The sequence below is a fragment of the Budorcas taxicolor genome, chromosome 12, assembly GCF_023091745.1.
Source record: "Budorcas taxicolor isolate Tak-1 chromosome 12, Takin1.1, whole genome shotgun sequence".
Lineage (NCBI taxonomy): Eukaryota > Metazoa > Chordata > Mammalia > Artiodactyla > Bovidae > Budorcas > Budorcas taxicolor.
Genome location: NC_068921.1, coordinates 19,638,659 through 19,782,837, shown reverse-complemented (window position 1 = coordinate 19,782,837; position 144,179 = coordinate 19,638,659).

The following is a 144,179-nucleotide window of genomic DNA, read 5'->3' as shown; positions in this document are numbered from 1 at the left end:
AAGTTCTCTCCCTGAAATCTTTATTTGTGGGAAGAAAAAAAAAAGTGTCTGCCTCTTTAAACAAGTACTCAAACCTGAAAATGTTAACTAATTTCATTTTCTTGATAAAGTGTGTCTGTGATCAGAACTGAGTCATACCAAAAATACTTCGACAAGATTTGACCTTTTACTTAAACCCCACATTGAGATAATCTACTTAAAATCGTTATCAATAAGACCTTTGTTTTTAAAAGCACATTTAAAATAAATCACTTTTTTAAAGGAGAAAACTGTTTTCAATTAAGTTCTTTACAGGCAATCAGCTTGAAAGTTATGTTTGCTCTTTTATTTTCTTTATATATAAATTATGCCCAAGAGTGCCATGATAATAGTACTACACAAACTATGTTTTACCTTTGTATTTACTTCTTGTCAAAATAAACTCTACAGATTAATTTGTTTTTAGAGTGCTTTATGACCAGCAAGCCCCAGGGTGAAAACAATGCAAGCCACCACCATTTTTCACTATGAATGAGCAAAACCAAGTCCAATTATATGAGCATAATTAATTCTTAATTCCTTCTGACAAAGAGTTTTCTTGCAGTAGAAAAATTTTATTCAACTAAAACAATGTTTCATTATTTAGAAAACTTTGGAAGACAGACTTTTTTGCTTGAGTCCCTGAGCAAAGTAACATTGTGATACCTAAATAAGGCTAATTACTAGGATTGGGTTCCTGTGTGTTTTAGTCACCTAATTCTTTTGTCATCAAACTCCTGTTGCTCCTCAAAATGCTGGGAACTTACTAGATAGATACATAATCTAAAAATTATCCATTCCAAAATAGATATTTCTCAAATTTCCTTATTTTCTCCCTTTGGCTTCGCCCTCTACCCCATTCATGTTAAAGGCTGCTTATCAGATTTTACATTTCCCTTAGTGATTTACTATTAACGTTCTACAGGAGTAAAATTATGACCTGAGCAAGCACAAGTCTGGAAAAGAAAATAATGTAGGAATGAAATAATTATATTTACTTATTTTATATATAAATTTAATCCAAATCTGTGTGTGTGTGTGTGTGCGTGCACACGCAGTCGAGTCCAACTCTTTGCGATCCCAGGTACTGTATTCCACTAGGCTCCTCTGCCCATGGAATTTTCCAGGCAAGCACACTTGAGTGGGTTGCCATTTTCTTCTCCAGGGGATCTTTCTGACCCAGGGATTGAACCTGTGTCTGCTGCATTGGCAGGCAGATTCTTCCACACGCCACCTGGGAAGCTCCTTAAAAACAAAAAAGCACTCTAAAAACAAATAAATTTGTAGAGTTTATTTTGACAAGATGTAAATACAAAGTGAATATAATGCCCCCACTCCAGTATTCTTGCCTGGAGAATTCCAAGGGCAGAGGAGCCTGTGGGATACAGCCCATGGGGTCGCAAAGAGTTGGACACCACTGAGTGACTAACACTGTCGATCCAAATCACTATAAAATGATTCTGCTTCTAAAGTTATTTCTTAAGTTAGTTATGGGGTTAAGCGCAGGATTTTTTGAAAATTGGACATCATCGGATATTTCTTGGATTTCTCTTCCTTTACCCCTCCCACCATGGCCTAGGTAAGGAAGCACAGGGTGAGGCCCCAGAGTCCAGAGTGCAGCTGGAAGAGGTGTTTATTTCAAGGATTTAGAAATGAGGAGAATTAGAGAGGAGTCAAGAAGAGAAAGAAGCTGAAAATCTCATCAACCAAAAGGGGCAAGCACAGAGCTAGAAATGAAAGACAATGGTCAAGTTTGAGACTCTGGATGAGTACAAAGAACAGCCCAGGAGAAGATCTCTCTGGAGAAGATCAAGTGCACCCAATGAGGTGCACTTGTACCAGCCACACCGAGGACGGGACATGAGTGAGAAAGGGATTGGGTGTGACCAAGCAGTCTGGTTGGAAGACACAAAGGGCAGCAATAAGAATGAACCCGGACTTCTGGTGAAGCCAACAGTTCTCATGAGTCTTTCTTTTGGGCCAGTTGAAAGTGAAAGTTGCTCAGTCAAGTCCAACTCTTTGTGACCCCATGGACTATACAGTCCATGGAATTCTCCAGGCCAGAATACTGGAGCAGGTGGCCATTCCCTTCTCCAGAGGCTCTTCCCAACCCAGGGATCAAACCCAGGTCTCCCACATTGCAGACAGATTCTTTACCAGCTGAGCCACCAGGAAAGCCCACTGGCCAGTTACTGGTCCAAAGATCTCTGAGATTTACCACAAAAATAACAACATTACAGCATATTTTGCCTCCCAGTTAATTGGATTAAGAAAGTTAGGAGCTATATTTCCACCCCTCTTTTGAAGCCACCTCTGAAAGAAAGAGCCCCACACCCAGAAAGCCTGTCCCACCCAAAAGGTATTTCCCTGCACTGTGGCCCAAATAACCGCCAGTCTGTTGACAGACTTGTCTCTCAGTCAAATTCTCAGACAAAGAAAGCTGACAATACAAAACCCAAAGGCATCATACTGAGGTGAGTCAGCTTAAGCAGGTTTCTTTCTCTGAGACAACATAAGTTAGATGAATCAAATGGGGGAAAAAAACCACAGGCTTTCTTTAAGCTATCATTCAGGCAGAAACTCTGGTCTAACTACTCCTTTTGAGGTGGGTAAACCATGTAGAGACTTTATGGAGTGGATATAGCACCTTCTATGGTGAAAAAGAACATCAACTTTTCATAGAACAGAGAAAGAACTATCTTATTTCCTGATGTCAAGGACAGCCATATAAAATATATACCCTAAATTGTTAAATGGAGTGGAAGAAAAGATATCTCTGGATCAATATAACCCTTTGAGAAAAACACATGAGATAAATAATTTTATTACAGCTTTCCCATGCCTTTCTTTTTACTGAACTCTAAAAACACGATCATATCCATCAAGGGGGGCTTCCCTTGTAGCTCAGTCAGTAAAGAATCTGCCTGCAGTGCAGGAGACCCAGGTTCGATCCCTGGGTTGGGAAGATCCCCTGGAGAAGGAAATGGCAACTCACTCCAGTATCCTTGCCTAGAAAATCTCATGCACACAGGAGCCTGGTGGGCTGCAGTCCATGGGATCACAAAGAGTCGGGCACAACTGAGCGACTAACACTTACTTACTTATCCATCAAGGGATACCCATACACGAAAGTGTGAAAGTTGCTCAATCGTGCCAAGCTCTTTGCAACCCCATGGACTGCAGCCTGCCAGGTTCCTCTGTTGCACAGGATTCTCCAGGCAAGCATACTGAATCGCATTGTCATGCTCTTCTCCAGGGGATCTTCATGACCCAGGGACCAAAACTGGGTCTCCGCATTGTAGCATATTCTTTACCATCTGAGCCCCATCCATGTACATAAATGGAAATTTAATTGTAAATTATATACTCCCACAATCTTGTAAATACTATTATGGATAAATTTATACGTCAACTTGACTCGGCTCCAGAGTACCCAGATACTTGATCAAACATTATTCTGAGTGTGTTTGTAAAGGTGTTTGTGGATGAGATTAACCTTTGAACGGATAGCCTGAGTAAAGCAGATTGCACTCACTACTGTGCGTGGGCCCCATCCAATCCGTTGAAGGCCAGAATAGAACAAAAGGGATGAGTAGGAGAGAATTTCCTCTGCCTGACTGCCTACAAGCTGAAATATCAATTTTCTCCTCTCTCCAGACTTGAACTGAAACATCTCAAGCCTGCCAGCCTTCTGACTAAAACTACATTATCAGCTCTCCTGGGTCTTCAGTTTGCACACCCATCCTGAAGATCTTGGAATCTGTAAGCCTCTACAGTCACCTGAGCCAAATATATATATACACATATATATATTATAACACACATCCTGTTTCTTTGCAGAACCCTAATACAGATGCTTCTATAAATTTTATAGCAAACTTGCATAAAAAATAAAGATATATCAAGTAGCCTTAGCTGTTTTCCTCTCCCCTGGACCCATAGCCATACATTCTGCTCTGGCAGTAACTCAGAGAATGATTGGGAGTAGAAGTCACACCCAGACCTAAAAGGCACTAGCAACTGCCCCCCCCACCACCACCATCGTATTTAGAGCTGCCACAGTCAGTCAGACCCATTTCCATCTAAACCTACCACTTCAGGGGCTTCCCTGGTGGCACAGTGGTAAAGAATCCTCCTGCAACACAGGAGACACAGGTGATGCAGGTTCAGTCCCTGGGTGGGGAAGATCCCCTGGAGGAGGGCATGGCAACCCACTCCAGTATTCTTGCCTGGAGAATCCCATGGACAGAGAAGCCTGGAGGGCTACAGTCCATGGAGTCACAGAGTCAGACATACTAAAGCGACTACGCATGCATGCATGCTACCACTTCGTATGACTTTTGGGAGGCATGCTGTTTTAAACAACATAATTTCTAAAGAGAGAACAAGAGAGGAAGTGAGGAGTGCTGCTTTGGGCCCACTGTCTGGTATATACTGTAACTAGAACTGTACACCTCCCCTTGTAGTGGCCCCAGTGATTTAATGAAAGAGTGAAGGCAGGTTGATCTGGTTTGCAGGGTCTTAGAAGACTTGACTAAACACATTATATCAACTTCAGAACAAGCAATGTGTCTCAAGCCAAGATCAAAGAGTAAATAACAGTAAAACATTCAAAATGATATGAAATTTTCATTCACCAGAATTCTGGGGCAAGGGTAGCTTATGTTCACAAGGAAACCCACCAGAGCTAAAGAGTACACATTCTAGAGGAAATGAGTGTGTGGTGTGGGAGAGCACACCCAAAAGTGCGCTCCACATGGAACAAGAGAAAGTTTCACCATTGTCCTGAGTGAGAAGCTGGTGGGAAGGAAAAGGGTGCAAAAGGAATTTTTAGGAAGCTTTCTGTATGATTTCACTATGTGAAACTGCTATCAGTTCAGTTCAGTTCAGTCGCTCAATCGTGTCCAACTCTTTGCGACCCCATGAATCGCTGAGATATTTTAAAAATAAACCTTTTTGTGTGCGGTGTTAGCAAGTGATCTAGTTTCATTCTTTTACAAGTGGTTGACCAGTTTTCCCAGCACCACTTGTTAAAGAGATTGTCTTTACTCCATTGTATATTCTTGCCTCCTTTGTCAAAGATAAGGTGTCCATAGGTGTGTGGATTTATCTCTGGGCTTTCTATTTTGTTCCATTGATCTATGTTTCTGTCTTTGTGCCAGTACCATACTGTTTTGATGACTGTGGCTTTGTAGTAGAGCCTGAAGTCAGGCAAGTTGATTCCTCCAGTTCCATTCTTCTTTCTCAAGATTCCTTTGGCAATTCTAGGTTTTTTGTATTTCCATACAAATCTTGAAATTACTTGTTCTAGTTCTGTGAAAAATATGGCTGGTAGCTTGATAGGGATTGCATTGAATTTATAAATTGCTTTGGGTAGTATACTCATTTTCACTATATTAATTCTTCCGATCCATGAACATGGTATATTTCTCCATCTATTAGTGTCCTCTTTGATTTCTTTCATCAGTGTTTTATAGTTTTCTATATATAGGTCTTTAGTTTCTCAAAATGGATTAAAGATCTAAATGTAAGACCAGAAACTATAAAACTCCTAGGGGAGAACATAGGCAAAACACTCTCAGACATAAATCACAGCAGGATCTTCTATGATCCACCTCCCAGAACTCTGGAAATAAAAGCAAAAATAAACAAATGGGATCTAATTAAAATTAAAAGCTTCTGCACAACAAAGGAAAATATCAGCAAGGTGAAAAGACAGCCTTCTGAATGGGAGAAAATAATAGCAAATGAAGCAACTGACAAACAACTAATCTCAAAAATATACAAGCAACTTATGCAGCTCAATTCCAGAAAAATAAACGACCCAATCAAAAAATGGGCCAAAGAACTAAATAGACATTTCTCCAAAGAAGACATACGGATGGCTAACAAACACATGAAAAGATGCTCAACATCACTCATTATTAGAGAAATGCAAATCAAAACCACAATGAGGTACCACTTCACACCAGTCAGAATGGCTGCGATCCAAAAATCTGCAAGCAATAAATGCTGGAGAGGGTGTGGAGAAAAGGGAACCCTCCTACACTGTTGGTGGGAATGCAAACTAGTACAGCCACTATAGAGAACAGTGTGGAGATTCCTTAAAAAATTGCAAATAGAACTACCTTATGACCCAGCAATCCCACTGCTGGGCATACACACCGAGGAAACCAGAATTGAAAGAGACACATGTACCCCAATGTTCATCGCAGCAATGTTTATAATAGCCAGGACATGGAAACAACCTAGATGTCCATCAGCAGATGAATGGATAAGAAAGCTGTGGTACATATACACAATGGAGTATTACTCAGCCGTTAAAAAGAATTCGTTTGATTCAGTTCTGATGAGATGGATGAAACTGGAGCCGATTATACAGAGTGAAGTAAGCCAGAAAGAAAAACACCAATACAGTATACTAACACATATATATGGAATTTAGAAAGATGGCAATGACGACCCTGTATGCAAGACAGGAAAAAAGACACAGCTGTGTATAACGGACTTTTGGACTCAGAGGGAGAGGGAGAGGGTGGGATGATTTGGGAGAATGGCATTCTATCATGTATACTATCATGTAAGAATTGAATCGCCAGTCTATGTCTGACGCAGGATACAGCATGCTTGGGGCTGGTGCATGGGGATGACCCACAGAGATGTTATGGGGAGGGCGGTGGGAGGGGGGTTCATGTTTGGGAACCCATGTAAGAATTAAAGATTTTAAAATTAAAAAAAAATTTAATTAATTAATTTAAAAAATAATAATAAATAAAAATAAACCTTTTAAGGTAAATATTTAGATTATTGTTCAAGGTTTCTTGAGTTACCTTTTGTTGAAAGTTGTACTTACAAGAGATTAGAGCTATACAAGGAAGCCTGGCTTTATGTGAGTTTCATTTAGACAAAGTCCATCTTCAGATTTCGACGTATTTCCCAAGCCCCTGCCAGGGAAGACCTTTCCTTTTATTATAACAACTGATGATCCATGATAAAGAGAACATGGAAGGATGGAACTCTGGTGAAATCTTAGCTTATTTTTATGACTTTTAGTATCTTGTGGCATAAGCATTCATCAATCAGCTCTAAAAGAGCAACGTGGAGCTCGTCCGATATTTTAACTCTGGGCATGGCTCTAAGTTTCCTCCATAATGTCCCAGATCAACAGTAAGGTTCTGTAGACTCTATACAGCACATGTAGAGAAGGCAACAAATACCAGCTCCAACTATATTCTCATCACCTAGGAAGACTAGAAAATATTTTACATTAAAAAGGGAACGCAGGGGCTTCCCTGGTAGCTCAGCGGTAAAGAATCCGCCTGCCAGTGCAGGAGACACAGGTTTGATCCCTGATTTGGGAAGATCCCATGTGCCATGGAGCAATTAAGACCAAGCGCCACAACTACCAAACCTGCGCTCCAGAGCCCAGGAGCCACAGCTAATGAGCCCTTGTGCTGCAACTACTTGGCACGAGGAACCTCCAGGAAGCTTGCAGCCCTAGAGCTTGTGCTCCTCAATGAGAGAAGCCACCGCAGTGAGAAGCCCATTCACCGCAACTAGAGAGTAGCCCTGCTCACCACAACTACAGAAAGGCCTGTGCACAGCCAGAAAATAAATACACAAAAATTAAAAAAAAAAAAAAAAGGAATACAGCATGTCACCAGTCTGAATTATGTCACAAAAGGCACCAGAAAGAGAAACCAGACATTACCACAGTGTGATATCTTAGGGGAGAGATTCTAAAATCAGCACTTAGGGTTAAAATTACATAGGATCAAAATGACCCTAGAAAATCCCTAAGGAGGGCACCATGCAGGAAACACACAGTCCCTCAGTTCAGGCCAACACGCCCGGATTTTCCTCCAAAGGTAAAACAGATGACCATGGTTTTGGTTAAAATCAGAGACCTGGCTTCTGTTTAGAGACTATATGGTAACAACAATATGTTATATCAATCAATATCAAAACCCCACTCAACAGGAGGAAAAGTTCATAGCACGAGCAGCACACGGGAACTAAGACAACCGAGGGAAGGGCAGGCTGTTTTCGATCATCTCCTGCATGTCCCAAGGGAAGCGCTCACTGCGTGGGGGAGGGAGCAAAATTTTCTAAGTATAATTGCATTTGTTTAAGCTAAACATATAGTTGATATGATTCCAGTCTATTCAGAAGAGAAAACATAGTGGGAAAGAAGATACATCAAAGTGGACTTGACCCTAATTAAAGCGTTGAATTTGACCCTACAACTCATGACTCAGCCTCACTCACACTAAGCGTGCATGAATGTTTAGTCTCACCAGCAGATACACGTTTCTGGAATCCAAAAGATACCAAAGTTTCTTTGAATTCTCAGAATTATCCTGAAGGTAGAGAAAAGAGAAACCACCTCCAGAGTAGACACCGGCCCAGAAGAGTTTAAGAGAAGTCACGCTCTGTTTTCCACTAACTTAACCGCGAGTTGTGGCCCCATGAAAACCAGAAGTGACGCAACACACAGACACAAAGCGTGTTCTAAAAAGCTGAGAAGCAAGAGAAGAACACTTCCCAGTCCCAGAATCACCAGCCTACAAGTCATCCAAAGATGGCTGGAATAAGATGTACTGTGAACACAGCTGATTTTAAACCCCATGGGTTACAAAGCACAAGAAGTCCATCTCGGATATTCTTCTACGAAAGCCCGGTGGCCACTGATGACCATCCCACCTACCCAAGCATCTGGACAGGAAAGACCAAGCTAGAGCCAGGTGTCTATGTCTGCATTTCAGAGAAGCCGCATAGGGATCTGATTCTTTTTTAAGTTATATTAATAATTTAATAATCGTCACCATCGTTATTACAATTACCACCAATTATCTCTTTATTCCTAGTGTCCAGCACAAAGCCCAGTATGCAGCAGACTCAGTCAATCAAATAGAACTGTGGTTAACATATTAACTATGATTCGCCCAGAACTCTGCTGTCCAGTACAATAGCCACTGGCTGTATGTGACTATTGAGCACTTAAGACTGTGTCTAGTCCAAATTAAAATGTTCTATAAATTTAAAATACACATCTGAGGTTGAAGACTTAGTATAGAAAACAGAAAGCAAAATATCTCATAAATAATATTTTATATTTATTACGTGTTGAAATGATATTATTTTGAATCTTTCAGGTTAAATGTATTCTTAAAAATAATTTTGCCAGTTTATTTTCACTTTTCAAAATGAGATTGCAGTAGAACTACCATATAATCTAGCAATTCCACCTCTGGGTATTTACCCTAAGAAAACAAAAACACTAATTGAGAAAGATATAGGAATTTCCTGGTTGTCCAGTGGTTAGGACTTGCGTTTTCACTGCCAAGGGCCCAGGTTCAATCCTAGTGGATCTGATTCTGAAGTATCCTCATTTTTATGTCTTTTAATTACCATCAGTCAAGTCCAGCCTAAGAATTCGATTCCCAAACCAATCCTTGTCTTTTCCCCTGGGTTAGAGAAGAAGGTGGAGAAGGCAATGGCCACCCACTCCAGTGTTCTTGCCTGGAGAATCCCAGGGACGGCGGAGCCTGGTGGGCTGCCATCTATGGGGTCGTGCAGAGTCGGACACGACTGAAGTGAGTTAGCAGCAGCAGCAGAGAAGAAAAGGCAGGGCAACAATGGGCCAGCAGTGATGAGGGTGCAGGGGATGAAGAAAAGGTCTGAGAAGATAAAGAGAAACGGAGGCTGCCACCAGAGAGGCTGAGCTGGCAGTAGCACGACGGCCGCCCTCGGCTGCCCCAAGCTATCCATTCAACAAACACTGGTTGAGCATCTATTATGCGCGCACCACCCTGCGTGCATTTCTCATGTTTGACTGTCTTAAGAGGGGATTGTTTTCAGTGTCTTTTTTATTGACGCCCCCCAGTTTACTGGGTAAGTAAGCAATGACTTTCCCTTTCCTTACGGCAGGCCACAGTTCTCACCCCACCTTTATGCAGTCAGGCTCCTGACCCTAGAGGCAATGAAAAGAGGCCAGACACAGCTGTAAGCCAGGGGAATTGCCTCAAATATGGTCAGAGCTTCGAAATCAAAGCAGGGACTGGGTTCACGCAGTGTTCAGTGGTAAAACAACGCTTCATTTTCACTGCAGATCCCTGGAGGAACATATTTAGCACAGAAATTTGAGAACACTTGGATTATTCACTAGAGCTCAAAAAGGGAAGCCAATGAGGGTAATTTACAGTATTACAAGAGATTTTCAAGTTCAGAGATCAAGGACAGAGTCTCTAAGACTGTGACCCAAGTTAACATAAAGCAAGGGTTGTATGTGGTGAGGCTGGCAGAGGGTCCACTTCATCTTCTTAGGGAAGAAAGATGCCTGCAATCCAGTTGCCATTTCTCAAAAAGACCATTTCCTGCCTGTAGTTCAGGAACTGAAGAAACGGTTGTTCCTAAGCCATAGAATTCATCTTTTCCTTGATCTAGCAAAAATGTGCCCATCTGTGACAATGCACTTTTGGGCAATTAGAAAACAAGATCAAAGACAAGGAAAGCCCAGTCACTGTCTTCTGAAAGCTGTCCTCAAGACTGAGACCATGGTCTTTGCTCTCCTTGACATTGTTTATTGATTTGTCTTTCTTTTCTGTTAAAAACTATAATTTTTAAAAGAACAGTGAGCATTGATAAGCTACTGTCCCAATGTACTTGTACCTGCATGAGACAAAGCTGAAAGTAGATAATTTAAAATACATTATTGACTAGAGATGAATTAATGTCTTTTGCTACCTGAACATTTTTGACCAGAGATGTATCAATATGTTTTTAGAGAGTGATATAATTAACATCACCATGAGCAGCTGTTAGAGTCTAAAATTGATCAAAGATTCATTATACAATTTATTATTGTCATTATCATTTACATTTTGCTCCATTAGGTTTTTATTCCAATCTTGCATATATTATAAACATAAAATTTTCAAAAATGACACAGCACAAAATTTTGAGTAAAGACTTTTTCAGTGAATTTTATGCAGATACTTTCTCTGCTTGACATATGTACTAGTATCTCAGAAGATGACAGTTCTTCAGAATATAGTTCTGATTCAGACAATATGAATACTAGGCCAACAAAAAGATAAAAAACCTTAGCGACTGATTCTGATACACAAAGTGAAAATGAAACTCACAGTGTTGGAGGATGCTCCATTGCGTCTATAGAAGTGGATTGAAGACAAAATTTCACAAAAATTAGAAAACTTTACAGGTATGTCAGGCGTAACTATTGTATGTAATAACCCTCAAAGTGTTGGGCTTCCAGGTGGCGCTAGTAGTAAAGAACCCGCCTGCTAACGCAGGCGACGTAAGAGACATGGGTTTGATCCCTGGATCACGAAGATCCCCTGGAGGAGGGCATGGCAACCCACTCCAGTATTCTTGCCTGGAGAGGAGGACAGAGGAACCTCGGGGCGGGGGGGTGGGGGTGGTGGTGGCTACAATTCATAGGGTCGCAAAGAGTTGGACACAACTGAAGCAACTTAGCACACATGCACACAACTCGTAAAGTGTTAGTGAAATAATAGAATTAATTTTTAGCCAGCCAACATAAAAATCACTGGCCACAGGTATTAGTGTCTGCAAAAATTAGTATCCCCAGTCAGTAATGAGTTAAAAGTTCCTAGACAGGGACTGCAAGAAAGGGAGAATAGAAAGAAGAATCCAACTCCTTTCTTACCTCAGTAAATGTTTTGTTCCAAAACCGTCCCTCTCAATGAGTCTGGTTATTTATCTCATTAAATGAAGCAAAAGCCACAGTGAAACCATCAAGCACAGCATAAAATAACTTATCAGTATTATTATTCCCTGGCCTTGAATCTAAAGAGGAAGAATAACTTAATGGTACTAATACTGAGAAACAAAGAACTGCCAGCTGTCTAACTAGAACCTATAGTTTATTTATCATCCAATTACAGTAGAGGAAAAAGACATCGTAAGCCCAGTCCAAAAGCCTAAAACAGAGAGTCTGAGGTAAAGAGAAAAGGAGCTTTGGGATAAAACATGACAGGATTCCAGCCCCTTAAATATGGATTTCCATGGAAAAGACAAAGGGAATATAAAAACAGAGCAGCCAGTATCGGACTGGGAAGTAGGGACGAAGCGTCCACTGTGAGAACTGCTGAGGAATTTCTGAGGGACACACGCCCAAGGTGCAAGATCTGCACCCTGACTCCCACCCTGGCCCACAACTCCTTCCACACACACATCCAGAAGTAAGCAGAGGAGACCCTGGCAGAATGCCATGAGCACATCCTTTGAGGAGGGCCAGGGCAGCCAGAGGGCAGGCAGACACGTGAAGTGAGTCTGCCTCATACAGGGCCAGGGCGCTTGGTGGAGGAGCGGAGGTCCTGGCAGACGTGGTCGGTATGAAAATATTTCCTCTGCCCAGAGATAACGTGGCCAGTTGTTACAGCCTAAGACCCTGCCTCTTCGTCACCCTCCACCCTTGGATGCTGGGTGTCTGTGTAAATTTACCTCCAACAAAGTTTTCCTGTTCCTATTATTTGAATAGGAAGGATTTGTGCAACTGACCCGGAAGGAAATTCGCCAATTCTGTGCAGTTCTAGTGTACACAAATTCTACCAATTCCTGACAGATCCCTCCTCAGCTCTTACTTTATTATAAGCTAGTAAGCACACACACACCATTGTCTATGTGTGTGTTAGCTGCTCAGTCATATCTGACTTTTGCAACCCCATGGACTACAGCCTGCCAGGCTCTGTCCAAGGAATTCTCCAGGTAAGAATACTGGAGTGGTTGCCATTCCCTTCTCCACACCGTTGTCTATAAGAATAAACAAATAGGGACTTCCCTGGCAGTCCAGTGGTTATGACTTCTCCTTTCAATGCAGGGGGTACAGGTTCGATCCCTGGTCGGGCAGCTAAGACTCCACATGCCTCAAGGTCAGAAAACCAAAACATAAAGCACAAGCAGTAGTATAACAAATTCAATGAAGATGTTAAAAATGGCCCACATTAAAAAAAAATAATGGAGAAGGCAGTGGCAACCCACTCCAGTACTCTTGCCTGGCAAATCCCATGGACGGAGGAGCAAAAAAATAAGAACAACAGAATAAACACAGTAAAAGTCCTTCTAGCCAACCTGCCCTAAAGACTATATATTTAACAGGCATGAAAGTCCTATACACACAAAAGACATAGAGCTCTATGTCCTCAGGAAAACATTCAGGCTGACACCACAGCATCTTTAGTTCTCACAAGCCTGCAGGTTTCTTCTCCTACCAATTGCACGGTAGGCTTTCCAGGTATCAATTGGTAGTGAAGTTGTGCCATTTGTACTTCCTATAATGATATAATTCAATTAAATATTGTGTGAGCTGGTGAAATATGAGAAGAGAGTTACATTTGAAAAAGCAAATAGAGTTCTTTTACATAATCAATAAAGATGAGTTTCTAAGAAAATCTGCTCTTAAATTGGCTGTGAGTGATACAACTATCAAGGACAGAGAAGCAGCATAAAAATACACAAGGACGCTGCACTCATCACATCACAAGTATCTTCAAGTTCTTGCTCCTGTTTAAAGAAACTGAAACCAGAAACCATAAGTGATTCATTTTGAGTATATGATTTATGTGAGAGAGATGATATGAATAATTAGGCCCATTTGCAAAGAAAATGCCTTGACCTTATACTAAAAGGTTGCCTAATTGAATGTATAGGGATATATTTTAGTTTAGAAGATGCATCTGCATCATTTTCTGAAGTCAGTTCCATGAGGAGAGACACCAGGTCTATTTTGTTCACTGTTGCATTGACAGCACTTATCTCAGGGACCAACATACACCAAACATTCAAAAATATTTGCTTCATAAATAAGTGCTGAAGATGAATATTCTACATCTAATATTCTGTCTATAGGTCAGGACCCAGGTAGGGGAGAGCAGTGGATATAGGCTGTGAAAACTGCACCTGATTCTGTCTGTAAGAAGGAATTCACTGAAGACATCTGAGCAGTTGAGTAACATGACTGAAGTAAGGAGTAGGAAGATCAACCTGTCTGCAATTAGTAGGATATGTTAAAACAATCTAAATGTCCTGTCCGTTGATGGATGAATGGATAAGCAAAATGTAGTTATATACATAAAATACGTGTGCATGTGCTCAGTCATATCCAACTCTTTGCCACCCAGGACTATAGTCCGCCAGGCTCTTCTGTCCGTGGAATTTTCCAGGCAAGAATACTGGAGTGGGTTGCCATTTCCTTCTCCAATATACATACAACGGAATATTACTAAACCTTTATAAAGAAGGAAATTCTGACACATGCTAAAACATAGATGAACCTTGAAAACATTATACTAAGTCAAACAAGCCAGGCACAAAAGGAGAGTGGATATACTAGGAGTTTGAATTTTTCCACATGACTGGAGCAAAACATTTGACACGTACAAGATTAGAGTTAGAGAGGTTATCAGTTACAATATGATGAGGAGACATGGCAACTCTGATAAAGAGTTTGGGCTTGGCACTAGTGTTTGAATGAGTCTAACTAAAATGTTCACAGTCATTCATGGAGTTAAAAAAAAAAAAAAAGGAGGAGAAACTGATGACGAGATGATCCAAGAGGCTGTTTCACTGATGCATGGTCTAAAGCACCAGCAGTCCTCATATTGGAAATAGGAAGGAAGGAAAGAACCTTTAACAAAGCAACACAAAGGAAGTATAAATAACTCATTGATTTATAAACAAAGGGTTTAACAAAAAGAAAATGTCAAAGTTTTTAGCCTGGGACTGGAAAGATGATGGTACCGTTAAGAGATAAGATAGGACCAACAGAAAGAAGTAGTTTACAAAGTTAAAATGATTTCCCTCTTTACATGCAAAGTTGGAGGCGAGACGAGAAAAAAAGCAAGATGGGGAAGTCCAGTAAATAGTTAGAGATTTCAGTAAGAGATTTAAGTAAGTGATACAAAAAAAGATAGCTAGTTCAGTCTACCAAAGGATGCTGAGGACATCATCCTCACCATGTAGTGGCTGGTGAATTAATAATAACCTTCAAGTAAAAGACCTCTACGGGTACAGCAAACACACTGCCTGCTCTGCCAAAGACGGATCACTACCACAGAAACAAGCTATTGAAAAAGTTATCAAAAAACAACACTACATCCTCTGGTCTAAAGTCAAGCACATTCTATTTAGATTATAATATGCTGAAATAATCTTCTGAAGGAATTGCTGTGCTGTGCAAGTCGTGTCCAACTCTTTGAAGGAAATAGCTATTTTATTTAGTTTCCTTTCTCTATCAATTTTGGCAGGGAATCTTTGCATTAAGCTTCTGGCATAGCAGAAAGAGAGAAATCCTTGTAGTCAGACTGACCTGGGTTCAGTATCTCTGCATGTACTGTCAGTGAGAAGCTAAAATAAATGACTACCCCATATCACCCCATCCAAATTCAGGATCTCATCTGGATGTCCTGTCAGGGTTGGGGGTACTGTGGATAAAATGTGTAGCACATACTATTTAAACAATTCATAGTTATTTTAATGAAATATCCCCATTGTCTAAACATCTTCTAGAATAAGGAAGATGAGGGTCTGAGTTTGAATGTGCCAATGCCAAAAAATCTTTGGGTAGTGGAACATGAACTTGGCATCCTCTGGGCCAAGGAGAGGTTCAGATTTGATGTTTATTTGGTTCTTCTTGTGATTGTTTTGGGAGGTTTGGGGGAAATGGGTGTTAAAAAACTGAGAAGGTGTTTGAGAAATAACTTTTGAGACAGATTTCCTTGGGTGGACTAATGGAACCAAAGGAGAAAACTTTAGAATCTATACTCTCAAATTTTCAATCCAGTTTTCTGAATTACTCATCTGATATTTCTTAGTCTAATAGCAACATACATTCTAGCACCATAATGTATGAAGGATTGTCAGTATCCTGTTCTTTGGCATTATTATTATTCACCTAGCCATTCAACAAACAGGTACTGATACAGAATTAGAGTAGCAGGAATGCAAAGAGGAATGCCACATATCCGATGCCTTGGAAGAACCCAGAGTCTAGAAGGGAAAAACTGAATAGATGAAGCATTGCTCCTGATCCAGACATTAATACTCTTACCAAGGCTCCTGGTATAAGTCTCCTGATAAAAAAGCCCACTTGTAGAGTCGACCTTAGCTTTTAGAAAAATTTGGTCATATTATCAGTTGATAATAGCAAACTATTACAACGAATTACTATATCCTTGGTAAACCGATGCATACGTAATCATTATAATTATCACTTTCAATGTGTGGAGAAAGATGGGTGATAGCAGTTAGCAAAAAAGGAAAGAATGAGCCATCAAGTTACCAAATAATTTTGAAGCTCCGCTCTACTTAAATATGTAAACAGTATTCTTTGAAGAACCGAGAGTCGACAATACTACACACCCGCTCCAGCAGGAATTGTTGCGACTTTTACTATCTATGCATTTCAATCGGCATGTTAAAAAGGACCGACTCATTCTGCTCACTAATATTTCATAACTATACCCTTTTCTCCCCAGATATCATGCCAGCTCCTTAAGGATAAGAATTATGTCTTACTTCCCTTTTGAGACTCCTATGAGCCTAGAGTAGGTTTTAATAAATGCTTGCTTAACCTAATTAAAATAAATTATGTATGTGCCTTGAAATCCTGTGTCGGTTTCATTATGTTGTAGAACACTGCCAAATTAGTAATTAAACATGCCACCCTTGGTTAGTACCAGATGATTTCTCTTCGCTGTTTTTTAATATCCAAAGTGCTCCTTTTCTCTCTTATAGCCAGTTCCTACAACTTTGGAATTTACAGTATTTTCATATTTCCATAATGACACCTGCTGGTAGGAGAAGAACGGATGAACTGCAGGGATTTTATTCAGCTAGCTGTAGCCAGTCATGCTGCAGTCTGAAATAACTAACATTCCTGAACGTACAAAGAGTACAGCTCCGTAACTTCAAATACTCAAGCACTAAAAATATGACAATATAAGGTAAGTACTATTTCCATGTTCTTTTCCAACCAGAATTAAAACTTATCCCAATAACCTCAGCTCAAAGCAAAACTGCTGCAATCAAGAGTAGTTATTACTAAGGGCCTTCAAATTATCAATTAACTTCTGTTCCATAGTCTGAATTTAAAATATGGCTGTCTGAGACAATCATTCTTTTAAACTTTTCTGTTGTTTTATATGAGTAATTAATAGATGAAGGTTTAAGTGGCCCAGAAGACAACAAATGGGGCATTTGTCTCTGATAAACTGCATGTCTTGTCTGTTGAGAGAGCAAACCCAGCCACCTCTGGACACACTGCTGGAAGCTTAGCATTAGCCCCAGGCCTCCTACAAAACCCAAAAAAGAGATATGGCTGCATGGTCCTATCTTCTGATCAGGGACAGGGTCATGCCTGCTCACACCCACAGTCCTCAGCACACCCTTAACACAAGGTGTACATGGATAAATATTTTTAAACAAGTGTGTATGTCTGTCTGTGTGTGTTTAGCAGCCAAATAGACGAGACCCCAGGTAGATCTCACCCAGACACCATGATGTTAACCAGGTTAAGTGGGTTCACTTTGACAACCTGAGTGAGTTTATTTCACTCAGTAGTTCAGAAAACAGGAAAATTAACCAAGATAGTCTCAAACAAATTTGGATAAACTATATGCACCCAGCTTTGTTTAATATGCAGAGGGTAAACGAATAATCCATTAGGACATATATTACATAGACTCTTTCTTACTTGACCAACAATTCCTCTTCATTAGAAATCAGTTATGTATGACAGTTACAGGGGGACAGAGGTAATCTCAGAAAACAGGTTTTCTTTCTAACTGCTCTTCACTCAGCTGAGAGTCTACTTGTGATTTTTTGGTCTTTACAAGTATGCTAATTTCTCAGATGACCCTGGACTTGCTTATGTAAGAAAAGATGGTTTCTTTCACACCAAGAAGGAAGAGCTTATCAGCAAAATAAGTGAAGTAGACCAATTCTGATTTCCCATTTGAAAAATATTCCCCTTCTTCAAAAATATCACGGCAAGAGACATAGTATTTATGCTTATTAATCAAAAGCTGCAGGTTTTTTTTCAAAAAGGGAAACCCTTTGGGCACTTTAAGTCTTTCTTTTTAATTCTACTGTATATAGATTATAAATTGATTCGATAGATACTGTGAACACCTACTACGTTAGCCCTGGTAAGAACTGCAAAAAAAAAAAAAAAGGTATTATTGGATCTCGCCCTTGAAGAAAAGAGTTCATGGTCCAACATCACAGACATTAGTCAGTCTGCTCTGCAGGCTGACTGATACCCTGACAGCAAGTCAGGATTCATCAAACTTTGTGTTTCCACTTCCCACTCCCACCACCCAGAGACTATGTCTGCATGTATGTGACTGAAGCAACCCTATCAGAAGGGTTGTGCTGTTTGTTCCAGGGCACACCCCAGAAAGAAACTATTTGCTCATGAAGACACAAACTGCAAATCCCAGTTCCCAGATTTCTATATCTCATGAGAACCTAACACATGGTTTGGGGCTTTGCTAATCAATATTTTTGACTGACAGATGAAGTTTTTAAGAAAAACTTCAGTGATTCAGAATCATCTAATCCTTGAGCCATGTCAAACAAATAGGAGAACGAGTGTGTGAGTGTGCATGCGTGTGGTGTGTGTGTGTGTATATATGTGTGTGTGTGCGTGTGGCAGACACACTGAATTGGAACTTTCAGCCCAATACTCTTTACAACTGTTGAAAGCACTTCATTCTTTGCTTATACTCAGAGAAAATATCGTTGCGATTCATTTTGTATCGGGCTTGTTAAAGACAGGAATCACAGGGGAAACCCCAGCACTCTTTTTTAATATCCTTATATCAAAACTCATTTTGAAAAGACAAAATATTTCCTCCCCTGAGTCCCTGACCTCAGATAAACCCATGAACCATTCCAGAGAGAGACAGGAAAAAGGGGAAGTAAGATTTATTGAGTGCTGATCACATGCCCCACACTATGTTAAGTATTCTTTGAAGTCTTACAACAATCTTGTGAAGAAGGATCATCCAAACATTATAGCTGAGGAAACTGAAGTTCAGAGAGGCTAAGAAACTTGCTGAAGCCACACAGCTTGTAGGTGGTAGAATCAAGGCTTCTCCTTCTATTTCAGCATGCAGCGCCCCCCCCCCCCCCACACACACACACACACGACTCCCAGATCCCACTGAACACACACACATAAGAGTGAAGGTATGGAGCTGAGCGGACCCAGGCTCCACAGGGCCTAAAGCTCATACAAACGTTGTGACCCGTCAACTCCAAATTGGCACTGGCCATCTACCTCAACAAGGATTAAACCATGTGCTGCTGCAGCTGCAGATCCTCAACACCTCCTGAAAGGAGTTCAGGGTGGAGAGGAGAAATGAGGCATGCTGTCCTCAGGGAAGGCGGAGGAGGGACTGGCAGGACAGGTCTTCAGACAGTTAGATATTTTCCGGAGCTGATTTTATGACCCCAATTCTTGTGTCTCCTAGAAAAGCAGTAAAATCCTTCATGGTGATGACTGCTCCCTCATGACTAGCAGAAACCTTCTGGAAAAAAAAAAAAAACAATGTGCTTGATTTCATGGGCTCCCCCTTCACCAAAATCACGTATATACTGACCATCTCCCCTGCCTCTTTGGAGCAGTTTCTAAGAGCTATCTGAGGTGCTGTCTCCTAGGCTGCAGTCCTTCTTTTGCCCCAAATAAAACTTAACTCTCACATTGTGAATTTTTTAACTTGATACTCTCTTTAAGGAAAATAAAATACAAGATTCAATACAAAAATTAATTATGGAGAATGAGTAATTACACGTTACAATTTTTTAAGCTTTTTTTTTCCACATGGACCATTTTTAAGTCTGTATTGAATTTGTTACAATATTGCTTCTGTTTTATGTTTTATTTTTTTGGCCACAAGGCAAATGGAATCTTAACTCCCCAACCAGGGATCCAACCCACACCCCCTGGGCTGGGAGGCAAAGTGCCAACCACCAGTCATCCCACCAGGGAAGTCCCTACAATTTTTTAAGCGATGACAAGTACCACAAATAATTTCTTTCAATTTCCACTTTTGGCTTTCAAGACACATACATCTTTCTGGTCACATCTGAATTTTTGTAAGAACAATAATACTGGCAAAAAATACAAAACTATTCTGAAATTAAGACACACACAAGAACAATTCTAACGTTTCTACATTGCATTGAGTTATGTAACAGAAAACTTGAATTCTTCTTATGCCACGTACTGTGGGTTGTATGTGAGATGTGTGTGATGAATGTGTGTGAGAGTTTTGTCACCTGAATACTAGTTTCTCAGAGCGTTTCTTTTGCTTTGGTGGCAATTTTGGTCATCTTTCCCCACAGAAACTACCAAGTTTTGTTGGGACAAGATGCAATAGATACAAGAAGATGAGACCCAGAATAGGATGCTGGAAACATGCATCTTCTCCCACAGACATTCTTGCTGTACTGCCTACAGCCTGCACCCTACAAGCACAAGTGTTCTAACAAAATCTATTCCACACTATTCATTCACACAGTGAGTTTATAATTGGATGCTCAACATAATCAACTATTTTCCAGACAAGACAGCATCAATCTTCTCACAACTTTATGTCTGCTGAAGGTAAGAATTTTCCGCAGCTGAACTCAAACCTTGCTTCCAACCTTCTTTTCCCTCCATGTCCCCCTGTACTTCCTGTGATGACTGCCGGAGGACTGGCTCATAGCCTTAGGACCTCTGGTGCTCACCATGCTGGTAAGCATCCAAGGTGGTAGGAGTATTCAAAGAAGCCTTTCCTCACCTAAAGTAAAGTAAAGTGAGGTCGCTCAGTCGTGCCCAAATCTTTGCAACTCCATGGACTGTAGCTTCTCAGGCTCCTCCACCCATGGGATTTTCCAGGCAAGAGTACTGGAGTGGGTTGCCATTTCCTTCTCCAGAGGATCTTCCCAACCCAGGGATCAAACCCAGGTCTCCCGCATTGTAGGCAGATCCTTTCCCTGAGCCACCAGGGAAGTCCCATGTAGTTCCTCACCTAGACGGTTATAAAAGGGACTGCAAACTACGTAAAACTATCCCACTGAACTATCAATACTTGGATCCCCCATTCAACTTCCTCTTAGCCAGATCCAAAATATACCCATCACTCAGACGGCAGCTGACAAATGGTGACAGAGAGGAAATCAGAGTGGAAAGAGAAGGTGATCTTGAGTACCTGCATTTAAAACATCTTGCTTTGCAGGCTTCCCTGGTGGCTCAGTGGTAGAGAATCCACCCGTCAATACAAGCAGGAGACGTGGGCTCAATCCCCGGCCCAGGAAGATCCCACATGCCACAGAGCAACTAAGCCCATGCATCTCAACTACTGAGCTTATACTCTAGAGCCCGGGAGCTGCGATACTGAACCGATGTCACAAACACTGAAGCGCTCATGCCTTAGAGCCCATTTTCTGCAACAGGAGATGCCACTGAGACAAGAAGCCCACACACCACAACCAGAGAGTAGCCCAAGCAGCAACGAAGACCCAGCACAGCCAAAAATAAATAAATACATATTTTTTTTTTAATCTTGCTTTTGCAAAACTTAGAAACATCATAATCCTGTGGACACACTGGTAGCACCTTTTTCAGAGCTTTCATTATTTGATTGCTGGAGCCTGGCCGCTGGTGTGAAATAGACCGTATTGTAGGAAAACAGAGTTGGAAGAGAAGCAATCCAAAGATAGGATACTGATGAGTCTAACAAAGCCTCTGGGTGTCTCTATATACCTGTAAGACTTGGTTCAAAGCAGATGACAAGTAAGGAAAGAAGAGTAAAGGTCCAGCAATCGTCCATGCTTCAGTGATTTTAATTCATCATTGACCAGAGAAATGTTTGCAAAAAGTAATGCCTGTGGTTGGCAATTTTTATTTTGGTCAGTCAAAAATTAATTATGTTATTTCTCTAACACTTTGTGGGTTATTCCATTCAATAGTACTTTGTACACCTGACACACCTCTTCTAACTTTTCTGAAATGTTGTCTTCAAACCACTGTTCTGTAGAAGCAAGGAAGCATTCTCCAGCACCATGAATTTCACTTTCACTTTCTGTATCAGAATCCATCACTGGAGTTTTTTATCTTTTTGTTGGTCTAATATTCACATCATCTGAATCAGAATATTCTGAAGAACTATCATCTTCTGAGACATTCTGACACATGTCACTTGGACGATCACAGAAAGTATTTGTCTAAAATTCACCGAATCCTTCACTCAAAATTTTGCAATGTGTTATCTTCGAAACCTTTTATGTTTATAATATACACAGAGTTGGAACAAAAACCTAACAGAGCCAAATGTGAATGATAATGACAATCACAAGTTGTATAATGAACTCTTGACCAATTTTAAGCTCTAACAACTTCTCATGGTGGTATTAATTGTATCACTCTCGAAAAATGTATTGATACATCTCTGGTCAATAATGGAAGCATAGTCAGCCAGCGAGATGGAGAATCCTCCCTAAATGTTGCCTCCACACTCTACTTTTAAAAAACTTCAGGCCAATATGGTACAGTTCAATAATTAAGATTACCTTTTTGGCATTTTTTTCTCCCAGAGTGGTAGTTTCTTGTCTTCCTCACATGCATGTAAGGATCACTTTGTAGAAAGTTTAGCAGGACTATTGTCTCACACATTATTTTTAAGAGTCTGCTAGAGGACTTCCTTGGTGGCCCAGAGGTTAATAATCCACCTGCCAATGCCGGAAACATGGGTTCGATCCCTGGTCCAGGAAGGTCCTACACGCTGTGGAACAACTAAGCCTGCTCTAGAGCCTGGGAGCCACAGCAAGAGAAGCCACCGAAATGAGGAGCCCGTGCACCGGTACACCCCAGTGAAGAGCAGCCCCTGCTTGCAGCAACTGGAGAATGCCCTCGCACAGCGATAAAGGCCCAGTGCAGGCAAAAATAAACCATTAATTAAACTGTTTGCAAATGTGCATATATATACACATATATGTATAAATATATAGAGAGAGAGAGACAGAGAGTCTGCTACAGACTGAAAGTTTGTGGTTGCTGTTTTTTTCCCCCTCTTGTCAGCTTATCAAAGCTTACATGTCTAGTTTCAGGGGAGGCAAATTGGTTTCCATCAGATTGGAAAAAACAAACATGATCCCTCACAAAAAGTGTCAAGTCCCTTTATTCCATTTGCTATTGTCTGAAGAGCTGATCCTTCAAAGGGAAATATCCATTAATTTCAGCTCCCAATGACACACAAAACTGACCCCACCGGACTTCAGGGCTTCATTTACTATATGCCTTACATAAACAATGCCTCCTTCCCCTCCTGTTGCTACCTGAATTTGGTGCGATGGCCTACGGAGCTTGGGAATGCCTTTCTTCCTAGGCACAGATATTCTGCACGCAAATCCCACAGTCTCGCAGACTTCTCCTAACCCCCATACCCAAACTTCTAATGCAAGCTTTTCTGACAGTGGTGAAATTGAAAAAAAAAAAAACTTGCCATGCTTGCTTAGGACTCTACAACAGAATCACATCACACTTCCTCTTGGTGGGTCACAAAAGAAAGGGAACACAAAATGTAGTTCCTGTCTACTGTCAACCAGAAACACACATACACGCTTCATGCATACCCTTTTGAGGAAATACTGTTATCCATATTTTTCAGATAAGGAAACTGAGGCTCAGAGAGATTAGAACATTTTCTCCAAGATCTTGTAGCTGTGAAGCAGCTGAGGGAGTATTCAAACAAAAGATATCTGACATCTTTTTTTCTTAATTTTTTATTTATTTATTTTTGGCTGCTCTGGGCCTTTGACACTGCCCACAGTCTTTCTTTGGCGGGGACAAATGGGGGCTACTCTTCGTTGCAGTGTGTGAGCTTCAGTAGTCGAGGCACACGAGCTTAGTTGCTCTGTGTCATGTGGGATCCTCCCAGACCGGGGATCAAACCTGTGTCTCCTGCATCAGCAGGCAGATTCTCAACCACTGGACCACTAGGGAAGTCCAGCATCTGACATCTTATAAAGTGGTACCTACAGCGTGGGGAGACCATGGGCTCTGGGCTTAGCTCACGGCTCTGCACAGAACAGCAGTGTGACCTGAGACAGACACGGTGCCTCTGTGCTTGTCATAAAATAGGGGTAAGAACAGCACCCACCCAGGTTGAATGGTGGAGGCTGGAAAAGGCCAGCACTTGAAAGCTCTCCAGTAACTTTGCTACTTTCTCTCCTCAGCTTTCTTGGAAGCAAAGGCACACCTTGCTTCTTATCTTGCACGCACCCAGCCCTTAGTAATTATGTGTGAAAATGACTCCTGTCACGCCTAGTGCTGATTGGCACTTTCCAAGGCCACACTGGTATCCCCATGCTCCAAATATTAAAACTCTCATTTTAATAGACTGATTGGATGAAACACCTCACACAACAATGCCAATAAAGTATGAAATGGATGAGAGAAGCATTTTGCAATTTATTAAACTATCAGTTCCAAAATCTCTTTTCTAATTTTTTTTAAAAATTAACTTGTATTTTTACTTTTTTGGCCACCACCACGCCATAGGGATGAATCTGAGCCCCCTGTAGTAGAAACGCAGAGTCTTAATCACTGAACTGCTAGGGAAGTTCCCAGCATCTCTTTCTCATTAAAAAATATATTTTAAGCCAGAGGAATGTAGTAATCAAGTTGTCACACATTCTGAGCAGCATCAGGGCCCTACAATAGGCATGAACGGCTAGTAAGTCAGAATTACATCCAATCCAGTGCTGCCCAGCTTCTATGGTTTTAAATCAGCTAGCTGCTCAGACACTAAGCTAAGAACGTGAATGCTGTAGCTAGCCTCTAGCCATAAATAAAGGCGACACCAGTGTGAGAAATAGGATTGGGCCTGCAAAGACACATTTTGGCAAGAATTGGTCTACTTCTCCCCATTTCTACTCCAAACACCCTAGTCTAAGCTACCATTATCTTTAGGTTGGAATTCTGTAATAGCTTCTCAGAGGAGCTTCTCCTCATCCTGCCCTTTCATGGATTCTCATACGGCAGCCACAACTTTTAAATATCAAATCAGACTCTGTCAGTCTCCAAATCTCCCACAGTTCTTAGGGTCAAAACTAAACCCTTTTGTTAGTATGGAGAACAGTATGGAGGTTCCTTTAAAAACTAAAAATAGAGCTACCATATGACCCGGTAATCCCACTCTGGGCATATATCCAGAAAAAAAAAAAAAAAAAACATGATCCAAAAAGATACATGCACCCCAATGTTCACTGCAGCACTATTTACAACAGCCAAGATATGGAAGCAACCTGTGTCCATCAGCAGAGGAGTGGAGAAGGAAGCTGTGGTACATATATGCAATGGAGTATCACTCTGCCATTAAAAAGAACAGAATGCTGCCATTTGTAGCAACAAGGATGGACCTAGAGATTGTCATACTGAGTGATGTAAGTCAGACAGAGGAGAAATATTGAATGACATCCCTTATATGTGGAATCTAAAAAGAAATGAAAGAAAATTAAATCCTTCATTATGACCTATAAGGCCTAATGAGATCTGGCTTCTGCTTATCTCTTTATTCAGTGAATGAATGAATGTGTAAGATATTAGCAATGCATCATTTATCTAGCATGAAGCTCAGAATGTCTTATATATGATAGGTGACTTAATTGCTCTCAATTAAACTTTATGGAATGACATAAACACACTGGGATGTGTACAGAACAACAAAAATAATTCAGTTCCTACAATTCAAGAGCTAATTTTCCAGGAGGTGTTTTTCCAAACATGGAAAGAAGGGAAAAGTCTTGTTTGGAAACAATTATTGCATTCTCTTCTCGTTTCTTCAGGGTTCAGTTCAGTCGCTCAGTCATGTCCAATTTCTTGCGACCCCATGGACTGCAGCATGCCAGGCTTCCTTGTCCAACTCCCAGAGCTTGCTCAAACTCATGTCCATCACGTCAGTGATGCCATACAACCATCTCATCCTCTGTCGTCCCTTTCTCCTCCTGCCCTCAATCTTTCCCAGCATCAGGGTCTTTTCCAATGAGTCAGTTCTTTGCATCAGGTGGCCAAAGAATTGGAGCTTTAGCTTCAGCATCAGTCCTTTCAATGAATATTCATGACTGATTTCCTTTAGGATGGACTGGTTGAATCTCCCTGCAGTCCAAGGGACCAAGAGTCTTCCCCAATGCCACAGTTCAAAAGCATCAGTTCTTCGGTGCTCAGCTTTCTTTATAGTCCAACTCTCACATCCATACATGACTACTGGAAAAACCATAGCTTTGACTAGACGGACCTTTGTCTGCAAAGGCTTGTCTCTGTTTTTTAATATGCTGTCTAGGTTGGTCATAGCTTTTCTTCCAAGGAGCAATTGTCTTTAAATTCCATGGCTGCAGTCACCATCTGCAGTGATTTTGGAGCCCAAGAAAATAAAGTCTGTCACTGTTTTCATTGTTTTCCCATCTATTTCCCATGAAGTGATGGGACCGGATGCCATGATTTTAGTTTTTTGAACATTGAGTTTTAAGCCAGTTTTTGCACTCTCCTCTTTCACTTTCATCAAGAGGCTCTTTAGTTCCTCTTCGCTTTCTGCCATAAGGGAGGTATCATTTGTATATCTGAGGTTACTGATATTTCTCCCGGCAGTCTTGATTCCAGCTTGGGCTTCATCCAGCCCGGCATTTTGCATGATGTACTCTGAACATAAGTTAAATAAGCAGGTTGACAATATACAGCCTTGACATACTCCTTTCCCAATTTGGAACCAGTCCACTGTTCCGTGTCCAATTCTAAATGTTGCTTCTGGGTTAGACAGAGAAAATGGCATGTAGAGAGCCATGGAGAGTTGTGAAAGGGAAACTAGGAATCTAGGGAAAAGCAGATACAACCACTAGGAGGAAGAGAGAAAAAGAAATCAGTGAAATGATAAAGAATGGGGCAGGGAGGTGAGAGAAGGGAGGAAGTAAGGGGGAAGCCATGTGTGGCTCTTGTCTCTCCCTGCCTGAAACAGCAGCTTAACTAGAAAAAACAGAAATTAAAGTAAGTCCCTGTGACCTCAGACAGACCTGTGACCATCCAGGAATGATCTGCAGTACCTAGAAGAGCATATATGTGTACTCAGTTCTCTGGGCTGGTGGACAGAAAGCAAGAGCTACTGTTGGTTAATATTCCACCATCACTACCTTCATCTGCATTTCTGAAAATGATTTTCCTGTCACTCCCCAAATTTCCATAGACATTGACTCACAAGAGCAACACCGCATGAGCAAAGAAGTAAGAGATGAGCAAGCCTTCTTCCATTCTTCTCATCCCCTCTCTCATAGGGCTCCAGAGTCACTAAATGAGAGGAACAGACGATGGGTATATTAGCTATTTAAATAATCCCACTGTTCCTTCCTTTCTCTAAACTACTAAATCATTATGAATCTATGTATTATATTTCGTTGTTGTTTAGTCACTCAGTCACGTCCGACTCTCTTGCCACTCCAGGGACTGTAAGCCGCCACACTCCTCTGTCCTTGGAATTTCCCAGGCAAGAATACAGGAGTGGGTTGCTAGTTCCTTCTCCAGGGGATCTTCCTAACCCAAGGATCAAATGTGCATCTCCTGCATTGGCAGGCAGATTCTTTACCAATGAACCAACCTGGGTTTCCCCATATGTATCATATACTATCTTATTATTTCCCTGATTCAAGGATGCCTTGTCTCTAATACCAAATGATCTTACCCAAATGTGGAATCTAAGGAAAACAGAAAAAACAAACAAAACAAACTTACAGATTTAGAGAACCAATTAGTGGTTGCCAGAAGTGGAGGATGGTGGAATAAATGAAATAGATAAGGAGGAAACACTGTGTCACATATTTGAAAGTTGTGAAGAGCATAAAAGTTTTCAATATAAGAAAAAACAATTTTGTAACTACATATGGTGAGAGGGGCTTCCTTGATGGCTTAGCAGTAAAGAATTCGCCTGCAATGCAGGAGATGCAGGTTCGATCCCTGGGTCTGGAAGATCCCCAGAAGACAGCATGGCAACTCACTCCAGTACTCCTACTGAGAAAAATCTCATGGACAGAGGAGCCTGATGGGCTACCATCCATGGGGTTGTAAAGAGTCGGACACGACTGAAAAGTGACTGGGCACGATGGTGACAGATGTTGACAAGAATTACTGTGATGATCATTTGCAATAAATACAAAATAAATACAAATATATAATCATTATGTTGTACACCTGAAACTAATATAATGTTGTTTGTCAATTATACCTCAAAGCTTTTAAATAATAAAAATAAAAATCTTTTTTATCTTTTGAAAAAGTGGGCAAACATTTTGAATAGACACATTACAAAAAAGAAGATGCCTTGTCTCTCAATAAATTACAAGTTCCTTGAGGTATTCTCTTCATTTCTGTGGTATCCACTACAGCACTCAGCACACAGTGTCAGAAACATAGCAAACATTCAAGAAAAAACCATTGCACTAAAATGTCATTTAGTGTTCTGTTGTCTTCAAAAATCTTCTCTCAAGAACAGAGAATTTAGTCTGATATTTGAGAAAAAACAGAATCATAGCTAAAACGTCAACAGTAATTCCAATAAATCAATGCACTCAACTTTTTCGGAAAAAAAAAAATCAAAAAACAATCTGTATAGCTGGTCTATCACAACAAAATACATTCTGATACCCCATGATGTGAGCAGTACTAATAATAGCTCATCCCGTTGCCATGTAAACACTGAAGAGCTAGCCCATCAATAGATGTGCTGGAAATGCTGATCCAAGTCTAAAAATATCACTTCCTTTTCTCTTCAAGAAGCAATTTTCCAGGTTTATACAAATATGCAAGGAGGATATTTAGTTAGGGCATTCAGTGCTCCTGTAGAGTCATTAACTCTTATAGATTCATTAACGAGATCTCCCAAGCTCTTCTCACTCTTGTCAGGACTGGACTGGGTTGTCACTGTCATTGGTGATCTACTTAATTCTCAAAAATGCAGGAGAATCTATGGCTGCATTGACTGACTGCTTATTCCCCTTGGACCTGTGGCAGAAATCATTAAATGATGGAATGCCTTCCCCTGAGTCTGGACTTGGCTTCAGAACTTCTCCTTGAGCCAGCACCCCAACCCAAGCAACCTCAATCAAGCAGAGTAAAGACTTAAGGTGAAGCCTTTTTCCACACACAGGCAAAGGCCTTCTAATCTCCCATGAAGAGCTACTGTAAAGACCAAATTCCAAAAAAGTAGAGTAAAAATTGAAAATAGAGTTTAAAAAGAGACTTTAAAAAAAAAAAAAAACAAAGAAAAACAAAAATAAAAGCATAAAAAACAAATTTAAAAAATTGAAAGAATAATAGAAAAAAGAGCAACAGAAAAATAAAAAATAATAGTAATAACATTAGTAATGTCTTCCTGATGCTTCAGCTATCAATGTCCTTGCCCCCACAATGAGTCACAGCCAATCCCTGCCAAGTGGGGATGGAATGAATGGGGATATTGGGATTGACATATATCCACTATTCAGTTCAGTTCAGTTGCTCAGTCGTGTCTGACTCTTTGCGACCCCATGAATCGCAGCACACCAGGCCTTCCTGTCCATCACCAACTCCCGGAGTCCACCCAAACCCATGTCCATTGAGTCAGTGATGCCATCCAACCATCTCATCCTCTGTTGTCCCCTTCTCCTCCCGCCCTCAATCTTTCCCAGCATCAGGGTCTTTTCCAATGAGTCAGCTCTTTGCATCAGGTGGCCAAAATATTGGAGTTTCAGCTTCAGCATCAGACCATCCAGTGAACACCCAGGACTGATCTCCTTCAGAATGGACTGGTTGGATCACCTTGCAGTCCAAGGGACTCTCAAGAGTCTTCTCCAACACCACAGTTCAAAAGCATCAATTCTTCAGCGCTCAACTTTCTTTATAGTCCAACTCTCACATCCATACATGACCACTGGAAAAACCATAGCCTTGACTAGACGGACCTTTGTCGGCAAAGTAATGTCTCTCCTTTTTAATATGCTGTCTAGGTTGGTCATAACCTTTCCTTCCAAGGAGTAAGTGTCTTTTAATTTCACGGCTGCAGTCACCATCTGCAGTGATTTTGGAGCCCCCCAAAATAAAGTCTGACACTGTTTCCACTGTTTCCCCACCTATTTCCCATGAAGTGATGGGACCAGATGCCATGATCTTAGTTTTCTGAATGTTGAGCTTTAAGCCACATCTGTAAGTAAATAAGTGAAAGTCACTCAGTTGTATCTGACTCTGCACCCCATGGACTGTACAGTCCATGGAATTCTCCAGACCAGAATACTGCAGTGGGTAATCTTTCCCTTCTCCAAGGGATGTTCCCAACCCAGGGATCGAACTCAGGTCTCCCGCATTGCAGGCAGATTCTTTACCAGCTGAGCCACAAAGGAAGCCCAAGAATACTGGAGTGGGTAGCCTATCCCTTCTCCAGCAGATCTTCCTGAGTGACCCAGGAATCGAACTGGGGTCTCCTGCATTGCAGGAAAACTCTTCACCAACTGAGCTCTCAGGGAAGCCCAATTATCTATAAAGCAGATAACTAATGAGAACCTACTGTATAGCACAGGGACCTCTACATAATCTTCTGTGATGACCTAAATGGGAAGGAAATCCAAAACAGAGGATGCATATATATACATATAGCTGATTCACTTCACTGTATAGCAAGAAACTAACACATTGTAAAGCAACCTTAATTAGAAAAAAAGATTTTCTTTTCTGGAAAAATAAAAAACAAACAAAAGACCAAACTTCAATTCAGGTTGTAAAATAGGTTGCGTTTGTCTTCAGGGATCTTTAACCTCCTTATCAGATTTACTCCATTGTTTCTATCATCCTCCACCCCAACAAAGCCCCCGCATCTAGGATGTGTATGCTACATCAAGCTGCCAAATTTCCGTGCTTTGTGCTTACCCTGGCCTCCCTTCCACAAACGTTATTATATTCTCAGGACCTTTATTCCTCCAACTTCTTTTCTACACCTGGATATCTATCATCCTACTCCTCCCGGACCTTTCTTTCTTGGTTCCATAGATAACTGCTTAGTTAGACAAAAATCACCTCAATTAGTGTGCTAACACTACAAAGGGACATCTTTGAATTTTAGTAGGGTTCTTCTGGGAAATAATGCCCTGGGATGACACTAGGGGCAAGTTTTAGAGCTTAATGTTAACTGGCTGGAACAGAAATTTGGGAGCCTGCTCCCTGTCATTCCTCTTTGATTTTCTGAGTGCACTCAAGAACCGTTTGTCAATCAGTCACTGCCCTCGGTCTTTTCTAGATCTATTTCAGCAAGTCAACTTAACCACTGCATAAGTACATAGCCCATGATAGGATATATAATACTAGGTAGCTATTAAAAATCATACTATAGCACTGAATTTGTTTAAGCAGTAAATATTTGTTAAATTACTAATGTGTCAGCTATCGTGTGAGATTGTAGGAATAAAAAAGTGGATACTATACACTGCTTTCCTTCAAGGAGGCAATCACTCATGAAAAGAAAATACCACGAAGCAGTACTGATTATGATCCATGTGCTAACTAATTATAATTTTGGCACAGAGGAGGAACTGATTCAGGGAGGGTGGTATGTCAGGGAGGTCTGAGCAGAAGTGATGCTTCTTACAGGTACATATGTGCATGCTAAGTCACTTCAGTCATGTGCAACTCTTTGCGCCCTTAAGACCTGTAATCTGCCAGGCTCCTCTGTCCATGTGATTCTCCAGGCAAGAATACTGGAGTGGGTTGCCGTGCCCTCCTCCAGGGGATCTCCCCCATCCAAGGATCAAACCTGAGTCTCTTACGTCTCCTGCATTGGCAGGCGGATTCTTTACCACGAGTGCCAACCGGGGAGCCCCAATTCTTGCAGGTAACTCTACTCTATCCTCTGTAATGACCTATATGGGAAAAGAATCTAAAAAAGAGTGGTCTTCAGTATATGTATAACTGATTCACTTTGCCTTACAGTAGGAACTAATATAACACTGTAAATTAACTACACTCCAATAAAAAACAAAATTTTAAGGACATAACCCAGGAAACATGTAAAAATTCCTAAGGAAACTGAAAGCGATTGGAAATTTTAACACACTTGATTTCTGTGGGTCTTTGGGCATGTGCTACCTAGAAGAGTTTGCTAGCACCTTCCCCCATCCTCTCAAATCTTAAATCCTGTCTCTATAAGCATCAACCTTCCAGAAGTTGAATAAAGTAGCTATCCAATACCACTTAGGGTAAGTGGCTTCATGTTTTCACCAGATCCGAACAGGCCTAGACAACAAGGAGTGGGTAAGGATGAGCATGTATTTTCATTTCTTTCATAAGCCTTATTCTCTGTGGACTGGTTGTTTCTAAAACTACACAGAGAAAGCTTTAACTGCATGAGTAATTTTTGTTTTGTGGTCTATTATTCTTCACTTTCAATCATGCGACTCAAAGCTGACTTACAGGATTACAAGAGAGTAGTATAAAGTTTCTAATACAATTCAATGGCCCTTAAGTAAAAACATGAACACCATCAACTGCAGTTATCCTGTGCAACGGCAGAAAACTGTCAAGCCCAATTATGTGAAAAGGCCAGAGAACTGTTCAGACAAGCTCCTCACCAAGCCTTGCCATTGCTCATACGATGCAGGATGCTTAAGATCAAAACTTTAATGACATTACATCGGTTTTCTGAATATAAAACATGCTTTTCAAGTCAGCTCAAGGTAGCATTCTCTGTCCTGGTACATGTATTAGGATAAATATTCTAATAGTTATTCCTAGGAGGAAGATCACAGAAGCCATTTTCCAATCAAGATTTGTACATTCCAGGTAAAGCTGGAGAAAATTGAGGTAAATTCACTACCGAAGAGTGATTTGAAAATGCAAAATATCTGAGACACACATGTGTATCCCCAGCTATCCATCCTGTTTTATTAAATGTAAATCCATTTCTTTGTATCCTTGTTCAATTGAAATTTTAGAAAACTATTAGATTAATATTTGGCAGATAGTAAATGCACCCAAAAATATTTGATAAATGAATGACTTTTTACACATTCTAAGGAGTTCCAACAGATGTAGAAAATTCACACATGGAACCATATCTCACTTTCCTCAAAAATGTTATTACTACTCTTCCATGTTAATTACTCTCCTTAAGGAAGTTTCTCTTTTTGAAGTGTTTTAAGGCATTTGTCTTCCCAGAAATGAATAAATATTAGTTAAGCATCTGCACATTTATATTATTTAGGTATAGCATGTATTTTTTCCCTATTTCACAGATTTCCTAAAATGTAGCCTGCCAGTGTTAAGTCATTAGCAGACAAGGATAAAAACTCCAAGTTTTGTGTTTTAGTTTATCTCATAGTCTGCTTCACAGCCCAACCAGGTCTCATAATGAAAACCCCCCTCAGCCAGCGCCTCCAGCACTTAACTTTTCAAATACAAATGATTTGGCCAATATCACTATGATTTAGAAATGTTTTCCTCCCTGTTGGTCTCAGCCATGATCTCCTCTGGATATAGTTCAATTAGATGCCTTTTCACTTTTTCACAAGCAGCCTGTTTTTGAAAAACTTTGAAAAAATACTATAAAACGTTTTCACTGTCAATAGGGAAAAAAAAAATGGATTGCTGGAGGCAGACACAGCTCCCCGTAGAGCTAACCTTTTGATCCTGGAATCCTTTCATGCACTTAAGTCTTCTCTAGAGTCAATGGGAGTGTTGTGTATGCAAGGGCTGCAGGATCAAGTTCAGTCTCTTCTTTAGTACTCTGTAGCCAAGTGGGGTAGCCAGCTGAATCTGGTTTAGTTAAAAAAAAAAAAAAGAAAAGAAACTTTCCTGATGCTTTGAAGTTTTTGGGGCGGTGTAATAATATCAGGATTTGTAGGAGGTTATTTTGCATAATCCTTAATAAGATATTCTTATGGCTTCAAAAAGTTAGTGGGATAAGAGATGCAAGATGAAGTGTTTTTTTTTTAAGTTTTCTGTAGAAATGATCCAAATGCATTTCAGGAAGATGTATAAAGTATAAGACTGTCCAACTGTGTGTCTAGGCAGGAATGCACCTAAAACCATTCCTAAAAAGATGGATTTCTACCCTCTTTTTAAAAGAAAGAGATATAATATCCCTCAAAAAAGACTCCATGAAATAGAATGGTGGTTGCCAGGGGTCAGGGGAAAGGGAGAATGGGCAGTTTTTGTTTAATGGGCACAGGGTTTCAATTTTACAAGATGAAAAGAGCTCTGGAGATGGATGGTGGTGACAACCGCACAATAATGTGAATGTATTTAATGCCACTGACTTAATGCACTTAAAATAGTTAAAATAGTAAATTGTATGTTATGTATATTTTAATGACAATTTTAAAATATTTTAAAAATTAAAATTTAAAACTGACTCAATGGACACGATTTTGAGCAAACTCTGGAAGGTAGTGAAGGACAGGGAAGCCTGGCGTGCTGCAGTTCATGGGGTCCCAAAGAGTCGGAACACCACTTAGCAACTGAACAACAACAAACGCTTATACAATTTAGAATCAGGAAAATCGGAACTCTGTGAACTGGACAGTTCCTCCATAGTTTGCATTCACTTGTTCATTTTTTTCCCCTTAACTAAGTGCAAAACACTCTGGTGAACAAAAGGAGTTTGCTGGAGGATTCTACAATGTGTAATGGATTAAGTATCCCTGTGACTAATGCAGTTATTTGAATTGAAACAAAGCCCTCTTTCCTTTAATCCTTATCACCCTAAACCGACAAGTACTCACTGATGAGGATGTTTTTCCAAGCAAGGCGAGAGGGCTGAGCAAGGTGTGCCAAGTGGAAAAGGGAGCTCAAGAAGGGGGAAATACAGGGGCACATCCCAAGCCGCAAAATCTCTCTGCTGGAAGTGAGTTCACCTTATTATTACCAAGAAACCGAGCTTCATTTTCTGGCATGTTGGTCTGGAAAATTAAGAATTTAAACTAACCCCACTGGACATAACCTACCTACTGTTTTTAAAAACAAGCACTTTATTATCACTCTGTGGAAGGGTACTAAAACCCTTGTGATTTATTCATACTGGGAATTCAGCAGCAACTTCAGTCTGAGAAAAAAATAGCCTCACTCAAAAAGTGATGGTCTCAACACTACATATAAAGTTAGGAGGGAGTTTCTCTCTAATTAAACACACACACACACACACACACACACACACACACACATTACAGAACCCTGATGATAAAGCTGAAAAAAACAAACAAAAGAAAAGTAAACATTTATTCAGAAGTTGGAAATAAAGTGTTATTTTAATATGCATAAATAAGAAACTGATTTTTCCCCACTTTTTTGGAACCCAGATATTAAACAACATAATCTTTGCTCCAGATGACTACTGTCTCTTTAATAAATTCTTAAACTTCAGTTGTGGTCCTCAGACAAAAAGACACTACATTAAGAGGTAAAACCTCCAAATTCTCTTCTTTGCTCTCTCTGACAAATGAGGACTATGGGTCCACATGTTCACTTACCAGTATACCTGACTAAAGGAAGTATTTTGTCACCTGTTTGGGATATAGCTTAGGATTATAAAATTAGATGACTTCAGCAGAATAAAACAGGTCTCTCTCTTTCAAGAAAAACCACTAGACAAAGAACACACAATGAATAATGGCCAATAATTATGCAAAGACATATTCAGTTTTGCTTGTGATGTTAGCAATGCAATGCAAATAAATCCAGTAGAGCAATTTTTCAAGATGGCAAATTTTAAAAGACTGACAATCAGAGCATTGGGGAGAATGTGTAAAAACAGCTACCTTTGTGTACTATTGATGATGGTATAAATTTGAACAACTTGAGCATAAATTTAGTGACTCAGCAAGTTTATCACTATCAAACTGTTGAACCAGCAATTCTAAGCAATTTGACCCACTTCTAAGAAGTTTCTTTAAACAGATCATTGTACATGGGAACAAAGACGATACAAAAGGATATTCATTGCAGTGTAATTTACTATAGTGAAAAATTGGAAATAAACCATGTCTATTAATAGGAGATTGGTTAAGACTGCTCTGGCGATCCAGTGGTTAAGACTCTGTGCTTCCAATGCAGGGGGGCGTGGGTTCAGTCCCTAGCTGGGGAAAACTAAGATTTCATGTGCTGAGTGGCATGGCCAAAATAATAATAATAATAATAAAATTTAAAAACAGGAGATTGGTTAAATAAATTATTGCTCATCCATTCGACAACTATTGGTTAAGGGCCTATTGAATGCCAGGCAGCATTCTATACACATTATATACATAAGACATCCAGTAAAATAATGATGAGATCTGTAGTTATTAGTATAGGAAAAGATTACAAAGCAGTTTTTTTGGTATTATTTCATTTACGTAGAAGGGCATGTAAAAGTATGTATTTATATGTGAACATAAGCATATTGAGAAACATCTGTAAGGATGATCATGAATGTGTTACCATACTACCAGCATTATCTCGAGGTCTTTTTTGTTGTTAACCTCCATACTTTCCTATACTGTTTGAATATTTTCTAACAAAGCTACCTCATTTTTATAATCTAAAAATATTAGGAGCATATTCATTTTGAAGGGATCAAAAGAGAACCATTGGTACAATTTAATCATATTAATATGCAGAAGAAAATACCAGACAGCCACAGAATTCCAGAATCCAGCTGCAGTCCTAAGAAGTAAGATTAAAAAGCAGATGCTTGCCCACAAGGATGAGGTAAATAGGGATGAAGCACAAGGGGTCCATAGAACTCAAATGCACAATGCAGCTGAATGTACTCTACTAAACTAGAAATCCAGGCCAGCAAAGTCCCCAAAGACTATAAAGCCTAAAAACTAAAAACAATAAACATATCATACACAGGGCTTTTATATAACTTGCATGTTATTCGTGTTGAAACGATGGTCCTTTAGCAGTTTATAATATTGCTTTTTAACTTGATATATCATTCTTTTTTCCTTTAAAAGTGATCTCTCATGAACCCTCCCCTTCCCTTTAATCCTCCAAAACAGTGTTTAGGCTGGGCAGGTAGGAAATGTATATCTTAATTAAAAAGCTAAAATATTCTTGCCTTTACCTGCCTTTTCAGTATCTTAGACAAAGTATCAAATGTATATCAACAATGCAGCCATATTCCAAAATAATTCCTTTCTACTTTCATGAGCAGAATCAACAGGATGTGCATCATAAAAACAGATAGAGAAACCATAACACAGAATAATATACCAGAACTCCTGCTAGAAATTCTCCCATGAATCTGCTGCATCTGAATATATGAATAGCAGGCCACATGAATAAAAGGACAGGAACATATGAGCCCGTCAGATCTATTAACTGTTAGGGACCAGCATTCACAGATATCTCATGTTATATGCATATTGCAACTACTTAAAGGTCTGGGCTTCTCTTGTGAGAGGTGTTCTAAGTATTCAACTTGGGATTTTTTTGTTGTTATGTTGCTTTTTACTCTTACTGGGTTACTTTGCATTTTTATACCTTGTACTACACATGCATCATAAAACACCAGCTTTCTGAAATCTGTATAAAACTTCTGCTCCAGGTCTTTAAGATGGAATCAAATCCCAACAGCAAGCAAATACCTTCCCTTCACAGTTTTTACGATAAAAATCGAAAACGAAACTTGAAGACGTTTAGTTCAAACAAAACAAACAAAGCAAGCACTATAGTCTGGTGTCCTGGGCCAACTTTGAGTTCTGAACAGCAAGCTTTCTTGACCACACAGAAGTCTGAAGAATGTGTATGTGTGCACATGTGTCAAATGCTACTATGAACCCAGAAGATGTATCTAACAGTCTAGCTCTGCTCAAAAACTGTTTCAAGAAATCAGGATAACCCACCAGCAAGTTTTGAAGAACTGGAAAAGTATTCTGTAACATATGACCTTTCCAATTAGAGAGAGGCACATACGGACTACTGACCAAACCCAAGCTTCTGCCTGTCGCTTTTAGCAAAGCTGAAAGACTTGCTGACTTAACTAAGTTACCTGGGCCGGAAGCATCAAGCTTTCTCTGACTTCTTGCCCTTACTTCTCGTTTGTTATATTCTTTAGATGAAAAAATCCAACTTTAAGCAGCCTGCTGGTGTTCCTGAATAAATCAGGTTTTATAGACCTAAATATCTTGCAAGAACAAAGAAAATTCAGGAAACCCTAAGACTAGTAGACTGACCGATTAATTTTTTAGGGATGTTGACCATGTTAATATGAATAGGTCTGGTTACCCCTATCAGGGAAGAGAAAGGTAAGAGTTCAGGTTTCTAGACTTTATATTAATAGTTCAAAGCTAGGCAGTGGGGTGGGAAACTGAGCAGAAGTCCCTCCTTGCCTGCCAAACCACGTCCTCACTGCAGTTGCTTCTTTATGTATCTTTGTGAATGGGGCATTAAAGGCAGTGACTAAAACAGAAAGAATAGTCCATGTTCATTAGCCTGATGCTGCACGGTAAAATGTTACTTTCGTTTTCTTTAAAGACATTTTTGTAAAGTGATGTCAGAAGGAAAGTTTAAAACAGTTTTATTCTCAAAACTTCTTAAAGCAGTTGAAAGAGAGAAATCTCTAGGCTAAAAATGCAGTATAATCTTTCACCTTAAGCGTTCAGTTTACATTTGACTGTGTGTGTGTGCACGTGTGTGTGGAGAGGTGGAGTCCAATAATATTAGTGTTATTATCAATACTTCTAATCAGTTATTAGTATTGATTCAATCTCTTATTGTAATTCTATAGCAATAACTGTGTTTGAAGCAACCAAGAATATTTTATTACCCAGTATGCAAAATTTTAGTACTTAAAACTGAGTAAATATTGTCAAATCTCTTGTGTCCAAATGATACAATAAATTTTTAAAAATAGAAAAATTCAATTCAGTAAAAGTATCATACTAGCAATTTGGTTAAAAAGAGCACACTGAGTTATTTTGGCCAATGTGATTTTACTTAAATTCTTGTGGTAATATGTGTAGTATTCGCTACTGTCATGGCAATGCAATTTAGGGATTATTAATAAGCTTAGAAAAACTCTTCCACAGTTTTAAATGAGATAGCCACTCCAAGATTTGAAGCAAGCCTAAAAATCTAAAATTCTAATAAGTTTATCAACAAGAACTAAATGGAATGCTTCTTTGGAGACACACACATACTTCTGTATCTCAAAAAATTTAAGGAAGAAGCAGTTTGAATGAACACACAGAAATTATATTGCTGAGGAAAAAAACTGTATCTGAGGCAAAGAAAGAAACAAGAAAGGAAGGAAAGGAAAAAAGAAGTTACAAGGGTCCCTCACCCTTCATCGACTTTTCCCTCATTCACTCAGAATTCTTTGAAGGGGGCTTATGCGCATTTTTGCCTGTGACAAGGCAGCATTCTTTACCTCCTTCCACTCCTGGCCCAGTCACTACTTCCCACCAAGTAATAATTAGATACCAAGAAAACCAAGCCTGCGGCAGTGTGAACACCGGCTCAACATCCGCTAAAATAGTTGAAGGCAAGAGCTAACCTGGCACTCCTCCATACCTTGTCAGACTGAGGTCAGCTGGCTTGGTGTAGGGACCAGCAAGGGGCAGATCACCTTGTTGATTTTCCAGGGCCCTAGGCAAGACTCCACCTCTCCAAACCATTCCTCCCACATCAGTTTCTGCTGCTGCTGCTGCTAAGTCGCTTCAGTTGTGTCTGACTCTGTGCGACCCCATAGACGGCAGCCCACCAGGCTCCCCCGTCCCTGGGATTCTCCAGGCAAGAACACTGGAGTGGGTTGCCATTTCCTTCTCCAATGCATGAAAGTGAAAAGTGAAAGTGAAGTCGCTTAGTCGTGTCGGACTCTTAGCGACTTATTTGCAAACATCTCCAGAAAGAGATTTCATGGTAATCCATTCCAATGCTTAGCAAACCTCACTTTGGGAAAATGCTCCCCTGTGTTCAACCTAGCTTCCCTCCGCTGAAATTAGAGAACTTTTCCCTTTGTTCTCCTCTTAGCAGCAAAGAGAACAGCTGGTTACCAGTTTCCATACAATAACCCTTCATATACCCGAAAAGTTTTATTAAGGCACCCACAAGTTTCTCTCTTCTAAGCAAAAATAATCCTGGCTCCTTTAACCCTCATATAGTCCTGTTTTGTCAAACTTTTGATTAATTTTTTCTTTCATCTGTATTCTCTTCCTGCTATAATTTATATAATAAATTTCTAGAAAACAGAAAGTGAAATCTGATAACATATACACACTGTGTGTGCTGTACTTAGTCGCTCAGCCGTGTCTGAGTCTTTGCAACCCCATAGACTGTAGCCCACCAGGCTCCTCTGTCCATGGGGATTCTCCAGGCAAGAATACTGGAGTGGGTTGCCATGCCCTCTTCCAGGGGATCTTCCTGACCCGGGAATCAAACTGGGGTCTCCTGCATTGCAGTCGGATTCTTTACCAGCTGAGTTACGCACTACTATATATAAAAGATTGTAGACAGACGCTTAACCGTCTGAGCCACCAGCTCAGAGTATATATAAAAGATTGAGGACAGAAGGAGAAGAGGGCGACAGAGGATGAGATGGTTGGATGGCATCACCGACTCAATGGACATGAGTTTAAGCAAATTCCAGGAGATAATAAAGGACAGGGAAGCCTGATGTGCCCTAGTCCATGTGGTCACAAAGAGTCAGACACGACTGAATGACTGAACAGCAACAAATATATAAAAGTTAATTAATAAGAACCTACTGTATAACCCAAGGAATTCTATTCAGTGCTCTATCTATAATGATCTATATGGGAAAAGAATCTAAAACAGAATGGACATATATATATATGTGTGTGTGTATATATAACTGATTTACTTTGCTGCACAGCAAAAACTAACACAACATTGTAAATAAACAGTACTCCAATAAAAAATTAATTAAAAAGTAAATAAATAAAAAATAAAATCTGAAATGCTGAGTCCATTAAAATGGACTGAGGAGTGAGTTTGAAGATTGTAAAACAAGGTGTGGGGATGGTCAAAAGGGGTGACAGAAAACTGGAGAAAGATACTGAAATGTAACTCCTAAAGCCAAGATAGTCTTAGAACTTTCTTAGTCATCCTAAATTTTCCACCAATATTTTTTAAATGAACATATAAATGTTCCACAATTACTTATAGAGTCACTGCATTTTCAAGACTATCATTGGATAACTTTTCATTCATGTTGCAAGTTTGGTGAATGTCAGTCTTGTCCAACACTTGGAAAACATGCTGTCTGAGGCACCCTTCCACACCATGCTGCTGCTGCTGCTGCTGCTAAGTCGCTTCAGTCGTGTCCAACTCTGTGCGACCCCATAGACGGCAGCCCACCAGGCTCCCCCGTTCCTGGGATTCTCCAGGCTAGACTGCAGTTAAACAGCTAGATAATATCGGCTGTCCAAAAGAATGCCAATCTCCAGTAACTCATTAGCTAGTAAATGCTGAATGCAAATGTTAAACCAAACACTGAAATGCATGGTTTGACGCTATCCCATCTTTCATCAAGACAGAGAGCATGATCGATGCCTGACATGATCATTCCTTGTCCTAAGGTGGTCCGACGTGCCTTGTAATTTTGATCTACATCCCAGATGGCAGAAAATATGAAACTGTCTCTTAGAGCACCCAGGGTGTGCCTCAGAGAACGTGCCATACTCAGTACCCCAAGGGTTCTCTTTACAAGTCTTTTTCTCAATTTTTATTAAATAAGAATACAATTAATGCATTCAAGTATACACAGTTAACCTTTTTATTCTCAATTATAACAGGATACTTAAAAAAAAAAGAAAAGCAGTTTTTGGAAAATTGAAAATGAAACCTGCCTTACTTTGTGGCCTCAATAAAGTGAAATAAGGAGCTTCCCTGATGGCTCAGTGGTAGAGTCCGCCTGCCAATGCAGGGGACACGGGTTTGAGCCCTGATCCGGGAAGATCCCACGTGCTGTGGAGCAACTAAATCTGTGCACCACAACTACCGAGCCTGTGCTCTAGAGCCCGGGAGCCGCAACTATGGCGCCCACACACGGCAACTGCTGGAGCCTGCGGGCCTGGAGCCCCGTCCTCAGCAATAAGAAAACCCACTGCAATGAGAAGCTCACTCACTGCAGCCCGCTCTCCGCAACTAGAGAAAAGCCCTCTCAGCAACAAAGACCCAGAATAGCCAGAAATAAAAACAAATAAAATTATTTTAAAAAATAAAATGAAATACAGATTATGTACACTTTGTCAAGATGCTGCTTCTATTATGCCAGTTTTGACAAAGTGAGGTGTTTTACAAGTTCTTGTTTCTCAAATACCACATTTCTGCCTCAGAACTGTTTTTTCTTAAGGTATAATTTTTCCCAAAATAAACGTGGTTCCATTTGTATTCCCCAACTGTAAGTCCAATTCTGTTCTCAAGAATCAGTAAGGCAGTGCACTTTAATAGTTGTGTGCACGTTCCTGCATCCATCAGTGAATTGTGTATGTGAAAGTGTTTTTGGAATGTGTCTTTAATTTACCATCCTGTTGTGTGGACACGTTGGTTGGTCACTGGTTGAGAAGGTATTGAGCTACTCATCAAAAACAAATTGTTGCCATCTGTAAAATAAGTGACTAAAGATATTAGTTCAACAATGAAATTCAGGAATTCAAAATCTTTGAGGCAGAGATACTTTTAATATGCAAATTTGGCTTTTCTCCTCCTCCCTGCTTCCAATCTTGGCACACTGAAGAAGGATCAAACAGCAATAACTGCAAAGATGAGTTCATACCTCCCACTGGGAAGCCAGCGGTGAAGTTCTCAAGAGGCCAGTGCATTTGCAAGGCATGCAGAACCCAGAGATGCCAGGAGTAGGGTGGGCTCCTTTAATGTGTGCCTTCCGGTCAGACTCCCCTGGCTCCTACCACTGTGAATTTAAGGGAGTACCACAGGACCTGACACGTAGTCAAGAAACCTTTGCTGAATAAATGAATGAAGAAATAAAGTCACAGATTCTAGGCTATATCACTGGTACCAATAGTTTACTATAGTGGAGAAACAGGCAAAGAAGAAGAAAAGGCCTGTCTGCATGGCCAAAACTGAACTTGGTGGTTCAGCTCAGTTCAGTGCACTCGCTCAGTCGGGTCCGACTCTTTGCGACCCCATGAATCACAGCATCCCAGGCTTCCCTGTCCATCACCAACTCCCGGAGTTCACTCAAACTCATGTCCATCGAGTCAGCAATGCCATCCAGCCATCTCATCCTCTGTTATCCCCTTTTCCTCCTGCCCCCAATCCCTCCCAGCATCAGGGTCTTTTCTAGTGAGTCAACTCTTTGCATGAGGTGGCCAAAATATTGGAGTTTCAGCTTCAGCATCAGTCCCTCCAGTGAACATCCAGGACTGATCTCCTTTAGGGTGGACTGGTTGGATCTCCTTGCAGTCCAAGGGACTCTCAAGAGTCTTCCCCAGCACCACAGTTCAAAAGCATCAATTCTTCGGCGCTCAGCTTTCTTCACAGTCCAACTCTCACATCCATACATGACCACTGGAAAAACCATAGCCTTGACTAGATGGACCTTTGTTGGCAAAATAATGTCTCTGCTTTTCAATATGCTATCTAGGTTGGTCATAACTTTCCTTCCAAGGAGTAAGCGGCTTTTAATTTCATGGCTGCAGTCACCATCTGCAGTGATTCTGGAGCCCAAAAAAATAAAATCTGACACTGTTTCCCCATCTGTTTCCCATGAAGTGATGGGACCAGATGCCATGATCTTAGTTTTCTGAATGTTGAGCTTTAAGCCAACTTTTTCACTCTCCTCTTTCACTTTCATCAAGTGACTTTTTAGTTCCTCTTCACTTTCTGCCATAAGGGTGGTGTCATCTACATAGCTGAGGTTATTGATATTTCTCCCAGCAATCTTGATTCCAGCTTGTGCTTCTTCCAGCCCAGTGTTTCTCATGATGTACTCTGCATATAAGTTAAATAAGCAGGGTGACAATATACAGCCTTGACGTACTCCTTTTCCTATTTGGAACCAGTCTTGTTCCATGTCCAGTTCTAACTGTTGCTTCCTGACCTGAGTTAGGGGTTCTTTTTTCCCACTTGTATTTTGACCACTGAAATTAGTGAAGATACCATGGAGTGTTAGGGCCCTAAACTGAATTGCTCATTCACACTGTTATTTATTAGTTGCCTATCCTGTTATAGGGGTTTCCCTGGTAGCTCAGCTGGTAAAGAATCGCCTGCAATGCAGGAGACCCTAGTTCAATTCGTGGGTTGGAAGTTCCCCTGGAGAAGGGATAGGCTACCCACTCCAGTATTCTTGGGCTTCACTGGTGGCTCAGACAGTAAAGAATCCGCCTGCAATGCAGGAGACCTGGATTCAATCCCTGGGTGGGGAAGATCCCCTGGAGGAGGGCATGGCAACCCATGCCAGTATCCTTGCCTGGAGAATCCCCATGGACAGAGGAGCCTGGCAGGTACAGTGCATTGGGTGGAAAACAGCTGTACACAGCTGAGCAACTAAGCACAGCACAGCGCAGCACACCCTGTCATGACCTGCGTTACCTGTCCAGAGTTACGCGGGTTATTTAATTCCTCCAGGGCCAGGAATCAAACACAAGTATCCTGGCTTATGGTTGAACCTGCTCCCCATTACACCACGACCTCAATTCCTTTGTGGCTAGTTACTGCATTCCATTGTCATAAACAGAACCCCCACGGAAGAGTGCTATATTAAAATGTTGTTGGCTGTGTTTCAAAACATTGCCCATTTGGGAGCTCTCTTTTCTAGGAAAGAGGCATAGCAATAACTCCAGTGTATCTCCAGTCACAAAATCTAAAGACCAGGAAAATATTCAACTAAAATGTAATACATTTCTTTAAAGACTGAATGAAATTGTGGTTTGCAACTAATGTTTACAGCTTGCTAAAACCGAAGTGCTAACCTGTGTTGTTCAATGCAAATAAAATATGGTTACCTTTACTGTTAATACTTTTAAAAGGCTTTGGATCTTGGTAATTTTTAACTCCAATGTATTTAAATTGCTATTCATTACACCGGCTCTCCATTGGTCCCCTAGCCCTCCAACAATGACCCTTCCTGTAAAGTACCCTGTCCTCCAGTCTTGGACTCTCTTTCCCTTCTACTGACAAAGATTTTTAAAAGCTCAATCAAACCAGAATCTAGTTCTAGAATATGAATGACAATGTCCTTTAACAGGTTTCATTCCCAAAGGACTTTATATTTTAATAGAAGAGGAAACCTAAGCCAGCCAATTTCAAAATTTAAAAGAAATATATAAATTATTAATCTATGAGTCCTTCATGCTAAATAAAAATAGAAATATAGCATAGTAAAACTTAAAATTCCCAAGCATCTTTTACAAAGTCTCAACAGAAGAATCAAAGATGATCAAGACACCCAGAGATTTTGAATTACTTTTTCTTCCTATACTTTTTGTTAACTGACACTTTTTATTTATTTTATTTGGCTGTGCCACAAGGCATGCAGGAACTTAGTCCCCTGACCAGGGATCGAACCAGCACCCCCTGCATTGGAAGCACAGGGTCCCCACAACTGGACCACCAGGGAAGCCCCTTTTTTCCCTATACTTTGAAAAGAATGTCCTGAACTAAAACTGAGGTAAAAACTGGTATAGTGATGATGAAAACTTTGCTTTAAATTTTGACAAGTTCTGAATTGGAAATAGACAGAGCTTCTCATGTATGGTTTTCAGGAATATAAACCAAAATGATCTTTCTGTAGGAAAACTGTCAATAAGTACCAAAAATCACAGGGCCTTCCTGGTGGCTCAGACTTTAAAGAATGTGCCTGCAATGTGGGAGACCCAGGTTCAATCCCTGGGTTGGGAAGATTCCCTGGAGAAGGGAATGGAACCCACTCCAATACTCTTGCCTAAAGAATCCCATGATTAGAGGAACCTGGCAAGCTACAGTCCACGGGGTGGCAAAGAGTGACTAACACAAATCAAAAAATGACCTTTCTGTAGGAAAACTGTCAATAAGTACCAAAAATCTCATCTGACCCAGTCATTTTACATCTAGGAATTCATTCTAGGGAAATAATCAAAGATGACCCCAAAATTTGGGCATACGATATTTATGCAACACTTTTAATAGCAAAATAAAATAATTTTAAATCAACCACAGTGTCCATCAATAGGAGACTGATTAAATAAAATTGGTCAACCCCATGGATGGAATCACTGTGAAGTCACTGCGGTAGGGTAATTCTGGCTATACATACTCTAGAAAATATCCACCCCATTGATCATTTTGAAACGTATAGAAATATTGAATCACTATGTTGCACATGGGAATTAGCATAGTGTTGGAGATCAATTATATTCCAAAAACAAACAAACTCACAGAAAAAAGGAGACCAGATTTGTGGTTACCAGAGGTGAGCCTAAGGGGAGGAGAGACTGGATAAAAGTGATCCAAGGGTACAAATTCTAGTCATAAATATACACTAGGGATGTAGTATACAACATGATAATCAACACCGCTTATGTTACATACGAAAGCGATTAATAGAGTAAATCCTAAGAGTTCTCATATCAAAAGGAAATCTTTCCTATTCCTTTACTTTTGCATCTATATGAGATGACAGATATTCACTAAACTTACTGTGATGATCATTTCACAATGCATGTAAGTCAAATCATTATGCTGTATACCTTAAACTTATCCAGTGCTATGTGTCAATTATACTTCAATAAAACTGGAAGAAAAAAATAAAGAAACCATGCACCCGTGATGCTGCCAGAAAACCCACAAAGTATAAAGTGGCTTGAGTGAAATGACCTTATTTAGAAAAAACTCACATACACATACATTTAAATACTTACATTTTTTAATGACCATAAGATACCCCAAGCTTTAAATAGAGTTACCTCCAGGGAATATGACTGAGACAGAGTGAGTCGGCAGTGTGTGAAGAGAGTTTAATTTTCTGCTTTATGAAACTAGTTATTGCTTAAATCTTTATATCTGGCAAATATCTGTTTTACAGTTCAAACATGAAAATAAACAGGTTTCAAAAATTATGTTTCAGAATAAGGACATGGGAAGCAACTCACAATGTTTTCTCAAGTGAAAAAAAACACAAAACAGCATAAACAATGTAAAAATACTTCGCAAACTTTGTAAAAATAAATCATATATGGCATAGAATGTAAGAGAAATATAAAGAGCCAAAAGGGATGAAAATATATCAAAATATTATTGGTTAGTTCTGAGTAGTGATATTAAGATCCTTTTTTTTTCCTGAATTTCACAGATGTTCTGCAATGAACATAGCATAACAGAAAAAAGTAAATGTTATTCTTAATACATTTAAATTTTTTTCAAACTGTCAGTTCAATAAGTTAATGGTCTTTGCTTTTCTAATGCTAAGATGTATACACTCTGCCAACACTGACACTCACTTTAAAGCTATTCTGAAGCTTGAGATGTCAGTTTTCTACAGACAAGCATCCTTGTAGCTCGTTGTAATGTGCTTGTTCTAATAAAGACATAAAATATTAGACAAAAGAAGTGACCTTACGTGGCAGACCGACATGCAGCTAGCGTAGCTGAAGTCCAAAGAGTTAAAGCGGTTTTCCAAAAGCTCAAATCTGTTCGTTTAATGGAAGGACTGAGACGTGAATTGGTTCTCCCAGTCCAGTGTTTTCCATGACATGAGACTGCTATGTTTTTGGATGAGAATCACTGAAACCACAACAAAAATAGCACTTTAAGAAATATACAGCAAAAGGGCAAATGAACAAAATTTGTACGTAGCTTCAGGGAGAACTGTTAAATGCAGCAAAACTCCAGGTTCCACTCTCAAAATGCCATTGGCCTTTCTGAGAATTCTATCTAGGAAAAAAAAAATTAGATGGGACCTAGAAGAACACTTAAAGAAAACTTGATTTTTATTTTATTTTGATAGTAACACAATTCAAGCTTAAATGAAAACATCTGGTTTCACTTTCTTTACTGATTATGATAGCTAGAGATTCTGAGACATCAAGCATGACTCTGTCGTTTATTTGATATGCAAATAAAGCTCTTGGCTTGAGTGTAAATCTCATACTTTCAGTTGTGCCCCTTGTAGCTAATTATTTTTTATATCCCCCCTTGGGTCCAAAAAAGTTAGAGGTAGAGTTAGTCATTAAGAAATGCATCCTTCCCACAAAATGCCTACAGGCAATATTCCCTCCTACCAAAAAAGAAGTAGAATAAAAGTAGACTTTAATTAATTAGAATTCAGATCACTGGGATAACTGCCAATTCTACTTTTTTCCACCCTTCCACAAAGGTTGTGACCCAGATCTCAAGAGGAAAGGCCAAATTTGGGGGCAGGGAGTGGAGACAGAGAGGAGGCAACCATGTGGCAGAGGGATCAGTTTATACCCCAGCAAGGAAACAAGCCACTCGTCAGGAGCCGAGTACTGTGCTAAATGAGAGTCAAAGATTACCAGGCTCAGATGAGAAACTTGGGGTTGTTCCCAAAGGGATCAGACCCCCGGAACTGTTCTCACACTGCCTGGCTCTCACCAAACACCCTCTACACATACACACACACCAAAACAAACAGAAACACCCAAAACTATCAGCCCTCTCATTAACCAGATAGGTTTGGGCACTTTCACCCTGGCTAGTGAAGACCTTGCTTTGGTTCTGTGCATCACAACACGAAATGAGTCATTCTGGATCTCAGTGATGAACTGCTACTTCTGGGACCTGTTGCAACACATCCCCATACTTCGAAGGCCTTAGGCCTCTTTTTCTCCTAGTTGGGATCTGTGCCTGTATTCACGGACAGTCACAGGTACAAGAGTACGACTGTGTATTCGTTCACATCAGGCAACATGACATTTCAGAAAATCGGGGCCTAGAAGGGCCCTCTCCCTCAGTTTCTATTTCTCCAGACCTAGATATAAAATGGACAATTCCATCTGAACCAGAAAGAGACACTGAGAAGAAAACCCAGAGAATAGAGTACAAATATATACCTTTCCATAGTCAGCCAGAGTCTCACTTCACAATACTCCTCAATTTAGTGTAAAGGAGGAAATATCCAAAATATTCCTTCATTTATTTAAGCAGACAGATATTAAAACAATGGGGGGAAAGAAATGACCCACAAATCACAATTAATTATTATTTAACTTTTTAAAAATAAACTAACCAGTTCATGTAGCTAGAATTTTTAAAAATATGTCCTTCAACCTCCTTTTATGAGATGAGAGCAAATGAATAGTATTTCAAATGGCAACAAGATATTAAAATAGGCAACTGCCAGCTTATACCAACTAAATTTGTATATATTAAGTCCAGTCCCCACATTTCCATGTCTGATGCTGCACAGTAGCAACTGTTGCTTATAACCCATTGAGGTTCACAGTAATAACTGTGATGTCCTAAAATGGCTACTAAATAAATCAACTAGATTGAATCTTATTAGTATCATCATGCTACTCGAGAGAACTCATATTTTTTCTCAGATTTTAATTGATCATAAACTGGCAAGCTACATACAATAACAAAGTCCTATTATTTTAAAATAGCCCCGTCCTGAACATTTAAAACCACGCTGACTTAACCTACTACGAATATGACAAGTAAAACAGAAAAAGAGACCAAACCACACTGACAAACCAGGAAGCTATATTCACTGCACTGTCTCATCATCTAATATTACAGGCTGAAATATTTAAGTAAGTCCTGACTTTTACATCCGTCCAGATCTTATATCCGTAAATAGACATAAACTATTTTCCAAGTGCAGAAATCAAGCTGGTTTCTTTTATTCTAGCTTCCTGAGAATTCTGACCACTACTCCCCACCTCCCTCGACTACTTATACATTTTCACCACTTGAGACATTGCAGGGTGAGGGAAAGAGAAAGAAAGAGAAGTCTCATGACTTCTGAAATTGGAAAGAGGAATTAAGTTCTGAAAAGCAGAAAGAGAGTGGCAGTTTTGCTTAATTCAAGGATTGAGTAAAATACTGTTGTTTAATTATTTTTCAAAAGATACACTCCAGTGTAACAGATAACTGAAGTAATTACTTTTTTATTTCAATGACAGTACTTTTCATTTCTAAGATTTATAATCAATTCTATTTTGTATTTACCTATTTTGTTTCATTTTTGTCTGGTGTCAATTAATAATTTGTTGGTGTTTTAAAATGGAGACGAAAAGATACACTCTTTTTGGTCATCTCTTTATTTGATTTATAAGAAATGAAACTGTAATGTAATGAAACTTGACCACACAAAAATCACTTTGCTTCATATCCCTGACAACATCCTACTCCCCTTACCCCCCAAATCATAGCTTGAGTGATAGAACCTCCTTTGTACTCTTAAGTATGAAGCAAACTAAATGTTAAAATGAAGAGTCTAACACGGTGGAACTGGGAAAAACACAAAGTGGAAATTTATCCCCCTTGCAAAAATAAGTAAAGTATATGTTAAGGAAATGGGTAATTCAGGGAACCAGAGTATTTAAATAAATTCCCAGATGTTTGTGCTACTGTCTGAACATTTTAAAAAGGAAAGAGCTTTTCATGACTTCATGACTCCTCTCATTCTGAAGATGATTTCAAAGGCCCCAGCATTCAGCAGAGAAAGTCCGTTCTCAGAGCTGTCAGGTTCCTGCTGCGCCTCGGGCACCATGAAGTTTCCAAGAACCCACGGAGAAAGCTCAGGCCTGAAAAATGTCTAATTTTGACCTCCCAACCCCCAGGTCTGTGTTTATATAATTCACGATTAAGGTGGATTTATGAAGCTCAGATAAAGTCACATTTCATATTTCCCCAATCTATATTTCAAAACAAGAAAACCAACAGTACTTTTAACATTACCTGCATGGATAGGATAGTCATAAATCCTCACACCTTCCTCTGCACCTCATACGCCGCCACTAGGAAGCTTTAACTACCTCTGGCAGTGCCAATGGATGTGGTTAAAAATCAAGCAGAAAATGCCCAAGTGTGCACACTCAGCTACATGATGTTCACTAAGACTCAAAAAATTTTTTCTCAAACAATTTTCACCCAGTTGAGCTTGCCTTTCTTGCCTGTAAATTGCAATACTGCCAAGTTACAATTTAAAGGTTCTGCCAATTTTTCAGTTTTGCAAGCAAAAAAAAAGAAAGTCAGTGTACTTTCCCTAAATGGGTAATGTGTGTATATTGAGTTAACACTTGGTTATAGCAGTATACCACAACTACATATGGAAATCCTGTTCAAAATTTCCAAAATAACACACACACACACACACACACACACACACACACACACACACCACTTTTGTGTACAGATCATTAAAAAAAACTCAAACCCAGACTGAACTGAGAGGACTGGGAAAGACATTGTGTGTAAGCTGTGATAATATCCACTGCCATTATTGATGCAATTTAGGCAGAACAATTTACCACCCTCCTAGATCTTTATTCTAACGTGACTCATATCACATATGTGGTCAAATGACTAGTTTCAACCTCCACACAAACAAATTTAACTTCTAGAGAAGTCCCCAAAGCAAATTCACAGCCAAAGACAGACTCAGTTCAGAAGTGGTGGTGGTCATGGTGGAAGAAGTTCTTCTGGGGTAATGTCTCATTTAGGCCCAAGCATGAAGCTCTGAAATCAAGATGAAAACACTCAGAACACCCTGCAGGCATGAGGCAGCAGCCACATAGCCAGCTAATCAGCCTTCCTCAGACAATGCTGCATTTTAAGAAAAAGCAAAATATTGAGATAGATTTTTAACTGCAAATATCTGAAAAATATCTATACTACATTCAGGGCTTTAATACCCTCCCTTTCTTCCCAAAGCTAGGAAAGTGGTGTGCTCACTATCAAATAACCAGTACAGACCATAAACAGCCAGACTGTCATTATAGGGTGAGTAGCAAGAACTTGCATCCATTGTCAGCAGGAGTCCAACCATTCCGGGGGGTCAAAAGCCTTAAAAAATATGCATTCCTTAAATACTGAGACACAGACACACAAAGATTAAAGGATACTCAGTGTCACGCTCTTTAGACTAGTAAAAAAATGGAAAACAATCCAAATGTTCAACAATAAGAAATTAGTTTGACAAAACGTGATTCTTTCTTCCATAGATTATAATGTAGAAATTTTAAAATGATGTTACAGAAGAATACTTAATGACATAGGAAATATTCATGTACATTATTTAATGATAAAAGCAAGTTTAAGACACATTAGGATGTGATCCTAATTTAAGAAAAAAAAGACTACTGTATAGCGCTTTCCCGGTGGCTCAGTGCTTAAGGGTCCAGCTGCCAATGGAGGAGACATGGGTTTGAATCCTGGTCCAAGCAGACCCCACAGGCTGTGGAGCAGTCAAGTCCGTGCGTCACAACTACTAAATCTGTTCTCTAGAGCCCAGTGGCCCCAACTTCTGCAGCCCAGGCACCCTAGAGCCCCTCAGCAACAAGAGAAGCCACTGCAATGAGAAGACGGTGCGCCACCACTAGAGAAAAGCCCACACAGCAACAAAGACCCAGCATGGTCAATAATAAATTAATTAACTTTAAAAAAAATTTTAAAGACTACTGTATAAAGATATGCTTGGAATGATAGATACCAATAATAGCACTATCTCTGGGTAATGACAGGAAAAAATAATTGTCTATTTCCTTCTTTGTGCTTTACTGTATTTTCCAAACTTTTTACAGTGAATATATATTATTTTCATCATCCGATAAAGAACACATTTTATCATTAAACTTAATCATGTGAGATTCTTACAGAGAAACGGTTTCCTTTCTTCCTTTCTGTCCTATCTTACTACCTCCCTCGTATACAAATCAGCCTGCATTGTGCCAGGTTTCCTGACTTCACCTGGTTTCTTCTCATGACTAAGTCAAGTGGAAACAGTCCTAGAGGAAATTAGACTGTAAAAACCAAATGCTTCATAAATTCATGTTCAAAGAAGGCAAGTAGGACCATTATGTGGCCAAAAGAATTTGCAGATGAAAATGAGCTGCTAAATGGATTATTTACTTTAGTCTTTACTGATTAAAAAAAAAAAAAAAAAAGCAAGCTTTGCATTTCTCAATTACATTTTGAAACAGAAATGATGACATTTTACTCATTTATTCACTCAGTCATTGTCTTAGTCCATTTGGGACTGATATAGCAGAATGCCAAATGCTGGGTAATTATAAACACAAGAAATGTATTTCTCACTGTTTTGGAGACTGGGAAGTCCAAGGTCTTGGTGCCAGCAGAGTCAGTGTCTGGTATAGGTCAGCTTTTTCGCTCATAGACAGAAGTCTTTTGACTGTAGCCTTGCCTGGTGGAAAGAGCAAAGAAACTCTCTGGGGTCTCTTTTACAAGGGCGCTAACCCCATTCACGAGGGCTCCACTCTCATAATCTATCATCTCCTAAAGACCCCATTTCCAAAATACCCATACATTGGTGTGGGATTAGGTTTCAACATAGGAATATGACAGAGCGGATAACTTTAGTCCACAGGAGTCATCAAACACTGTGCACATATGTGCCCACACAGTGCCAGGACCTGGGACACAAGCCTAGTCCTTGGCTTAAGTCCCTCACAAGCTGCTGAATTCACAGCTGCACTTGCGGTTTTCAGAGAGCCCACCTCTTCCTCACCCATCCTTTTCTTCAACCACAGCAGTTCTTTATACGTCAGCCTCCCATTAAAGTTTCATTGGAATAAAAGATTCCTTGACCTAAAAAAAAAAAAGAGCATTTGGAACTCTCTACTCTACTCTTATTTAATCAGCTAGATGGAGTTGAGTGGCATCCACTCACAAATTTTAAATGAACTCACGGGTAAAACTATCAGCCAAAATGTTCCCCAATATAATGTGTTATAATTGTATGCCATCATCATCATCTGTTTTGAAAATTTCCTGTCAAACTTTCCTATGCTTTAGTACACTGAATTCCCTAAGTGGTATTGAATTCTTAACTTTTGATGGTAGGGTATAACCACATGCCAGTTAGGCACTGGGGGACTATTTTCCTTTAGGGCACTTTGACTGTAATCAAGTGGTCTAGTTATTTTCTCCAAATTCTGGTCTAGAACTAGAATAAGAGCTATTGGAGAATTTGTTTAAAATGAAGAGTCAGGCCCCACTTCCAGAAAATCTGACTCTACAAAAGTGAGTGGGATTTTATGTTTTTAATGAGCCATTTCAGTGTTCTTGCCTAGAGAATGCCATGGACCAGAGGAGCCTGGTGGGCCACAGTCCATGGAGTTGAAGAATAGCACATGACTCAGTGACTAACACTTTCACTTTCACTTTTCAATGAGCAGCCCAGGTGTCTTCTAGATTGACAAACACTTTGGGGAAACAAAGGTTCTAGCCTTGGTGAGGGAGGTGCAGAATATTGTTGGATCCCAAGAGACCTTGGGCCTCTCTTTTAGCACCTTTTCATAATCTACTGCTTATATATTCTCCTTCACCCACTAGATTTGAAGCCCCTTTCTGAAAAGTAACTTGCCACAGTTTCTGTGTCTACAGGCTCAAGGCAATTGTCTATGTCCAATAAATGTTTGGCATCACAGTAATTAATAAAACAAAGAACAGCAGTAATTCATCAGATTCTGATCCTATTAGGGTAGAAGCTTTTTTTTTCATCAATAGATTATTAATAATAAACTTGCTATTAGAGTTTATATGATTTTTCTCTTGTGAGAGTCAATTAAGATAAACAATTAAGATTAGCTTTAAGAAACAAAAAAAAAAAATCTTACAGTGCTTTTGAGTTTTAAGAGTGCTCCATGAAGTAAACAGGATAAGAATAGTTATCCAGCTGTTTTAGTTGAGGACACAGGCCAAGGAGGGATAAAATGACTAGCAAGTACTCACAATTTTTAGTATTTGCACAGTCAAGAATGCAGTGTGTTTTAGTGAAAATACATACTCTTTATTGCTGTGTTTGAACTGGAGCTCTTCCATTCACTAGCTGTGTAATCTTGAACAAATTATTTAAATTTTCTGAGCCTCTATTTTTTTGTGCAGGTACACTATACACAGGGACAAAGAGCAGGCTTGTCTGAAAGAGTAAATGTGTCTAGGAGAGTGTTGAGCACATCAACCCAGGGAGAGTGACCTAGAGACTACAAACTGGGAGACAAAAAGAGAGTTTCCATTTAAATATAAGATAGAAGACTATACATATGTGTTTCTCTGTATAATAAAAATTAATACATCAGCATCTCTTTATTCTGAAATTTTTCTAGCAAAGATGGTAAAAACTAATTAATCACATGTGTGAATTCAATCTGTATAAAACATTCCTACATATTGTAATCTTCTTAATTTTTCTATTGGCAACCCTGTAATAATTAATAGATACTATGCTAAAGCTGAAGCTCCAGTACTTTGGACACCTCATGCGAAGAGTTGACTCACTGGAAAAGACTCTGATGCTGGGAGAGATAGGGGGCAGGAGGAGAAGGGGACGACCCAGGATGAGATGGCTGGATGGCATCACGGACTCAACGGACGTGAGTCTGAGTGAACTCTGGGAGATGGTGATGGACAGGGAGGCCTGGCGTGCTGCGATTCATGGGGTCGCAAAGAGTCAGACATGACTGAGCGACTGAACTAACTAACTAACTATAAGTTCACCCAACCCTATTTTCTCCCACAGGGACTGAAAGCCCTGAGATGTGAATTCTCTTAATATGATTTTCTTTTCAAGGCTCATCACCCTCCAGGTTGGAAAAAGACCTCATGAGAAGAGTAAACAGAACACAGACTTGAAGTCAGATAGCTCTGCAACTTACTTGCCAAGTGACCTTGTATAATACACTCACTAGGCCTCAGTTTCCTAATCTATATAATGGAAATATAAACACCTACTTCATGGAGTTGTTATGTGGGTTAGAAAAGGCAATATATGTGATGTGCCTATGAAACACAGCAGGCACTCAAAAAGACCCTGATGCTGGGAAAGATTGAGGGCAGGAGGAGAAGGGGACGACAGAGGATGAGATGGTTGGATGGCATCACGGACTCAATGGACACGAGTTTGGGTAAACTTCAGGAGTTGGTGATGGACAGGGAGGCCTGGCGTGCTGCTGTCTATGGGGTTGCAAAGAGTCGGACACGACTGAGCAACTGAAATAAACTGAACCAAACTGAACCTGCCCCTGCCAAAATGCTATGAAAGGATTCAGTAGCTCCAATTAAAGGTACAACGTCTAGGTATTTTCATAATTAAGCACTAGGACATTAATGTAACATATCTTAAGCTCTAGTTAGTTGCAAGACTTTTCCTTTGTCCCTGTAGAGCAGAGTCATTAGCTTCAAGCAGTCCTGAGACTTCCAAATCTCGGGAAGACTCCAACATTTTCTGGGAGGGAAAGGACTGTGTCAATGCATGAAAGCTTTCTTTTTCCTATGAATATTATCCAAATTTCTCCATGGGACTTCTCTGAACTACTATGAGCTAACTGCCCCACTCCATGATCCGGTTTCTGAGAGTTTAAAGCCTGCCCTCTCTGCTGCCCTTTATATATCAGAGATGCAGAACAGCTTGTATTTATTTCTCTGTATCTTCCATTGGACTGAAAATTCATGTGGTTAGAACAATGTCTTCCTCATTATTTTAGGGTTCACCTCAAATATCAATTTTCTAACTGCAATATTGTCACAAAATTTTATACTAGATGAGTTCTCTTAAAATCCGTTTTTAAGGGGAATTCCCTGGAGGTCCAGCGGTTAAAACTCAAAGGCCCAGGTTTGACCTTTGGTCGGGTAACTAAGATCTCACAAGCCTCAAGCCATGATCAAAAATAATTTTAAAAAAATTTTAGTTTTAGGGGCTTTTTCTTTTCAAGGTCTGAAATATTAACTATGCAGTAGAATAGGTATAGATATGTTTTATTTATCTATATATGCACCTATATTGGGCTTCTCTGATGGCTCAGATGGTAAAGAATCTGCCTGCAATGCAAGAGACCCAGGTTCAGTCCCTGAATGGGGAAGATCCCCTGGAGGAGGAAATAGCAACACACTCCTGTATTCTTGCCTGTAGAATCCGACGGACTGAGGAGCCTGGCAGGCTATGGTCCATGGGACCACAAAGACTTGGCCGCGACCCAGCAATTAACAGTTGCACTTTCACTTGCCTCAGCAGATGGTAGCACAGAATACCAGGCCCCTTAATAAAATAAAAGTGAATCCTTCAAATCTTAACACCAGAAGGGAAATGTAGAGGGCATCTGATCTAAAGCAGCAACAAGGCCTCCTCAGCATCATTTCCTGTGGCACCACCAGGACGGCCCCATGACGCACTGCTCTTCCTTTAAACTCCTCTCTTGGGTCCAGGCTAATCACCCACCCAGTCCTCTCCACTCTATGTTCCAGAAATGTTGAATTGCTTGTTGCTGTTGTTCAGTCACTCAGTTGTGTTAGACTCTTTTGTGACCCAATGGACAGTGAAGCCTGTCAGGCTCCTCTGTCCATGGGATTTTCCAGGCAAGAATACTGGAGTGGGTTACCATTTCCTTTTCCTGAATTTCTTACCAACAGCCCTAAACTGTCCTGCTCCATTCATCACATATGTGCCCACGTGTCCCTTTTCACAGCATATTTTAATTGCCTGTCTTTTTCTCTCTATAGAGAAAATTGGATGGTAAGCCCTGTGAGGACAGGAACTGTCCTATTCATTATCCCATTTCTGCTCCAGGCATATAGTAGGCTCTCAATAATTATCTGTTTAAACGAATGACATCCTTTTGGCAAGATTTTCAGAAACACTTGACTAAAGAGTAAACAGAAAACAAATGGGAAGGGATTAAAATACAAGAAACAGCAGGAAAACAGAGATTTGCCATCCTGGTTTGGTCTCTGGGAGCTGGTTGGGGCCTTGCCCCACCCACCTTTAGACTGGGCATATCCACCTTGTCTTCCTAGTCCAAGCAGCAAAGCTCCACAGGCCTCTTTTTCTCAGGGAGGAGGCTGCCCTTACCACCCCCAGCCCTGCACACACAGCTCAGGGCCTCCCCCTCCTTGCCATGCCTCCCTGCTGTCTTCCAGGTAGGCCTCTCACTCGCATCAGACGTCTGGCAGAGAAGCGCACCTCCCGCACAGTGCCAGTGCGGGACCTCCCCCGCAGGCCCAGCAGCGTGTGGGACACACAAGGCCCCAAGAAGGAGGAACAGACCTAACAGGGGGCGAAGCGTGAACAGGCCTGTGGCCAGCTCACGGGAGGTTAAAGAGGAACGGCTCAAATTCACTTCTACAGGCAAAAATACCTAGAAAATCCTAAGAAAGCAGTCGGCCTGGAGTTCACCGCAGATCTGGGAACCTTTTGTCATTCTTTTTTGGTGGAAGCAGAAACCTGACTCTGAACTAACCCCTACCCAGAGGCCGCTGGGGCCTGGAAATACCCCTGTGAATCCTCCGCGTCTAGGCCGGGGCCTGGGGGTTCCCTGCCGTCCGGCCATCTGCAGGGGCCTCCCTGAGAACCAGGTCGGCCGCGACTGGACGACCCGCGGCCGGACTGCGGCCCGCACCCCGAAAGCGGAGGCCGCGTCGCCAGGGCTGGGAGCGCCTCGGGGTAGCTCGGGCCAGGCCCGGCGTGACCGCTGCAAACTCTGACGCTCCTGCGACCCTCACCCCGAGCGCCTCCGCTGACCCTCCCGACCCGTGGGAACAGAGAGCGCCTCCCCGCCCCTCTTTCCCCTCCTCTCCAGACTGGCCTGCGCCTCGAAGCTCGACAAGCGGTTCCCCCTGCGCGCCTCTCACTCCAGGCCGAGCCAGGAAGCGCCTCCGACCTCGCCGCGGCGCCGGAGCCCGCATGGGCTGCCCTCGGCCGCCGCTGCTCTGTGACCCCGGCTCCGCGCGCGACGCCGTCCCCGCTGCCCCGCGCCCCTCAGTGAAAGGCCCGGCCGGGACCCCCGGGGTCCTGGGAGCCCTGGCCCGCCCGACCCCATGACCCTCCAAACCAGAGAGCCCTGGAGTTATTCCGGGCCGCGGGGGTGGTGGAGCATGGGGGCTCCATTCACGTCTCGGTTTGCAACAGTAAGGACCTGTCCACCCCAGCGAAGGCCAGCCAGTGACCCCGCCGGCCCTTCAGGCGCGGCGTCCAGTTTGCGCAAAGTCCAGTAACCATCAACTGCTATGCTCTGGGAAGGATTTTGAGTAGGTACGGGGCTGAGCCCCAGACAGCAGCTCCGGGCCGGACTACAAATCTGTTTTATCCGATCTGACCTGGATCCGTGGCTCTGAACTTAACGTGACCTCGGCGGCCCGCCTTGGGCTCTGCTCGAGCGGGAACCCAGGTGCAGGGGAGGGGCTTGCAGACCACTGGAGGGCAAGTCGGGGAGGTATTTGTATGGTGGGCTTCCGTACGGGGTATTTTTCTAGAACGAGTTATATAGATCTCAGAAGTAAAAACCTGGTCCCCAAGCACGACCGCGCCCCTAGGTCTCTCCACAGATAGCCCCGAGCGCTTGTCAGAAGAGGAGACTGGTGCCCCAAGTTTTCCTCTCGCGCGGCGCATTCAACTTGGGCGCAGCGCTGGAGAAGCGCACGCTGTGCCCACGCGCTCACCTCGGCGCGAGCCACGGACCAATTCGGCGCCCGGGTTCTCAGTCTCCGCCGACGGGGCAGCCGGGCTCCAGGAGGCTGAGACCTGCCGCAGACACCAAGGTCACCCGTCGTGACCTGCCTCGTCATCATGTAGGAGAAAGGGCCAAAGGGCTGCTCGGAACACTTTTTAAAAATACTTAACAATTTGAAAGAGGAGCCTGAAAGCGTAGACGAACATGCGGGAATTCTCTGTTGTTTAAAGAGCACTGCAAACTTGCTAGGAAACTCACTACGACGTGACTGTTTACTGCGGGCGAATGGGACTCAAAGAAAATATGCCCGGACCAGATGACCGGGCGAGATCTCCAACGCCAGCCGCTCCCGGCGACTCTCCTCCTGAGAGTCCGACACCCGGGAGGGACGTGCGGGCAGGTGGGTTTCCTCCGCCCGTGAGTGCTACAGCCTCCTTCTCTATTTTCTCATTTTATTTTTTTAAATTAAAGAGAGAAAGAGAGCACAAGTCTTAAAAGTGAATAGCCGAGCAGCGTCTGGTAAAATTTGCGCTATGAAAAATATGAGGTCGAGATAGATCAGTGTGTGGGTGAAGGCTGCTCTAGCAGAAACGCGAGAAATGAGCAGGAGCCCACAATTTTCGTTTTTACTGTAGAAATCGGTAAACGAAATCGAATGGTAATGGTTTGCCTATTACAGCCACTGAGAAAGTTCGAAATAATTTAATGTTTCGGATTTATACGTATGTAATCACTATACTTTTTATTTTGTCTAGCTAGTTCCATTAAGTTTTAATAAGCTGTTAAAGTTCCCTGGATAAATTTTGTGAGGTTTTTTTTTTTTTTTTGATAGAGTGGAGATTACATGAACCAGAAGTGAAGTTTGAGCATAATTTCCTTAGACACTGGGAAGTCTGTATCTCCTGCCAAAATTTCCAAGGATGTGGAGAAGAAAAGAAGATGAAATACTCATTGAGTACCTACTATGCGCACACACCCTGGTAGAACTGGTTTTACAAATTTTATTTCATAGTAATAATTGTTGATCAATAGGTGCTCTTTTCAAAAAGACCAAACCCTTTCTTCTGCATCCAAGACCTCAAGTGGACAGCTTCCATAATTTTATTTTATTCGCAAGAATTTCGTTTTTATTACTTCCTTCTTCGAAGTGATATTATTGCCAAGGTTAATGGAGAGATCCATGTTTAATGAATTAAAGTCTGTTGGTTTAACTGATTACATCGTTTAGTGCTAATCCTGTGGGGGAGGGGGAGTAAAGGTGAGTCAGCACTCACCGAATTTCTCCTAACTCTTTAGGTCCGTGTAAAAATAAAGAAATCTTTATTATGTTTGGCAGGAGAGGGAACTTGCAACTAGGAAGAGAGTGCCGTCACTGAAAGCAATGAGGGGTGGGGAGGGAAACATGCAAACCAACACTTTTCCGTCTCTGTGGATCAAAGGAACCGAAAACATGACTCGTTTTGTAAGGACGACACAAACACTGTGGCTTACACTGACCATTGACAGAGGCTGAGTTAGACTAGAGGCTTCGTGTGTTACAAAGGATATGATGAAGTTGAGTATCAGGAGCTTTAAAAAAGAGACAGAGAGAGAGAACCGAGTTGACAACCAGATGAAGTGGGAATGAAGGGGAGGAGAATACACCCAGGAGCCTGAGCAGGCAGGTAAATCATCAAAAATTCAGTTCTTGCAACTAATGAAAAAACCAATCTCACTGTAGTCCAGGGGAAATGGTTCGCTGACGCAAGGCTCGATGGTGAGTCTATTTGTCGTGCTTCTTTTCCGGACTATCAAAAAAAGTTATTTCGAGATTCAGCCAAATGTTTTGACTGGGAGATTGAAAACGGGACGAGGAGTTTCCTGCCGTTACGTCCGAGCCCGCAGCTGGGCCCAGCGCCGAGCGCGCCCCGAGCCGCGCGCCTGCCGCCCGGGGCGGCTCAGAAAGGGCGCTCCCCGCTGTCCTAGGAAGAAGCGAGCCCGAAGTCAGCCGGCGGGGGCTGCTCGGCTTCCCCGCGGGGCCTGAACTGCAGCCTTCCTCCGGAGGAACGCTCTAGTTTTGTTCTGGAAGGGGAAATGGGCTCAACTCTTGGAGAGCTCTCAGGATTCCCAGTCGCTGGACAAACCTGGAAACTTTGGGAAGTACTATACTGAGCTTCTCCGGTTCCCTGAGTCCCTTTCTATCTTCGTTTCCAGGGCTAAAGGGCCGCTTGCCGAGGAGGGGTGCTTCTGTAGTTTTATTTTATTTTTTTCCACGTAGACTGGAGAAGCGCCGCCGCCCGCTCCGAAGGCGACTTGCCGACCTCAGCGCCCTGGGCTCGCGCGGCGCACCGCCCGCCCCTCCGCACCCGCCCGGCCCCGCTCGCGGAGTGCGCGCGAGGGGGAGTATCGTCTCCTCGGGCCGGAGCTCGGTGCCAGGACGCTTTCCTGACATAACCCTGCCCGAGGGCGGGCCAAGACGGGCACTAACCATTGCTTAACTTCCCTAGTGCCGCTCAGGTCCCCACTACGATCGGCAACTGCCTTGAAACCAACCCCCAATGGCAAACACTCTGGCCTCACACCTCCCCTTGGTGCCCGCTTTCCCGGCCCTTTCCGGGGATCCCACACCCTCACCCCATTTCTCCCGCCCGTCGGGGCCGAACACTGGCACCTCTCCTCGCGCGCATTCCGCCGCGCCATTTTAACCCCTTCGACGTTTCCGCTGCGGAGGGGGCGGAAACGGAGGAAACCCATCCTCCCCTCCTCACCCTACCCCGCCCCACCCGCGCGGGCCCTCGCCTAAGGCAGCCCGGAGGGGATTGTGAAACAACCCGGTGGCGGGCGGGGGTGGGGGACACGCTACCTCCGGGCTCTCCAAACTTTGGCAAAATCTCGGGAACACTGGTGCTCCCCCAGGACAGTTTTCTTCGCCTCACGGCGAGCGCGGGGTATCCGAGTTTCTCGGCACTAACGGCGAAGAGCCTCTCCCTTTCCCCAGCCCCTTTAAGGACATCTGATCTTCAGTCTCTTAACTTTCTCCTTGGGTCTAACAGCTTCGTCAGCCGCGGAGAGCGACCCCAGGCGAAGCCGGAAAGGGAGAAAGCCAGGGTGTGGGGCTCACCCAAACCCGGGCGCCCAGAGGTTGGCTAAGGCCCTGCGGGTCGAGGCCCCGCGCGCTCTTGAGCATGAGGGAGCCCCGGGGGATCTGCGCGGGGCACGTTGCCGCGCCTGAAACAGGCGTTCCCTTTTCCAGATCATATTCCCCATAAAATCTAAAGCCAGATGCATCGCTTGGGCAAGTTCCCATTTCACCGCGAAAAGCACGGATTTGTTTCCAAACTGGACTCCAAATCGAGGTTTCTGGTGCGGGTTCCAGTGGCCTGCGCAAGGTTGGAGTTTCGATGCCTCAAGGGACTGCCCGGGCGGGTAACGTTTTAGGTACTCTAGCCCAGGCAAAGCATCGTTTGCGAATGCGTAGATTTAATTTAAAAAAAAAAAGGGGGGGGTGCGAAGTAAAGACAATTACGGGCTTTCAAAGCCGTGTGTGAAGTGAGGTGGAGGATAAAAGATTATAGATGCCCAGTTTAGCAAGATAACCTGATGGAATCTCTGTTTCACAGAAATAAGTTACAAGGGGGGAAACTTGCAAGAAAGTGAGAACAGTGGCCACATATGAAACCAAAGGGCGAGCATGGTGAAAACAGGCATTTTAATCACCCTGTTGAGTCAAAAAATAGCTTTTGCTGAGTTTGCTTTTTTTTTTTTTTTTTTAAGAAATAGAAGACTCCTTCCCAAAGTAATAGCCTACGGGTGTATTTCACCTGCAAGTTTCCTCTCATTATTGTATAAAGAAATTTGGGTGGAGTGGGCCATGTTTTTCACAGAACTTTCTGGTATTTGCAGTTGTGGTGAACAGGAAAGGAATAAAAACGAACATAATTAGTCTGGGATTGCCTACTGCCTATTACCGGCATAACATCAGCAGGAAATTAAGACTGCCTTCCCGAGGTTCGCTTATAATAATTCAATTTTGCATCTTTTAAAAGTATAGCCGTTTTTGAGTACTTTTGGTGAAATGAATAACCAGCGATGCAGGACCTAAACAATGCACACAAGCACACAATTCCAAGTCTACTTATTTAAGGAGTGAAAAGGTGCCACGCGAAAGCGCCCCTGCACGGGTTGAGGTGTCACGGCTGTGGGCTGCGCCGTGTATTAGGTGCCAGTGAGAGAAAGCACAGACTCAAACTACTCGCACAGAAAACTGTTTCCACGTTTGACTCATTTAGGATCAAATGGTATTTTTAACACTTGCCAAAACCCACAGTTATTGCGACAAGAAAGGTGCCAGGCAAGAATGAAGTTAGTTGTTTATTAGGGCAAGGTGGGACTTTTCGCGCTTTTGGCTACATAAGTGTACCCGAGTGACAGGGACGAATGTACCCGAGTGACAGGGTGAGCATCTTGCAGGCCACTCTCCCCGTGTTGGTTCATTGCAAGGGACGGTGGGGGGAACGGGACGCCTTTTAGCAGATCAGACTCTGGCTGTCACCAGTGAGGGGTGGTGGTGGGGGGTGGTTAACTTCACTTCGTAAAGATACTCATCCTCTTCTTAACTGAAGAAGTCTGAGGCCGCGAAGGCCGCCCACAGAGGCCGCGCCTTGTCCAAATCTGCTCAGGCCGCCTTTGTCCCCGCAGTGACTACCGAGAGGGAGGGGGGCGGGCGCGGAGGTTGTCACTAAAGTTTCCTGAAGTCTTTATACGGCGAAGAACTCTGGGTTTTGCGGGTAAGCGGGCAGCCTATCCAATCTGACTGGAGCGACAATTCCGTGGGCCTCCGGTCCCCGGCGGCCTCCGCGCGCCCTCGCCCGTCCCGGCCTCTCCCCCGGATCAGTCGCCGGGGGCCAACGCTCGCCCCCGCGCCACACTCCTGGGCCTCTGGGTCCCCTCCGCACGGTCCCAATCAGTCTCGAGTTTCAACTCAAGACCCAGGCCAAACTTTCCCTTCGGGGCTGGTATATTCTCACACGCGGACGCCTTTTCCAGGGGGAGGAGGAGCGATGGAGCTCCGGGCAGCTCCCGGGGGCCCTGCGGGGACCACCCGCCACCCGGTTTCCACGCAGCCCCCATGCCCACTCTTGCCTCCCAACCCCAGACCTTGACCTCCCACGGCCGTGCTCAGGGAAGCCGCCGCGACTGATGCGCCCCGGGTGCTTTCGTTTTGCTTTCGCTCCCTTCTCTCCGCAGCTGAGACGACCGCGGAAGAACAAAATGGGGGTGGAAAACGCGTGTCCTGACAAAAGTGATGGGGACACCGCGGTTCCGTCCCAGGCTGGGCGGGGAGAGGGGGAGGCTCAGGCTGAGGCCTGGGACCCCTGTCCCTTGCATGGGCGAAAAGGGCCAGCAGGCCTGGCTTGTTTTCTTCGTGTAAAGAAACGTGATTTGTAGATACTGAAGCAACAAAGTTGGCGCGGAAACGAATTCGCCTGCTTCGGAGGACTGTGTCTTGCAGATACAGACGAATAGGCAGGGTAGAAAGGCCGGAAGAGGGGCGGCCGGAGCCTTTCACTAAGTTGGAAGGAAACAGAGAGAAGTTTCGAGAGCAGGAATCCGGCTCCCACCCCAAGCTGAGTACCATCAGGTGTGAGGGGGCACCAACGCCCAGTCCCATTTGCTGCTCGTCCACTCAGCTCTGCGCTTTGGAAAAACCCAGCAACCACTGCACAGGCTCGCTTCACTTTATCTCGCCTCTCTCTTAATGGTGAGCAAAGCACATGTATCCTAAACTGATCAACTCATGGACTGAGGTCTCCCCCTTAAAGAAAAAAAAGAAAAAAGCCAAACTTGGAAAGGTTTCTCAAATAGAGGTAAACTTGTTGCTGCCCCGAGTGGCCCGTGCGAAAGCTCTCCTAGGTTTGCACGCGCCCAACGCAGGGCCCGGAAGCTCCGCTCCCGGGCAAGGGCCGGGGCGGAGTCCCGCCCTCCTCCCGCGGCGGCCTGCACTTGAGCCCGAACGAGGGTGAGTGCGAGGGAACAGTCTCTCCAAACTCCTTAGAAAATAACTCTTCCAGACTGTTTACCACACTGTCCAGCTGCCCGGAAAGGTCCGACGCGTTTCCTGCACTCGTCCCAGCTCAGTTCGAACTTTTCTCCACCCGTGATCTGAAGGGCTAAATTATTTTTATTCCGACTCTGGAAAGTTAAACTAAGATCTAAATAAATCACTAAGGGAAATGACCGGAAGCTGCGAAGGTAAATTACACTCAAACCAGCTACTTGCACTTGTTTTATTATTTTTTTAATAAGGCCTTTCTCTAGTATTGACCGCCCTCCTTGTTTACATCGAGCTCAGGAACAGAAGCTTTAGGCCAGCAAGGGAGCTCAGTTTCATTTCGGGGCGTATGCCGGGGCCTATCACTTCGTCATCAGGTTTGAGAAGAAAGTTCAAATGTTTTTTGTCACAGATCTAGCTTCCAGTAACTCCTCAGAAACTCCAGTACCCCCACGGAGGCTCAGGTCTGCAAAACTCCTCGGTCCGCAGAAGTCCGGGAGGCAGTAAGTTGAGCTCGCGCGACGCCCCGCTGCACCTGCGGAGGAGGCAGGGCGTCTCCGCGCGTCTCGGAACGGCCGCACCGTACTTCCCGCGCTCCGCCCGCCAGCCTTCGGGCGGCCGCCAGCCACCCCGGCGTCCCTCGGTCCCCCGCCCGCAGCCGATCGTGCGGGGGAGAAAAAGGGAAAGGGGGACTGGCATCCCCTCGTCTGGGGAAGCGGCCGCGCGAGGGCCCAGTCAGGCCCCCAGCTTGCAGCGAGGCCCGAACGCGCGCACACTCGGCGGCCAGGGCGGTGGCGCTCCAGAGATCGGGCGGGGTGGTGGTGGCTGGGAGGTTGAGGAGGGCGGAAGCGCCGATGGCTGGCGAGCACTCTCGAGAGTCGCGGACCCCGGGTGACTAGGGTGCGGGTGCCCACGCTGTGCGCGACGCCTGGGTCACTGGCTGGAGCCCACGAGCCAGGCGCACAGCTGAGCGAGGCGGCCGCCGCCACGGAGCCTGGGGGGCGGCGCGGAGCCCCGGGGAGCTGGTTTTCCCGGGCGGGCACGTGACGGGGTTGGCAGCGCTCTGGCCCGGGCAGGGAGGAGGGGGAGGCGGCGGAGGCGGCGAGCGGGAGGCCGGGGGCGGGCGGGCGGCTGGCGCGCTGTGTACTTAGGTCGTGTGCTGGGGCTTTTCTCTCCCAGGAGCCGGCTGGAGGAGGGGAGGGGGGAGGGGCCACCGCTCCGCCTTCTCCTTTTCGCAATGTTGACGCAATCTATAAATAGTGGAACAAAAGGACCAACTTCCTCGGAGCTTTGCTGAAACTGCACAAAAAAATCGAGCTGGGGGGTTCCCTGGTCCCTGGCGATGGGGCGGGGAGCGCGGCGCCCGGGGGAGGGGGCGGGCGCGGCAGCGCGGGCCCCGCCGAGGGGGGACACCTGGCTGAGGCATTGCCGCCGCCGCCGCCGCCGCCGCCGCCGCGCCTCTCCGCGCGAACCCAGGGCTCCGGTCCCTGCGCGGGCTCGAGAGCTCGCCCGGATCGGGGGGTCTTCCTCCTCCACCGTTGACAGGTCAGTCCGCACCGCCCCTTTCTACACTGGGTTTTCTCTTCCCTCCCCCAAGCCTCTACTTTTAGAAGGGAATAAAGGGGGAAAAAATTAGAGCGAGGCGCAGCAGTGACAGCCACCCAATCTGGAAGCCTAGCAGTGCACGGCGGGGTGGCCGAGGGGCTCCGGAGACGGTCAGCGCCTGGCCCCCCTCGTCGTACAGCCGGTGGCCGCGCCGCGGCCAGAGACGAAGCCAGGACTAGCTTGCGCCGCCCAGGCGGCGAGGAGAGTGGAGGCGGGAGCGCCGCGGGGGCGCGGGCGGGCGAGCGATCGGTCGACGGCGGGCTCCCTGCTGCAGCTCCTGCTTGGGATACCGAACCCCCAGGGAAGACGCGCCAGGACCAGGGGGCTGCTGAGCCCAGCTCGACCCCTCGGAGCTCGGACCTAGCGTCCCCACCTCGTCCCGCGCAGCTGCTGTGGGAGGGCTGAGCGGAGAAGCGCTGTCGCCGCACGCCACCGCACACTCCTGGCTCCGGTGCCCACGCGACCCGCCGCGCCAGCGACTGAGGGGAGGGGGGCGAGGTGAGGACAGAAGGCAACGCTTTCCTCCGGGGCGCCCGGACCCAAGCGCGAGCGCTCGCCGCGCCGCCGTGGCGGTTACACTGGGCGCGGGGGAGGGGGCGGAGCTGGCGCTGTTGACAGCCGCGCTGGAGTGGGGAGGGCGAGAGCTGGTGGGGGAGGGAGCGCGCGCTGGCGCGCGCGGGGTTCGGCTAGGAGCGGGGGGTCACGTGATGTGCAGACGCCCCCGCTACAGGCTGACAGTAGGGATGACGTCACCATCCCCTGACTGCAGGGGGTGGCACTTCCGTTCCCCCCCCAACCAGCCCCCTAAGCGGCGGGTGCAGCCATTTCGAAGTGTGGGAGTGCGCGGACAGGAGACGGGTGGAGGGGGTTTTCGTTGCTGCCCCAGCTCCTGGCTTCATCCCCAGCTGCCCGGGGCCCGGGCCCAGAGCGGTGGCTGAGGCCGCCCTCCCCCGACACGCCCCATTGTGTGAGCGGGCGGGCGGCTCCGCGCGGAGGCTGGTGCCGGCCCCCCGCGGCTCCCAGCTTCAGAGGGGGCGGGGACGGCCCCGGACGGTCAAGGCCAAGTCTTGGCCGCGTCCCGAGAGCGCCCAGCGCGCTCCTGAGGTCAGACTCTCAACTCCAGGCTGGGACATAGGCTGCCGTGCCCGCGTTCTCCGAAAGCCGGGTGTTTGGGGACCCCGCTCGGCGGCGCAAGCCTAGCGTCCAGCCTCGCCTGTGACAGGCGTTTGTCACCGTTCCGGAGCACTCGATTCCAGCAGTCGTTATAAAGCTATTTGGGGAAACTCCGGGTTTTGGTGACTCAGCGCGGTAAGCGCTATTTATAAGTTGATTCGTTAGTAGCAGGGAAATACACTTCTCTCAGATCCGTCCGCCCGAGGAGGGAAAAGAGCTCTGTTTCAAGACAGCAATTAAGCCTTAACTTTTTCTGAACGAGTAAAGGGTTGACTTAAAAAAGCCTGTGCTGTGAGAGAAAGCAGACCTCACAAGTACACAGTGTATCTCAAAAAGTAGGAGCGTCTTCCTGGGTAGGTGGAGAATTTTAAGGACACTTCACGATGTGTTAGACCTTTTGGGGGCGGTGATGTTGCGTGAACCAAGGAGAAACAATTCAGATAAATGACCCAGCAATCCTAGTAGATAGCAGAATATCAGAACTATATTTATTAATTTCAGTATTTGTTAAATACATAACACCATTTGGTGGCTGGGCATAAGATAAAGGAAAATGGGATGGTGCTGAAAATTCCTGTAGGAAATTATCTTATCTTAACAGGAAGGTGTCTGTTGTATTTATCGTCAAAACTCTGGGGCAAATATAAATTACACGTTTGCTACCCAATCTCTCCCTCCTAAGAAAGCACTACAAAAGTGTATACTACAGCCTGGGATGATTGTTCAGTGTAAGTGCTGCACAAACAATTTATTAGTCACTGCTTGTTTTACAGGTTTTACTTCACTGTTTTATTTTCTTCCCACCTCCACCCTAGTTTGGAAATCCAAGAGGCAGACGCTAAGAGAAAGAGCAGTTGCTAGCCTGGCTTCAGGGAGGCAGGAATTCACACCCAGCCTGCTTAGCCTGAATAGCTTCCTGTAGGTAGCTGACCTGAGGTGCTTCTTAAAAGAAAGAAGACGGTTTCCTGGATGGGCAGAAGTTAGACCAGCTAAGGAAAGAGTTTTCCCAAGCTGAACAAGCAAAGTAGCAGGTACAAAGCCTGTAGTGAACAACTACAGCCAAGTAAGAATGGGTGGGCTGTGAAAAGGGGGAGAAGGGAGGCTGGATGAAAGGCCAGGTCACACAGGACTTTGTAGTCCACGCTGGGGAGTTTGGAATGTAGCTTGAGACCTACAAGTGTTTAGCTTTTGGGGGCATGAATACCCTTTTGAGAACCTAGGGAAAGCAATCTGGTCTCTCTCCAGAGTAACCTCTACTACAATTCAGCATACAATCTCAAGTGTTTGCTCTGTGTGTAAATGATTATTGGGCCTCAGGATTTAAACCTACAGAAAAGGGAAAACCATAAAAGGATTTCATTTTTTTAATGGAAATGCATGGTCAGGTATGAAAAGAATACAGGTCCTTGAAAAGATTCCACCAGGTGGGGTCCTGGAGACAGGAAGATGGAAAATAAAATAGCCTGTGATCTAAGAATCAACTAGGACCACTGCTGTATACCTAGTGGCAGTGGGGATAGGAGAGGGGTTCAAGAAAGCTAATTTGAAAGAGCTGGTAGAATGGGAAAGTGACTGACGGGCCAGATCAAGGGATCCCCATTCTGGTCTGGGCTGTGGACTGGGAGGAGAAATGGGCCTCTGGTTCAGGAGGAGGAACTCTGTTTTGCTTTCTTGAAAAGGAATGAAAAGCTGTGGCTGAAAATCCACTGAAAAGGCTGTGTACCCTTCCAGTGAAAAAGAAAGCACCTTCCCAAAGATTTGAATTCAGAAGGGAGACAAGGGCAGGAGAGGATAAAATCTTGCTTTCCTCTCTTTTTAAAAACTGTGGATAGCTAGAGAAGAAGAAAAGGAGAGACAGATGGAATCAAGCTTTGTTTTTGCCCTGCTCAACCACCAGACCTTCAAGGAAAGGGACATGAGCTAGAATGAATTCCCATAAGGGTGGTATTTGTTTCTCATGGCCCTTCAAAACCACACTTAATCATACACAGTTAGTACCCAGAAGTGCTTAAGATCTCAGTCTGGCTAGGGAAACAACAAAAAGTGAGGGGAAAAGGTTTCCCAGTTGTCACAGCTAACCTGAGCTAGAGATTTAATGGAAGCAGAAACTCAGATACAAAACAAACTACCCTCAGAACGTAATGGTTTAAAACCAACACTTGCTCAGGAATATGCAGTTATGGGTAGGGCTCTGCAAGATGCTTGTTTCTAGCCCACAGGGAGTCAGCTGGGGCAGCTCATAGGCTAAAGGCTTGCATCATCTGAAGGTGGTTCACTTTCCCATCTAGCAATCCCTGCTCACAGATGGCTAGGATCTTAGCTAGGGTTTTCAGCCTGAACACCTGCACATGGCCACTCCTTGTGGTCTGGGCTTCCTCACAGCATGGCTCTGGGTTCCAAGGGTCCCAACACTGAGAGCCAAGTGAAGCTGTAGAACCTAATCCTAGAAATCCTATCCATCACATTCTGTTCCTCTGAGGCGTATCACTTAAGCCATACAGATTCTAGAAGGAGAATCAGACTCTGCCTTTTACTGGGAAGAGCGTCAAAGAATTTGCCATGTGTTTAAAATCACCACACATTTTAACTTCAGATAAACAGATTTAAACAATACGTTGTACATAAAAACTGTTTAAACATAACAAATATCCTTTTTTGATATTAGAAGTGAATATAAAAATCCAAGTATTTCATCATTACAGCAAAGCTAATTGAGAGCCAGTCTGAGTGGGCAATCTCATAATCTTCTCCCCTTTTTCTCCTCCATGACCATTCCCTCCCCTCCAGGTCAGGCCTCCATATACAGACTCCTGTCTCTCCAAAGCTAGGTAGGACACTCCCAGTGGCTGCACTTTTCAAAGACATGATCAGGTCCTGAAAGTTTTCCACTGCCTCCTTAAACTGTCCCTGACTTTGGATATTACTAGCTCATTGCAAGACCACCAGTGACTTCTCCAAGTTTAAAAGCAAAATGCCATGGAGATTATTCCATTAAGTAATTTTATAATAAATTCATGTTATATAATTAAGACAGAATGACAGTTCTTAAAAAGGGTTATACATTTTTAGATATCAGGATCTTTTTTACTTGGGCTTGTTGATTCATAAAACTCAGTATAATTCTAAAGTGATGGTTGAGATTTTAGGTATAAGAATCTGCATGTTTCCTTGAACTGATATAAAACTTGATTATTACCATACAAAATTTGAATAGCTCTTCTTTCACTTTTACAATGCCTACTGCCTGAACTGCATGACATACTGTTATTTGGTTGGTAAAGGAGCTTAAGAGTTCTCTAAGGAACTGAAAATACCTTTCTGTATTCAATCAAGATAAAATAGTCTTTTCTTATAACCTGGTATCTTTTTAAATTCTCCCAAAGCTGATATTATTACAGTTTATATACCTTTGATGTTCTCATAGAAAACTTCCTTTATGACTTAGAGAAGGCTTAGGCTGTTTTAATAATTCATACTCTGCTAAAGGCTGTGCTCTATACATTTTGGTAATTTTGCATAATTATTTATAGTTCTATTGGGTCAAAATCACATTGTGAATTCATTACAAGTTTTAAAATAAGCACATTTAGGTAATGAGCAAATGTACATTTATGATTGCTTTGTGTTATATTTCATAATTTTTGAAGTAGCAAGCTCTTTTAAAAAATAAAATGAATCAATATCTTTGTTTTTAAACTTCCTTATACAGCAATGATAAAAAAAAAAATTGACAGTGTTCACATTAAACTAATAGACTTTGTGATCAGGCCCCAAACTGTTCCTAATTCTCAGTGACTTCATAGCTACCATGGAGGCAGCCCAAAGGAGCTTAAGTAAACACTTTAAAATTACGTAATACAGTTCCGAAGGAGGAACAACCCCAGCCAAACTGTGCCATATAGTTTTACAGATGCAATTTTGCTGTATGCCAGAATGCTTATTAACCTATCTATAGAATGACTTCATAGCAAAGATAACAAGTAAGGAAGTTGGAAGTGAGCCAGTCTGTTTCTAGGCCTCTTGAATGAAGACAGGGTTGTGGAAATTATTTCAAAGTAGTTATCCAGTGAATGTTTTTCTTAACCTTATAGACTAAGTATTTCGAAGCATTCTGAAAAGTTCTGTAGTAAAAATGGCACCTTAAGCAATAAATTCAATGATTTCCATAAATAAAACATGATGATGCTGGTTGATAGTAATGTTGCTCTACTACTACATTAAGAATTGAAGACTACATGTGTCTCTTCCCTCTTGGACCTCCCTCCACCCTACCCCTACCTCCAATCCCAGCCATCTAGGTCATCACAGAGCATTGTTTTGTGGTCAGAAAATGGCCTGTACATAGTACAAGAATATGTTCTTGTACTGTGTTGAACTTCCTTTGTGCCCAAGAAATAATTAATTGCATATATATTTAATGGAAATGTAAAAAGCAGCAGTATTCTCCATTTCTATAATGGAAAATCAATTTATATATCAAGCTTCTTAGATGATCATAAAACTTTCCTGTTTCTAAAAAAAAATACAATCTTTTTATTGAGTAAAATAATTTGGATCCTTTTTTATGTTCCTTTTTCCTCACCTTTCTGTGTGTTCAAATTATAATTTATCTTAAATGCTGCCAAAGCCAAAAACAAAATATATTTTCTTCAATATCTTGGCAAGGCTCTATAAAGAACTGTAAGTCCCTAAAATGGTTAAGTTATTAATATGAGTGTATGAGCAAAATGCAACTTTATCTAAATTACAGAAAGAGTCTTTCCATCAGATTGGCAGAGACTGAAAATAAGTGCTAATAACTGTTACTAAGAATGTAATTTACACACCCATCTATTACTATATTACCTTTCTGGAGTCAAAAATGTCCAAATCTTTGATACAGTAGTTTCACTTACAGGAACCAATCCTGAAAAAAAAAAATCAGATATGAAATCAAAGATTTATATATGCTTATAACAGTATCTATAGATAGGAGACCATCTGAATATTCAATAGTAAAGGAGTTATAAAATAAACCAAGGTACATCAATCTAATGGAATTTTTGTAACCACTAAAAATACTGAATACCACAGAGAAATGCTAATGTTTAATGTACAGATAAATCTTTTAGGTTATAAAACTATTTCTCCTCGTGGGCTGAGGGGAAAATATACCAAAGTATATTATGTAATTATGGTAATTTTTACCTTTTTTTTGCATTTTCTAAAATGAGCATGTATTTTAACCATCAGAAAAAAATCATTAAAAGATTTCTTCCCAAATATACAAATCAAATAACATATATTTACATTCTTATAACACTAAGATATTTAATAGCGTTATACAACAGTTACTTTTTACATGCATCTTTTTATTTTGCATATTTATAACAACATCTGCCAGTGAATGATCTCTGTTTCTAAAACTAAATCAGATAAGATATAAGCAAATACAGAGTATTATTTGAAGGGTATAACTTGAGGAGTAATGTTTGGTGGAAAAGTTGATTTGGGGAGAACTTTAGATAGTCAGAGTCCATCTGGAAAGCCATAATGGCTGAACCAATTTTATATAAAACTTTTATAACAATATTTTTTATTTTCAATTGTGGTAAAAAAAAAGAGTTAAAAAAACACAATGTAAAATTTACCATCTTAACAATTTAAAAACGTACAGTTCAGTAGTATTAAGTGTATTTGCAGTGTTGTATATAATAGTATTTTAAGGATAGTGTTTCTACTGGTTTCATAAAAACAATACATGTTCATTTATAAATAATTCAAATATAGAAAGTCACAGGAAGATTTTTAAATCTCTTCAGATCCCAGACTTTACCATCAGTATTAAATGACCATCATAGCAGGCATACTTCTATGCACTTATACAAATAAATAATCTTATTTAAGATGAGAATGTGTACACTATTTTTAAATTTTTTAAATATTAAATTTAAAATTATTTGAATACGGTAGCACTATTATAAGCTGAAGGAATTGCTGAACTTCCAGAAAATATGTTTCTGCGCAACAAGAGATCTTATTTCGTAAAATATCCAGTTTAAAAAATTAAGAGTTTGGAGATTTTTTTATCTGTATGTTTCCAATTTAGAGACACAGGTTGACTGCTCTGAAAAAATGTATTATTTTGGTCATTATTTTAAGTGAAGGTTTTAATGTTTCTGTTTTGTAACTTTAACTTCCTTTGGTCATGACCTCTATTTTAAAATCCAGTGGTCACAACACACCTCAATTCTTAACTCCTACTAATTTTGATCCATCACTCATCTGCTCTTCACTAAGTAGTTTTGTTCTTTTTTCCTACCAGGGATTCATGGATGCCATATTTGCCTTTCTCAGTCAGTTTCTGAATGACACTTATTTAGATATCATAGTTTGGGGTCTTGCTGGCTTTGCCTTAAAACTGCAAACATTTTTGCTTTGAATATTGCTTAGAGGAAGTCTAAGGCCAGCATGATTTCCTCTTACATGTTACTTAGTTTTCTAGCCTAGAGGTCTGAAGTTCTTCCTTCATTCTTCATTGTTAATAGCTTAACCAGTATACACCTTGATAGCGAATATTTATGTCCCTTTTTCTTTGACTATGTTATTCTGCATATTGAGTTCTTTCATAATTTTGTGGAAATTCTCTTCTGTTAATCTCTAAGTGGTTTTTCTGATTCATTTGTTGCATTATGTACTCAGGGAGTGGAATCCAGCTCTATTGTGTAGTCTTTGTCTCAGTTGCATACTATCTTCTTTGCAATTACTTTGGTCCACTTTTCTTCTGCATTTTCACTGCAATTCACTATTAAATTCATTTGTCAACTGGAATGTATTGAGTGCCAGCACCAGTGGTAAATGAGATCACATCCCTTCCTTAGTATGAAGCAATGGAGCTCTTACTTGAGAATAGGGAAGAGAGAAATAAATATAACAAAATCAGGTAACGATCATAATAAGAAACCCAAGTAAGGAAAGGGAGGGTTGTGGGCAGGAATCATGCATTTTAGATAATGTAGTGAGAGCAGGTCTCTCTGAGATGACGCTTGAGAATAAACATGAATGAAGCAAGGCAGTGAGCTAGGCAAAGACCTGGGCAATGCAGAGGCAGAGAAGAGCAAGTGCAAAGGCCCCACGGTGGAAACGCAGTGTGTTCAAGACAGAATAAGAGCCAGATGAGAAATCAGAAACTGGTGAGAGGTGAGATCAGAGAATCAGGCCAGGTCACAAAAGAGGCTGGAGGCCTGAGAGAGGAGGCTGAATTTTGTTCTGTGACAAGGAGAGGGGGACCATATGTGCTTTAGAGCAGGGATCCCCAACCTCTGGGATCTAGTGCCTAGTGATCTGAGGTGGAGTTGATGTAGTAATAATAAAGTGCAGAGTAAATGTGATGAACTTGAATCATCCCCAAACTGCCCCTCACCCCTGGTCTGTGGAAGAACTGTCTTCCACAAAATTGGTCCCTGATGCCAGAAAGTTTGGGGACCACTGCTTTAGAGGAGGCACTCTGGCTTTTGCTAAGTATTTCAACAACAGTAAATTGAGCATAAAAAATTGATCAAGTGTTGTCTAACCGAAAAAGGAAAAGGGGAGCACTAAGATAAGAGAGTAATAACTTCAGGAAGTCATCTAGTCCCGGATTAACCGAGGAAGACCTGAAGTTACTAGAACCCAGCTTCCCATTTGGTGCTAGGGTAAAGAACCCACCTGTCAACACAAGAGACGTTAGAGCTGCGGATTCGATCCCTAGGTCGGGAAGAGCCCCTGGAGAAGGACATGGAAACAATCCAGTATTCTTGCCTGGAGAATCCCCATGGACAGAGGAGCCTGGAGGGAGAACAGTCCGTGGGGTTGCACAGAGCCAGCCACAACTAACGCGACTTAGCTCGAGCATAGTGCACAGGAACCAGGAGCAGGGACTCACAGAGCTGGAAGCCTGGCCTGCGGTAGGAGGTGTTGCCCACTGGCTGGTAGCTCTGAGAGGGTACGCTGAGGTTGCTTCCAGGAGAGTGGAAGATCATTGAAATTTGGGGCTAACTGCTGCTGTCAGGGTGAAGGTCTCCAGTGGGCAATGCTGGCAGGTATGGAAAGTCAACAAGGAAGAAGAGCAAGTTCTTTTTCTGTCTTCTTACTTTTAGTCTTTTATCTAATGCCTCTTACAGACTATAGCAAGAATTCAGCTGAAAAAAGTGAAAATGTAGCTTGCAAAGTCCCAGCCACAGCAGCACAAAGCAGAGTAGGGAAGGGGTTATTGCTAAAAGTTAACAGTCTAATAACTGGAACAAAGAGGAATTCAGGATGACCTCTAGGTTTCTGTCTTGAGCAACTGGATGAAAATAATGCCATTTATTGACATGGGGAAAACTCAGGCAGAAGTAAATTGAGAGGAAAAAGAAAATCCATATGTTTGAGTATGTTATTGCCAATTTACTATTTAAATACAAACAAATGCAAAATTTATGATTTACCCAAGTCTGTTTCCTTTAGCCAGACTAGACTACTCAGATCTCTCATTCGTTAATCTTTGTATTCCTTTTCGTTTAATTTCTTCAGTTTTTGATTGGAGGATAATTGCTTTACAATGTTATGTTGGTTTCTGCTGTATAACAACATGAATCAGCTGTAAGTATACATACATCCCCTCCTTCTTGAGCCTCCCTCCCACCCCCACCTCCACACCCTCCACCCACACGCACCCCTGGCATCACAAAGCACCAAGCTGATATTTCCCACAAGCTACCTATTTTACACATGGTAGTAGAAGGCAATGGCACCCCACTCCAGTACTCTTGCCTGGAAAATCCCATGGACGGAGAAGCCTGGTAGGCTGCAGTCCATGGGGTCGCTAAGAGTTGGGCACGACTGAGCGACTTCACTTTCACTTTTCACTTTCCTGCATTGGAGAAGAAAATGGCAACCCACTCCAGTGTTCTTGCCTGGAGAATCCCAGGGATGGGGGAGCCTGGTGGGCTGCCGTCTATGGGGTCACACAGAGTCGGACACGACTGAAGCGACTTAGCAGCACCAGCAGTGTATATATGTCAAGGCTGCTCTCTCAATTCATCCCACCCTCTCCTTCCCCACCTCGTGTCCACAAGCCCATTCTCTACCTCTAACATGTTTGTTTGGAATGAATTAATTTTGACGTCCTTATTAGATATATGAGTGGAGTTCCTGGGAAGGGAGTTGGATATGAGTTTGGAGCTGAACAAAGGTATTAAGGATAGAATACAAATTTAAGAAGTTCTAAAAACACAGATACGAACCGTGAACTCCCAGATGTTCAAGCTGGTTTTAGAAAAGGCAGAGGAACCAGAGATCAAATTGCCAACATCTGCTGGATCATGGAAAAAGCAAGAGAGTTCCAGAAAAACATATAGTTCTGCTTTATTGACTATGCCAAAGCCTTTGACTGTGTGGATCACAATAAACTGGAAAATTCTGAAAGAGATGGGACTACCAGACCATCTGACCTGCCTCTTGAGAAACCTATATGCAGGTCAGGAAGCAACAGTTAGAACTGGACATGGAACAACAGACTGGTTCCAAATAGGAAAAGGAGAATGTCAAGGCTGTATACTGTCACCCTGCTTATTTAACTTCTATGCAGAGTACATCATGAGAAACGCTGGGCTGGAAGAAACACTGGGCTGGAAGAAACACAAGCTGGAATCAAGACTGCCGGGAGAAATATCAATAACCTCAGATATGCAGATGACACCACCCTCATGGCAGAAAGTGAAGAGGAACTAAAAAGCCTCTTGATGAAAGTGAAAGAGGAGAGTGAAAAAGTTGGCTTAAAGCTCAACATTCAGAAAATGAAGATCATGGCATCTGGTCCCATCACTTCATGGGAAATAGATGGGGAAACAGTGTCAGATTTTATTTTTTGGGGCTCCAAAATCACTGCAGATGGTGACTGCAGCCATGAAATTAAAAGATGCTTACTCCTTGGAAGAAAAGTTATGACCAACCTAGATAACATATTTAAAAGCAGACATTACTTTGCCAACAAAGGTCCGTCTAGTCAAGGCTATGGTTTTTCCAGTGGTCATGTATGGATGTGAGAAGTTGGACTGTGAAGAAAGCTGAACACCAAAGAATTGATGCTTTTGAACTGTGGTGTTGAAGAAGACTCTTGAGAGTCCCTTGGACTGCAAGGAGATCCAACCAGTCCATTCTGAAGGAGATCAGCCCTGGGATTTCTTTGGAAGGAATGATGCTGAAGCTGAAACTCCAGTACTCTGGCCACCTCATGTGAAGAGTTGACTCATTGGAAAAGGCTCTGATGCCGGGAGGGATTGGGGGCAGGAGGAGAAGGGGACGACAGAGGATAAGATGGCTGGATGGCATCACTGACTCGACGGACATGAGTCTGAGTGAACTGTGGGAGTTGGTGATGGTCAGGGAGGCCTGGCGTGCTGCGATTCGTGGTTGTGAAGAGTCGGACACGACTGAGCAACTGAACTGAACTGAACTGAAAAACAGAGACAGACATTTTAAAACCAGAAAAACTGAATAAGGTGACTCAGGGAGTGGCAGGGGATGAATACTGATAGAGAAGAAAAAAAGAGGGGTGAGGAATATGCATGCCTGGGAGTATCAAACATTTGGGAAGAAGAAAATGATCTGGCAAGAAGGTAATCGGTCTCAACAAGAGCAGTTTAGGTGGACCTATGGACACAATAATCTAATTGGAATGGATTGAAGAGATGATATACAATGAGGAAGTGGAAACTGCAAGTACAAACAACCTTTTAAAAGTCTACTATAAAGCACAGCAGAACAAAATGGGCTCTTACTTCCATGAAAGCAGAGGGGGATATGAGATCTAGGGTGATAGTATTTTTAGAAGGGGAAGTAGTACAGTATGTTTGGAAGTGGTGTTGGTGTAGTCGCTAAATTGTGTCCGACTCTTGTGACTCTTGGACCCGCCAGGCTCCTCTGTCCGTGAGACTTCCCAGGCAGGAATACTGGAGTGCGTTGCCATTTCCTTCTCCAGGGCATCTTCCTGACAAGGACCGAACCTGTGTCTCCTGCTCTGCAGGTGGATTCTTTGCCACGGAGCCACCAGGGAAGTACTGATTGGAATAATCCAAGAGAGAGAGAGACTGAGGATGCAGGAAATGGAGGGGATAATCACAGGACACAAAGCTTGACTGTGTCAGAATGGGTGGGCTTCAGGACACTAGTGGAGGGGCTTGCCTTAGTTAAGAGCAGGGCTACCTAACCCTTTTCAAAAGAGAGAGTTTATACGAGTACAGATGAAGGCAGGTTGATCGATATAGTGTGGGAAAGATGAGTTTCTCTTGTGAGAGCTTATATTTATCAATAAAATCAGAGTTTGAAGTGAGGAGCAGGGAAACGTGGGAGATGTAGGAGAGAGGAGAGGAGGCGCCGTCATCTTGATGAACTGACTCGGGGATGTGCTGCAGCTGCCAATCTGTTTCTGGTGATTCTGATTTCCAACCATGCTGCTTTCATTTCTTGCTGTTGCAAATTTATTTATTTTGAAATGACAGTATTACTTTGGCCTTCATTGGCTTAGATAGCAGACATTTTCTTTTTCTTGCTACTTCTGGTAATGCTTTTAAAGGAGTTTTTATTCTTTCTTTTGCACAAACTGTTTTGTCAAGTATTTGGGGAGGAAGATTTTGTGATCTGCCTTCACTCCCCCATCTTAATCTGAAAGTCTAGAATGTTTTTAAGTAGACTGCACTTTATGTTTTTTCAACTCACCCTATATATAGTAATGTGACATAAGAAATCATAGTAATATTACATATTGTAGTATTATAATAGCCACTGTTTACTGAATGCCTGTGTTCCGTGTACTATACTGGGCATTTACATACATGATTTCTAAACCATAACAAACCCTACAAGGTAGGTATTGTTGCCAGTTATTTCCACAAGAAACCTTTTTTACTGATGGTGTCAGATCACAGAATCTTACTTGAAACTCATAGCTAGCCAATATAAACAAGGTAACACCAATTTTTCTCCCTTTGTGTCTGTAAAAAATTAGCAATTAAGAGGCTGTTCTTTTTGAAGTACAAAATAACACTTTGCAAAAGCGCACCACACAAACTAAGGGAGATTTTATGGACAGCTTTTTGACACCAGACTATATCATTAATCTCTTGGTGGGAGAGTTGCTAACTGACAAGATTCAAAGAACTTGGTAAATTAATTGAGGTGTCCCTTCTCCATCCATATCATCAGCAAACATACTGAGAGCCTGCTATGTTGAAATAACTAGTAAATTATACTAAACCACTATAATTTTACAAGTTATAGGATATGTATCACTGTTTGTTTTGGAAACTCCATTATTTGGATTTAAGTAATATCAAACTTTTCTTCTGGCAACAATATTTATACTCATGTGATGATACTGAAAACATATCACTGGGACATAAACACATATCTATGCCAAGTAATAGGTTTCTTTTTCTGATTATAAAAGTAGTACAAGTAAAGAAAAATTTGAAATTATGTTTAAAGAAAAAAAATTTTTTTTAATTTTAGGAAAATATAGATAAAATAACCAATAATTCCTTTATTTAAAGGTAACTGACTTACAGTTGACATATTTCCATGAAGTTTTTTAAGCATATGAAGTTTAAACTGTTTTCCTCAGTCACTGACTTTTTTCATAACAATTTATCAGAAATGCTTCCTCAAGTCATTTAGAACTCTTTAAAAACATTTTCAATGGCTGCATAAAGATCCTTGTGTGGAGTAGGGTTTCCTTAGGTGGTCACTTACACTATTTTCCTTTCTTATAAATAATGCTGCTGTGAACTTTTTATGCATAAATATATTTTAGCATTTCAGATTATATCCTAAATTAGAATCAATTCTTAGAAACAGACTACATAGCCAACATTTTTAGGCTTCTTCATCTTTAAAAATTTTGCTGTTAAAATCTCTTAATTCTCTACATACATGTTTTGAAAATAAGCCTGAGGGAAAAATTATGAGGCTTACCTTTTAAAATTGAGATTAATATTTAAATTTAGGCTCAGTGTTTTTGTTTTGCTTTGTTTTTAATATCTTACCTTTAAGGAAAAATCCACTCTTCCAAATATTATTTACTTCTTTCCATCAGGTTTAAAATTTACACTTAATTTGAGATAGGAGTTTAAATGTTTACTTTTTTCAGCCTAATGCTTCTATTTTTCAAGGTATTACCATTTCTTTTTTCCTATTTCCAAATATGCTCTCCCAACAGTGTTGCCTCCTGACTCATCAGTTTAGTCTTACATTTGACATTGACATTGACAAGTTGCTCGGTCATGTCCGACTCTTTGCGATCCTATGGACTGTAGCCTACCAGGCTCCTCTGTCCATGGGATTTTCCAGGCAAGAGTACTGGAGTGGGTTGCCATTTCCTTCTCCAGGGAATATTCCTGACCCAGGGATTGAACCCGGGTCTCCTGCATGTACACCACTAATCTCACGTGTACACCACTAATTCATGGTGTAAGTGTACACATGCATGTGTGGATAAAAACCTAAATAAAATTACAGATCATGGTCATTCTCAAATCTGGCAAATTTGGCACAAGAGTTTAAGAGTACCAAAATTAATATTATAAAACAGTTCAAAGGTATTAGACTGAAATGCAGAGCTATGAATGGGGCTGCTGCTGCTGCTGCTAAGTCACTTCACTCATGCCCAACTCTGTGTGACCCCAAAGACGGCACCCCACCAGGCTCTGCCATCCCTGGGATTCTCCAGGCAAGAACACTGGAGTGGGTTGCCATTTCCTTCTCCAATGCATGAAAGTGAAAGGGAAGTCGCTCCGTCATGTCTGACTCTTAGCGACCCCATGAACTGCAGCCTACCAGGCTCTTCCGCCCATGGGATTTTCCAGGCAAGAGTACTGGAGTGGGGTGCCATTGCCTTCTTTCACCCAATTCTAAAATTAATTTACAGTGATGAAGGAATCACAAAATTTGGAAAAACCTCGAGAAGAAATCAAAGTAAATAAGGAGTACTGCTTTTTAGTACTACCATTTATTAATTCACTCGACAAATTAAAGATGTTCAATACTTACTGAACGTCTTTTATATGTCAAACAGTTGCTAGGAGGGAGCAAAAAGATACAGGCCTGCCTTCCTGGAAAATATATCCTAGTGGAAGAGACAGGCAAAAGCAAATGAACAAATAAGTAAATGTCATAAGTTGTAATCTAGTCGCTTCTGTTACTCAGTATTATTCCTGTGAGACAAAGAAGTGATCTGAGTTCTACCCCCCAAAATTTTTAGAGCGGTACTAAGTTAAAAAACTGAAGATTTAGAATTATTAAGAAATGGATCTCTACAGATATTTTTTGACTCTTATTTATGACTCATCTTATTTAAAATATTTTAGATATTTTATGACTCACTCCCTCGTACCCTGCACACTCCCTTGCCACAAGTACCTAGCCTGACCTACCTCAGCTGTAGCATATTACAGTAGGAGGTGTGTGTACGTGCTCAGTCACTCAGTTGTGTCTGACTCTTTGTGACCCCATGGACTGTAGCCTGCAAGGTTCCTCTGTCCAAGGAATTTTCTAGGCAAGAATACTGGAGTGGGCTGCCATTTCCTTCTTCAGGGCAATCTTCCCAATGCAGGGATCAAACCCACATCTCCTGGATTGGTAGGTGGATTCTTTACCACTGAGCCACCTTTAAAATGTGCCAAATTTGGGGAGCAAGGAAACCCAGGTTTTAGCAAGTAGCAATGCTGATACTGAGATCTTTGGTAAGATGTTTAATTTTCTGGTGTCAGTCTGATGTCAGTCTCCTTTGCAAAATGATGAATTTTGACTAAATGATGGCTAAAATCCCTTTTGGCTTTAAAATTCATTGTCTATGCATCTGTCCTTAAAACCTTTCTTCCATTATGCTCCTATTTATACTGGGGATGGAGAGGAAATGCATGAAGAATACAGAGGTTGGAAAGAATAAGATTGATTCCTGTTTGATAGCAATAAAGAATCTATCATTTATAATGGTCATTTCCCCATGTTATTTAATTTTTTGAAAACATTTTTAACATCTGCATGGCATTCCGACATATGGATATACCAAAATTTATTTATGTATGCCTTCATTTTAAAAACTGTTTTCCTAATTTCTGCAATTATCTAAAGATATTTAAAATCCATACTTGACTGGTACTCAAAAGAGTATGGCAGGCTCTCACTCTGTTTTGTTCCTTTTGCAGAAAAAAAAGTTTTTGTGATTCCTTCTCATCTACTCCAGCCTATACATGGCTTTCTCTTAACATAAAAACTCCACTTTCGACAATGATCTACAGCCTGTCCTTTCTCCTTTCTAAAACAGCATCACCCCTGAGTGAAGGCCCTATTTCTGCAGCTCTTCCAAAGCAAAAGAATGTGAATTAAAGCCAATTCTGTGCCTGCATCAAGTCTGGATAATGTATATTTTTAGTTTTAACCAAAGCTGAGATCCATGAGATTAAAATCCCTACCAGCAGACATAACAGGTAAAGATTCATTTTTGTCAGCTATAACAAAAACATGATTTAGCACTAAGCCACATATGACTTAGTTAACTCTGGCAAAAGTTAACTGTGACTTGGGTGATTTGGCCATGATCCTAAACTTGTTAAAGCATTAATTGTTATTATGTTGAAACATTAGAACGTAAGTATACAATTAGGTGAAGTAAAACTTAAATTTTTAGCTGCTAAATTCAGCAAACAACTGCACAATCTGCTATTTAGGGGTGGGTTTTTTTTGGTAATATGGTATATATTATTTCAATACATGTCAAATTCTGCACTGCTTTGATACTTCACCCAAAAAGTAAAGGAATCAGAGAGGTGACAAAGTGCTTTATAATTACTCTAAAAAATATCCTGAGTGAGTTAAAAATCTTTCCAATTTAATAGTTTTTGTTTGGGAGAAGAGTAGAACCTCTGTTGTACCTCTTGGATTGTAAATTGCCACAAGTTAAACATCTTTTTTATAACTTCAAGTTACTTTTAAGCACCTGTATAGTATCAATTTGGAATCTGAAAGAATACTCACATTAACAATTATTTCTACAAATAGTTATGGATATTGTAGTTATAGATAGTAGAATTTTAGTGAAGGTATCTTTGGGGTCATATAATCCAACTCTCATCTTACAGATAAGGAAAATGAAGCCTAGAAAAGTTTTTATAACTCATAACAGTAAGCTTGGCGAGCAGAGGGGAAGAAGGCTCCTTTCACACTCTTCTGGCCTAATGCATGCCGGAGGGTAACAGGTTATAAGAAAAGTCTGTAGTTAGCTACAGTTAAACAACTCTAAGAAAAAGACCTGCTTTGGTTCCTAAATACACATTTTCCCCTTAAGATTCTTACTGGATGATCCATTCCACCTTAATTTATTACCACAAACACAAAAGGGAAGTGTCTTTACACAAATTAACGCGCCTACAAAATAAAACCCAAGAGAGAAGCTGGAGTTAGTTTGGCAGAGCTACAGTGTTGCACAATGTCTGGGAAGGACGTTTATACATATCCATATGTATACATACTGTAGCCTCTTAACTGTGCTTCAGGAAATGGCACTGACATACACCGTGGGTGTAAATGTTGCCCGCAGGAGTTGTGCATCACACATGGACACTGCAAATATAAGTTTTGTATACTGAATTAATTAAGGAAGGCTAATTGCCAAAACAGATCAACACCAAAATATATCATGGCTCAAGGACATTTCTTGCTAAAATAAACAAGCACTACAGTAATTACTTTTCAAGGTCTTTCCATACTGTCTTTCAGAATCAAAGTTCCAAGATCACCCTAAGGGTCTTTTCTCTTTCAGCCTGTAGGAAAGTGAGTTTTTTAGGGGAGAGGCTTCCCAGGTGACACCAATGGTTAAGAATCTGACTGCCAGTGCAGGAGATACAGGAGACACGGGTTCAATCCCTGGGTTGGGAAGATCCCCTGGAGTAGGAGGTAGCAACCCATTCTAGTATTCTTGCCTGGAAAATTCCATGGACAAAAGGAGCCTGGAAGGCTACAGTACATGGTGTTGCAAAGAGTTGGACCATGACTAAGCACACATGTGTGTGCGCACGCACGCGCACACACACACACACACACACACACACTCCAAGTAGTACATGTTAACTTCCATTCTCATTCTGTTGGCTGTAACTTAAGTCACATGTCCACAGCTAACTGCAAGGGAGGCTGGAGACAGACTTATGTGCATGGCCCAGAAGTGAGAGCCTGGATTTTGATACCTAGTTAATAGTCACTGCCCACTTGGGTGCTCACTCTCTCCACATATATACATACACACACAGATTCTAAAGTCATTGCCAAAATTAAATTAACTAATATAATTATGTTTCAAATAGAATAAGTTAGTAGTAGAAGAAAAGGCCTTTTACTTAAGAATTAGATTCATCTCTACCCTTTCTCTCCTTCAGTTCAGTCACTCAGTCGTGTCCAACTCTTTGCGACCCCATAGACTGCAGTATGCCAGGCCTCCCTGTCCATCACCAACTCTTGGAATTTACTCAAACTCATGTCCATTGAGTCAGTGATGCCATCCAACCATCTCACCCTCTGTCGTCCCGTTCTCCTCCTGCCTTCAATCTTTCCCAGCATCAGGGTCTTTTCCAATGACAGTACTTCCCATCAGGTGGCCAAAGTATTGAAGTTACAGCTTCAATATCAGTCCTTCCAATGAATATTCAGGACTGATTTCCTTTAGGATGGACTGGTTGGATCTCCTTGCAGTCCAAGGGACTTCAAGTCTTCTCCAACACCATAGTTCAAAAGCATCAATTCTTCGGCGCTCAGCTTTCTTCACAGCCCAACTCTCACATCCATACATGACTACTGGAAAGACCATAGCCTTGACGAGACGGACCTTTGTCAGCAAAGTAATGTCTCTGCTTTTTAATATGCTGTCTGGGTTGATCATAACTTCCAAGGAGCAAGCGTCTTTTAATTTCATGGGTGCAGTCAAGTCTGTCACTGTTTCCTTTGTTTCCCCATCTGTTTGCCATGAAGTGATGGGACCAGATGCCATGATCTTAGTTTTCTGAATATTGAGTATTAAGCCAACTTTTTCACTCTGCTCTTTCACTTTCATCAAGAGGCTCTTCAGTTCTTCTTTACTTTCTGCCATAGGGTGGTATCATCTGCATATCTGAGGTTATTGATATTTCTCCCAGCAATCTTGATTCCAGTTTGTGCTTCATCCAGCCCAGCGTTTCTCATGATGTACTCTGCATACAAGTTAAATAAGTAGGCTGACAATATACAGCCTTGACATACTCCTTTTCCTATTTGGAACCAGTCTGTTGTTCCATGTCCAGTTCTAACTGTTGCTTCCTGACCTGCATATAGATTTCTCAAGAGGCAGGTCCCAGGTCCCTCCTTCAGGCAGAACTAATTGTTAATTAATGCATAACAACAGTCAACTGAAATCTCAAAATGAGGGATAAAAGCAAATGTTTGCAAGAATTACTTTTTATACATCTATATGTATAAAGACATATATATGTATGAGATATATAGATTAGAAGGAGGTTAGCTTGGTTTCATTATCCCATCACCTACTCAAATTCAGGACTAAGACTTAAAATTGGGCTGTTTGTTTTAAAGGCACAAGGCCATCATGTTCCCTTTTAATTACAAATAAATGATGTCTGAAGAGATTCAGCTTTTTTTACACAACATAGGTAGTAATTCTATAAACAGTAAATTTAGTGGGTTTTTTTTTCAGTACGTTGCCGTTTTAATCCTCAAAAGTGTTCCCAGTTACTTAGTTTTTCACAGAAGCACTGCCTGGCTGCACTTCTGAAATCATAAACAGGAAGTATGATATATAAATGTCAGTAAAACTAAAACTCAATCCTATGGTTTGATGTTTTTCTTCCTCTCATATTACCACGTTAATGTCTGATTTTATGTATCTTGTACTTAGACCAATTACATGAAGGCAAACAGTAATTCATTACCTGATTAGTTTTCTTTGGCAACCTAACAGTTATGGGGGGCATGGAAAAAAATACGTGGAATAACCTAAATATTGTTCATTTTCATGGAGGAGGGAATGGAAATGACCAAGAAACTGCTGTTGATTTTGCATTGTTAGAAACTGCTTTCATGCATAGGTTGCACAACTTTATTGTTGCCAGAAGACAGTGCAGATGGAGGAGGCCAGAGAGTGAATGACTCTTTAAATACTTGAAAACCCATTACAGAAAGCATTTTTACAGTTTGCACCATCTTATTCCGATCTTCAGTAACTCCTTGAATGTGTTTTCCTACATTAATTCTGTTGTGAGATAACTAAGGAGTTGTTTAAGTAGTGCAAAAATTCAGGATATTATCTCTGACTTCCCTATGAAGAAACTATGGTTCTTTCTACAGTTAGTATTTTCTATGTAACACTATTTCAGTGTCTCTGCTACCTGAACTTTTCTATGGAAATTCCAAGAAAAAGATTAAAACTGACCAGTCCAGTTTGTGTATTACCTTAAATATTTCTGGAGAAATGTTACCAACATATAAATGCTGCTGTAAGTCTAAAATGTTTTTCTTTAGGAAACCATTCCTGACCTTGTTCTTAAACTGAACACTGAAGGAATGAATTAACTCAAAGTCACACAATATATGAGGGAAAAAAAAAAAAAACAGAATCTATGTATCTTAACTTCCTTTCAAGGCAAATCACACAGACCCAGAGAATATGTTTCACAAGGAGGTAGCCTGCCTATCTATTGAGGGTCTACCTTTCTGCAGCACACAAGGCAATGCTGAACTGCACATATGGTATTTGACATTTGAGGCATTATCTTCTAGTTGAAAATAACATACATACATAGAATAGATGCAGGAATATATGAAAAGTAACATAATAAGAATACCCTAATCAAGTACAAGCTACAAATAATTGCTATGGGGATGTGGAAAATGAAGTAACTTAAAACTAGATGGATAATGGACAGAAGTTTAGTGGAATCAGAAAATCTTACATAGATATTTTGAAAGTGCTGATGGGTTTGGATTCCCAGAGAGAAAAAATCACCATTCATTTATTCATCAAATACCATATTTACTAAGTGCTTCCTATATGTTATATGCTAGGCACTGTTCAAGGCTCTAGAGATGCAACACTATACAAACCTACTACAGAGCAGGACCAGGCAGGTCATCTCACAGACATGATGGGAATAGAGAACACAAATAAGAGAGTAGAGAGAAATTAAATATTAGTCTTAAATACTAAAGTAAAAAGTGTTAGTCACTCAGTCACATCTGACTCTTTGCAACTCCATGGATTATAGCTGGCCAGGCTCCTCTGTCCATGAAATTTTCCAGATAAGAATACTGGAATGGGTTGCCATGCCCTTCTCCAGGGGATCTCCCCAACCCAGGGATCAAACTCAGTCTCCGGCATTGCAGGCAGATTCTTTACCATCTGAGCCACCTATGTGCTTAAAGAAAGTGAAGTTGCCCAGTCGTGTCCGACTCTTTGTGATCTCATGGACTGTAGCCTACCAGGCTCCTCCGTCCATGGAATTTTCCAGGCAAGAGTACTGAAGTGGGTTGCCATTTTCTTCTCCAAGGGATCTTCCCGACCCAGGGGTCAAACCCAGGTCTCCCGCATTGCTGGCACACACTTTACCATCTGAGCCACCTGGGAAGCCCAAGTATTTATATGCTTAAATACTAGGATGTTTCTAAATGGGAGAAAAATGTTTGGTGTGCCTTGAACTCCTTTTGTCATTATGGTCAGAACAAACTGCTTTCCCTTCTCAGTTGGTCAGCTCTCTTAGCTTCTTAGATATAACTTTATTACAACCAGAATAATACAAGTCAAATAACTACTACCTGCATAAAGATTCCCAGCTGAAGTGTGCAGAGAGGAAAAAGGGAAAGAATGGCTAGTGGGAAGTTCAATTTTATGGCTCCTTTTATCTTTCCAGTGGTTACTATCATATATTATCAGTCTCTTGCCAGAAACATCTCCCACTTGGTATTTGTCTGAGTTGTGACTCAATTCCTGAAGGTTCTGTTCTCCTCCTTTCGGGTAAAATCGCTGAAAGGAGACTCCATGTAAATTCCTTTTTGCTACTGATACTTAATAAGGTTTTTTTAATTCATCCAGCAATGCTTCTTTACAGACTGTTTACAGAAAGTATTCTGTATTTTGTGTAAGCTAGTAGGGAAGAGGATAAGATGGGATGGGGGGCTAGGGAGACTACAAGAGGCTGCAATGCAAGTGTTAATTGCTCAGTCGAGTCCAACTCTTTGTCACCCCATGGACTGCAGCCCACCAGGCTACTCTGTCCATGAGATTTTCCAGGCAAGAATACTGGAGTGGGTTGCCATTTCCTTCTCCAGGGGATCTTCCCAACCCAGGGATTGAACCCAGGTCTCCTGCACTGCAGGCAGATCCTTTACCGACTGAGCTACAAGGGAAGCCACAATACAAGAGGCTACAAAAAAAATGACAATCAAGAGCTTGGATTAAATGGGCAATTTTCAAAATGCAAAGGAACATATTAAGTAGCAATATAGAGAAGTACTAGAAGAACTAACAAGTTTAGCAACTGTTTACCTATGGGAAGTAAAGAAAGAAAGATATAACCTAAGATTACAAGTTTGAAGGTTCCAAAATTTGTGTTATCACCAAAAATAGCCAAGAAATTTGGAAAAAATAGCTTGAAGGAAAAAAATGAAACTAATGCCAGATCTAAGCAGGATATCACTAGAAGACAGAGGACTCAAGCTTTCTTGATAACCTGTTGGGCCTGTTGATGCACATGTGAAAGCCATTATTATACAGAAAACAGATTGAAACCCTAAAAAGGGAACGCAATAGACAACATCAAACGGCTGTGTATAATGAGTTAGCAATTTCAAAAGAAGTAACCTGGCTTTGGAACTCTTTCCTTCAGGTCGAAGATGCCCTTTACTAAACATTCTCTCCCTTTTAGCAGACTCCTTAGTGAGTGAGAATAATAAACTTAATGAATAAAATTAAAAGACTTTGTTCCCTTGGATTATCTGTAGATAGTAAGTAGGCAGAGCTAGGATTTAAGTCCAGATCTGTCTGATTCCAATGCTACTTTTCTTAACTAAAAATCTACTTTGCCTCCAAAAGTTACCTAAAAACAATACAAAAACAAATAAATAAAAATTGGCTATCCTAGATCTTTTGCATTTCTATATGAATTAATTTTAGAATCAGCTTAACTTTTTTTTAAGCCTACTAGAATTTTGATTTGAATGTATTAAACCTTTAGATCAATTTGAGAACAGACATATTAATATAAACCCATGAGGTAAACTGGAGGTAAATCTCTCCAGTTACTTAAGTCATCTTTCATTCTTCTTAGTGCTATTTGCTCTTTCCAGGTTTCAGGACTTTCATGCCTTTTTTCAGATTTACTCATAAGAACTTATTTTTTATGCTACTGTAAATGCTGTATATTTTTTACATTTCCACTTTCAATTCTTTGGTGCTAGAATGCAGAAATATAAATGATTATTAGATATTGATTTTATATCCCACTGTCTTGCTAAATTCAAGTTATCCTAGCAGCTCTTCACCAGTTCCACCAAGAGGAAGAGATGCATGATTTATTGTTATTTAGTTGCTCAGTCTGACTCGTTGTGACCCCATGGACTGCAGCCTGTTGGGCTCATCTGTCCATGGGATTTCCCAGGCAAGAATACTGGAGTGGGTTGCCATTCCCTTCTCCAGATCTTCCCAACTCAGGGATCAAACCCTCATCTCCTGCATTGCAGGCAGATTCTTTACCGCCGAGCCACCTAGAAATCCTAGATAGATGATTATATCAGTTTTATTTCCTCTTTTCCAATCTGAATTTTTTTTTTTTCTTTCCTGATTGTACCGGTCAGAACTTCCAATACTGAATAAAAGTGGTAAGGGCAGAAGTCCTTGTTCCTCATTGTTCCTCATCTCAGGGAGAAAGCATGCCATCTTTCATCAGGAGATACAACGTTATTTTAGGTTTTGTGTAGATACCTTTCATCTGATTGAAGAAAAATCCTTGCATTCCAAGTTTGCTGAGTTTTCTAAAATCAGGAATGAATACTGGGTTTTGTCACACGTTTTTTTCTGCATCTATTAAGATAATCAGTTTTTCTTTTTTAGTTTAAAATGGTGAATTATACTCATTGATTTTTTAATGTTAAAACCAATCCTACGTTCTTGAGATAAACCCAATACTATCCTTCTTGTATATGGTTGGATTTTATTTAATAAAATTTTGTTTAGGATTTTTCAATTTATGTTTATGAGGAAGACTGGCCTGAGTTTTCTTGTTATGTCTTCATAGTATTTGGGTATCAGGGTAATGCTGGCCTCCAAGAACAAGTTTGGAAGTATTTGCTCCTCTTCACTTTTCTGTAAGTTTATGTGTAACTGGTATTATTTTTCTTTTCCTAAATGTTTTGGAAGGATTTGTCAATGAAGCCCTATAGACCAGAAGTTTTCTTTGTAGGAATATATATATATATAAAGTGAAAGTGAAGTCGCTCGGTCGTGTCCGACTCTTTGCAACCCGTGGACTGTAGCCCACCAAGCTCCTCCTCCGTCCATGGGATTCTCCAGGCAAGAATACTGGAGTGGGTTGCCATTTCCTTCTCCAGGGAAGATGGGAATTTATATATATAAATTATTTATTTATTTGGCTGCACCAGGTTTAGTAGTTGTGGTGTGGGCTTAGTTGCTCTGAGGCATGTGGGATCTTACTTCCCCAACTAGAGATAGGACCTCTGTCCCCTGCATTGCAAGGTAGATTTTTAACCACTGGACCACCAGGGAAGTTCCTATAGGAATATTTTAAACTAATAATTCAACAGAAAAATGACAATTCAGGTTATCTATTTCTTCTATTATATCTATTTCTTCTTGAGTAAGCTTGGTAATTTGTAAAATCTTTGAAGGACTTTGGCCATTTCATCTAAATTGCTGTTGTTGTTTGCCTAGAGTTGTTCATAATATTCCCTTATCATCCTTTAAGTACCTGTAGAATCTGTAATGATGTCACCTCTCTTATTCCTGATTACCAATCTTCCTGATATGTGTCTTTTTTTTTTTTTTCCCTACCAGTCTGGCTAAAGGTTTATCAGTTTTACTGACCTCAACAAACCAAGCTTTCATCACACAGATATTCTCAATTGATTTTTGTTTTCCATTTCAGTGATTTCCACTTCAATCTAAATTATTTCATGATTTTTTTTTTTTTTTTTGCTTCTTTGTGTTTAATTTGCTCTTCTTAACTTGAGGTCATTGCTTTGAGGGTTTTTTTTTTTTTTTGGTATATTCTAATACAGGCATTTCATTTATTCAGACTTCAGTAATGTATTTTTATTCTCCTTCAGTTCAAAACACTTTCTGATTTCATTTTTGAGTCCTTTAATCAATGAATTATATTTGTTTCAAAATATTAGGGATTTTCCAGTTAGCCTTCTGTTACTGATTTCCTATTTAATTCCTTTGTGGCCATAATATACTTTGCATGATTTGGATCCTTTAAAATATACTGGGACATATTTCATGACCTAAAACAGAGATCAGAAAGCTTTTTCTGTAAAGGATCAGGAAGAAAATATTCTAATCTTTGCAGGCCAAAAACTCTGTCAAAATTTTTTTCTGTTTTTCCAAGAAACCTTTCAAAATATGAAAACCATTCTTAGTTCACAGGGCAATATAAAACCAAGCTAGATTTGGCAGTAAGGCAATAGTTTGCTGACCCCTGGCCTAGAATATGCTCACTCTGGGTAAACGTTTCATGCATACTTGAAAGGGAAGGTGTATTCTGCTATTTTAAGTGGAATGTTCTAGGAAGTCAATTAGGTAATATTGCTGGATACTGTTATTTAAGTTTATTACATCCTTGTTAGGCTTCAACTTTTTCAAGCAATTATTAAAAGAGGCGTACTGAAATCTCTGACTATAATCGTAGATTTTTCTTTTTCTCCTTGCAGTTCTATCAGTTTTTGCTTCATTTATTGTGAACCAACTGTTATTTAGGGCATAAACATTTAGGATTGTTATGTATTCCTGATTAACTGGCCCATTTATTATCATGAAATGACATTCATTATCTCTCGTAATATTTTGAAATCTTAACACTTTGAAATCTTACTTCTTTCGCTATGTTAATCTAGCCACACCAGTTTTCTTTTGACTAATGTCAGCATCAGCATGGTATTTTCCATCCTTTCATTCTGAACATTGTTGTGGTTTTGTATATAAAGTGTTTTGCTTTTATCCAGTCTGATCATCTCTGCCTTTTAATGAGGATTTTTAGATCACTTACATTTAATGTGATTATTGATGTGCTTAGATATAAGTCTATCATCTTGCTGTTTTCTGTTTGTTCTATTTATCCTATGTCCCATTTGTTTATCGTTCCTTTTTTCCTTTTTCTGCCTTTTTTCAGATTGAATTTTTTATGGTTACATTTTTTCTCATTTGTTGCCTTACTATCTAATACTGTTTTATTATTCTACTGGTTGTTTTAGGGTTTATATATAACTTATCAGTCTACTTCCAAGTGATATTACACTACTATATGTACAGCAAATATCATACTTTTTTTTTCCCTTCCTGGACTTTGTGCTATTGTTTTTATATATTTTACTTGTGCATGTTGTAACCCCCATAATATTATTTTTTTTTAACAGTTGATTATCTTAAAAGAGAAGTAAATAGAAAAAAAATCTTACATAGTTACCTTTTCCAGTGCTTATCATCCCTTTGTGTAAATCCGTATTTCCACCTGGTATCATTTCCCTTCTGTCTGAAGGACTTCTTTAACATTTCTTGTAGTGTAGTCTGTTGAAATTTCACTCTGAATTTTCAGTTTCTGTAACACTCAGTTTCAATGTGGGTAAACATTAATTAATCAATTCCCTGCCATATACTATATAAATAGCCTTGGCTAAACTGTAGAAGAACTGAAAACGAATGTATTGTACAACCATGAAATAGCCTAGAACCTTGCCTATACAAGTCCAGCTTTGGGCAATGGGAACTTTAAGCATTCCAGGGTTTTAAAAGGTGAATAAACTTGGATCATTTTCTAAAATATCAATTTTACTCAGAGATTTTGAAAAAAATTATAAGCATTATATTTATATTAACCATAGGACTATTATGGTATATAATGCACTTTCATTTTAAATTTAAGACAAAGTGCAAAACTAAAGAAAATTCTAAAAAAAGAAAAAAAGAAAATTCTATCTTGGGACCCAGATTTTGGGGCAGTTATTCACTCTTCTCTGCTATTAACCAAACTTTTGTAGAAAAGTCTGAGGAGCAGTGACTTTGATGATTATTCATGATTTTTTAAAACCTTTCCTAAAATTGGATGCTGTCAACAAATGTAGGTTATTCATAGAGATTTTTATTTAATTTCAATATGTATTTCTAAATTGACCACTATATCCTGTTATTCAGCTCATGAATCATTTCTTATCATACTCATAAAAAGTATACTTGATTCCAAGTTTTTAAAACACCCATCACTATTCCCGTGAAGGAGGACTTTTACTTACCAGTTCTCACTTTGGCTGGTCAGTGTGCCTGCATCCATCAGAACCTGCAACATTGTCCAATTTTCTGATTCCAGTCCAGGATAGAGTAAGAATGCACATAAACAAGCCTGTTAGAAATAGGCCTAAAATAAAGATAGAAAAAGTGTTAGTCGCTCAGTCACATCTGACTCTTTGCAACCCCATGGACTGTAGCCCACCAGGCTCCTCAGTCCATGACATTCTCCAGGCAAGAATGCTGGAGCGGATAGTCATTCCCATCTGCAGGGGATCTTCCCAACTCAGGGATCGAACCCTGGGCTCCTGTATTGCAGGCAGATTCTTTACCATCTGAGCAACCAGGGAAGCCCCAAAATAAGAAGGCTCATTATGAAGACCTACCAGAAAATCCAATTCTAAGATTGCATCCTCAGGAAATAAGTCAAAAATTTAATTATTTTATTGTTCCTTTTACCAGGAGAGAAAAATCGGCAGGAATCAATAAAAAGACTCCCAAATAAGAAACTGCTTATTTTACAACCTAATATTCTATAATAGAATACTTATTCAGTCATTAAAGTATATTATAGTTGAATACCTTTTGCTCAGAAATACATATGAACAAAAACAGGTGTGAAAATGTATTCACTCCATTTACTCCCGTAACACCTGCTTTCTTACCTTATTTTAACCTCAATTCTCAACTATTCCATTTTCCTTCAAACCACAATCTTTCACGTCATTTCCTATCCAGCCTAGATTCCCAGGTTCATCAATTTCTCCTGCTTATAACCTTGCTCCCTCTCCCATTCCTTATAGCATGTATTATACTTTTACTTAAACTCACCTATGTATTTATCTTTTGTTTCCTTTATCAGAAAAAAAAATCAAAATGAATCTCCATTTCAGTCCCACAATTTAAGTTACACATGTAACCATCTTTGCCTCCTCTCTAATCTCAGAGGAAGAAGTATTCTTCCTTTTCTTTTCCAGCTCAGTTCCTCTACTTACACCCTTGATCCTGTATCAGTATTGAATATTTCCTCATCTCTTAAGGCTTTACCTTTATCCCTCCTATTTTTTTTTAATCCCTTCTCTTTTTAATCTCTCCTCTCTGCCCTCTCTTCCTCACAGTTTATAAATAGGTTAAACTCTCTTCACTGTAGAATCTCCTCCTCTATCTTTTAACTTCCTCCCTACAACTATCATTCTTCAATTGTATTTTGAATAAGAGATGAAAAGTTTTGGAAATTCCCTGGCAGTCCAGTGGTTAAGACTCAGTGCTTTCACTGCTGGGTCCCTGGGTTTGATCGCTGCTCAGGGAACTAAGATTCCTCAAGCTGCATGGCGTGACCAAAAAAAAGAGAGAGTGAGCTGAGGAGACTTAGAATAATATAAATTTAATATAACTTCTCTCAATTTTAATATACTTTTCAACTCAACACAAACAGAATTCTGCTACCATCAGTACACTGAATGTGCACTGCAAACATTCTGGCAAACAATACTAATAACAAAATTGCCATCATGTTTTTCAATTTATTCCACTCGTGTTTACTGTCTGACCCTCCTGACTTCTTTCCTTCTGAACCTTCTCTCCCATCGGCTTCTCAAGCACAGCTCAGTTGGTGCTCCCTTCCCTTCCTCTGCTATCTCTTATCAGTTCTTTATCTTCCTCCTCTTAATTTGCCCATTTACTAATGCTGGCTCTCATTTCCTCTCCATATATTCCATCTCTATGAGCAATGGCATCCCCTGATTTTAACTATTACCTGTTTAATGATATCTGCCTTCAGCCCAGGCCTTTCTCCTCAGCCTCAGACACATAGATGCCAAGCTCCCTAGTGAACATCTCTACATGGATACCCCACTGGCACTTAATCTTCCATATTCAGTATGTCTTCACTGAGTTTCTTATCTCCCTCCTCTTTCCTAGTTTTCCATTTCACACTTTTACATATACACACATACGTAGAAGCCCCATTCCTCCTCCATTTGTCTCTATTCCAGTAAAACTGTACCGTACAACCAAGCTGGGGACCAGGGAGTCATTCAAGACTCTTATCTCTATTCCAGGCATAATATCCTAGCACAAAATCTCATTGTTTCCCTCCATGGCTATAAAACTACAGAAAAATACTTCCATTTATTTAAAAAATACAATAAAATCACATTTTCTAACACTCCTTCTAGTATTTACACTATGGAACAACAATCATGTTATCTTACTAGCAAACCATGAAGCTTTTATGTTGTTATTTAGTCACTAAGCCATATCCTTATCCTGGTGGGCTGCGGTCTGTGGGGTCACACAGAGTTGGACACGACTGAAGCGACTTAGCAGCAGCAGCAGCAGCAAGCCATATCCAACTCACTGCGATTCCATGGACTATAGCTCACCAGGTTCTTCTGTCCATGGGACTTCCTAGGCAAGAACACTGGAGTAGGTTGCCATTTCCTTCTCCAGGGGATCTTCCCAACCCAGGAATCAAACCCAGGTCTCCTACATTGGCAGGCAGATTCTTTACACTGAGTCATGAGGGAAGCCCTATGAACGTTTATATAGAAACACATATAGCTGGCACTACTTCCAGAAAGCCTTGTTAATACCCCTGTACCTAATGGTAGTTAGCACACAGCAGTTATTGCTTAACTCTGTTCATTTTTGAATAAAGTAAATGTGACATATTTGAAATTATCTATAGTAATCAACACAGGTTGATAAATGACAGGACTCATATACTATTTCATAATTAGGGAGGAAATGTTCAAAAGTAAGTTCACAGATCCAGTTTTAAGGGCAAATAAAAGTTATACATAAATTATCTTTACATCAAGTAATTTAGAAGAAGCTTTGAACTTTATTATAATTAACAAGTAAAGCAAAGAACTAAAGAGCCTCATGATGAAAGTGAAAGAGGAAAGTGAAAAAGCAGGCTTAAAACTCAACATTCAGAAAACTAAGATTATGGCATGCAGTCCCATCACTTCATGGCAAACAGATGGAGAAACACTGGAAACAGTGACAGACTTTATTTCTGGGGGGCTCCAAAATCACTGCAGATGGTAACTGCAGCCATGAAATTAAAAGACACTTGCTCCTTGGAAGAAAGGCTATGACCAACCTAGATAGCATATTGAAAGGAGAGACATTACTTTGCCACAAAGGTCCATCTAATCAAAGCTATGATTTTTCCAGTAGTCATGTATGGATGTGAGAGTTGGACTAAAAAGAAAGCTGAGCGCCAAAGAATTGATGCTTTTGAACTGTGGTGTTGGAGAAGACTCTTGAGAGTCCTTTGGACTGCAGGGAGATCCAACCAGTCCATCCTAAAGGAAATCAGTCCTGAATATTCATTGGAAGGACTGATGCTGAAGCTGAAGCTCCAATTCTTTCGCCACCTGATGTGAAGAACTGGCTCATTGGAGAAGACCCTGATGCTGGGAAAGATTGATGGCAGGAGAAGGGGACGACAGAGGGTGAGATGGTTGGATGGCATCATCAACTCGATGGACATGAGTTTGAGCAAGCTCCGGGAGTTGGTGATGGACAGGGAAGCCCGGTGTGCTGCAGTCCATGGGGTCGCAAAGAGTCAGACACAACTGAGTGACTGAACTGAAACTGATGTGTGCTAACATTTTTCACATCTAAGGATTAAACTTTAGGAATCTCAACTTTATATAACAGGAAAGGAGACTGAGTATAAGCAGAGACAGATGAAAGGACCATTAGATTTAGCTACATGCTATAAGAATTTCTTGTCAGGAAAAGGTTTCCTATCTACTATACTCTATCAGTGGTTTCACAGTTTATTAGAAGTACTGCAGTTAAGTCACACCAGTTTTGGGTTGTTTTGCCAACAGCATAAACATCTAATTGTAAAAACCCCGTGTTTATAAAAATACATCTTCCAAAAGGGGAAAAAAGTTCTTTGGTTAAGTATATGTGTACTACTTCTCTACATGGAACATTGACATGAATTTAATCTTCTGTTTCACTTCAAACATTATTTTTGTTTAAGGGTTTCTTTAAAATTAGCTATGAGGTCTGTATATACCATCCAAGTTCACTGGGTCAAAAGTTAACAGTATGGGGTCATCAAGTAAATTAAATGTTAACAGCAAAAATTAAAGGACTTAAATTAAAAACATAGGGCCTAATCCTATGATGAAGAAAAGTAAGGAAAAAGTGTTCCCATAAGAGCTATAAACTGTTCACCTATTTAAAATAAATTACTTCTTCAGAGCTGCCTTAAAAAGTTAATTTGTTTAAAACACGTAAGCATTTCTTTGCCAAAAGAGAACGTGAGGTATTTTATTCTCCTTATTTCCTTATATATATATATATATTTTATATATTTCTTCTATAAGAAATAATTTTTTACATATTAATAATAGAAATGTAGCATGAAGCCAAACTGGTCACATGGCTCAGTCATATCTCCTAGAGCCCAGAGAGTTCCAATTTGACTTCTATTTACTAGAAATGAGTAAGAAATGAATGTCAATAGATTCTTATCCTCCTCAACTTCTAGGAAAAGGTTCTTCCCAAGTCAAGAAAGCCTCTGAGAAAGCCATTAAATGTTTCTTATTCATTGTAAAGTTTACTTATCGTGTCTTGACTCTTTGCGACCCCATGGACTGTGGCCCACCAGGTTCCTCTGTCCGTGGGATTTTCCAGACAAAAATACTGAAGTGGGTTGCTGTTTCCTCCTCCAGAGTATCTTCCTGACCCAGGGATCGAACCCACATCTCCTGTGTCTCCTGCAGTTTCTTTACCACTTCACTCAATGTGAAGTTTATTTATTAAATCCCTTCAATTTTCCTTTGACACAGAGTCAAGAATATACCCATTTTAATTATTTACCAGTCCTTTATATTATTTAAATTGTTCCTCAAATACACACATTTTAATGGCTAGACAAAAAGTTAGCCGACCCCTGTGTATTTCAGGCCACATATGGTACATGATCTACCATTTGGGGTGTCACTTTTTGAGATGGGCTCTGTTAAACTGGAGAATAACCAAAAAAGGGAACCAAGAGTATGAAGTGTTTAAAATCATAAGCCACTAAAGAAACTAAGGATATTTGGAGAGTAGAGGTTCAGTTATTCTCAGCAGCTCCAGGGGGCAATTACAAATAGGTGTGAAGTGGTGAGTGAAGTCGCTCAGTTGTGTCCGACTCTGCAACCCTGCAGACTGTAGCCCACCAGGCTCCTCCATCCATGGGATTCTCCAGGCAAGAATACTGGAGTGCGCTGCCATTTCCTTCTCCAGGGGATCTTCCCGACCCAGGGATCAAACCCAGGTCTCCTGCTATGCAGGCAGACGCTTTAACCTCTGAGCCACCAGGGAAGCCCTTAGAATCATAGACTTGTATTAGTTAAAGCACAAAATAGGTGTGCTTTAACTAATAGAAGTCTATGATTCCAAACACGAATAGGCTAACTTTCCTTTACTAAAAAAATTTAAATTATTTTAAAACAATATTTCAGAACACTATATTTAATATATCTGAGGTCAACACTTTCACACTAATTATTTAGAAGCTAGATAGCTGAAACAAATGGGTTTATCCCTTTCCAAGTATCCTTATTGTAATGGGTTGGGAGCAGGGTAATTCATACTTCTTTAATAAATATTACCATTAATAACTGTCAGGCAGTTCAGTCGCTCAGTCGTTTCCGACTCTTTGCGACCCCATGACTCGCAGCACGCCAGGCCTCCCTGTCCATCACCAACTCCCAGAGTTCACTCAGACTCATGTCCATCGCGTTGGTGATGCCATCCAGCCATCTCATCCTCTGTCATCCCCTTCTCCTCCTGCCCCCAATCCCTCCCAGCATCAGGGTCTTTTCCAATGAGTCAACTCTTCACATGAGGTGGCCAAAGTATTGGAGTTTCAGCTTTAGCATCAGTCCTTCCAAAGAAATACCAGGACTGATCTCCTTTAGAATGAACTGGTTGGATCTCCTTGCAGTCCAAGGGACTCTCAAGAGTCTTCTCCAACACCACAGTTCAAAAGCATCAATTCTTTGGCGCTCAGCTTTCTTCACAGTCCAACTCTCACGTCCATACATGACCACTGGAAAAACCATAGCTTTGACTAGATGGACCTTTGTTGGCAAAGTAATGTCTCTGCTTTTCAACATGCTATCTAGGTTGGTCATAACTTTTCTTCCAAGGAGTAAGCGTCTTTTAGTTTCACAGCTGCAGTCACCATCTGCAGTGATTTTGGAGCCCAAAAAAATAAAGTCTGATACTCTTTCCACTGTTTCCCCATCTATTTCCCATGAAGTGATGGGAACAGATGCCATGATCTTCATTTTCTGAATGTTGAGCTTTAAGCCAACTTTTTCACTCTCCTCTTTCACTTTCATCAAGCAGCTTTTTAGTTCCTCTTCACTTTCTGCCATACGGATGGTGTCATCTGCATATCTGAGGTTACTGAGCTTTCTCCCGGCAATCTTGATTCCAGCTTGTGCTTCTTCCAGCCCAGCGTTTCTCATGATGTACTCTGCATAAAAGTTAAATAAGCAGGGTGACAATATACAGCCTTGACGTACTTCTTTTCCTATTTGGAACCAGTCTGTTATTCCATGTTCAGTTCTAACTGCTGCTTCCTGACCTGCATATAGATTTCTCAAGAGGCAGGTCAGGTGGTGTGGTATTCTCATCTCTTTCAGAATTTCCCAGTGTATTGTGATCCACACAGTCAAAGGCTTTGCCATAGTCAATAAAGCAGAAATATATGTTTTTCTGGAACTCTCTTGCTTTTTCCATGATCCAGTGGATGTTGGCAATTTATCTCTGGCTCCTCTGCCTTTTCTAAAACCAGCTTGAACATCTGGAAGTTCATGGTACACGTATTACTGAAGCCTGGCTTGGAGAATTTTGAGCATTACTTTACTAGCGTGTGAGATGAGTGCAATTGTGCAGTAGTTTGAGCATTCTTTGGCATTGCCTTTCTTTGGGATTGGAATGAAAATGGACCTTTTCCAGTCCTGTGGCCACTGCTGAGTTTTACAAATTTGCTGGCATATTGAGTGCAGCACTTTCACAGCATCATCTTTCAGGATTTGAAATAGCTCAACTGGGATTCCATCACCTCCACTAGCTTTGTTCGTAGTGATGCTTTCTAAGGCCCACTTGACTTCACATTCCAGGATGTCTGGCTCTAGGTGAGTGATCACACCATCGTGATTATCCGGGTCGTGAAGATCTTTTTTGTAGTTCTTCTGTGTATTCTTGCCACCTCTTCTTAATATCTTCTGCTTCTGTTAGGTCTATACCATTTCTGTTCTTTATTGAGCCCATCTTTGCATGAAATGTTCCCTTGGTATCTCTAATTTTCTTGAATGAATTTTAATTCAGTCCTACAATCTGTGGCCAAGAATACAGAAGCAAAACAATTTCTCACATAGGGAAAAATCCTAACAGAATCAGAGTTGAAAATATGTATGCATCTATCCTAAGCCACTTTCAGAAACTAGGGTTCAAAACCATGTAAAGCAAATTTCCCCAAACAGAAGTATATCTCTTGATCCATGTGTAAGTTTTCTCCCATATAACTAACATGGATATACTCTAAAAAGAAACTACTCTAAAAGTAGTTTCTTTCTTTTTTTTTTTGTCTTTGATGACTTTTAAAGGGTCCTCCCAAAATATTTATGTATAATAAAGTACTTATTAACTGATACCTAATTAACTAAAGCATATACTTATGAACCATTTAAGTACCTTCTGAGGAGGACTGTATCATTATTTTATCAATTTGGTTACAGGGAAAGACTATCAAAGTTACTTCACAGAACAAAAATATTATCAATATCTGAAATAAAAGACACACTTGCATTTTAAAAAGGGAATGTAAATGGGTGAATATGTGGGAAGAACTCATCACATTACCAACAAATTTCAGTGAATGCTGTACAAGTTTATGACTGGAGAACTAGATGCTGTATCTAATGAAACAGTTGTTGTCCATCTTGAGGTCTGGCAGTTCTCAGACCTAAAAAAAGATAAACAGTACTTTCAATGAATTCGTTAAACAAAAAAGTATAGAAAATTACCTAGATTTGGTATTTTTACCAATATATACAATATTTTTATCAATATATGTGTATATACAAATATATATACTCATCTGATTAGAGGCTCAATTTAAAATTTCCAGGTAAATATTAAATTTGAAAAATTAAAAGCTCATAGTAGAAACTAAATAGTCATGGATAGATATATGACACAGATAAGAAACACTTTCAAAGCAGCCATTATTGTTAAGCCTTATTCTTTTTTTATGAACTTTTTATTTTGTATTGAAGTATAGCCAGTTAACAATACTGTGACCGTTTTAAGTCAACAGTGAAGGGACTCAGCCATACAGATACATGTATCCATTCTCCCCCACCGCCCCCCATCCAGGCTGCCACATAACACTGAGCCAGGTTCCATGTGCTATACAATAAACCTTGTTCTTTTTGCCTTACTATAATTCTTCTAGTTTACTAGTTATAATATTCCTAACATTTTTTAGGGAAAAAATCCTAACCATAGCTATTTTTAGCACAATGTTTTAAATATATGATAATCATCAAGTACAAAACAGTCTTAAAACAGAACACTCTGTCCGTAAGAGATACTCAAAAAACATCAATTTATTTCAATTAGAAAACAGCCTTCAGGATGGACATGTGCACACTACTATATTTTAAATGGATAACCAACGATGACCCACTGTATAGCACAGGGAACTCTGCTCAACTCTGCTGTGTTTATGGCAGCCTAGATGGGAGGGGAGTTTGGGGAAGGATGGATCATGTATGGCTGAGTCCCTTCAGCATTGTTAATTGGCTATATCCCAATACAAAATAAAAGGTTAAAAACTAAATTTTAAAAAACAGCTTTTACAATCAATATAGAACAAATATTTAATATTTTATATTCTTACCATTTTAACTCACAGATTATAAGGACACACAGAACATAAGAGAGTAAAAAAAGGGTAATTCTCAAATTTGTTCAAGTGGCTGAATAATTGGTGCTAAGTACCATTCATTCCCATTAAATCTTTATTAGGAGACACAAGAGACCTGGGTTCGATCCCTGGGTCAGGAAGATCCCCTGGAGTTGGAAACAGCAACCCACTCCAGTGTTCCTGCCTGAAAAAAATCCATGGACAGAGGAGCCTGGCAGGCTACCGTCCATGGGTTTGCAGAGTTGGACACGACTGAGTGAGTAAGCAGAACTGTGCTGCAGACACAGAACGAGGACACAGTCTAGGCCGTCACGAGATTCTCAGAACCAGGAACTACATCTCCACGTATGCATGTTCACTACCACAGCCACATATCAACACATGCAAAGTCACTGTTTACATATAGCAGTCAACATTCTCCTATTTGCTGCTTTAACAATTACCATAAATTTAGTGGCTTAAAACAACAGAAATGTATTATTTTGCAGTTCCAGAAGTCAGAAGTCCCAAATGGGTCTCAGTGGGCTAAAATCAAGGTATAGATAGAGTCTCTAAGGAAGAAACTTGGAGCCTGTAAGGAAGAATCCGTTTTCTTGGCTTTTCCAGCTTCTAGAGGTTGCCTTCATCCTTTGGCTTGCGGCCTGCTTCTATCTTCAAAGCCAGCAACAGCTGGTTGAGTCTCTCCCATCTCACCACTCTGACACTGGCTATTCTGCTTCCCTCTTCCACATCTAGAAAAACTGTGGAATTATATTAGGTCTACTCAGATAATTCAGGATAATCTATTTTTAGGTCATGTGAGTAGCAACCTTAATTCTGTCTGCAACTTGAATACCCCTTGTCACGTAACAACATATTCACAGATTCTAGGGATTAAGATGTGGACTTCTTTTGGAGAACCAGTATCCTGCCAACAATATAAATGAACCATTTTCCTCTGCTTTTCTTCAGGAACTCCATCGACCATCATCTAACTCTAATAAAATTACATGCAAACAGTTCACACATGCACACAATTCCAGAGACAGGGGTCCTGCAATTATAAACATATTCTGAATGTTTAAGAATGACTGGACTAGCTTATGGAATATCCATGTTCCACAGAAGGATCGTTTGATAGTATCAAAATGCCAAATTTTAGACTGGCTTTTTAACGTGTATATTTTTAGCTTTGATCAGAAAACCCTGATATGGATTGAAAGTTTTTTCTTGTATTTCCCCTCTATGTAATTTTTAAAAGTAGTTCTAATCATCCTAATTATACTGCTACATCTTGCACTTATAAACAGTTTTCCAGTTAGTATGCATCATTTTGTGATGATTCTAATAGTAAGTCCAGTCATTTTCCCACAATTTACTTAATAATCTTATTACTATTGGACATTCCAACCCAATCCTCCCTTTCTGCTACTTAGTACTATATTTAATATTTTGGGCATCTTCCTGTATAGATCTTTTCCCATAGTTCAGATTTATTTCATCTAGATTCCTGAAATTGGAATTTCTGGCAGGAAAGATGAATATTTCTATCACCCTTTTTATTATTGCTAAGTTACTTTTCAAAAGGCCTGCTTTAACTTAGATTGCACCAGCCTTTCCTCACTCATACCATCAATATGAGGGGTTTTTTAAATGGCTTTTGTGCACCGAAAAGAATATTCAGAGGTCATTTAAATTCTTATCAAAGTTATGAACTAAAAAACTTAGTTCTTCCTTGACTTTTAAATTCAACTTGAAGCTCTGGTTAGTCTTTGTAAATTTTACCAGCAATCACTTTCAAGGAGGCTTTTAAAGGTCTCTTAAATATTTAGCTTTTAGAATTTTATAACTTCTATAACTGCCTTCCTTAAGTACTTAAAGTTGGATTAATAAACAAAACCTCTCCAAGAACTTATTTTAAAAAGAAAAACAAGAAAAACCTGTATATGTTTTTCTTCTTTCGCTGTGTATTTGTTAACTGTTCTGTTTTTCTTATAGACCTCTTATTAACCCTTTATCTGCTTTATGTTAAAAAATATTTTTTGATTTGTCATGTGTCTTTACCATTTATAGCCAAATTTTTCCTGTGTATATACATTTTTTGTGTAGCTAACAATGTTCTCCAAGATTGTGTTGAACTTTCTATCATTCTACATACCTCCTGCAGTGATCTCATTCAATCCCACAGTTTAAACTACCATCTACAACTACAATTAGTCAAGTTGTAGTAAACAGATAAAATTCTAGTAAATCTATAGATAACAGCGCACACCAGAACTTCCCCTAAAGTTCCAGACTTCCAAATCAAAACACCAATCCTAATATCCAGTTATCTCTCCAAAGGATGGGAGGATTGTACTTAACCCAGAGGCATATAAAAATCAACATTTCACATGTCAAAATCCATCAAACCTGTTCCATTTTTCCCTATCTCAGGAAATGGTATACCAGAAACCAAGGAGCCCCACTACCATGCTTCCTTCTCTCTTCTCCATATACAAAGGCTCCTAAACCTCTTCAGTCTTAGCTTCAACTTTCTCCATCATAGCTTACTCTGCTTTAACAATATGGGCATTGAATTTACTGGTCCTTTTGGCACAGGACACTAACATATGCTCCTCTTTTGCCTAGAGTGGTCTTCCGTTTTTTTGGCCTACCTAATTCCTAAATCTCAGTTTAACTGTCCCTCCTTTGAAAGTGTTAGTTGCTCAGTTGTGTCTGACTCTTTGCAACCCCATGGACTGTAGCCCACCAGGCTTCTCTGTCCATGGGATTCTCCAGGCAAGAATACTGGAGTGGGTTGCCATTCCCTTCTCCAGGGGATCTTCCTGACCCAGGGATCAAACCCCAGTCTCCTGCATTGTAGGCAGATTCTTAACCATCTGAGCTGCCAGGGAAGCCTCCCCCCGCAACCCCCCCCCCAACCCTGCCCACTTAGAAAGGCCTTATTTAAATCTCCAGTGGTAAGTCCCCATTGTGTATGCTTTCATAGCATCCTATATTTTTCATGGCATCCTGTACTTATCACAATGGTAATTTGTATGATTATTAACTTAATCCTCTTTTCTCTTAGTAGACTACACCACAGAGAGAGGAACTGTGGCTGTTTTTCTCACCCCTAGATGCTCAGGACCTTAAACAACACATAACACAGTGTTAAGTCGCTCAGTCGTGTCTGACTCTTTGTGACCCCGTGGACTGTTGCCCACCAGGCTCCTCTGTCCATGGAATTCTCCAGGCAAGAACACTGGAGTGGGTGGCCATTCCCTTCTCCCGGGGATCTTCATGGCCCAGGGATCAAACCCGGGTCTCCTGCACTATAGGTGGCTTCTCTCCTGACTGAGCCCCCAGGGAAGCCCTATGTAACACAGAGTAGATGCTGAACAGTTACCTGTAAATAGTTACACATTAAAACTGAAGCAGTAAATCCAGTTTTGTGTATACTTCATTTCACCATCATTTCTAATCTTTGCTTCAAGTACTTTTTCTCTCTTGCCTGGATACTACTGATACCATAGCCTCTGTAGGACTTTCTATCCCTGCTCTTGCAGTGTCTAATCTGTTTTCCAGTACCCTTGTTAAAGTGAATTTCTAAAATATAAATCTGATGTTACTAATTGGTTTCAGATTTTTCAATTTCATCAATATAAAAGTGACATGTAAGGCCCTTCATGGTTAAACCTCTATCCACTTGATCAGGCTAACCTTTCCCAACTCCTCCAAAGGTATCTAGACCACAAATAACAGACTACCTGAATCTTCTTGACCATGCCAGGGTTCCTTCTGACTCTTGTTTTCTTACATTCTAAAGATTCTGCCCAAAATGCTCTGAAAGGCCTATTTCTGCTCTCTCTTTTACACTGGGACAATTCCAATCCTTTAAGTCTTCACCAAGATATCCTTCAAGACACAGCTCAACCACCACCTCGTAGAAAGCTTTCCTGAGCCACCTATTCCTAACCTGAGTTAAATGTTCTTCCTATATACTTCAAATTATAATTGTAAAGAATTTATCTTTCCTTGGATTTTCAGCTCCTTGCTAATAGGGATTACATATTTCTCATCTCTATATATCCTATTCACATGTGTGACTAATCTGTGTACCACTACATATCAAACTCATCAAAACATAGCTACCTTTTGAGAACCAGTATTCCCCCTTCTGAGAAATCATCTAATAAATAAAAAAGAAAAGTCAATTAGAAAAGCATAAAAATATTCACTTCAAGATTATTTATAATAACTAAAAATTAGAGACAACCTAGATATCCATCAACAGAGGAATGGTAGAATCTACTAAATGATAATGTAGCAGAGAAATTCAGAATGAGACTGTAAAACTAACATAGTAACTCAGACGCTTCTTACATGTTAAGTGGAAAAAGACAAAACTATTTCATATTGTGACCTTATAAAATTATATGTACAGACATTTATTAAGGGAACATGAAAATTGCATGAGTTATTAATGTGAATTGTGATTTGACTTTATTCAAACTTTATAAATTGCTATATCTTCTCAATTATAGTTATAATAAAGATAATTTAAAATTCAACCCATGTTACTAGCAGATATATAGTAGTATATGCATATTTTAATGTGCATATATACATATATATTTCCTAACTCTGTCTCCTAAAAGGTCCAAGAAGCAGCAATGAACCTAACCTTGGTCTCTAAGACCATATTCACTAAGAGGAAACAGGGTTATTTAGAGAATAAGCTAACTCCAGGGTTATGGCAGGAGCTAGACTTGAAACATCTTACTATACCGGAAAGCAAGTAAGTATTCCCAGAAAATCATGTAGGCACACCACAAAGGCATAGGACCCAGATTAAAGGTGCTCCCACTAGCTGAATCTAGGACAATTCAAACACCAAAACTAACCAAATACAGACTTTAAAATAGAGGTGAAAGGTCATGATCTGTGTAACTTACCTTGAAATGGTTCAGAAAAAAATGTACAAAATATACACATAACGAATATAGATAGAACACAAGGAAACAAAATACATAAGTGGAAAAACACAGGAATTCATAAGTTAATTGCAGATAATAAATAAACAGAGGAGAAGAAAGGGCCCTCTGTTTGCAGTAGAATGCTGTGGACTGACTGGTCAATATTAAAGGACTTAACAGATTTGCTGAATCATGTTACAACCATCATTGTAAAACTATATTGGCAGTAACATATCCTAAATTTAAATGGGAACTTTGATGAGTAGGATGTATCAAGTATTTCCCCACAGATTGCTTATTTGCCAGGAAGAAAAAAAAAAAACCAGTTAACCAAACATTGGAAAATTCTAGCGACATAAAGACCAGATAATCAAAATGAACATCATCAGTGAGGGACATATGGCTATCACATGCTTCTAGAAGTGGTACTAGAAGGATGCAATATCACCTGTGCCATAGTCTAGTTAAGAATGCAAAACCTCAATTTAACTTAATGAGGATGCATCAGACAAAAACAAAATAAGGAATGTTCTCTCTAAAAGGAGGGTGGAGGGAGAAACTATATTCTTTAAGAATGTCAAAGTCATAAAAGATAAAGAAAGGCTGCGAAAGCGTTCCGGTAAAAGAAGCTAGAATCAAGACCCACTAAATGTAGTACCTGACCACAGACTGGCTCCTATATTGAAGGGGGAAGTGCTACAAGGACCAACCTACAAAACGCCTGTATCAATGGCAGATTGAAGTATTTTTTCAATGTAAATTTATGAAGTTGATAGGAAATAAGTATTTAGGGATCAAGGGCCAAGATGTATGTAACTTAACCTCAAATGGTTCAGAAAAAAATTGCATATAAAGAAACACATATATTTAGAGAGAGAAAATTTGCAAAAGAGCAAGTAAATGATACCAGTGTTCTCTGAACTATTTCTATTTTTGCAACTTTTTGTAAATTTGAAATCATTTCCAAGTAAAGTTTTTTAAAAAAAATTAAGTCCACCTCAGAAAAACAAGACCAACAGGAAAATAAAAGCTATTTATGTAGCTTTTACATCTGTGCGATTTGCATCTATGCAAACTGTTTTTAAAACACTCACCAGTGTATACCAAGTTTTCAGGTTACTGCTCAGTGTTTTAAGAGGCTTCATTCTTTCTTAAAAGATGAACAGACCTGTAACTTTCACAGTTTATCTAAATAACCTAATATGTTGAAGCCAACATTTCATCAGTTGCAGCTTACTCTTAAGAAACAGCAAGAGGGGGTAAAAAAAGCATCGAAATTACAAGACCTCTGCTCTCCACACTACCCATATTTACCATTCATTTGCTGGTGATTGCATGGCAGTTTCCAAAGTAAAACCTCAAATTTTAAATTATGACTTCAGTTTTATGACAAGTCAAGAAGAGTATGCAGAGAAACAAACTAGGTGGGTGGAAAGGGGTGGGAGTAGGGTGGCTAACTCTTCACTGTACTGAAGATGAAAGAAAGCTGCAAACTTCTGCCCCAATTGAGTCCCTAAATAATTGAGTCCATTCTTCTCATCAAGTGTATCACTGTATAAAGTATTAAAGTTCAAGGAAGGTGTTCTTAACTAGTTTTTTACCTGTGAATCTGAAGATCTGAAGTAAAAGTGCTCTTTTTTCTTTGCTTTCAAGTTCAGTTCGGGAATTTGCACCCCCTTGTGGTCAAACATAAAATTCTTCATTTTCAAAATCATTTTTTTTTCCCCAGTTGGGTTTTTTTGTTCAGGCATAAGAACCGAGTTACTTGACTTTGCTTTCTCCCATGTTAGTGAATTAAGAAACTTTCATGAAGGATTTTTAAATCCTTTTTTTGTTAAATAGGATATGTAACAAACAGGACTTGATTCTTCTAAAAGTGACCTCTATATATACTGTAGTCTGTGCAAAATGGAGACAATAATTACACCTACCTCATGAGTTACTGGAGAAGGCAGTGATACCCCACGCCAGTACTCTTGCCTGGAAAATCCCATGGATGGAGGAGCCTGGAAGGCTGCAGTCCATGGGGTTGCTGAGGATCGGACACGACTGAGCGACTTCACTTTCACTTTTCACTTTCATGCATTGGAGAAGGAAATGGCAAACCACTCCAGTGTTCTTGCCTGGAGAATCCCAGGGACCGGGCAGCCTGGTGGGCTGCCGTCTATGGGGTCGCACAGAGTCGGACACAACTGAAGTAACTTAGTACCAGCAGCGTGAGTTATTATGAAGATTCAAGGAGAAAATGGATATACATGCTTAGCTGACATTCAGTACCTAGTAGGTACTCAATAAATGTTATTATTTACTAATATCAGCACTTTGGAATTCTCCTGACAGAATAAATCTTAAAAGTGGATGGACTGGATAAAAATTTTACCAATTCATGATGTTCTAGTACAGTCTTGCAAATAAGTTCCCCCAAATATACCACTTATCCAGACTGCAGCTAGCTGATTCTCTCCACAGGTATATTGTTAAATTACAAACAATATGTGTTTATCTCTAGATGATAGAAATTTGGATGGTTTTTATACTTTAGAATGGCCTGATTTTTCCCCTTTTCTCCCTTTAATAATCAGAGCAGTAAAACTATTCCATTTTCATAGGTTACTCTTATGAAATGGCAAAACAAATTAACATCTTTATTCATCTGACAGAAATTATTACTCCATTTGGCAAAAATAATTTGCCTGGCTGATTTATGATTTTAAGAGGCTCTTGAACACAAATGCTAATTCCTAATGGCCCTAACTGTAATCTGGTCTTTGAAACACCTCTAAAGAAACCATCCTCAAAGATTAGTGTTAATGACTGACCCACAACAATAGCTAACATTACTAATATACCATGCACTGTTCAAATACCTTTAATATATTAGCTCATTCACATCCTTAAAACAACTGGATGAAGTATTAGCATTAATCCTTTTACAAAAGATCAAACTGAGAAAAAAGTAACTCTTGTAGAGTCACAAAGCTAGTAAATAACAGGCGAGCTCCAACCCAAGCCGTTTGGTTCCAGAGGTCATTCACTTAACCAGTGCACAAAAAGTACCATAGAGATGTAAGTCACATACTATGCAACCATGATACTACTTGATGATGTCAATTATTAAATTATTCAAATCCATTCCTCTTCTGATTGTACCTCAGTAACGCAAACCATGCTACCTTCTCCCATTTCCTTACTTCTTAGTACTTGAGGCACACTCGTCTAATTTAACTCTCACAATGATGTATGTCTTTGTATACTCAAACATTTATGATTCATCACAAGTTGTTTTACAATAAAAACTAGGAAAAGGTGTAACAATGCCCCAGATTTTTAACTTGGATTCTTTAGAGAATTCATAATAACTTGGGATCAGGAAAAAAGCAACCAGTTTTAAAATAATCTTAAAATGTAATCATTTAAGATCAAAGGGAGTCTTTTTTTAAATCTTAACTAGCCTGGCAACAGGTGAAATAATTCTCTCAAACAAACGAATAGTTAAAAGGTTTTTTAAAGAAGGTGTTCAATATTGACAGCTTATCATCATTTACCGTCCTACCACAGTGCCCAGTTTTTTTGACACTGAATAGATCTGCCTAGGTCTTGTGCTTCTGTTTAGTAATTTTAAGACTTTGGGGAGAGTTTCTTAATCTGAATCTCAGGTATCCTCTTGTGTAAAATAAAGATAATGCCTACTTCACAGAGCTGTTGTGGGCGATAAACATGATCATTCTGTAAAGCGTTTAGTTAGCACCATGGCAGCCCAGAGTAGTCAATACAATGTATCTAGTTGTTATTACTTTACCAATGCGTGGCACAATAGAAACCCATCTTTGCTAGATTAAGCTCCCTTGCTGTTACTGCTGCTAAGTCGCTTCAGTCGTGTCCGACTCTGTGCGACCCCATAGACGGCAGCCCACCAGGCTCCCCCATCCCTGGGATTCTCTAGGCAAGAATACTGGAGTGGGTTGCCATTTCCTTCTCCAATGCATGAAAGTTCCCTTACCAACCACTAAAAAAAAAATCCCCCAAGTGATTCCCAAAACTGCCCATAACCCATTCACCTCTCCAAATGTTTAAAAACGAGAAGAGAGTGAGAGACTAGATTCAATCAAAAGTTACACAGCAAGGTAGAGAATGATCCGGCCTCCAGAATCTGACAGATGCGGACTCGTTCACGTGCTTGCTACCTGTGCTACCTTAGGGAAATTACTTAAACTCTTTGGGCCTTGGTTTCCTGGTCTGCAAATGGAGAATAATAACAGTACCTACCTCATAAAGTTGTTCTGAGGCTTAAGTGCGATAGCTCCCGTAAAGCGCTGACTTACAGCAAGAGCTCTGCAAACACGCGGGGCTGCTCTAAAATACACGTGTATCCATACACACGCTCCCAGACACATTCCGTTGTTAGGAGTTTAGACACTGGCAATAAGCTGTTTCTCTTTTCACCTAAGCTGTACCCCTGTTTGTTTTCGTCGAACAGTAGAATAAATGTCTACCGACTGGTAATGTCACCTATGGACCCTCGGGCCCACAGTCCCCACGGCCCCTCCAGCCCCGCGGCTGAGCACAGGAGCTGCACGCAGGCGCAGGAACCGAGGTAGGAACCGCGGCTGAGGAAGCGAAGCGAGAGCGGCGACCATGCGAGGATTCTGCGCATGTTCAAGGCGAGGGGTTGGTGTAGGAGTTTGCGCATGAGCAGGAGTGTCGGGAAAGCTAGCGTAGTGGGGGTTTGGAGGCGGTATTGACAGCTGGGGAGGCAGCCCGCGTTCCCGGCATGCCCCGGGGCGGCGGGGTTGGCTCTAACGAATTTGAATGAGGAGCCTCAGCGCTTTCGGCGCCATTTTCGAGTGATGCCTGATCTCATCAATCTAGCGGGAGAGACGGAGTAACCTGTCCGAGACTACAGCGCCTCTAAGACTCGGCCGAAAAATCACTAAAAAAATCCCAAAAATTTACTTAGAGCAAAGGGCACTTGGCGGAGCCTCGTCAGGGTTGGCGCAGCGGGTAAGAGCCTGAAGAAGTAGCAGAGCGGGACTCGGGAGGTGGCAGTGGTGGGACCGGCAGGCGGTGGGGGGTGCAGGGAGTGGGGCAGTGGGTCCCCTTCATTTTAATCGCAAAAAAACAAAAAGTGCAAGGAGATAGGGTTTGGGGGGTAATTGGGTTGTCTGAGTGGGCGGCGGCGGGCGGGATGTGGCGGGAGCGCGGAGAGTCGCGGGCGTGGGGGGAGGGGAGCTGCAGTTTGAGCGGGACGCGGACGCGCTGCGGCTCCGCGGCCGCCGCCCAGCGGATCTGTCAGCGGGACCCCCCGCCCGGGGCCGGGGCCGGGGCGCGCTGGGGCTCGGCCGGCCGCGGCTCCTTGACAGGAGGAGGGGGACGGGCGCCCCCTCCCCCGCCGTGGGCGAACCGAGCCGTCTTTTATCGCAGTTTCCCCGGCCCGCGGCGGCCGTCTTCCCTTGACAAGAAACTTGAGGTCTGGAGAAAATTGAGGACCCGGCGTAGCGGGTGCCTCCGGTCCGACACGCGGACAGTCCTCCCCGTGGGACCCAGCCGTGTGTATTGTCGTCTCTGACGCCAAAGCGGGAGATGCCTTCGCGATGTGAGTCTATCCACGCCGCCCTCCGGCTCCGCGCCCCTGGGTCCCGGCAGGGTTAGCACTGACCCGCGTCTGGCTTTTCCAATTTGGGCAAGATGGGGCGGGGGCAGGCTTTTGAGGTTTTAGCGGGCTCCTAGGAGAGATGCTGGACTTTCGCTTTTTGCTCGGGATTTTGGTCGTTTGCTCTCACGGTGTCGTCCTTTCTGGGGCGGGGGGGAGCGGGGGGAGTGTTCTTGGGTGAGATGAAAGATGGGGCTTCGACCTTGTGATTTCCTTCTCCGAGCCGCACTTTTCTTAGAAGACTTTTTCCTTCCCCAGCCTTTGAAACATGTCGCAAGGAAAAAAAGGCAATCTTTGAGACTGTGTTGATGTTTTCCTCCCGAAAAGTCTTTCCCCGGAGAACTTAACGGTAATTTTGCAATCCCCACCTTTTCTTGGGAGCGCTCTTGACTTCGAGGCGGAGGGGAAAGGGCTGTTATTTGCCTTTCCCTTTAGTGATTTTTTTTTCCTCCTCGTAGTTTCTACCAATTTTTGCTCGACTGCACTTGAATGATTTGAGCCAGTGACGGCTTTAACTTTAATACTTTATAGGTAGATAATGGCCTTTGTAAAATTCCTCATTAAAAATGTACTGGATCTTAAATCCTTTTCTGCGCTGAAGGCACCCTAGATTAACCCTTTCCTGGTGTGATGTATTGCGTATGGGGCGCGCGACTCTGGGTTGCGAATATGCAGGAGTTGATTTTTGCAGCAGCTATTCAATTGTTCGAAAAAGAGGAATAACGCTTTCAGTCACACACTTCTTAGGATTGCCTGCCTAAAGTTTACCTCCCCCACCCCGCCCCTGGAATTGATGTAACGATTGATTGAGTTCTTAATTTCTGTGAAGATTGGGGGACCCGCCCTCACTTAGAATCTTCCCCCGAAGAGAATAGGAGAGCGCAATGTGATGTTTTTCAAATGGTGTCTAACGGAGCTCCCAAAACACCGAACTTGTTACCCCCTGATTGGCTGGAAGGAAGCGGGACTGGGGGGTTTGAATGTTGAACACTAGATTATAATTCTTGACTTTCCAAAAAATTACACTTTTAGAAAACCACTTAATGAAACGTTAAGACGAGGAATTCAAAAGCTGGTGTGTAGTATTTTTTTCGTCCATAAAGGATTTTCGAGTGATTTTGAAATGTATATTAACAGTAAAACCTAGAGAAGACAATTTTCGCAAAATTGTAATTCTGCTGGCTGAGATTACAAGACTTTTATATATTTGCCCCTGTTCTCTATTGGTTAAAAACTGAATTTGGGGTTTTTTTTTTGGTTCCTCTGACAAAATTTTCATCTTAAGCTACATGTATTTGTCAGATGCAGATTACGGAAGAATTGTTTCCTTTATTTCCATGAAAAGAAACTTTAATTTTCTTAATGTAAAGAATGAGCTTTTCCACATTTCCCAGAGAAATTGAATACATTTTTTAAACGTTTCACAGATAATTTTAAATATATAGGTTTTGCTAATTTAGCCATTGCAATGGACTTAAAACCTTATTTACAAGAAATATATGTTGCTTAATTTAGACAGTACAACAGGTAAGTAGCACAGGTGCAGTGTGTATGATTTCATTCATAAATTCATTATGAAGAAATGTATAGCATACAACATTGTGTATGGGTTGTGTTTTATTTGGTTGATTTTCAGTTGATTTTTGTTTGATGTTGCTTGAGACAACCGTCAATGTAGTTTTATTTATTACAAAGCTTGTCATTCCGTTTAATTGTATCTTGATAAAAGGCGGGTGTGGTTTACAAAGAAAATCGGTAAACTCACTGATAAACAAGATAGCCATAGCTGGGTTTCGAAAGATTTTTTAATAGAAATTTATACTTTTTTTGAATAGTAATTGAAATTTTGAAACTTAAGAGTTTGTATTCTCACATTAGGTCAAATATACATTGTTAGAAAATATTCAGATGAAAAGATCATAGGACTTTTTTTTATGAATCTGTAGATCTATAAATATAATTTATGTTAATAAGTGGAATAGCTGAGTTTATAAATCATACTATTTTATATTGCCTTCAAAACAGGGATTAGAACGACACAACCTATGTTCATTACTTTTTTTCAGAGCCGTTTTATTTTGAATCATCTGTTGAAAATTTCATAAGAGATGCTAATTATCCTCTCAAAAATTTGCTTTAATGAAATTGTATGAAACTCTATTTCTATTTTTAATGTAATTTTACCTAAAATACCAGAGTCAGTAGGTTTTGCTATTTTAGGTTTTGAGCTTTAATTTTCATTCAAATTATTATGTGACTTGTAGAGTTTTGAGGGTGGGGTGGGGAAAGACTTTATAAATTCCACCAGGCTGGTTAAATTTAACCATACTTTTTTAATGTTTCGGTTTATGGAGTTTTTTGTTTTTTTTAGGAGGTGATAGGTGTGGGATTGTTATATTTAGGAAGCCATATTGAAAAAAAAGTGAAGAGATTTCTTTATTGTAAATATTACACTGAAGCTTGAGAACACACTAGCACCTAAATAAAATCCACAGCATTCACAATATTTTCCCATTTACATGGTGTTAGTAAGAGGAAGATTTTGGCTTTAGGCTTGTGGGCATGTAAATATGAGTTCCAACAGATGTATGTTAAGTATATTCACTATATTTCTCTGCAAAAATGGACAGTTTTAATTTATTTTTTACTGTAAGGACTAGAAAAGTCTTACATTACCACAGGAAAATAATGGTGGGGAAAGGTGTTGATACTGTAACTCAGCTCTTTTTAAAGCTATGTTTACATGTTTGGGGGCAGAGGGAACTAGAGAAGGCAAGGTATCAGTCTTCCTGGTAACATTGATCTTGATTTGTTTGCCTTTCATTCTGTTTTATAAAAGTCCAGTTTTAGACTTTGTGTTAATGTTGATAAGTTGTCTTAGTTCTACATTTACAAAATGTAGCCTCAGGTGTTTGTGTGTAACACAGCTTTTTTCCTAATCAAATTAATAATCACTTTTAACGTTCATCTTAGAGCTAAGGATGAAAATTTCAAAATAGCTTTCATATTCTGGAGCCCTTTCATCATGCTTTGTGTACTGCATTTTTGTTTTTGGTTTTGTGGAAACATACATATTTTTATCTCTATGTAAAGCGATATGTAGTAACTGTTCAGAATGTCACAAAATAACTTCAATCAGAAATACTGGTCAGTTGATTTGGTTTACAAAAGGAATGCCCAGTGACTAGATTAGATATTTATTCTACATGATACATAAGCTTTCTCCAGTTAAAAATATCAGTGTAAACTTACACATGATTTTGGAATTTTATTCTATAAAAAATTTGTCTTATTCTAAAATACTGGCCTAAAATTGACTGTCCTTTTTTTTTTCTCCTTCTGTTAAATGAAGCTTGAGTAATCGTCACTGATTTCTCTTTAACCCTTTTTTAGAAGAAACAGATTATTGGTCTGATTATAATTAGAAAACACCATCTTAGAAAGAATTGTCAGAGTATTACTATACATGTAGTTTTACTTTGTTTTAATTCAGCAAACTTAGAAACACTATGTGCCAGGCAACAATTTTGGCATGTAGTTAGAATTCAGACTATGACTTTCTGAGATTTGGTAGCCCCAAATCCCTTAAGACCAAAGGAAATCAGTAATAAACTACCACTTTTCTTTCAAATAAGTGTCAAAATGAGATTAAGCCACTTTTGCATTTTTTACAAGTGACAGTACTAGAACTTTAAAATCATTATTAATATTAACAGAAGTAAATCAGTTGTAGAGTATCACATTCCTAATATGTGTTTATGGATTTTTCTTATTAATTGCATGAACAAATGACTCTAGAACCTTCCTAAGAATACTGCTTTCTGGTTGGGAAATGATTTTTTCTTGCCTTTTTTTTTTTCTTTGCCTGTATTAAAGATACTTTAAAGCATCTTTCTTTTAGAAGGATGTTTAAAGTATTAGAATTGATATTAAATAGATGTGTGAATTTTAGTCAATATTTTTCATCAAATTCTGAGACATTAAATACACTTGTTTAATCCTGTCCCATTTCACTAAAGAGTCTTTGTACTGGAAAGACTTGTCGTAGGTTCAAAGTGTAAAAAGCTGTGCTTTGTAATAGATTTGAATTCTAGTATTTCAAGATTTTTTAACATCTTTTTTATCATAAACATTTGGTTTAATATTTGTCTTCTGTCTGAACCTCTTTGTACTTTAGTATTTTTTTTCTTTCCCTGCTATTTAAAATCTTAACATTTGGCATGGAATACATATTGGCTTCTATTATCCTGTGAATTGTAAAATTAAGATAGCTTCATTTTCTATATACTCGCATATAGAAAACTGTATCTTTTGAGGAAGACTAGAAATTATTCTAGTATTTTTAAATGTCTTGGTTTCAGGATTAGTGTTTGTGAGTTATATATGTGTGTTTTTTGTCATTAAACAATCAGATATTTGGCTGCAGAGGAATAAAGGATTGTTTTAAATAAAAATGGAAAACTCAGCGTTGTGGGTCACATATATGTATTATAAGCCTTTGGTAATTAACTAATATTTTTATACAGTTGATTATCACTAAGTTATTAAGATTCAGGTAAAACAAATGAAAACACCCTTTCATACATATAGTTACACCACCTCTACTTGGACACATTAAACAAAACAGTAGCTCAGCATTCATCCATTTATTACTTACAAATATTTTAATTTGTCTTAAAAGTAAATTCTAAATTTTCTTCTGTTAGATTGTAACATTTGAAAACATTTGGAAATAGCAGTGTTATTATTCACTCAGGCTTGACAAAAGACTAAAGTTAAAAATAGTGGTAATTTCTGTCATTAAAACATAATTTGGGAAGAAAAGTAGTTAAAAATTTGTCTCTATCCCTTGAAAACTTTTTAAACTGTGTGGATTTTATGAGTTTAAGAAGCATAGACAAGCTATATTTCTATTTTCTTTATGGAGTCTCTTGACCAGTCCTCTAACAACTACCTACATAAATACACACACTCATCTACACTGCTTTCAAAATGAATGCCCTAAAGAGAAATGAAAGCAGAAACATATTAATCTGATTTGTTTGAAGAGGCTTCGGATGATAAAGCATATCACAGGTGTTTTTAATCAAGATATTTCTATTTTTAAAACGTTATTTTCAAGTTAGGGTTTCTTTGAACATAGGCGAAATTGGGGTTGTTTTGAAGATCTTACCTCTGTGTTCAGGGATCAACTGTGAAACTGCAGGAGGCGGAAATCTGTTGAGTGTCTTCATGCTATAATACATGACATTTTTATTGCAGGTTTTGACCTTTAGGAGAGAGCCAGTTCTGGAGAACAAGCTAACTTCTTTGATTGAACATATAATGCATTGGAACATAATAGGAGATTAAGGTATACTAATGAATTTTAAAAGCATATAATTTTATATCCTTGCAATATGATTGAGCTAGACAGTTTGTAAAGCTAGAACTTTTTGCTAAGCTAAAATCAATAAAGATTTATTAATAGATAGAAATCATCCAGTGAAGTGGGCACAGTTGAGTTCTCTTGATTTATTAAAACTTCAGGTTTTTTTTTTAATATATATAATTAATGTTCTTATTTGGTCTTTGGTCCAACTCCAAGTGAATTTACTTATTCTAAAAATGAATGTATATATAATTTTTCTTTTTTCATCTTAAGGTTATTATTACATTGTTATATGTTAAAGACAAATAGTGGATTTTTCATATTATAAAATAGTAGATTTAAATCAAATGGAATTTGGTGCTTTGCTTTGCTCTTTGACAGGTATAGTAGTAGATGGAGCCTGCAAAATCAGATAATGAGAATATTTTAAGAGATTTGAAGTATTCCAAGTACTGTCCTAACCAAAAGTGGCAATTTGGTTGAAACTGAAAAACCTACTTTCCTAAGCAGAAACTTAGCCTCTTACTCATAGGACTCTGAGTAAAATACTTAAATTGTTCATATCAAAAGTTGCAAACTGTTTAAAAATAAACTGTAGGATTCCAAAACTTCAAGTGACTTGTTGTCTTTACCTCCAAAATACTTTATCACAGATAAAATGGTTTATACTTTTCTAGCATGTTTATTTACTTTGAAAGAAGATTTATTTTATAGTTTTAATTGAAATTTTCAGATACTTAGCTAATAAAATTTTGACTATCTTCTGGATTGTAATCTGCTGTAATGATAACTCATTGAACAGTGTTACAGTGTATTCTTTGGTTAATTTTTGAGTAGTAAAGTATTACATGAAAAATTATTAGCATTAATGATTTTTAAAACTATTTGCTAAATTGAGGTTTACTAAAAAAAAAAAACACTAATTTTTTCTTTAAATTTTTTCACCTAAAAAATGCTTACTTTATGTATTTAAAGGAAATTACAAAGGTTTGTTTTCATAAGAAAAGTGTAATTTAGTCTTAAGAGTGAAGTGTATTTATCATATGGTCCTAGAACTGTTTTTATCTTTAAAAAGTGTTTTTAAAAAAATGTTTAAAGTATATTATCAGATGTGTGTTTTAAAATGTTTGAACATTGAGATACATACCAAAATAAAAAATCAGAAATTTGTTTCATTTGATAATCCAGGAATGTGAATCTGTTAACAGTTATCTTTAAGTAAAATGTTAAAATTTGATAGAAATCAGTTTGATATAAAAGTGAAGTTCAGATATTGGTGTCATTGTACTGTAAAGTGGTTGTTTGAGATAAATACAAGATGCAGAAAGTCTTGATAACTTTGAGAGTGTAATTTTTTTTTAAAGCAGCTTAATTTGGATAGAATGAAAATGACTACAGTTTTTTCCCCTTTAACTTAACCATTCTAGGTGAGAGAATATTAAAATGAAAAGTAAAAAATACAATTTCTGGGGAAGAGTGAAAAAATATAATTGTCTAAGGGGGAAAAAATCCAAGTTCAGCTTATCACTTTCAATCCATATATCTTTATACACAGCCTTAAATACGGGAAGAGAGACAGCTTTTGAGTTTATATTGTGAAAAAGATGTAAATCCACACAGTTATTTCTAATTTAGAGAATTTATGATTTGTGATCTCTGAAATTGTCAAAACTTACTGTTTGGATACAAGTATTTAGAATTAGAAAACTGTCCCATCTATATAGCTTATAAACTTCCAAATTTTTAGCTTAGTTAAGAATATCTAAAAGAATTGTGCAGATATTAACCGTTTTATTTGGTCAGTTCTTCAGAGTAAGAAACTTTAACATAATTAGTAGTGTGTGTTATTTTAGGAGACAGGTTAATAAGGGCTTTAACTGCTGCATGTGATTGGCTATCCCTTAACTACCCTGAAAGGACATTTTGTAAGAATTTTGGCTGTTTTAAATTTACAAACCTGGTTATCTAACTGAGCCTTAACATGCAGTTCTTTATAACATGATATGATGAAAAGGATTTATCATGTTATATTTTTTCAGTGATAGATTTGTCTTATTTCTGAAATATTTATATTTTTGGTTAAATGCATTTTCAGGATTAAATAACATTTATTTTCAGGAAAATTCTTAGCTTTTCATAAAATACAGTTATACTGTCAGTGTTCTAGTTTTATTGAAAGAGTTATCCTTGGGGGAAAAGAGTATTTGGATAAACTAGAATAGAGGCAGTTTAACGTATCTACATATGAAGGGACTTGAAATTATCCATTATTTGTTACTGATGTATAATACTGGTATATAAGGACAACTTATATTTTAAAAAGTTTGTCAGCTGTAACCATTTTCTTTGAGGTCTACCATGTTGCCAAGGATTCATTAAAGAGTAGATACAATTTCTTAAGGAAAGAATTTTTAATGTTTATTTGAAGTAGTTTTTGTATGTGTGTGTATCTTATGTTTTCTTTTTTGACTAGCAAATAGATCCTTCATCTGTTTGTTTTCTTCATATAGACCTAATGCATCATAATTGTATTTTCTGATGAGTATTTTCAAAAAGCAGTATTTAATTAATGTCTGGACTTAATTTTTTTTAATTTAATAGCATTTTGAAGTAAAATTTCAGTTCTCAGCACCACAAACCACTTTTTATATTTTATTAACATATGTGATTTGGCTTAGTTTTACTTTCCTATTTTCATGGTTAGAGTCGCTTGGAAGAGAAAAATGCAGCCTGATTCAAATGTAGTTACTAAGACTGATTGGGTAATAGTTTTTTAAAGTTATTACTGTTTCTAAATGTCTTAATTTTTAAAAATCATTAATATTTGCTGTTATTCTTTTTTATTGAAAGCTTTCATACTAAACAAATATATTTAATAAGTTTGTTATCCTGTGAGCCTCAGAATTTTTTTAAGCTTTTATTAATATTGTTATTGAGCTGCTGCTAAGTGGAAAAATTACTTTTTCTATTTTGATAAAAATTAACATTGAGGTTTTTAACGAAGTATCCAAATTGTAACTATTATTTTATCTTATACTTTTATTTTAATCTCACACCTAGCCTTCTTGACTAGCTGTTTTAACTTTCCAGCCAATTCTTGCATTTAAAAAATTTACAGATGTCCTAATTTTTCTGACTTAAGTATTTTTCAGAATCAGAAATACTTAAGATGTTAAAGAATAAAAATTTCTTTTAAATTTAAAATTATGAGTCCTTAAATAGAATTACATTTAAGTTTAAAGATAATTTGACAGAACAAATATTTGTTAGTCATCAATTGATATTATGTACTTACTAAGTTTTTAGCTTTGTATTATACATTCAAAGGAGGTTAATTACATGTGGAAAGTGTTTTTAATAGTTCGAGTTTTTGTAAAAACTTTTGCGGTAAAATCTTACTTGCTAATAGTATCTGATGTCAAACATATGATGCTGATTAGATAGATATGTGGAACCTGGGAGACTGGAGCTCTTTATAAGCATAATATAATTTCATCTCTTGATTAAAGTTTAGATACTTTATTATATTCTAGAAGAACGGGTAGGGGAGATATTCTTTATGAATTCACCCTGAACCTTGTTCAAACTCTTCTGAGAATTTTGATAATTGAGCAGTTAAATCTAAACTAGGAACTGAAGTGTCATTAAGGAAAAAAATTAATGATACATGTAGATACATTACAGGTTCCCTTTCTAATCAAAACACCAATTTTGTCTTTAATTCTCTCTCCATCCCACTTTTTAAAGAAAAAATTCCTTCTTACTGATATCATCATGTAGTGATACAAGCAGACCTGCTAGATAGGTTGAGCTGAACCAGTTTTTCCTTCTGTGTGCTAAGTTGCATTGTGCTTTTCTCAGCTTGCTGCTTCAGAAGCAGCAACAGGGAATAAGCAGGTATCACCAACAGCCCTTGTTCTTGCTCTTTACAGTACGGAGCAGGGACTGGGAGATTGCTGCTGCTTGTCAGCTGTTGTACAGAATAGCATCAGTAATAATGGTGGCCAATGGAGCCTGCACCCACTAGCTTTTACAGACCAGGTGGGAAGGGCCCAACTATCAGTGTAACCCATATATAGTAAAATGAATACATTCTTTGACAAAAAGGTATTTTCTTCCCAAAACAGCTTAAAGAGAACAGTTAGAGGCTTATAGTTCTCAAGACATTGTATTTTACTATTTACTCTGGTTTTATTTTATTTTTATTCAGCTAATTACATATGTTTGAATGGAAAACTGTCTTGATTCTGAAAGTATTTATGGTATGTTTCATGCTTTTCACTTTTAAGCTGGTAGGCTAGAATAAATTATTAATGGTTATTGATAACCCAAGTTAGGTAATACACTGAGGAAAGAAAAGTTGACTGTGGTGTTATAGGAGTATTTATTTCGCTTTGGGACCATATTCTAAGCCCATAATGCCTATATTTTATAGCCCAGTCTAAACAAGGCCAATTTTTTTTTTATTTCACTGTAACTAAAAAGAACAACACACTATACTGCTTGGGCATTGTGTATACAGACAAAGTGGGCTACAGGTGGAAGCCCATAAATCTTTTTAGTATTAGTAAAATAATGTCTTATAGCTGAAATTAGTATTTGGAAAGTTCATATTATTCTTAATCTTTTGAAAATAAGACTGTAATTTCAAGTAGTATAGAAGAGTCATTTTTACTTTTAATTATTTGAATTTGCAAATGTGCATAATCTAAATGCTGTCTATATATTTTTCTCTTTTGTTTCCAAATTCCAGTAGGTTGTAGCTAAAGGGAAGTGAATATTGGATATCTATTAAAGTTCAGATTTCACTTGTAACATTCTTGGAAAACTTATAAATGAAGTTTTTAGCATATAAGCCTAGTACCCCAGTTCTTAAAGTCCAACATTTGCATAGCATTCATTTTTTTTAAGAGATAATCATGGGGTATCTTTTTGTTTGGTTGGTTGATTTTTGTTTTTTTTTTCCCTAATACTACGATGTTTCATTAATAAGCTGATGTAATTTAACAGATAACATTAGTTACTATTACCTATCCTTAACCAAAAAAGTGAGTTATGTAATGCTTTATATTGGAAACATCTTGTTATTACTACTAATTACTGTGTAAAGTGTCTATGGACCACCTATACCAAAATAACCTAGAATAAAGCATTTTTCCAGATGTGTTGAACAATCTGTGGAGCTGGACTTAGGAATCTGTGTTTTTTTCAAGTGCTAAGTGAGATGTTTTGTCGGGGTTTTATTTTGTTTTGTTTCCAGCAGTATCACATGTGAGAACACTGCCCAAAATTATTTAGGGGAGGATTCTTCACACCAGTGAGCCATTTACATTATCTGCTTTTTTTTCCCCCCTCTGAGCTCAGAAACTAATTATGAATCTTATCATTTCTTACACAGTAGTTCTAAATGAAGTCTTGGTATTTCTTCCATTGTTAGATTTTTCTTTCATATCATGAAAACTTTATTTTTGTTCGAGTACCTTGGGCCAAATTTTAAGTTTGTTTGTTGGTATATTTAGTATACTTCTATTTAACCTGTACTTGATGAAAACAGAAGGAATTGATCACTTGAATTTTTTAAATTTCCATTTAGATAGTAGCTATTTATCTTAAATGTACTTCAAAATATGTATTGGAGAAAATTCAGAAAGGGAACCTTTCATATGCTGCTTGTGGGAGCATTTGGCAACACCCTGCTAAAGGATGAAAATATACATAGGCTTTAGCTCAACACTTCCATTCCTACATGTTTTATATAAACTCAGACATTTGTAGTAAAGGCTTATTTATTTTTACTTCTAATAGAAAAAATTGAAAGCAATGTAAATGTTAAGCGACAGAGAATGGCAAATTGTGACATAGTCATATGATGAAAAATGTTTGTTATCCAGCTATTAAAATGAGAGCCATGTGGATCATCACAGATGAATGTCTTCTAATACTTGAATTTGTAATAATAGTGTAAAAGGATGCATAGGAATTAAATACCAAATTCAGGATTATGGTTATGTCTTAGAGAGGGAATGGGATCCAAGGTATGCTACAAAAGAGACTCAGCTATATGTAAAGTCTTTTATTAAAAAAAATAAAAACAAAGTAAGCATGACCAAACATTAGAATTCAATACAGCTTCATTGGAAGGCCAGGGGTGGGATATGGGGATTCATTTTACTATTCTCATGACTTTTCTGTGGATTTGAAGTACTTATTTTTTCAAATAAGTTTTTAAAATGTATAGTCATGTTTGGTGAAGATACTCTATAGTAAGATGTACAGTTGGAATACTCCATTAAGAACATGGATTTGGGTTTATTGTATTCTGTGTCTTGTAAGTGTTTAACAGTTAGTTGGTGTATAAACTACAACATATAACCATGGCCCACAGAAATCAAACACTCTAACCAACTTAAGCTGCTAGGATATTTTAAAATTCTTTTATTTTTAAAGATGAGCTCTGCTGTTTCCTTTCTTTGCCTGCTGGCATTTAATCTTCCTACTCTTATGAGTAAAGGACAACCATGGAAACAGTTTCTCTTTTTTTATCACTACTCTTTCATTTACTCTTTAATTCAAGCAATTTCATGACTGTGTTTTCTTGGTTTTGACCATAGATCATAGCATACTGTTTTCAGTAATTTCTTCACGCATCCTAGGCTCCAACTTAAGCTTAGTATTTATAGTGTATTACAGTAGAATTCTTGGAATTGGGTAATATATGGATTTATACTTTTCATGTGTATGTGTGTGAGAAAAAGAGATTGTTAGTGTGGAGCTATGGTACTGAATTTATCTTAAAATATCTGCAAATATATGATGTCCTCCAGAAGCCTCAGTGTGTTCCAAGTTAGACATTAAAGTATGAGTTTTAGTTACACTTACAAATTCAACTTTTAAACTTCAAGAGAGTAATAATAATAGAGAAATGAATTTTAAAAATTAGTGATAGTACTCTGAAACGAAATATTAATATATAAATGCTGCTAGGTATTTCTAACCTGTGTTTGTCCTGTGCTACATAAGGACTGAAAAACGATGATTGTCAACTTGCTGAAAATTTTCTACCTTATATAATGTGATCAAAGTTTTTTGAGGCTTTCTTGTTTTTTTTTTCCTAGGTTATTAACAATAAAATGAAGACTATAGTATAACGAGCCCCCTGCTTAGCCCTGCAGTTCTTACCTAGTAAGTATTAACTGACAGCCCTCCTACCATTGCTATAAAAAAGTTACTATTTAGCATTATGCTTTGGTTTATTTCAGAATTTTTTCCTACTATCCTAGAATGACAACTTTCTAACTTTTCTGGCCCCCAACATGTTGAAGTTTGATATTAACTTTCTCCATTTTAGAGCACAAATAATGCCATTGCCTTGGGTAAGTTTTCTGTCTTGGAAAGGATTTTACAGTTCAGCCCTCTCATCCCTATATCTGAGAATGATAATTTTAAACCCTTTTCCTTCAAAGGAACTTATAAATAAGTAGTAGTCTACTTATTGTCATCACTGTTCAGGTTTACTAACAGTTATTTTGTGGTTTTAGAAATTGGAATGTCCTCTCCACCTGATAGTTTTTTTCATTTATCCTACATTTCACTAGATTATACTTCTGACTTCTTGTGACGTGCTTAAAATTTAGCTGTTAAACTTCAAGGGGTGGGAAAAACAGGAAGGCAATCCCTTTTCCTTCCTTTTATATATACACATGCGCACCTCCTTCTTAGAATAAGAAACATTTTTACCTTAATTCATTTTACTTTTGAGAAACTTACAAATGCTAAGGGAATAATTCTAATAAATTAGCTAAAATTAATATCATATCCCTAGAAAAACTGTCAAAAACAAGGTTATGATAAATGCCCAATATACTTATTTCCTTAAATTTGAGACACTGAAATCAGCTACCAAAGAGGTTAGTTATCATGTATTCCTTCAGTTAATTTTACATTTGTAAACAAAAAATTCAAGTGCTCCTGTTTTTGTTCTTGATATTGACGGAGGGCCCTATGTAAATGAAAACTAGCGCTTCAGATGCTTCTCTTACATTACCTCATACCATTGCATTAAGGACCCAGTAAATAGTGTGTATGTGTCAAGGAGTGACTTTATTATCATAGATTAGCCATTGAACTCAATAATTAGTTTTTAGGGTAGGAATGAATTAAATATTGAAAATATTATAATAAGCCAGTTTGAAGAGTAGTAGCCAAATGCCATAGATCACTTCTTTTTCTGATTTTTTTCCTTTTATGTTTTTGTTTTTGGAAAACTAGAATGGAAACCTTTGCAAATCCCCGAAGAATCCTATATAATCCGGGCTTGGGTTTCATAATTGGTCCCTTGGAAGCCAGCTCAGCTTTTTCTTCAACTTAACTCTTAGAAAAAGAAATCTTTTCAATTGGTATTGCACTCTTACTGTAGACTGGAGGGCAGTACACTTTTCAAAAGGAAATAGATAGCATTTAATTTCCAGTAGATTTGTAAGTACTGATGATGTCACATTCTTAAGCTCATTTCATCTGTTTTATAAATTTCTAAGCAAATAGCCTTTCTTGGATACTCTCCAGCCTCTTTTAAAACACAGGTCATTTGCTATATTTCATAGTTGGAATGCTTTCTCTTGTCTCCTTTAGGTAATATGCCTGGAGTTCCTTTTAGTCTTAGATACTAAAATAGTGATGTTTCCAATTAAACTATACCCAGAAAAATAGGCCCATAGTGACAGTGGTCATTGATTCTTCATGGTTGTGTGTGTTTTCCTTCTCTCTCTCGTGTTTATTTTAATGCCATTGTTTCCTTAAGATATTTTTTTAACTATTTACTTGTGGAACATAGATGTTCCAGAAGTTATGGAATATTTTTGTTTCATATGTTTGATACTGTAAAAAATGATAGTGCTTTGGATTCATTTCTACAAGTTGAGTAGAGATTAAATATTTTTCAAGTTTGGTTTTCAATTAAAACTCTTAAACTTCTGTTGCTTAACATAAAATATTCAGAAATAGTCACACTTCTTACTTTTTTCCTTTCTTGAGCTATGTTTTTGATTTTTACATATTTCTGTTTTGTGAATTTAAAATAATACATCATTTGGTGCAAAATAAAATAGCATCTTCAGGTTCATTGTCAGCAGTTAATAATATTGCTTCTGTCTCTTTACCACAAAAAATTTTGACCTTGACTTCGTAAATTAGGAAGATCTCCTGGAGTAGGAAATGGCAACCCACTCCAGTAATCTTGCCTGAAGAAATCCCATGGACAGAGTAGCCTGGCAGACTACAGTCCATGGGGTCACAAAAGAGTCGGACACAACTTAGCAACTAAACAACAACAAATACCACTCATGAGGAAATTTTAATTATCTTGAATAATTTTGCAATGTGAATATTTCTGGGAGATGTGTGCCAAAAGAGGAAAAAAACAAATTGCTCTTTTGGCACTTGGATTAGTAAAGGATGTTATAATCTGAAGCAGAAAATGTTATAGGGTGCTAGGTACTGTCAGCATTTGGTGATGAAGAAAGATTTGCAAACTTAATATCATCAACTGATATTTAGTAAACATTAAATCTAAACTTTTAAAGCTATATATATTGTTTTATAATTTGTGAACAGAGATAGTTCATGATATGTAACAGCCATTTTCCAGTCATTGTTCAAATAACTTTTTGAGAAGCAGACAATGCTTAACCAAATACCAGGTGTTCTGTTCTCAAATTTTGTTTATTTGACATATATATGTTTAAGAGAATGGGTTAAATTTGAGCTTTAATGATTAAGGCAATGCTGTGTTTTTTATCTCACTAGAATTATAGCTAAAATTTGAATTTTAACGCCAAAACTACAGAAAGGGAGTAAATTCATTGTTCTCCCACCCTGAACAACTTCTCAGCTCACGATGGATGACTCAAAGAAGAATAATAGAAAACGTACTATTTATGAACTGACTTTGGATGTTTTCTTAGGAAATGAAGGCAAGGCAGAATTTAATAGCACAAGCCTTGATTTAAGTAGGAAATAAGTATACAAATCTAATGAGGTCTATTAGTATAATAGCTAAAATATTCATATAATAGGTATTTCAAGTTCTAAGCATAAATATAGTAGGTAACATCCCAAACTGTTCTCTGCAGTTTTACCATTTGCCTATTTTTCTGAAATCTGAGTCTACAAAATTACCTCTCTGTAAAAATAGGAATAAATTGAATGCAGATTGATATAATCATATATCCAGTTGTCTGCAATCACACCTGACTTTTTGCCTAGACTGTCAGTTGTGCTCTTCCTGTTGCTTCCGATAAGTTTATTAAAATTGCTTTCAGTTTTATTTTCCTTAATTTGGTTCTACAAGCTGTTTCTTATGCCTCTGGAATTTGGTGCCCTATAGTCAGAACTTAAAATTGGCAGTTTGTCCTCCAAATCCTTAATAAGACAGGTTAGTAAAATGCACTGAATTTTTTTATGTCAGTTTTTAAATTGATCTGTATTCATCTTATTTTAGCCCTCAGAATATTAGAATTAGAACCGTAATAAATAGACTTCTTCCTTAGTGTTATAAATTGTATTTATATCTGTAATAACTCTGTGGTAATAGAAAGTAAAAGTCTTGTAAGGGAGCAGGTTTCAGTTTAGCATATAACTTAATTTTGGGCCCTGATTTGTCTTCTAAAAATAGTTTTTGTGTTTTGAGCTAAACATTCCCACGTCCTTACACTGGTTCTCACAATATGAATTCTAGACCATTAGTATCTTGAATATTTCACTTTGGATCTGCCACATTTTGACAGTATTTCTTTTAAACTACTGTATATAGAACTGAACCCAGTATATTCAGTGTGGTTTGAGGTACAAAATACAGTATGTGTCTTATGAATAAGATACTTACAGTAATGTATCCTGATTCCACTTTCTCTTTGTCATCAGTACTGTTGGTTCATGTTGAATCATAGGCCACTGAATCCCTAAGTCTGCCAGAAGTGTGTTTCAGATCCTACTGTAAATTTGGATTCAGCAGGTTTTTGTTGAATACTCGTTCCCCTCTCGATGTGCTCATAAAAGTTTATAAGATTTTACAGCCTTAACACCAGGTTCATGAAGTAGCCATTAATAGGTCCCGTTTTACAAAGAAGAAACTGAGGCTTTGTGTACTGAAATATTTTATCCAAGATCTTGACTCATAAGGGACAGAGCCAGAATTCCATCTTGGGTCTTCTGACTCCAAATTGACTGTTCTATTTAGTTGCTGCCTCAGTAAATTACTTCTACTGCTCATTTCATTGATAAAGTTAGAAATGCAGAAATTGACTAGTGACTTCTACTGCAGGATGATTTAAGAGTTTAGGAGACATGTTTAGAACTTTTTAATATCTTTGTTAAATACAGTAATGCTTTATGTAAAAACTATATGAATTGAATTTAGAGCAGTGTCAGATAGAAAGTAAATGAACCTAAGCAAAAATATTAATGGAAACAAAATTAGAGTTGCATATCACTTACAAAGAGGTGGGGGGGGGAATCATTAACTTATGTTAAAATGCATAATTTTTGTTCTTTTGAAATTCTTGTCTATTATCTAATATTAAAAGAAAGCTAATTTAAGTTATGTAAATATTCCCATTTACTCAGATTTATTTTCAGATTGACTTAAGCAAGACATTTATTTTACCTCACCTTTCAAAATGACTTTTTTTCTTAGAAGACCGTAAGAATGAAAAGTTGATACCTCAGAAGCCAGTAGAGATACTTAAGAGCCTGCAGGCCAGAATACAAACAACCAGACTTGAAACTGAGAACTATTGTGTAAAGATTAAAGGACAAGAACTGAATGGTTCTGTTTCCTGAATTTTTTAGATTTTTTTTGGTTCTAAGTTTAGTCATCAGAGTTCCTTTCGTAACTGCTTGGTGAAGATGTAGGCTCTATGACGTTTCCAGTGGACTGGGATATAGGAGTGGAGGAATGGCATGGTTTGTACCAGCAGGCATTGCCATGTAGCTAGTCTTAATTTGCAAGGAGGATAAGTATGAAATAATGAAACCAATTATCTGCTCAGCACAGTATTCATTTCTGGGAATAATTGTCTGGATTCAAAACTTACTATAAATGGATAATTCAGTTCTTCAGAGAGGCTGAAGTAAGAATCCACTAGAGAAGATAGACTTAAGTTGTCCTTAAAAGTAGGAATAAATGGAAGGGGGTTTAATTTTAGCCTCCATTAGTAGGTTTGATGAAGATTCAAAGGGCAGGTGGAATATTCTCCTTAGCAGGGGAAAGAATTGGAAAATAATTTATTACAAGTGTCTCAGTTCTCCCGGGAGCCTTCACATAGTGGGAGAGGATAGTCACTACTCAAATGATGAGTAATTGTGTTTTTTCCACTTTCTACTCAACTGGTGACCACAGTAGCATCAGGCTTGATCGGTCTTTTGTCTACTCAAATAGTTCGTACGCTTCTCTATTTATAGGGACCCCTTTCCCCTAAGTATATAGGCACCATACTTAGAACACACTAACAAAATTATTAATAACCTCTTACTATAATGATACCTAGCTCCTGTTAAAATTTCTGGTTATTTCAGAAAGATCCATGTAAGGCATTTGGTTGTCACGGCTCTTAAAAGAGATGTTTTAACTTGAATTGTGGAGTGTTTTCATTGGCGAAAAATAGGAAACACTGGAGAGGGCCTGGTTATACATTGACACTAGGCAGAAGAGTACACACTCCACTTGGGAAACTACAGATACATTCTTGAATGTATGAGTTTTAAGAAGTTTGTTAGCTAACTAAAGACAGGAAGTCAGGCTGAAATACAGTTGTAGATATCTTGTACCTAGACCTGATTTTAAGGTATGAAATTATGAATGGCAAAGAAATTGATGAACTATAATCTCAAAGAAAGAGCCAGTTAGTTTTATTGAACAACTGAATGGATTGACAGAGGATAAAAAAAGAATAGTAATGGGTAAGTATTCATAAATTTGAATGTAAAAGAGTAATGAAAGAAAGTTAAGATAAATAGCATATTTATTTGTGTTCTCATTGAACCTTTTATATTGCACTTTTTGGCTGACATGGTATATTTATAATTCATATCTAGGGAGTAGAGAGAAGTCAATCAAAAATTAAAAACTATTTAAAAAACTAAGTGATTTAATTTTGTATATATGGATACTATTGTTAGGATAATGATAAAATGATAACATTTTTAAAATACTATATATATGGGGCTTCCCAGGTAGTGCTAGTGGTAAAGAACCTGACTGCCAGTGCAGGAGACATAAGAGACACAAGTCCAGTCCCTGGGTCAGGAAGATCTGGAGGGGAGCATGGAAACCCACCCCAGGATTCTTGTCTGGAGAATTCCATGGACAGAGGAGCCTGCAGGGCTACAGTCCATAGGGTTGCAAAGAGTCGGACATGACTGAAGCAACTTAGCGTACATGCACTATATGTATATATGTATACTTATATAGTTCTTGTATAAATACATATATCTCCTGACTTTTTTGGAATAAATTATTTCGATTGAAATCCACTTCATGCACAGTTTCTAGGTAATCATTAATTTCTTCATCGGAAAAAGGTGGCAACAGTACAACTTTATATTCACTTAAACTGAGTTTTCTTTGGATTATAAAACAGGCTTTCTGGATTATATCTAAATATTGCTTCATTTCAAACCTGTTCTCAACACTGAATTTTAAATGTATCTTATCTAGTTAATAAAATCTTTGTTTTTAAGCATTTGTATCCAAAAAAACAAGAAAAGCAAATTTTTTAATCTGTTGTCTGTGAATTTTATTTTCTCCAGGTATAATCTATATATCATACCACCTGTGTAGTATTCCACTGTCCTGAGCAGGAGAGTCAGTCTGTGCCCGAGGGACTATGTATCACCAGCTCCTTAGAGGTTTATATGCATAATTTGAAGCATACTTGAAGTAATTACTATTATAAATTATGTTAATACCAGATTAAAAGTAGAACTATTTGAAAAATCTGAAGTATTTTAGTAACACATAAAGGATATATATATAAACAACAAAGTAGTATAAATATTTCCATGACATGTATTAGCATCTGAATGCCCCTAACATGTGACAATAGACACTGTCTATAGAGTCAAAGAAATTTTGAATTTAACCCTTTCTTGAAGGCATAATAAAAAACTTACTTTGGCACCCAAAAGTAGGCAGCAGTTATTATAAATGGAAAGGAAAAAAATCAGAGCTTATCAGCCTAAGAAATTATTGTTGATGTTGAACACAAGTAAAGAGACATGTACCTTCCCTTGCTGGAATTGCTTCACTGGAATCTTTAACTTCGTTAATATGTTTAAATAAAGGATTTCCATATTTTTCTGGCATGTGGAAAGGTTTTCTAATATTTTAAGTTTTTCAGGCTTTCAAATAGAAAGCTGTGGTTTTTAATTATCTCAGAATTAAAAATAGATAGGAGAAGATCTTTGTGTTTATTAAAACATCAGTGATAAAACTGCAGTATTTTCACAGAAAAGTAGTAATTTTAAGAGGTGAAATTGAGAGAAATTGCAAAGTTGGTTTGCTGATAGGAATGATCCAATAGAGAAAAAAATTAAAGATGTAAGGGAGAGTGCTACAGGAATATCTTAAGTTATCAACAGAGGATAAAATCTATTGAAAGGGGCAGGATTGGTCATATGAACAGTGATTGTTCATAATACAAAGAAGAAAGAGTTACATGGGCACAGGCACATATATGTGTATTGCTGTGGTGGAAATTGGCAGAAATTCTCTTCTGATAGTTCCTGTTTTCTGAATGAAAGTGAGGATGAAAGGGAGATGTTGGAGGTTTGAAGGGAGAGACGAGACACCTGTCTGATGTTTTTCTAGAAGAACAAAAGGACCAAGATTACCAGGTAGCTGTGAACCAATTTTAGGTATAAAGAATTTGGAAAGTAGAATTATTTCTGTTCACAGATGACATGATATATGTAGAAAAACCATGCTCATAACACACACACACACACACACAAACCTGTTGTAATAAGCAAAATCAGCATTAAAAAATCAGTTGCATTGCTATGCACTAACAATGAATAATCGAGAAAGGAAATTAAGAAAACAGTTTCATTTACAGTAACATCAAAAAGAATAAAATGCTTAGGAATAAAATTAACTCCAATAATGAAAGACTTGTGTACTGCGAACTATATAACATTGCTAAAAGAAATTAAAGAAATATAAATAAAAGATATCCCATGTTCATATATTGGGAGTCTTAATTTTGTTAAGATGAAATACTACACAAAGTGATCTACAGATTCAGTGCCATGTGTATCAAAATCTCAATGACATTCTTTGCAGAAGGGGAATAGCCAAAAGAATCTTGGGAAAAAAGAACAATGTTGACACTCTCAGAGTTCCTGATTTCAAAACTTAATATAAAGCTATGGTAACCAAGCAGTATGGTACTGCTATAAAGTCAGACATATAGACCAATTGGAATAAACTAGAGAAACCCCTAAAAGTAAACTAGGAGCCCCAGACCCCTTGTACATATATGTTCAGGTGATTTTTAACAAATGTGCTGAGACCTCTAAATGGGAAAAGGGCAGTCTTTTCAACAAACGGTTTTGGCAAAACTGGATACCCTAAAGAAAAATTAGATACCTCACACAATATACAAAAATTAACTTAAAATGGATCAAAGACTAAATGTTAGAACTAAAACAATAAAACTCTTAGAAGAAAACAGGGGGAAAGCTTCATGACATTGGACTTGTATTTCTTGGATGTGACACCAAAAACGCAGGCCTCATGCAAAAACTAAATTGAACTTTGATCAAAATTTAGAACTTCTGTGTGTTAAAAGATAACTGTCTATACAGTGAAAAGGCAACTGACAAAATAGAAAATAATTGCAAGATAAGGGTTAAATATCCAGAATATATCAAGAGCTTCTGCAACCAAAAAGTAAAACAAAAACCTCAGTTAAAAAATGAGCAAAGTGATGTGATATGTGTTGGCAAAGATGTAGAGAAATTGGAACTTTTGTACAGTGCTGATGGAAGTGTAAAATTGTACAGCACTATGGAAGACAGTATGGCAGGTCCTTAAAAAATAAGAATTGCTATATGATCCAGTAATATATAATGGGGTATATACCCAACAGAATTGAACTCAAATAGATATTTATATACCATGTTCATAGCAACATTTATCACAATAACCAGAAGATCAAACAAAGCAAATATCCATAGATTCAGTTCAGTTCAGTCGCTCAGTCGTGTCCGACTCTTTGCGACCCAAGAATTGCAGCACGCCAGGCCTCCCTGTCCATCACAAACTCCTGGAGTTCACTCAGACTCATGTCCATTGAGTCAGTGATGCCATCCAGCCATCTCATCCTCTGTCGTCCCCTTCTCCTGCCGCCAGTCCCAGCATCAGAGTCTTTTCCAGTGAGTCACCTCTTCGCATGAGGTGGCCAAAGTGTTGGAGTTTTTCAGCTTTAGCATCAGTCCTTCCAAAGAACACCCAGGGCTGATCTCCTTTAGAATGGACTGGTTGGATCTCCTTGCAGTCCAAGGGACTCTCAAGAGTCTTCTCCAACACCGCAGTTCAAAAGCATCAATTCTTCAGCGCTCAGCTTTCTTTATAGTCCAACTCTCACATTCATACATGACCACTGGAAAAACCATAGCTTTGACTAGTCGGACCTTTGTTGGCAAAGTAATGTCTCTGCTTTTTAATATGCTATCTAGGTTGGTCATAACTTTCCTTCCAAGGAGTAAGTGTCTTTTAATTCCATGGCTGCAGTCACCATCTGCAGTGATTTTGGAGCCCCCCAAAATAAAGTCTGAGACTGTTGCCACTGATTCCCCATCTATTTCCCAGATTAGTGGATAAATAAACTGTAGCATTTACCCAATTGAATCTACTCAGCCATAAGAAGGATATAAAGTCTAATATATGCAATATGGATGAACCTTGTTAAGTAAGTCAGACACTAAAGGGCAAATACTGTATGATTCCTTTTATACAGAGTACCTAGAATAGGCAAATTCAGAGAGACAAAAAGCAGAGTGTAGTTCCAGGGGCTGAGGTAATAGAGAAGTGAGCAGTGTTCAGTGGGTACAGTTTCAGTTGGTTCTGGATGAAAAGGTTCTGGAGATGGATGGTGTGATAGTTGCACAACAAAGTGAATGTACTTAATGCCACAGAAGTAAAATGGTAGAATTTATATTTAAAAGCAATTTTTAAAAATAATAAGTGAAGACATTCTAACTGAAGTTTTTTAAAACGTTTGTAAAACTGTTTACATTTTGCAGTATTCACACTATGTTTTTTTAAGTTTGGCACACCTGGCTTAGTTTCAAATACATAGTTTTAGGGGAATTCCCTGGCAGTCCAGGGGTTAGGACTCTGTGCTCTCACTGCTGAGGCCCCAGGTTCACTCCCTGAACTAAGATCTCATAAGCCATGTGTAGGCCAGAAAGAAGAAATTAGCTACATATACTTTTAATGGGAAAAGACTCCCAAAAAATGTGAAATATGTGACGGTTATGCTTAGTATATACAATTAGATATTATTAGGGAGGGGCACATTTCAAGTGCACATCACCTGTCCAGAATAGATGTAGTATGGCTTTAGCATAGACATTTTAGTGATTAGAAGAGTGGAGTAAAAGAAGTTGGCAGACCTTGAGCTAGAGTGGTGATAGTTTCCTGGTATCTTTTTGAGAGAAGTAATTTCATATGTATGTGGAAACTGTTCAGGAGTATACTTCCTTATCTGGTGAAGAGTGAGAACCAGAGAATAGGAAAATCAACAACCACAGGTTTCCTGTTTTATTTCTCATCTCTGGATACAAAATGAACTCGTTTTTCCAAGACTTCATTTATTAAAGTTATTTCCTATATAAAGTGTTATTCAACTCTAACAAAATAGCTAATAGATAAATATTCAAGGTAAAATAATATTTGGGTTTTTTAAACAAATTGAAAGTTAGTTTTAGGCCTCCTGTATATTTTTACTGTATTATTAAAATATTTCACATGATCTCCTTTTTTCTCTTTAAAAGTAATATTTGCGTTTGACTAGCTTAAGTTTAATGAAGCTTAGCTTTTGTGTGTCATTTCTTATTTTTCCTTTGACATGAAATCTTACCTACTTGATGAAGATGTCGTTTGAGAGGTGTACTGCAAGGAGTTAAATGCTGTTTGTAAATAATGCTTTTACAAAGGTAAAGACCAAATTTTACAAATTCCCTTTTTGTTTGTAAAAGAAAAATGTAATTTCATATATTTTAATGCATTAAAAAATTTGTTTAACTGTATTGACTTAGTAAGTTGACCCAGAAAAAAAAATGATTTTCTATTTCTCATATTATACATCTTTGTGTTCCTAACTTACAGCAGTGTGCTTTGCACGTATTAGGCTTTCCTTAAATATTCAGTGTAGGAATAAGTTTTATTATGCTGCTCAAAAGTATCCAAGAAATAACTATTTATATCTGCTATGTTAATGTTAGAATCTTTAAACATGGCTTTTTAAATGTATTTATCTTTTTCTGAAAGAAAAAATTTTTTGTATCTTTAGGTGCTCATGTGTTTAAAAAAAACAAAACCTTGGAGTAAAGTAGCAGCACATAATGGTTTGTGGATTTTGAAAAGGTGCAGGCCATATTGTGCTGCCTCAAAAATACAAGGATCTGATCTTCTGAAGAAAATATATTTCTTTTTATTCATAGCTTTTATGATAGCAATGTCAGCAGTGCCTTAGCAGCACGTAAATATTGGAGTTAAGATTCTAAAATTATCTCCAGTATTAACTGTGCTGCTGAAGTAAGGTTGGCCATACTCTACTGTCATATTTCAGTGTATATTAATATTACCAGTGTATTTTCAGCTTTGATAATTAATTTTCAGTATTATAGTCTTATTTTCATATGATTGAATAAAAATAAGTTAGTACTAACTTTTAGATGTATATTAAAATTGTGTATTGTAATTTAATAATTGTGTTGAATGCCATCAAGTTTATTGAAAGCTCATACAGCATCCAATAAATTTATTTTAATGTATATTTATATTCAGTTGAAATATTCAGTTTTTACTTCAGAACAGAAATAATACTTTTCCCTTTCTCTACTTAAGTGAAATTAAGACATTTGTTTATCTCACAGATAAATATATATTGTAAAATATACATTTTGAACAGAACTTAGAGGATAATTTTTAGTAATATTTCTAAATATTCTATTATAAGGGAAAGGGGAAAGAATCAAAATATGTGAATTAAATTCCTGAAATCCTGTGTTTCAAAGATGCACTTAATCATAACTTTAAAGGTAGGAAAGACCTTACAAATGACCAGTATATTTGCTGGATAGTTCAAGAAATGAAAACTCAAATAATTTGCTACACTTGCAGATTAAAATATTAAACCTGTGTCTTCTGACTTTATACTGTCATATTGGTTTTTTCTTGTTTTTACTAAAAAATTTTGTTTATCCTTAGCCACAGATTCTTGTTTGTAAGTAAAATAAAAAACATGAAGGCCTTGTTTGGTCTTTTTAATATCTAGTATTTAACTTTAGCATAAGACCTATAAAAATTATTATAGTTACTAATTTTATAGATGCAAACAATCAAAATTTTAATTAAAATTTGAAGGAAAATGTTTTCTTTACCTTCTGTTCCTTATTTGTTTAATAAGTCATTAAACTAAAAATTGATGTTCAGGATAAGAGTGTGTTTGTGTAGTGTACCATACTCCTGGTCTTATTTTCTACAAGAAATATCTCACTCGTTTAAATTGTAACCCAGCAGAAAATCTATAAAATACAAGCAGTTCTTAGAAAATCATTTCAATTTTCATTGTCTATTTTGGAAACCCTTAAAGTATTTCAGATGTAACTTAAGGAGTTTTGTTTGAGCATCTTCTGTTTAAATTATAATTTCAAGGTAAAGAAAATTACTTACTGCAAAAGAGTTCTCATTTTTAAGAAGATTCTCACTTTTTCTCAGCAAAATTTTCCCCCAGAATAAAGAAGTAATACACTATATTGGCTAGAATCAAATGCCAGCTTTTACAAGGAAGTAATACTGCCTTAGGGCTTTTAAAAATCATTTATCAAGCTTTTAACCTGTTTCCCTTATTTCATCTCAGCCATTTCATGAAAGACTGTTACAAATATATAATTTTTGATTCCATTAAAAATACTTCAGGAACTAATATGTAGATACTTAGAAATATTTATTGAATGAGTTGCAGAGTTTCTCCAGTATTTTACAGAACAACCCCGGAATTAGATTTCTATTTTGATTTTGATTTTGAAGTCAGATTTTAGAAAATTGTATTTTGTCTAATCTGCCTTCTAAATGCATTTTATTTTTACTAAGTAAACCTTTAGGTGCTCAAGATGTGAAAAAGGATCATTTGGGGCTAAATAAAAAGTTGAATCCTGAGAATGGATTAAAGAAAAAATTGAAATATTGGAAGAGTAAGAAAGTATAAAAAAAACTATTGCATTGAAATTTATTAAAACAGTATGCAGCTCCTTTCCAGTCTCTTAATAGAGAACAGGAAATAGCCTGTCGATACCTAATGAAACACTCATTTAGGTAACTCAACAGGACTTAAAGTCTTATTTATAAGGGTTAATATACTTCTGTCTTTGTGTAATTTTGGAATACAAAGAGCGAATGGTAAAATGAACGTTATACCCTTTCATGTTAGTCTTAATATGGCCATTTATTTTGCAGAGAAGAAATAGTTATATATGGGTGTATATTAAGATTTCATTTTTTCCGTCTTCTTTGGAAAAAACATCTAATCTTTTTCATTCAAGTTTAAGTTGATGCCAACTAATTCCAGTATTGAGCATCTTAAATCTGTTACTTGGAGTATGGATTGAGTTTGGTGCTAACTCAGAGGACTACAGGCAAGTATTCAGGAGATAGCCAGAGGGATATTTTAGTAGGTGAACAATTCATTTCACATACTGTGTTCAAATTCAGATATCTTAAGATCACATATACGTGACATAGAATTGAAAATTTGATCATAGACTAAATACCATATTTAACAGTAAAGATTTTCTTCAGTTAGTCATATGTCCTTTTAATTGTTAGAGAATTAGAAGTGTTTTTAAACCACCAAGTATCATTAGTGGTATCCTTGGTTAGTCATAACTGGATTAGCAGGATTATACTTTAATAAACTTTGACCTCTAAGTGTTTGTATTTATTTAGAAGTTGACATTCTAAATCATTTTTTTTTTCCTTTTGCAGGTGGATATTACTAGCCCTTATTCATGGAAAAAGTTTTATGCTAAGCGTTGTTTCTCATTGAGTATTAGCAAAAAGGAGAAAAATTAGTATCCTAATCTTTTGAGATTAGATTTGGCTCTAGTAAGTAATACTTAGACCATTTATTGGGTTGGCCAGAAAGTTCGTTCGGTTTTTTCCAAACTTCATTTGAAATAACTTCCCTAGATTGTATTGTATACAATTGTCACATCAGAGTACATTTGAAAAGAAACTTAATCAAAATTGGCAATTTTTGTGTAGCTATTTTAATATTGAAGATGGAAGAAAACATTTTCAGCATGTTATGCTTATTTCAAAAAAGGTAAAAATGCAACTGAAAAACAAAGATTTGTGCACTGTGTGGAGAAAGTGCTAAGACTGATTGAATGTGTTAAAAGTTTGTGAAGGTCATACTGTAGATTTTCTCACTGGACGATGCTCCACGTTCAGGTAGACCAGTTGAAGTTGATAGTGATCAAATTGAGAACAATCAGTGTTATACCATGCAGGAGATAGCCAACATCCTGAAAATATCCAAATCAAGCGTTGAAAATCATTAGCACCAGCTTGGTTATGTTAATCGTTTTGATGTTTGAGTTCCATATAAATTGAGAGGAAAACCTGCTTGACCATATTTTGACATGCGAGATTCTCTACTGAAACATAACGAACACTGTTTATTTTTAAAACAAATTGTGATGAGTGATTAAAAAGTGGATACTGTACAATAATGTGCAATGTAAGAGATCATGGGACAAGTGAAATGAACCATCACCAACCACACCAAAGGCCAGTCATCCAGAGGTGATGTGTAGATGTGTATATGGTGGGATTAGATGGGAGTCCTCTATTATGAGCTCCTTCCAGAAAACCAAACAATTAATTCCAAGTACTGTTGCTAGTTAAACCAACTGAAAGCAGCACTCAATGAAAAATGTCCAGAATTAGTCAACAGAAAATGCATAATTTTTCATCAGGATACTGCAAGACTGCATGTTTCTTTGATGACCAGGCAAAAACTTGCAGTTTGGCTGGAAGGTTTTGATTTATCTGCTGTATTCACCAGACATTGCACCTTTTTGTTTTCCATTTAAGGTTTTTACAAAATTCTCTTAATAAAATTTCAGTTCCCTGAAAGGCTATGAAAGACACCTGGAACAGATCTTTGCTGAAAAAGGTTTTTTTAAAATTGGGGAAGATGAAATGATGAAGTTGCCTGAAAAATGGCAGACGGTAGTGGAACAAAATGAGGAATACATTGTTGAGTAAAGTTCTTGGAGAAATGAAAGATGTGTCATTTTACTTTGAAACTGAAGGAACTTTTTTGGCCAACCCAAACACTTGCATGTCTGGAACACCATCATCAGTACATTTCCAGCTAAAATTTTCTTTTCTTATCTCTTATCAGGAATTTCTTATTTTTGTTTGAGCCCCTTTAATGGGGAATTTATTTCTCCAGTAGAATTTAAGAATTTATGTTCTTACCTTGCTTATTTATAAAATGTATCCCAGAGATTTCTGATATCTTGTTTTTTTTTTTTTAGGCTATTTGCAGTGAAAAAAATGTTGGCAAAATAAATAAGTTTAAACTTGCTATGTTAAAATTACTGTGCAGTGTGTTAAATTAGTTGATGAGTTTTTGTTTGTATTATACTGAAACTAAATTCAACATTTATAACTTCTGTATGGGTCTGTTTCTTGATTATTAATACATGGGATTCATATAAAAATACATGAATAATACATTAGCATACTGATGAGTACAGGTTCCCCTTAATTCTGTTTAACTTCAATAATCTGATACTATATTCTAAGAATATATTTATTAAGAATTATATTACTATACTCTTATGATTACATTCATGTTTTGCAAAAATGTAAACTGCCTAGAGAATCTTATTTATGCTATAGGGTTAGATTTTGAGAAATTATTCTGAGAAAAAAATGTAAGCCACCTTTATACTAAATGTTCTTCAATTTAATTAACTTGTTATTAAAGTTATTCTGTATATCATTTTATAATTTAACCACTTAGCATTAATAAATCTTTAGGAAGTAGTAGAAATTTTTAAATCACTCCAAAGTTTTCTTATTTCCACATCTCACTATTTTATAATCTTTAGAAATGCTTATATTTATGAAAGTAACATTTTCAGGGATATTAATTCTTATAGCACCACTAGAACTTTTTTTTTCCTTTGGACTTTAATACATATGCTAGTAAACTATAGGATAATTTTTTTTTTTAAGTTTTCATGTGATCACTTAAATGCCAATTTAGTGTGAAACAACAAAGCGTTGCCCCATAGTTAGAACTAAAGAAAGTGTAGGTACATCATTTCTTAAGATAATTTGTACATTTTCACATAGTCTATGCAGATTTTTATATCATATTTCCATAAATGTCTTTTCTGTCTTATGTTTAACAAAGAGCATTAAATAGATTTGAAGCATTTATATAGAGAGGACTACAAATTTTATTACAGGCACTGAGGATCAGCACTGAACAAAGCAGATAAATTCCAGCCCTCATAGAGCTTACAATTTTGGGAGTGAGGCATGGGTAATAGAATACACAAAAATGGATAGGTGCTAATATGTGGTATGTCAGGTGGTGGTAAGTTCTATGAAGAAAAATAAAGCAAGTGAAGTGGGAGGAATGGGTTAAACGGGTCTGGAAGGCAGGCAGGCAGATGTGTTTTTCAATAGTGTAGTCAGAAAATTCCTCACAAAGATAACATTTAAATGAAGACCTACAAACTAAAGGAGTAAACCGCTAGGTTTCTGGGAGAAGAGCCTTTCGAGCAGATGAAATAACACCTACAGAGACCTTGAGGCTGAAACATTTTTGGTATTTACCGAAAAGAGCAGCAAGAAAGTTTGGATGGCTATCATCAAATATACAAGAGAGAATAATAGCTCATAAATTAAAGTTTCTAGGAGCCAGATTTTATGGCTATTTAA